This window comes from Petromyzon marinus, unplaced genomic scaffold (genome assembly GCF_048934315.1).
Source record: "Petromyzon marinus isolate PM22_M1 ecotype Great Lakes invasive population unplaced genomic scaffold, UKy_Petmar_22M1.pri1.0 PM_G_Scaffold_20, whole genome shotgun sequence".
Taxonomy (NCBI): domain Eukaryota; kingdom Metazoa; phylum Chordata; class Hyperoartia; order Petromyzontiformes; family Petromyzontidae; genus Petromyzon; species Petromyzon marinus.
The window spans coordinates 2,277,310-2,421,488 of record NW_027422762.1 but is presented as its reverse complement, the minus strand read 5'-3'; the positions used below and the strand labels follow the sequence as shown (position 1 = coordinate 2,421,488).

The 144,179-nt window shown below is 49.5% G+C and overlaps 5 protein-coding genes across 5 annotated transcripts; 3 read left to right on the top strand and 2 right to left on the bottom strand.

Annotated features, from left to right (window-relative positions):
- Positions 1-25,032: 25,032 nt before the first annotated feature.
- LOC142912441 (heterogeneous nuclear ribonucleoprotein L-like) lies at positions 25,033-45,007 on the bottom strand. Its single transcript, XM_076060640.1, has 14 exons — positions 44,936-45,007; positions 42,790-43,192; positions 40,834-40,952; positions 38,382-38,619; positions 37,915-38,000; positions 37,687-37,783; positions 36,183-36,252; positions 32,261-32,347; positions 31,517-31,773; positions 31,040-31,161; positions 30,161-30,362; positions 29,491-29,548; positions 28,547-28,642; positions 25,033-25,776 (listed from the first exon to the last, which is right to left on the bottom strand). Exons 2-14 carry the CDS (start codon positions 43,042-43,044, stop codon positions 25,721-25,723), a joined length of 1,743 nt encoding a protein of 580 aa, XP_075916755.1. The 5' UTR covers positions 43,045-43,192; positions 44,936-45,007; the 3' UTR covers positions 25,033-25,720.
- Positions 45,008-68,447: 23,440 nt separating this feature from the next.
- Positions 68,448-75,963, top strand: LOC142912415 (uncharacterized). Its single transcript, XM_076060609.1, has 4 exons — positions 68,448-68,645; positions 71,046-71,510; positions 72,437-72,641; positions 73,757-75,963. Exons 2-4 carry the CDS (start codon positions 71,069-71,071, stop codon positions 74,127-74,129), a joined length of 1,020 nt encoding a protein of 339 aa, XP_075916724.1. The 5' UTR covers positions 68,448-68,645; positions 71,046-71,068; the 3' UTR covers positions 74,130-75,963.
- A 3,608-nt stretch (positions 75,964-79,571) lies between these two features.
- Positions 79,572-93,781, bottom strand: LOC142912440 (uncharacterized). Its single transcript, XM_076060639.1, has 5 exons — positions 93,746-93,781; positions 86,504-86,671; positions 84,308-84,499; positions 80,872-81,750; positions 79,572-79,867 (listed from the first exon to the last, which is right to left on the bottom strand). Exons 1-5 carry the CDS (start codon positions 93,779-93,781, stop codon positions 79,697-79,699), a joined length of 1,446 nt encoding a protein of 481 aa, XP_075916754.1. The 3' UTR covers positions 79,572-79,696.
- Positions 93,782-98,325: 4,544 nt separating this feature from the next.
- On the top strand, positions 98,326-107,014 carry LOC142912414 (protein Wnt-5b-like). The gene is made up of 7 exons (XM_076060608.1): positions 98,326-98,462; positions 99,435-99,543; positions 100,995-101,233; positions 102,005-102,336; positions 103,308-103,424; positions 104,691-105,000; positions 106,382-107,014. The coding sequence occupies exons 2-7, from the start codon at positions 99,458-99,460 to the stop codon at positions 106,474-106,476; spliced, it is 1,179 nt and encodes a 392-aa protein (XP_075916723.1). The 5' UTR covers positions 98,326-98,462; positions 99,435-99,457; the 3' UTR covers positions 106,477-107,014.
- An 11,817-nt stretch (positions 107,015-118,831) lies between these two features.
- Positions 118,832-134,333, top strand: LOC142912413 (lysosomal thioesterase PPT2-like). The gene is made up of 8 exons (XM_076060607.1): positions 118,832-119,204; positions 120,708-120,855; positions 121,655-121,753; positions 127,595-127,699; positions 128,279-128,362; positions 128,843-128,927; positions 129,524-129,581; positions 133,278-134,333. The coding sequence occupies exons 1-8, from the start codon at positions 118,878-118,880 to the stop codon at positions 133,419-133,421; spliced, it is 1,050 nt and encodes a 349-aa protein (XP_075916722.1). The 5' UTR covers positions 118,832-118,877; the 3' UTR covers positions 133,422-134,333.
- Positions 134,334-144,179: the final 9,846 nt, after the last annotated feature.

The window sequence follows — 144,179 nt, the reverse complement described above, 5'->3', positions numbered from 1 at the left end:
CACTCACACTGACAACCTCACACTCACACACTGACAACCTCACACTCACACTCACACACTGACAACCTCACACTCACACACACTGTGACAACCTCACACTCACACTGACAACCTCACACTCACACACACACTGTGACAACCTCACACTCACACACACTGTGACAACCTCACACTCACACACACTGTGACAACCTCACACTCACACACTGACAACCTCACACTCACACACTGACAACCTCACACACACACTGACAACCTCACACTCACACACACTGTGACAACCTCACACTCACACACACACTGACAACCTCACACTCACACACACACTGACAACCTCACACATACTGACAACCTCACACTCACACACACACACTGACAACCTCACACACACTGACAATCTCACACTCACACACACACACTGACAACCTCACACTCACACACACACTGACAACCTCACACTCACATACTGACAACCTCACACTCACACACACTGTGACAACCTCACACTCACACACATTGTGACAACCTCACACTCACACACACACTGACAACCTCACACTCACACACACACTGACAACCTCACACTCACATACTGACAACCTCACACTCACACACACTGTGACAACCTCACACTCACACACACTGTGACAACCTCACACTCACACACACACACTGTGACAACCTCACACTCACACACACTGTGACAACCTCACACTCACACACACACACACTGACAACCTCACACTCACACTGTGACAACCTCACACTCACACACACACACTGACAACCTCACACTCACACACACTGACAACCTCACACTCACACACACTGTGACAACCTCACACTCACACTGACAACCTCACACTCACACACACACACTGACAACCTCACACTCACACACACTGTGACAACCTCACACTCACACTGACAACCTCACACTCACACACACACTGTGACAACCTCACACTCACACACACTGTGACAACCTCACACACACTGTGACAACCTCACACTCACACACTGACAACCTCACACTCACACACTGACAACCTCACACTCACACACATACTGACAACCTCACACTCACATACTGACAACCTCACACTCACACACACTGACAACCTCACACTCACACACTGACAACCTCACACACACACACTGACAACCTCACACTCACACACACTGACAACCTCACACTCACACACACTGACAATCTCACACTCACACACACACACTGACAACCTCACACTCACACACTGACAACCTCACACTCACACACTGACAACCTCACACTCACACACTGACAACCTCACACTCACACACTGACAACCTCACACTCACACACACTGTGACAACCTCACACTCACACTGACAACCTCACACTCACACACACACTGTGACAACCTCACACTCACACTGACAACCTCACACTCACACACACTGTGACAACCTCACACACACATTGTGACAACCTCACACTCACACACACACTGACAACCTCACACTCACACTCACACTGACAACCTCACACTCACACACACTGTGACAACCTCACACACACACTGTGACAACCTCACACTCACACACACACTGTGACAACCTCACACTCACACACTGACAACCTCACACACACACTGTGACAACCTCACACTCACACACACACTGTGACAACCTCACACTCACACACTGACAACCTCACACTCACACACTGACAACCTCACACTCACACACACAGTGACAACCTCTCACACACACTGACAACCTCACACTCACACACACACAGTGACAACCTCACACTCACACACTGACAATGTCACACTCACACACTGTGACAACCTCACACTCACACACACTCTGACAACCTCACACACACACACTGACAACCTCACACTCACACACACACAGTGACAACCTCACACTCACACACTGACAACCTCACACTCACACACTGACAACCTCACACTCACACACACACTGACAACCTCTCACACACACTGACAACCTCACACTCACACACACACAGTGACAACCTCACACTCACACACTGACAACCTCACACTCACACACTGACAATCTCACACTCACACACACACACACTGACAACATCACACACACACACACTGACAACCTCACACTCACACACTGACAATGTCACACTCACACACACTGTGACAACCTCACACTCACACACACTCTGACAACCTCACACACACACACTGACAACCTCACACTCACACACACTGTGACAACCTCACACTCACACACTGACAACCTCACACACACACTGTGACAACCTCACACTCACACACACACAGTGACAACCTCACACACACACACTGACAAGCTCACACACACTGACAACCTTACACTCACACACACACTGACAAGCTCACACACACTGACAACCTCACACACACACACTGACAACCTCACACTCACACACACACACTGACAACCTCACACTCACACACACTGTGACAACCTCACACTCACACACTGACAACCTCACACTCACACACTGACAACCTCACACTCACACACACACTGACAACCTCTCACACACACTGACAACCTCACACTCACACACACACAGTGACAACCTCACACTCACACACTGACAACCTCACACTCACACACTGACAATCTCACACTCACACACTGACAACATCACACACACACACACTGACAACCTCACACTCACACACTGACAATGTCACACTCACACACACTGTGACAACCTCACACTCACACACACTCTGACAACCTCACACACACACACTGACAACCTCACACTCACACACACACAGTGACAACCTCACACTCACACACTGACAACCTCACACTCACACACTGACAACCTCACACTCACACACACACTGACAACCTCTCACACACACTGACAACCTCACACTCACACACACACAGTGACAACCTCACACTCACACACTGACAACCTCACACTCACACACTGACAATCTCACACTCACACACACACACTGACAACATCACACACACACACTGACAACCTCACACTCACACACTGACAATGTCACACTCACACACACTGTGACAACCTCACACTCACACTGACAACCTCACACTCACACACACTGTGACAACCTCACACTCACATACTGACAACCTCACACACACACTGACAACCTCACACTCACACACACTGTGACAACCTCACACTCACACTGACAACCTCACACTCACACACACTGTGACAACCTCACACTCACACACACTGTGACAACCTCACACTCACACACTGACAACCTCACACTCGCACACTGACAACCTCACACACACACACACTGACAACCTCACACTCACACACACTGTGACAACCTCACACTCACACACATTGTGACAACCTCACACTCACACACACACTGACAACCTCACACTCACACACACACTGACAACCTCACACTCACATACTGACAACCTCACACTCACACACACTGTGACAACCTCACACTCACACACATTGTGACAACCTCACACTCACACACACACTGACAACCTCACACTCACACACACACTGACAACCTCACACTCACATACTGACAACCTTACACTCACACACTGACAACCTCACACACACACTGTGACAACCTCACACTCACACACACTGTGACAACCTCACACTCACACACACTCTGACAACCTCACACACACACACTGACAACCTCACACTCACATACTGACAACCTCACACTCACACCCACACTGACAACCTCACACTCACACACACTGTGACAACCTCACACTCACACTGACAACCTCACACTCACACACACACTGGGACAACCTCACACTCACACACTGACAACCTCACACTCACACACACTGTGACAACCTCACACTCACACTGACAACCTCACACTCACACACACTGTGACAACCTCACACTCACACACTGACAACCTCACACACACACTGTGACAACCTCACACTCACACACACACAGTGACAACCTCACACACACACACTGACAAGCTCACACACACTGACAACCTTACACTCACACACACACTGACAAGCTCACACACACTGACAACCTCACACACACACACTGACAACCTCACACTCACACACACACACTGACAACCTCACACTCACACACACTGTGACAACCTCACATTCACACACTGACAACCTCACACTCACACACTGACAACCTCACACTCACACACACACTGACAACCTCTCACACACACTGACAACCTCACACTCACACACACACAGTGACAACCTCACACTCACACACTGACAACCTCACACTCACACACTGACAATCTCACACTCACACACACACACTGACAACATCACACACACACTGACAACCTCACACTCACACACTGACAATGTCACACTCACACACACTGTGACAACCTCACACTCACACACACTCTGACAACCTCACACACACACACTGACAACCTCACACTCACACACACACAGTGACAACCTCACACTCACACACTGACAACCTCACACTCACACACTGACAACCTCACACTCACACACACACTGACAACCTCTCACACACACTGACAACCTCACACTCACACACACACAGTGACAACCTCACACTCACACACTGACAACCTCACACTCACACACTGACAATCTCACACTCACACACACACACTGACAACATCACACACACACACTGACAACCTCACACTCACACACTGACAATGTCACACTCACACACACTGTGACAACCTCACACTCACACTGACAACCTCACACTCACACACACACTGACAACCTCACTCACACACACTGACAACCTCACAACCACACACACTGACAACCTCACACACACACACTGACAACCTCACACTCACACACACAGTGACAACGTCACACTTACACACTGACAACCTCACACTCACACACTGACAACCTCACACTCACACACACTGTGACAACCTCACACACACACACTGACAACCTCACACACACACACACACTGACAACCTCACACACACACACTGACAACCTCACACTCACACACTGACAACCTCACACACACTGACAACCTCACACTCACACACTGTGACAACCTCACCCTCACACTCACACACACTGACAACCTCACACACACACACACACACTGACAACCTCACACTCACACACACACTGACAACCTCACACACACACACACACACTGACAACCTCACACACACTCACACACTGACAACCTCACACTCACACACTGACAACCTCACACTCACACACACTGACAACCTCACACTCACACACACTGACAATCTCACACTCACTGACAACCTCACACACACTGACAACCTCACACTCACACACTGACAACCTCACACTCACACACACTGACAATCTCACACTCACACTCACTGACAACCTCACACTCACACACACTGTGACAACCTCACACTCACTCACACTGACAACCTCACACACACACTGACAACCTCACACTCACACACACTGACAACCTCACACACACACTGACAACCTCACACTCACACACACTGTGAAAACCTCACACTCACACACACTGACAACCTCACACTCACACACACACTGTGACAACCTCACACTCACACACTGACAACCTCACACTCACACACACACACTGTGACAACCTCACACACACTGACAACCTCACACACACACTGACAACCTCACACTCACACACTAACAACCTCACACACACTGACAACCTCACACTCACACACTGACAACCTCACACACACACACACTGACAACCTCACACACACACACTGACAACCTCACACTCACACACACACACTGACAACCTCACACACACACTGACAACCTCACACACACACACTGACAACCTCACACACACACTGACAACCTCACACACACACACTGACAACCTCACACACACACACACACACTGACAACCTCACACACACACACACACTGACAACCTCACACACACACACTGACAACCTCACACTCACACACTGACAACCTCACACACACTGACAACCTCACACTCACACACTGTGACAACCTCACCCTCACACTCACACACACTGACAACCTCACACACACACACACACTGACAACCTCACACTCACACACACACTGACAACCTCACACACACACACACACACTGACAACCTCACACACACTCACACACTGACAACCTCACACTCACACACTGACAACCTCACACTCACACACACTGAAAACCTCACACTCACACACACTGACAATCTCACACTCACTGACAACCTCACACACACTGACAACCTCACACTCACACACTGACAACCTCACACTCACACACACTGACAATCTCACACTCACACTCACTGACAACCTCACACTCACACACACTGTGACAACCTCACACTCACTCACACTGACAACCTCACACACACACTGACAACCTCACACTCACACACACTGACAACCTCACACACACACTGACAACCTCACACTCACACACACTGTGAAAACCTCACACTCACACACACTCTGACAACCTCACACACACACACTGACAACCTCACACTCACACACACAGTGACAACCTCACACTCACACACTGACAACCTCACACTCACACACTGACAACCTCACACTCACACACACACTGACAACCTCTCACACACACTGACAACCTCACACTCACACACACACAGTGACAACCTCACACTCACACACTGACAACCTCACACTCACACACTGACAATCTCACACTCACACACACACACTGACAACATCACACACACACACTGACAACCTCACACTCACACACTGACAATGTCACACTCACACACACTGTGACAACCTCACACTCACACTGACAACCTCACACTCACACACACACTGACAACCTCACTCACACACACTGACAACCTCACAACCACACACACTGACAACCTCACACACACACACTGACAACCTCACACTCACACACACAGTGACAACGTCACACTTACACACTGACAACCTCACACTCACACACTGACAACCTCACACTCACACACACTGTGACAACCTCACACACACACACTGACAACCTCACACACACACACACACTGACAACCTCACACACACACACTGACAACCTCACACTCACACACTGACAACCTCACACACACTGACAACCTCACACTCACACACTGTGACAACCTCACCCTCACACTCACACACACTGACAACCTCACACACACACACACACACTGACAACCTCACACTCACACACACACTGACAACCTCACACACACACACACTGACAACCTCACACACACTCACACACTGACAACCTCACACTCACACACTGACAACCTCACACTCACACACACTGACAACCTCACACTCACACACACTGACAATCTCACACTCACTGACAACCTCACACACACTGACAACCTCACACTCACACACTGACAACCTCACACTCACACACACTGACAATCTCACACTCACACTCACTGACAACCTCACACTCACACACACTGTGACAACCTCACACTCACTCACACTGACAACCTCACACACACACTGACAACCTCACACTCACACACACTGACAACCTCACACACACACTGACAACCTCACACTCACACACACTGTGAAAACCTCACACTCACACACACTGACAACCTCACACTCACACACACACTGTGACAACCTCACACTCACACACTGACAACCTCACACTCACACACACACACTGTGACAACCTCACACACACTGACAACCTCACACACACACTGACAACCTCACACTCACACACTAACAACCTCACACACACTGACAACCTCACACTCACACACTGACAACCTCACACACACACACACTGACAACCTCACACACACACACTGACAACCTCACACTCACACACACACACTGACAACCTCACACACACACTGACAACCTCACACACACACACTGACAACCTCACACACACACTGACAACCTCACACACACACACTGACAACCTCACACACACACACACACACTGACAACCTCACACACACACACACACTGACAACCTCACACACACACACTGACAACCTCACACTCACACACTGACAACCTCACACACACTGACAACCTCACACTCACACACTGTGACAACCTCACCCTCACACTCACACACACTGACAACCTCACACACACACACACTGACAACCTCACACTCACACACACACTGACAACCTCACACACACACACACACACTGACAACCTCACACACACTCACACACTGACAACCTCACACTCACACACTGACAACCTCACACTCACACACACTGAAAACCTCACACTCACACACACTGACAATCTCACACTCACTGACAACCTCACACACACTGACAACCTCACACTCACACACTGACAACCTCACACTCACACACACTGACAATCTCACACTCACACTCACTGACAACCTCACACTCACACACACTGTGACAACCTCACACTCACTCACACTGACAACCTCACACACACACTGACAACCTCACACTCACACACACTGACAACCTCACACACACACTGACAACCTCACACTCACACACACTGTGAAAACCTCACACTCACACACACTGACAACCTCACACTCACACACACACTGTGACAACCTCACACTCACACACTGACAACCTCACACTCACACACACACACTGTGACAACCTCACACACACTGACAACCTCACACACACACTGACAACCTCACACTCACACACTAACAACCTCACACACACTGACAACCTCACACTCACACACTGACAACCTCACACACACACACACTGACAACCTCACACACACACACTGACAACCTCACACTCACACACACACACTGACAACCTCACACACACACTGACAACCTCACACACACACACTGACAACCTCACACACACACACACACACTGTGACAACCTCACACACACACACTGACAACCTCACACTCACGCACACACACTGTGACAACCTCACACACACACACTGACAACCTCACACTCACACACACTGACAACCTCACACTCACACACTGACAACCTCACACTCATACACACACTGACAACCTCACACTCATACACACACTGACAACCTCACACTCACACACACACACTGACAACCTCACACACACACACTGACAACCTCACACACACACACTGACAACCTCACACTCATACACACACTGTGACAACCTCACACTCACACACACACTGTGACAACCTCACACTCACACAGTGACATCCTCACACTCACACACACTGTGACAACCTCACACTCACACACACACTGACAACCTCACACTCACACACACTGACAACCTCACACACACTGACAACCTCACACTCACACACACTGACAACCTCACACTCACACACTGACAACCTCACACACACACACACTGACAACCTCACACACACTGACAACCTCACACTCACACACACACACTGACAACCTCACACACACACTGACAACCTCACACACACACACACAGTGACATCCTCACACTCACACACACTGTGACAACCTCACACTCACACACACACTGACAACCTCACACTCACACACACTGACAACCTCACACACACACACTGACAACCTCACACTCACACACACACACTGACAAACTCACACTCACACACACTGTGACAACCTCACACTCACACACTGACAACCTCACACTCACACACTGACAACCTCACACTCACACACTGACAATCTCACACTCACACACACACACTGACAACATCACACACACACACACTGACAACCTCACACTCACACACTGACAATGTCACACTCACACACACTGTGACAACCTCACACTCACACACACACTGACAACCTCACACTCACACACACTGACAACCTCACACTCACACACTCTGACAACCTCACACACACACACTGACAACCTCACACTCACATACTGACAACCTCACACTCACACACACACTGACAACCTCACATTCACACACACTATGACAACCTCACACTCACACACACACTGACAACCTCACACACACACACACACTGACAACCTCACACTCACACACACTGACAACCTCACACACACACACTGACAACCTCACACGCACACACACTGACAACCTCACACACACACACTGTGACAACCTGACACTCACACACACACTGACAACCTCACACTCACACACTGACAACCTCACACACACACTGTGACAACCTCACACTCACACACATACTGACAACCTCACACACACACACACTGACAACCTCACACTCACACACACTGACAACCTCACACACACACACACACTGACAACCTCACACACACACACTGACAACCTCACAACCACACACACTGACAACCTCACAACCACACACACTGACAACCTCACACTCACACACACAGTGACAACGTCACACTTACACACTGACAACCTCACAACCACACACACTGACAACCTCACACTCACACACACAGTGACAACGTCACACTTACACACTGACAACCTCACACTCACACACTGACAACCTCACTCACACACACTGTGACAACCTCACACACACACACTGACAACCTCACACACACACACACACTGACAACCTCACACTCACACACACTGACAACCTCACACTCACACACACTGACAATCTCACACTCACACACACGGACAATCTCACACACTCACACACACACACTGACAACCTCACACTCACACACTGACAACCTCACACTCACACACTGACAACCTCACACTCACACACTGACAACCTCACACTCACACACACACACTGACAACCTCACACTCACACACTGACAACCTCACACACACACTGTGACAACCTCACACTCACACACACACAGTGACAACCTCACACTCACACACACACACTGACAACCTCACACACACACACACTGACAAGCTCACACACACTGACAACCTCACACTCACACACACACTGACAAGCTCACACACACTGACAACCTCACACTCACACACACTGACAACCTCACACACATACACTGACAACCTCACACTCACACACACACTGACAACCTCACACTCACACACACAGTGACAACCTCACACTCACACACTGACAACCTCACACTCACACACTGACAACCTAACACTCACACACACACTGACAACCTCTCACACACACTGACAACCTCACACACACACACAGTGACAACCTCACACACATTGTGACAACCTCACACTCACTCACTGACAATCTCACACTCACACACTCTGACAACCTCACACACACACACTGACAACCTCACACACGCACACTGACAACCTCACACTCACACACACACACTGACAACATCACACACACACACACTGACAACCTCACACTCACACACTGACAATGTCACACTCACACACACTGTGACAACCTCACACTCACACACACACTGACAACCTCACACTCACACACACTGACAACCTCACACTCACACACTCTGACAACCTCACACACACACACTGACAACCTCACACTCACATACTGACAACCTCACACTCACACACACACTGACAACCTCACACTCACACACACTGACAACCTCACACTTACACACTGACAACCTCACACTCACACACACACTGACAACCTCACACTCACACACACACTGACAACCTCACACACACACACTGACAACCTCACACTCACACACACTGACCTCACACTCACACACACACACTGACAACCTCACACACACACACTGACAACCTCACACTCACACACACTGACAACCTCACACACACACACACTGTGACAACCTGACACTCACACACACACTGACAACCTCACTCACACACACTGACAACCTCACAACCACACACACTGACAACCTCACACACACACACTGACAACCTCACACTCACACACACAGTGACAACGTCACACTTACACACTGACAACCTCACACTCACACACTGACAACCTCACACTCACACACACTGTGACAACCTCACACACACACACTGACAACCTCACACACACACACACACTGACAACCTCACACACACACACTGACAACCTCACACTCACACACTGACAACCTCACACACACTGACAACCTCACACTCACACACTGTGACAACCTCACCCTCACACTCACACACACTGACAACCTCACACACACACACACACTGACAACCTCACACTCACACACACACTGACAACCTCACACACACACACACACACTGACAACCTCACACACACACTGACAACCTCACACTCACACACTGACAACCTCACACTCACACACACTGACAACCTCACACTCACACACACTGACAATCTCACACTCACTGACAACCTCACACACACTGACAACCTCACACTCACACACTGACAACCTCACACTCACACACACTGACAATCTCACACTCACACTCACTGACAACCTCACACTCACACACACTGTGACAACCTCACACTCACTCACACTGACAACCTCACACACACACTGACAACCTCACACTCACACACACTGACAACCTCACACACACACTGACAACCTCACACTCACACACACTGTGAAAACCTCACACTCACACACACTGACAACCTCACACTCACACACACACTGTGACAACCTCACACTCACACACTGACAACCTCACACTCACACACACACACTGTGACAACCTCACACACACTGACAACCTCACACACACACTGACAACCTCACACTCACACACTAACAACCTCACACACACTGACAACCTCACACTCACACACTGACAACCTCACACACACACACACTGACAACCTCACACACACACACTGACAACCTCACACTCACACACACACACTGACAACCTCACACACACACTGACAACCTCACACACACACACTGACAACCTCACACACACACACTGTGACAACCTCACACACACACACTGACAACCTCACACTCACGCACACACACTGTGACAACCTCACACACACACACTGACAACCTCACACTCACACACACTGACAACCTCACACTCACACACTGACAACCTCACACTCATACACACACTGACAACCTCACACTCATACACACACTGACAACCTCACACTCACACACACACACTGACAACCTCACACACACACACTGACAACCTCACACACACACACTGACAACCTCACACTCATACACACACTGTGACAACCTCACACTCACACACACACTGTGACAACCTCACACTCACACACACTGTGACAACCTCACACTCACACACTGACAACCTCACACTCACACACACACACTGTGACAACCTCACACACACTGACAACCTCACACACACACTGACAACCTCACACTCACACACTAACAACCTCACACACACTGACAACCTCACACTCACACACTGACAACCTCACACACACACACACTGACAACCTCACACACACACACTGACAACCTCACACTCACACACACACACTGACAACCTCACACACACACTGACAACCTCACACACACACACTGACAACCTCACACACACACACTGTGACAACCTCACACACACACACTGACAACCTCACACTCACGCACACACACTGTGACAACCTCACACACACACACTGACAACCTCACACTCACACACACTGACAACCTCACACTCACACACTGACAACCTCACACTCATACACACACTGACAACCTCACACTCATACACACACTGACAACCTCACACTCACACACACACACTGACAACCTCACACACACACACTGACAACCTCACACACACACACTGACAACCTCACACTCATACACACACTGTGACAACCTCACACTCACACACACACTGTGACAACCTCACACTCACACAGTGACATCCTCACACTCACACACACTGTGACAACCTCACACTCACACACACACTGACAACCTCACACTCACACACACTGACAACCTCACACACACTGACAACCTCACACTCACACACACTGACAACCTCACACTCACACACTGACAACCTCACACACACACACACTGACAACCTCACACACACTGACAACCTCACACTCACACACACACACTGACAACCTCACACACACACTGACAACCTCACACACACACACACAGTGACATCCTCACACTCACACACACTGTGACAACCTCACACTCACACACACACTGACAACCTCACACACACACACTGACAACCTCACACACACTGACAACCTCACACTCACACAGGCTGACAATCTCACACACACACTGACAATCTCACACACACACACTGACAATCTAACACACACACACACTGACAATCTAACACACACACACACTGACAATCTCACACTCACACACATCTCTCAGGGACATGATCTAACCCACGACCTCCTGAAGGCCACCGCGAGGTTGTTTTGTTAACAAAGTAAATAATCTCCTCATCGTGTACATGTACACACACGTGTGTGTAGAGAGAGAGTGAGAGTCACGAGTGATAGATAATTAATAATTAAGCTGAAGTTAGCCGTCCAAGTGGGAACGTGAAGAGTTTGCGGTGTTGGTTTTGGTGACGGTTTGTTTTTGGCGGGAAAAGTGGAAACGGCTGCGCTGGGGGCTCGCGTGAGGTAAACTTTTAATTAAACACAACTCTTAAATTACTCGCCTAATGTTTATTTTATCATCGTAATATACACGGCGTTTAATATTTGCGCAGGTTGAGCACGTTTTGGGCAAAGGGGGGAGCGGTGGCACAATGGTTAGCACGCATTGACCAGAGTGGTGAAGTATGGTCAGGTCACATTGACCAGCGTGGTGAAGTATGGTCAGGTCACATTGACCAGCGTGGTGAAGTATGGTCAGGTCGCATTGACCAGGGTGGTGAAGTATGGTCAGTACACATTGACCAGCGTGGTGAAGTATGGTCAGTACACATTGACCAGCGTGGTGAAGTATGGTCAGGTCACATTGACCAGCGTGGTGAAGTATGGTCAGGTCGCATTGACCAGAGTGGTGAAGTATGGTCAGGTCACATTGACCAGCGTGGTGAAGTATGGTCAGGTCGCATTGACCAGGGTGGTGAAGTATGGTCAGTACACATTGACCAGCGTGGTGAAGTATGGTCAGTACACATTGACCAGCGTGGTGAAGTATGGTCAGGTCACATTGACCAGCGTGGTGAAGTATGGTCAGGTCGCATTGACCAGAGTGGTGAAGTATGGTCAGGTCACATTGACCAGCGTGGTGAAGTATGGTCAGGTCGCATTGACCAGGGTGGTGAAGTATGATCAGTACACATTGACCAGGGTGGTGAAGTATGGTCAGTCCACATTGACCAGCGTGGTGAAGTATGGTCAGTTCACATTGACCAGCGTGGTGAAGTATGGTCAGTCCACATTGACCAGGGTGGTGAAGTATGGTCAGTAAACATTGACCAGCGTGGTGAAGTATGGTCAGTCCACATTGACCAGCGTGGTGAAGTATGGTCAGGTCGCATTGACCAGGGTGGTGAAGTATGGTCAGTACACATTGACCAGCGTGGTGAAGTATGGTCAGTACACATTGACCAGGGTGGTGAAGTATGGTCAGTACACATTGACCAGCGTGGTGAAGTATGGTCAGTACACATTGACCAGCGTGGTGAAGTATGGTCAGTTCCCATTGACCAGCGTGGTGAAGTATGGTCAGTTCACATTGACCAGCGTGGTGAAGTATAGTCAGTACACATTGACCAGCGTGGTGAAGTATGGTCAGTACACATTGACCAGAGTGGTGAAGTATGGTCAGTTCCCATTGACCAGCGTGGTGAAGTATGGTCAGTTCCCATTGACCAGCGTGGTGAAGTATGGTCAGTTCACATTGACCAGCGTGGTGAAGTATGGTCAGTACACATTGACCAGCGTGGTGAAGTATGGTCAGGTCACATTGACCAGCGTGGTGAAGTATGGTCAGGTCGCATTGACCAGCGTGGTGAAGTATGGTCAGTACACATTGACCAGGGTGGTGAAGTATGGTCAGTACACATTGACCAGGGTGGTGAAGTATGGTCAGTAAACATTGACCAGGGTGGTGAAGTATGGTCAGTACACATTGACCAGCGTGGTGAAGTATGGTCAGTACACATTGACCAGGGTGGTGAAGTATGGTCAGTACACATTGACCAGCGTGGTGAAGTATGGTCAGTACACATTGACCAGCGTGGTGAAGTGTGGTCAGTAAACATTGACCAGCGTGGTGAAGTATGGTCAGTCCACATTGACCAGCGTGGTGAAGTATGGTCAGGTCGCATTGACCAGCGTGGTGAAGTATGGTCAGTCCACATTGACCAGAGTGGTGAAGTATGGTCAGTACACATTGACCAGGGTGGTGAAGTATGGTCAGTCCACATTGACCAGCGTGGTGAAGTATGGTCAGTACACATTGACCAGGGTGGTGAAGTATGGTCAGTACACATTGACCAGCGTGGTGAAGTATGGTCAGTACACATTGACCAGCGTGGTGAAGTATGGTCAGTCCACATTGACCAGGGTGGTGAAGTATGGTCAGTCCACATTGACCAGCGTGGTGAAGTATGGTCAGTCCACATTGACCAGGGTGGTGAAGTATGGTCAGTACACATTGACCAGCGTGGTGAAGTATGGTCAGTACACATTGACCAACGTGGTGAAGTATGGTCAGGTTACATTGACCAGCGTGGTGAAGTATGGTCAGGTCACATTGACCAGGGTGGTGAAGTATGGTCAGTACACATTGACCAGGGTGGTGAAGTATGGTCAGTTCACATTGACCAGGGTGGTGAAGTATGGTCAGTCCACATTGACCAGCGTGGTGAAGTATGGTCAGTCCACATTGACCAGCGTGGTGAAGTATGGTCAGTACACATTGACCAGCGTGGTGAAGTGTGGTCAGTAAACATTGACCAGCGTGGTGAAGTGTGGTCAGTCCACATTGACCAGCGTGGTGAAGTATGGTCAGTCCACATTGACCAGGGTGGTGAAGTATGGTCAGTACACATTGACCAGGGTGGTGAAGTATGGTCAGTACACATTGACCAGCGTGGTGAAGTATGGTCAGGTCACATTGACCAGCGTGGTGAAGTATGGTCAGTCCACATTGACCAGGGTGGTGAAGTATGGTCAGTACACATTGACCAGGGTGGTGAAGTATGGTCAGTCCACATTGACCAGCGTGGTGAAGTATGGTCAGTACACATTGACCAGCGTGGTGAAGTATGGTCAGTACACATTGACCAGCGTGGTGAAGTATGGTCAGTCCACATTGACCAGCGTTGTGAAGTATGGTCAAGCAAATCGCTCCTCAACCTCTCACCGGGAGACTAGCATGATGTTTTGTGTTTCTCACTCATGATGGGACTTTGTAGTATGAACGTTGAGATGTATAAGGGGCACCGAGGGGTGATCAATAAGTTCTGAATTACTCATTGGTTTTGTCGGTAAAGTCACGTATGTAGAAATACAATAAAATTATATTAAAACAAAAAAAACACAATCACGACGTTTCGATCACAACGCAAGCGATCTTCATCAGGTGTCAAGAACAAATCGCGGAGGTAAATACAGCAAAAAGATGAGAGACGAGAATTCAACAAACCTGAAAAACCATTATGTGAAGCACATCCAGTCAGGCCAACGACACAGTTAGACACTTCCAGGCGGACCACGAATTTCAGAAGAGTTTTACATTTCGTGTTCAACCTTTGGATTGCACATACCACCTGATGAAGATCGCTTGCGTTGTGATCGAAACGTCGTGATTGTTTATTGTTTTAATATAATTTTATTGTATTTCTACATACGTGACTTTACCGAAGAAACCAATGAGTAATTTCATGCAGTCACGAAAGCTTTAATACTTTATTAAGTTCTGAATTGGCCCGTAGTAAGGTAGGGGCAACTGATGAGGGGTTGACAGCTGCGCCATCGAGAGGGAATCTTGATGGTTACGGTGTTTGTCTTTGTGGGTGAAGGACGCCAGTGGGAGAGCCTCGCCATGGACACGTCAGGTGACGAACTTGGCCGTGGTGGCAGCAGCAGCAAGGCCGCTTCTGACAGCCGGTGATGGCTCTGTGGTGATCGTGATGGGGTTGGTGGTGGTGATTGTGAGGGTGGTAGTGATGGGTGGTGATCGTAATGATTGTGGTAATGGTGGTGATCGTGAGGGTGGTTATCGTGATGGGGTTGGTGGTGATCATGATGATGGTAGTGATGGTTGGGGATCGTTATGGTGAATGTGAGGATGGTAGTAATGGTGGTGATCGTGAGGGTGGTTATTGTGAGGGTGGTTATCGTGATGGGGTTGGTGGTGATCATGATGATGGTAGTGATGGTTGGAGGTCTTTATGGTGATTGTGAGGGTGGTAGTGATGGTGGTGATCGTGAGGGTCGTGGTGATGGTGGTGATTGTGAGGGTGATGGTGGTGATCGTGATGATGGTGGTGATCGTGATGGCGATGATGTTCATGACGATGGTGCACGTGATGGGGATGGTTATGATGGCGATTGTGGTCATCAGGGCCATAGAAAGTCATAGACGACAGTTAGGCAATACAAAAAAAAGATGTGTTCCTGACCAGGGAGTATACATTTTGTGAAGTATAATTACCTTCTCAGGGAGTATAATTTCCAACAGTTTTGCACTATTGGACATTGTGCTCCCTAGTTGGATCGTATTCTCCCCATACAGAAATTCACGATCACATTGTGTCTCGTACATTTTCTCTCCCACCTGTCACAATCCCAACACCAGGTACGATTCCAACACCAACTATGACCCTTCCACCCAATTATCTCCAGCCGCCGAGGAAGCCTCGACCCTGCTCTCAACCCCCTTGGGCAGGCCCACCTCTGACGATCTGACAAACGAGCTGGAAGCACTGGTGCAGGAGATTAACGATAAACGCGCCAGGGACTTGGAGATGTTGAACGAGTTCCAGAATTCACTATTATTCGAGGTGAGAGGATGTTACTACGACCCAGGGTCGCCTTAATCTGGCTCTCTTGAGCCTCTGGGGCTTAACACCTGGGTCCTTAGGCACCCTCATTCTGGCTTTGAAACTGTGCGAAGGATTTATGAAACAAGCCTCAGAGTTGTAACACTGAACCTGACGGGGAGCCTTCAGACCAAATTGAACGAGGGCCATTTTCAGGAAACGGTTGGCAAAAATAATCAATGATGATTGCATGTGAAAGAAATGCTGTATCTTAAAAAAAAAACTGACTCAAATCTGATGACTTGATCTCCCTTTTGTACATTTGGGTAAGCAACTTCCGTTGAGATCTTAGAAGTCACCTTTCTTGAGGTGCGCTCTTCAGATACCCAGTGGTCGCCCATGTAACCCACGTAGCAACAAACTCGTTTTTTTACCAGCTAGACCAGGGGTGGGAAAATTTTTTGACTCGCCGGCCACAGTGGGTTCTAAAATTTGGCAGAGGGGCCGGGCCAGGAACAGATGGATGGAGTGTTTGTGTGAACTAAATATAAATGACGTGTTAAAAATAATTATGTGAAAGGATTTGGCCTTTAACAGGTAGCAAAGCATTTATTTGCAAGGCAATTTAACAAAGTGCACGAACATAAACAATACAAAAACATAAATTTTGATTTAAAGCTTTCGTGACTGCAGTAATTCATATTCTTAGCTCTTTTGGTAAAGTCACGTTGAAGGGAAACAATTAAATAATAAAATATATAAAACAATAAAAATTCTCACGACGTTTCGACCATAACACAAACGGTCGTCATCAGGTGTGTCGGTTTGCATTAATTTATTGTTTCATATATATTTTATTTTATTGTTTCCCTTCAACGTGACTTTACCGAAAGAGCTAAGAATATGAAATACAAAAACGTGTCGTAACTCGCGGTCAAAGTGCACCATCTAATGGGGAAACGGGGGCATTACAGGAGAAAGGGAAAATTCTATTTAATAATAATATTTGGACAAGTTCGGCGGGCCGAATTAAACGGCCCGGGGGCCGTACTTTGCCCACATCTGAGCTAGACACAACTCTTTCACCATACGGCAGGATTCCTCACGTTGGCTATTAGGCCACGTGACATCACGCACGTTATCTCTGTCTTGGGGGAGCTTGGCTGTCATCACGCTTTATCTCTTATCTCCAGCTATTTAACAACAAAAAAACACTCAGTGGGACACTCCAAGAGCATTTGACTTACAGAACCACCAGTTGCGCATTTACTTACCGTGACAATGTGTGTTTCCCTCAAGTTTAGTTCAAATAAATGTTTAACAAGGTGAGAACTCAAGGGACCAGGATAGTCTCATTGTTCAAAATCGATCCCCCGAGTCCAAGGTTGACAAAAGAGTAAGCAACAAAGAAAGTACAGAAATTATCACATAAAAAAATCTGAAGAAAAAAACAACTGCCGCCATTCACCGCTCCGCCACTAACTGGTGGTAATGTCACCAAATAGCTTGCGCCTTTGAATCCATGGTGCCCATTTCGAAGGCAAGAGGTCATTGGACAGGCCCAGATCATTGTGGGTTAACTGACCGAGGTAAATGGCAGATGCACGGCCTGTGAGCCCCAATGTGCCAACTTGTGTGTTTTAGCCGCCCACTGCTCCACTCTTTAGCGTCGCTCCTCCACCCTACATTGATGCTTGCAGAGCGACTGCCTCCAACTGCCCAGTAGCATCCTTCATGAGCCTCCTCCACAGAAGCCGATCTTGACAACGCTGGTACCAATCCTTGGCAAGTCCAATCAGCTTTATATTCTCCTGTACCACAGCAGCCCCTGTGTTTTGTAGCTTGTACCATGACCATTCAGTCCTTTCTATCTGGCTAGACAGAAACTGATTGGGCATGCGGTGGCTGGGCATGTGGGCTATGTGACCCAGCTAACACACAGTCTAGCCTCATTGAGGAAGTCACTGGTGTGACTTTGTCCAGATCTTTCAAGAACATGTGAGTTCCTCACAACACAGCCTGGTTAAACGCAGGGTGGATTGGAGGCAGGCCAGCCTGAATGTTTCAAACCGATGCAAAATGTTCCTTTAAATGTGTTCAGTTCCACGAAAACAAAACACGATCATATGAGGAATTGAAAACATTTCCCTCCATTATTGCTTGTAAAATTGCCCTTTCGCCCCCCCCCTCCCCCCACTGTAGGTGTCTCAGGTGTGCGATGCTATCCGCTCCTCCGTCATGTCACGTCACGAAGGCTACAATATCCGCTTGACCATGCAGTTTGGGGAAATGGCGACGGTGCTGCAACAAGCTCGACAACAAGAGGTAGCCCTCGCCACCTCGTGGCAAGCCCTGGACTCAATCATGCAGTTACAACAGAGTCCCTAGAGGGCGTCAGTAATGGTCGTGTCAGACATGAGCCCTGGGGTATTTATTTACAGAGAGAAAAAGCAATGTAGGAAGTTCACAACGCCCATGGTAGATTGACAACGGATTTGTTGGTAAAGTCACGTAAAATAGAAATAATAATAAAAGGAAATGAATAAAAATAAAACCTACGACGTTTCAATCGCAGCGCAAGCGGCGGTCGTCATCAGGGTTCATATTGGCCATGCCATGTTCTGACTGAGTTCGTACCGGATTGAGGCTTCACTTGAGCCTAACGAGGTGCAGAGTAATGGGAGAAAACTGGCAGAGGAAAAAAAACCCTATAGAGGAATCGAGCCGGAGGACTCCACCATTTGTGGAGGTGCAGATGTGCGTGTTTGGCAGGGGTCTTACACGAGACCAGCACTTAAAACATTCATATGCCAGGTTCCTAAACTTAAATACAAATTGTTGGCTAATCCTTCACTCACAACGCTCCTCCACACGTGGAATTATATCACATTTGTATAACATCTAAACATGATCCTGGCCCACTCAGTTTTTATAATTGTCAAGTCAAAGTTGATTTCCTGCTCAAATGTGCAATGGTGTTGTGTTTTTACGGCCCTTAACCAGTCTTATAAATGTCACATTTCAATGATGGGTGTGAGTCGACCCATAGGACAACCACTGTTTACTTCCCTACTTAGTGGTACTAATTGTATTGTCCCTGGAGGGCTCATAGGCTGAGTCAACCCCCAACCTTAGGATTTTATTGGTTTTTAATAAGCTATTAATTCCATAATTGGATGTTATAAATTTGAGCGCTTTTCAGTTTTGTTGCATAAATAGTATGAGTTTTCAGATTTTAGTTAGACCTTTTCGGCAATGTTAATTGTAAAATGTTGTGAAATGTATTCTAATATATTCTTAGCTGTTACTGCAACTGCTTTTAAAATTGCTTTGTACTTGCTGTGCTTTCGTGATGTTTCATGAGTGCTGACCCAGGGCTCACTGAAATAAAATACATCGAGACTCTGGGCTTACACTTGGTTATAAAGTTAATACTGGTAGGAACCTCCTGGTTATTACACCACCAGCCCACAGGGGATTATTGTTGGGTCCGTCCGTCGTGCATCCACAAATGGGAGGGGTGGGGCTGGGTGGAGAGGGGAGGGTGGGGAGGGGCTGGGTGGGGAGGGGAGGGTGGGGAGGGGAGGGTGGGGAGGGGAGGGTGGGGCTGGGTGGGGTGGGTGGTGGAGGGGCTGAGTGGGGTGGGTGTGGCGGGGTGGGGAGGGGAGGGAGGGGAGGGTGGGGCTGAGTGGGGATGGGTGGGGCTGGGTGGGGAGGGGCTGTCACCCCGTGGTGCCCTTATAAAACTCAACGTGTAACCTACTCACGCCGGCTCATGCCCGCCCTCACAGTCGAGCATATTTACGGAATACACCACGTGGTGGTGCCGCCGTTGACCCTGGCCATTGACCGAGCAGCCCAACGTTCCTACTACCAGCTCCCTCCGCAGGAGAATCTGTTATGTTATCTTATGGTTGTGCCTCTACGTGCCTTTGGCCTTGCTTTACATACCCTTTAACTCTCTAAACATTGGGCCTCACTCTTTGGTCCTTTAGGTAAAGTCACGTAGTAGGTATAAAATAAATTAAATCCGCGACATTTCGGGCGCAACACAAGCGTCCGCCGTGAGGTGGGACAACCACAGCAAGAAAACAATTGCTGAAGTGGGCAAAAGGGCTGCTGTGACAAGAGGCTATGTAGGTAAGAGAGGGGTTTAGGAGCCAGGGAGGAGAGAGTGGAGGGGGTGTGGAGTAGGGGCAGTGGAGTGCTGCAAGTGAGTCACATCTAGATTGGGTCTTGCGTTTCATTATCAAGTTACATTTTCCGAAAGCGCACCAACCTGCTCTCATCCGCTTATTTTGTAAGTTTGATCCCAGGCGGCCTTCAGTTTTATGCGTGCCTCTTATGGCAGCCAGGATGCGTTCTTGATAAACGGAACACTTCGTGAAACAGCGCTGTAGGAGGTCATCATAACATGCTTCCAATGGAGATGCATTACCGAATGAGCATTGGTTTTCCTCTGTCCAAATATGAGCACTTTATTGGGGTATCAGTACCCGCCTTAATTACGATACTGTACACATGATAAATGTTTAGAGTTTTTATATGTATTTAAAACAAGTTCAATGGTTACAGACGTAAGAGTTATGCCTGTACATGTGTAGTGGGTTCTTTAAGACAGCGTAGAGACGAATCGGTAGAGGCAATGCTTATTTATTACAAAGGTGCTTAACACAATACAATACAGCCTTCTACTTGAAGGGGTAACGGCCCCTTCACCCGCTGCTGAGGAGGTACGGCTTCGGTCTAACTCGCCCTATTCCTGGGCTAGGGTCTCGGGGTCCTCCGGCTAAGGGGGTCCTAGGGGAGGCTAGTCTGACCTGACCCAGCCAAGGTACAGGTCTCGACCACTGGCCACATGGGACCCATCCCTGATAAGCCACCCACACAGACACACACTCACCTAGCCACCCACACACTCAGTCACTCACTCACCTAGCCACCCACACAGTCACTCACCTAGCCACCCACACACTCAGTCATTCACTCACCTAGCCACCCACACAGTCACTCACCTAGCCACCCACACACTAAGTCATTCACTCACCTAGCCGCACACACACAGTCACTCATTCACGCACTCACCTAGCCACCCACACACTCACTCACCTAGCCACCCACACAGTCACTCACCTAGCCACCCACACACTCAGTCATTCACTCACCTAGCCACCCACACAGTCACTCACCTAGCCACCCACACACTAAGTCATTCACTCACCTAGCCGCACACACACAGTCACTCATTCACGCACTCACCTAGCCACCCACACACTCACTCACCTAGCCACCCACACAGACACACAGTCACTCACCTACCCACCCACACAGACACTGTCACTCATTCACTCACCTAGCCACCCACAGTCACTCACTCACCTAGCCACCCACACAGTCACTCATTCACTCACCTAGCCACCCACACACTCAGTCACTCACTCACCTAGCCACCCACACACTCAGTCACTCACTCACCTAGCCACCCACACACTCAGTCACTCATTCACTCACTCACCTAGCCACCCACACACACTCATTCACACACTCACCTAGCCACCCACACACTCAGTCACTCATTCACTCACTTAGCCACCCACACACTCATACACTCAGTCACTCACCTAGCCACCCACAGACACAGTCACTCATTCACTCAGTGACTCATCTAGCCACCCACACAGTCACTCACCTAGCCACCAACACTCAGTCACTCACCTAGCCACCCACACACTCACTCATTCACTCAGTCACTCACTTAGCCACCCACACAGACACTTAGTCACTCATTCAGTCACTCACCTAGCCACCCACAGTCACTCACCTAGCCACCCACACAGTCACTCATTCACGCAGTCACTCACCTAGCCACCCACAGTCACTCATTCACTCACTCACCTAGCCACCCACACACTCAGTCACTCACCTAGCCACCCACACACTCAGTCACTCATTCACTCAGTCACTCACCTAGCCACCCACACACTCATTCACTCAGTCACTCACCTAGCCACCCACACACTCAGTCACTCAGTCACTCACCTAGCCACCCACACACTCAGTCACTCACCTACCCTATGCCCAACTTCCTTCATGTCTCCACGCTCATGTTCAATCGATTCCAGTTCGATGTCAAACATGCATCTCTCCATACTTTTATTTTCAAACACTGTTCTATTTTCTCTTGGGGTTTATATTTGCAAGCGTATTAACCTGCTAAATACACGCACTGTACAGAATGCCAACCCATGTTTTTCAATGGGATTTTCAATGAGTCGGGGTATATTTTTACCAGCCCCCCCCAAAAGGGTCTCTTTGGCATTTATTTCAGAGCTCTCCGTTATGAAATTAAATGGGCAATATTAGTGCCATGGGCTACAGCAAGAAAGGAGCATCACTCGTGGTGGGAGCAAAAACTTTGGCTATGAGCAAGTTGAGAACCCCCCGAAATTGTAAATTAATTGGAGCCGCTAAAGTTACGGCACCCGAGGACTGCCAAGTGAAATCTGGTTTGGGGCTCATGGACAAAATAGCAATGCACACGGCAGACAAACTCGGCAGGTTAAGGAGACTAATCATAATTATTTTAATTTCAACATTCTTCATTTCCACTGCGACCTTTAAAATTTTTCGGTGCAGTCAATATAGAAATCTAAATTAATCCTCCAAAAAATGACAACTAAAATGTAAACGCGTCAATTGCACTTTCGACCTATACCCACGGTTAACTTTCAACAAGAGTGATGGGACATTCACAAATAGTACACAAAGTGACAATGATGTTGACACCGACGTTCAATACGGCATGAAACATGTTGAGTTGTCTTCTATGAAGGCTGGGCAGTAGAGAAGCACAGTTTGAGGGTGTAGAGGTATGGAACATCTGAGAAAATAAAAACAGGGGAGCCACATGACGTCTTCACTGGAGCACACAAAAACTTAAAACAATGAAGCGATTCTTAGGAGGGTCTTTGTCGATGTCAACAAACTCGTTCAGGGAGCTAAGATAACGTTGAGTTGTGATAAGTGAAAGTGCTTGGCTATGTCAACTTTCAATTCCATTCTGTACATGCAAACAACAACGAAATCCAAATCGCCAATAAATAACAACCTGTTAATATATAATACAACAAACTACAACTGCTTTCGCTTCCTGCAATTTCACCCAAGGCTGCTAGGCAGCCAGTGTACACAGATGGTGCTATGGCAGTGGTTCTTAACCTGGGTTCGATCGAACCCCAGGGGTTCGGTGAGTCGATCTCAGGGGTTCGGCAGAGCCCCCGCCACGGAGGTCCGGACACACTTGAATTATTGTGTAAATTTGTGATGACACACACGGCCCGCTTGGCCATCACTGGCTGCAGATAATCATGCTACACTGCTTGGCCAATCAGCGCTGCGGGGAATTTAGTGCGTACTCAGTAGTCAACGTGTGACTGTTGTTGTCGTACGTCGTGTGATTTCTTTAATATTTTATCCATACTAACTATGTCGGGCAAAAGAAGAAAGTGGTCGGACGAATATGTATAACATGGATTCTCATGTATCACGGAACGTGATGGGAGTGAGCGTCCTATCTGCATGATTTGCAACGCCAAGTTGAGCAACTCTAGTCTTGCACCGGCAAAACTAAAGGTACACTTCTTGCAGCTGCATGGAGACGGGGAATACAAGAACACAACACTTGCTGAATTCAGGGTGAAGAGAGCCAGATTCGATGAAAGGGCCACTCTGCCTGCTCTTGGATTTGTACCTGTTAACAAACCGATCCTGACAGCATCGTACGAAGTTGCTTACCTGATCGCAAAGCAGGGCAAGCCACACACCATTGGTGAAACACTTGTGAAACCAGCTGCATTAAAGATGGCGAATCTGATACTCGGAACAGCGGCCGAAGGTAAATTATCCCAAATTCCCCTTTCAAATGACACCGTCAGTGACAGAATAGAAGATATGAGTAAAGACATCTTGGCTCAAGTAGTCGCGGATCTGATTTCAAGCCCGGCAAAATTCAGCCTTCAACTCGACGAAACCACAGACGTTTCTGATCTAAGCCAGCTTGCTGTTTTTGTACGCTATGTGAAAGACGACATGATAAAAGAAGAGTTTTTATTTTGTAAGCCTCTTACAACAACAACGAAGGCAGCCGATGTGAAGAAGCTTGTGGATGACTTCTTCAGAGACAACAATCTTTCATGGGATATGGTTTCTGCAGTTTGTACGGACGGAGCTCCAGTCATGCTGGGAAGAAAGTCTGGTTTTGGTGCGCTAGTAAAGGCCGATGCACCACACATCATTGTGACGCATTGTATTCTGCACAGGCATGCGTTGGCAACAAAAACCTTACCTCCAAAAATGGCAGAAGTATTAAAAACTGTGGTGGAATGTGTGAACTATGTGCGAAAAAGTGCTCTGAGGCACCGCATCTTCAGTGAGCTGTGTAAAGAAATGGGCTCTGAATTTGAGGTACTTCTGCTCCATTCTAATATTCGGTGGTTATCCCGGGGACAGGTGCTGAATCGTGTTTTTGCCATGCGTGTGGAATTAGCCCTGTTTTTGCAAGAGCACCACCACTGCCATGCAGATTGCTTCAAAAATCCTGAGTTCATTCTCATTTTAGCGTACATGGCTGATATATTCGCAGCTCTCAATCATCTCAATCAGCAGATGCAGGGTGGTGGAGTCAATATCATGGAAGCGGAAGAACACCTGAAGGCTTTTCAAAAAAAGCTACCGTTATGGAAACGACGAACAGAGAACAATAACTTCGCAAACTTCCCGCTTCTGGACGACTGTGCAAGTAAGATCGAAGATGTGTCTGGAATCGGAGATATTTCTGTATCCACGGAACTGAAGCAAACAATTGCCACGCACTTAGATGAGCTTGCAAAGTCTCTCGACGGATATTTCCCTACAAGAGAGTCATATCCAGCATGGGTGAGACAGCCGTTCACGTTTGCTGTTGAAACAGCAGATGTCAATGATGAATTCCTCGACTAAATCATTGAAATTCAGCAGAGCCAGGTTCAACAGCAACTCTTCAGAACAACAACGCTCTCAACGTTTTGGGTGTCGACAAATGAAGTATCCAGTTATTGCTAAGAAAGCCCTGGATTTTTTTATACCATTTGTTACAACATATCTTTGTGAGCAATCCTTTTCGAGGATGCTGGACATAAAAACGAAGAAAAGGAACAGACTTTGCTGTGAAAATGACATGAGAGTGGCACTTGCCAAGGTGAAGCCACGCATATCTGAACTGATCTCTCAAAGGCAACAGCAGAAGTCACATTGATTTCCAGGTATGTAATTTGTTGTGAGTTTATGCATTGTGTTGGTTTTATTCTTTGAACAAGGTAATGTTCATGCACGGCTCATTTTGTGTACCAGTAAAAAACATATCTGTCTTGAATTTGAAAAAAATCACATTTTATTTTTCACTAAAGAGGGGTTCGGTGAATGCGCATATGAAACTGGTGGGGTTCGGTACCTCCAACAAGGTTAAGAACCACTGTGCTATGGTAATAACAAGCGCCCCCCCCAAATCTGAACATTAGGTGCTCAACAGAGCGTACGACCAAAGATTTGCCGATAATGCAGCACCGCTTCAATGTCATCGCACCAACACAAATGGCCAACACCCCACAACTTACTTGCGTTCTTCAGGGGGTGATGGTTAATGCACGCCAGAGCCTCCATGGCATCGTTCTTGGTCTCCCACTCCATCAGGCCGGACACGCTCCTATCGGCTGGACACGTGGACGGACCGTCGCTCATGGAGTCATTTGGGTCGTGTAAAACGCAACACCCTTCGCCATTTTGATTTAAAGCTTTCGTGACTGCAGGGATTCATATTCTTGGTTCTTTCGGTAAAGTCACCACCACGTAGAAGGGAAACAATAAAATAATAAAAATATAAAATAAAATTCTCACGACGTTTCGACTGCAACACAAGCAATCATCATCAGGTGTGAAAACCACAGCAAGAAAATTTTAAAAAAAGTGGCGGTTATTTTTAACGTTAGCACCACGGAGAGCGATTTGGCAGTTGTTCAGATGGACGAGTCCATCTATGTTCTGAAAAGAGTAGGGGGGAGACGAAAATAATGGATGCGGTCTGAAAGCCACCGTAAGCGTGAACGATCAATTAAGACCCGAAATGGTTTATCAAATCCTTCCAATGATTGCTAAGCCAGAATCAATCTTCTCGGTTGAAATTGTCTGTGTTTGTATATATTTATTATTTTGTTGTTTCCCTTCTACGTGACTTTACCTAAAGAACCAAGAATATGAAACCCTTTGCCGTGTTTAAAGGGTGGTGCCAGTCGTGGGTGAATTTCTGCAGCAGGAAGGCTTCAGTCCGATGCCTTGGCTACGCTAACACGGTCCAGTCAGCTTGGGCGCGAGTGAATAGCAAGGACTGCTCTCGGGAGAGAATTTCTCACAGGGTTTCTTTAGCATGGCCTCATAGCACACGTTGCAGATCATCTGGTGTCGTGCTGTAAATCAAGCGACGATTGCATGGAGAATACAGTACACGATTTATTCTGTGCCATGACACGTAAGATAAATAATAAACATACTTTGCGGGACTTACTTTTTCCAGAAAACACTTTGAAAGAACGGGGCCTCGCAATCGACATTTCGTCGCACAGCTGCGGGGACAGAACGGGCGGCGTTTACGTTAATAGTTGGTAACAGTTAACGTGCAACGGTAAAGCATTCAGGAGATGTCAGTTTAATTGCAGGCACAAATCCCGTTGTCCATTTTTAAGATTACATTCGCCAGCTTAGGAGCAGTCTTTCAAAGTGCTCAGATTATTGTGAACACCAAGCATAGACTCCGGGGGAATGCAACCATTTGCAGAAACAATGTCCAAAGACTGAAATGTAAACCTTTCGAATACAAATGAATATGAATCGTAATGTATTAAACAGGACAAATTAACGCGAGGTGTTGTCTAGTCTGTAACAAAAAAGTCCCTTTGGAACATCGACTGCATTATTTATACATCTTATGTTTTAACCGCTGAAAGGAAACTACATTACACCATTTTACATTTCTCCCGTCACAGGAAACGTGTCATGGGCCACCACAAACTCCACAACATCAATAGGCTCATCTTAAAAACCCACGATTGTTTAACGTGCAAACTTTGGACTTGAATATTTATAAAAGCTTCACCTGGGAAAACTTTTAAAGAAACCGAACGCGCTCCCCTTCTGCGCTGCTGGCAGCAGGCTGAAGGGGCGGCGGGGGCACGGACCTGCGCGAACATCTCGGCCGTGATGTCCGTGGGCGCGTTGAAGAAGTGCAGCACCGCGGTGGGACGCTGGTTGCGGTTCTTCGCCGCCTTCTCGCTGTCGGCGTAGCGGTGGTTGCGAGAACCTGCGTAGTCCCTGTAGCTGTCGGTGCCGTCCGGCAGCTCGAACGCCTGGCCCGGCACAATCGACCGCTGCCTCGATACGCTGCCGAGACGAGGGCGGAAGGGAGGGAATAGCGCGAAGAAACTGTTTTTAGGTTTTATTTTATCACGTTCCAAATTTCACGTGCTCTTTGGTTCGATTCGGTAAAGTCACGTGGGTAAAAAATAAAATAACAAAAAATCACGTTTTGGCCACAACACAAGTGGCCTTCATCAGGTGAAGGGACTGGACTGTCCAGAGGACAGCGTTGGAGTGAAGACAGCAAGCCCAGGTCGCGTCCTTTAAGCTTGTTGTCGCGGCATCTTTTGAGGAAGGTCAGCGTCTCGATGAACTTTGACTTCTTGTCCCGTTGTCTGTTGAAAGCTCTAACAGATAGGTGAAAGCCCTCCCCGTAGAGCTTCAAATCTAGAATTCAAATTTCACGTTCGCTATTTCAATAAAGGCCCTCCCCGTAAAGCTTCAAATCTAGAATCCAAATTTCATGTTCGCCACTTCAATAAAGGCTCTGGACAGCAAGTCATCGGGGTCCTCGTGAGCTGTGTGACAAGTGTTTCGTTCACGGTATTCATCAGCTCTCTTTTTCACCGTCCTAAAATTTCGTCACTTGCACTAAATATTTAGTAAAAGTGTCTTCCCTAAAGAGAAAGCAGTATCCAATTACATTAACAGGATATGACGAGTTACATTTACCAATTGAACACGGGAACAAAAAGGCTCACCAGAGGTTGATTTTATTTCCAAAGATCTGAGACATATTGAGGTGAAAAACCGCCCTGTGCACGGCGTACTGATCTCCCATCTCGACCATGGCGGCTCCCGGCTTGCTCTTCAGGAACTTAACCTACAAAAATAACAACCCGTAAGACGGTTCAGCATCGCGCAATCTTGCACGAAAATATCTACAAGTTTCGTTGTAACGCATTGTTGAAATGTGAAGTGTTGGCCGAGGGGCCATTAGAAAACATGCACAAAGAACACTTCGCATTGGGTACATTTTTGTAAAGAAAATGACCAAATGTGTATGTTGTCAATCGGTGAACAAATTTGGTCGTGTGAATCTCCCACTTTATATAACACGATCAGCGCACGACGTGCACCACACGCATGCGTACGCATTGCACCGCGGTTGAACCTTTGGAAGAAAAAAAACGGGGACTCATTTCAAAGCAGGTGCGCGCAACACCCAGCGAAGGCACCTTCTCCACGTCGCCGAAGAGGCAGAGGATGTTAAACACGCGGTCGCAGTTGAAGCGTTCGGCATCCAAGTCGTACACAATGAGGACCTTGTTGTCGGCCTGCTGGTTCATCATGGCCTGCACGTGCTGGCCCTGGGTACCACCCTGGGGCCCAACCTGGTTGCCCATGCCTACTCCCATGCCCATTCCTCCCCCACCGCCCATGCCGTCGCCGCCAGATCCGTAGTCGACGCCCGGTGGTGGTGGCTGCTGGTGGCCTGTGACGCAAACACACAAGAGGGGGAAACGCATCGTGAACTAGCTGAAACTCTCTAAACTTCTCTGAAAAACAGATTTATGACAACCATCATCTTACACACGTGTGCCCTTTCCTATAAGGTCAGGTAACCCAGGAATCACCACTCTACTCCTTGGAGACACTGGAAAACATTGGTCCAGAAGACTCAGTTGCCTAGGGAATAGACTAAACTAGTTTTTATTTTAGGTTGAGGGCCACCAAGCTAGAGCTCTTATTCAGCATAGCTTGTTTTAAATACCCAATACATCTGATAGCTATTGGAAATATCGTCTCTTAAAACACAAAGCAACTCATACGTTGCAATTGTTAATCGCAAAAAAAGGTTTTTAGGATGCACCTTAACACTAATTCCAAATAAGAAATGTTCTCAACAGGCAGCAGGTTCTTTCAATCTGACAGCAAGCTGAAGGAAACCGAAATTATAGCATTCGCAACAAGGGGATTACCTCCACAGTCGCCACCACCGCAAGCGTGTGCTTTGGGATGGTCGCCAAGGAGAGACGTTTGCTTCGCTGGCATCATTGCATTGTCCTCTGAAAACAACAAAAAAACGATCACCAAATTCACCCACGGGAAACATAAGCGCTCATTGCTGCACAAAATAAGGACAATCCAAAAAATGCATTCTGCACCCAGAACATTCACATGACCAACACATTAAGAAATTCCGGGCACACTCCACACGGGGGCGCGCTGCGTCTGTCGATAAAAACAATTGGCGGTATTTTTAAAATGCAGATTTCACACGGCGCAACATAAATAACGAGCACCATACAAAATACAGCGCGTAAAGAAACGCTCATCGCAAGAAGAAGAAAAAACAAAATTTATTGGAGGTGTACAGATGCACGCGACAAATTGTTCCGAGGTGCGGCGTCAGCGAGTGTCCGTGGTTGCCGCCTGCGATGCCCGCTCGTTTCTTACCCAGTCTACGCTTCGACGGGAACACAAAGTTGCCCAGAGTCGGGCGGCGGCTGACGACCCATCGCGAGGAGGATGCAACAGAAAGGCCGGCACCTTCTTTCCTGCGCCAACAGCAGTCACGCTTGGCACAAATGCACCCCCCCGCGTTGTCCGTGCCACCGCACCTCTCGCTCTCCGGCGACCCTTTTTGGTTTGGGGCTTAAAATTGGGACGCTTGAAGTGGGCGATGGGGCCTTACGAACCTTTAAAATGAAAAAGATCGCCGCTTATAAACCGATGCGAAATGCGTTGTGTCTGGCATCTGCAATGTCAAAAGCCTCGTTTGCAAACAAAACTTTAGCAAGGCAGTCTAAACGTACGAGCGTGGAGGTAAATTCTCACCAACGGAGCGATTTTAAGCCCCAAACGCATCGGCACGCGTTCCGTTCGGCTTATTTCCAAGTCCCGTTCGCGGTGAATGCGGGCTTTCGTCGCTCCCGGCTTCTTCGCGGCGGTTCCGGTGCTTTGCCGGTCTGTCAGCGCCGTGTCCCCCGGTGCCTGCGGCTGGACGCGGGTTATCCGATGGCCTCTGCCAAGCGGCACGTGGCGGTTGCGGTGCAGCGGATGCAGCGTGCTGCCCCGAGTGTTCCATGACGTGGCGCTGCAGGCGTGGGGTGCGCGGGTCGGCCGTGCGTGTCACAGCGGTGGCGGCGTGTTGGTTGCTTGGTCCCTGGTGCCTCCCAAGTGCCGACGAGGATGTCGCCAATGTCGCCGTTCGTGTCGTCGCCGTTCACGTCGGTGGCTGTTGGCTGCCGGGCGCTTGATTGCTCGTGTGTTGCTTGCAAATTGCCTCCGTGTGCTTCTGTGTGCGGCAATGCTCGCAGATGCTCCTTGTAGCGTTGATGTTGGGAGTGAGGAAAATACTCTTCGAAGCGTTTACGGAAATTTGGCGATTAAATCAAACCGAACCGTGTCCCTGAAGCTCCCTTGATAAAGTGGCGAGACTTACCTCTTCAGAAACTAATATCTGTGCGTACACACAATGTACTCGGGACAAAGATACCATTTTCCTGTTCAGGCTCAATCGTACCAAATTAAAAGGGTTACTTTATAATAAGTGATATTTTCAATCGTAAATATCGGCTTTTCTGACATCCTCTAAGCTTCTCCGCTTAGTATCCAGACACCACATAATGCAGTCAAGGTTTCTCAACCCTACAAAATATAAAAACGCAACGTGCAATGTCCACCTCAAATATGCCATTGAAAGTTGGCACCTACTTCTGATCCAACAGACACACACCCTGGTAAATCTAAATATAAAAGTAAAACCTTGGATTGCGAGTAACTTGGTCTGCAAGTGTTTTGCAAGACGAGCTAAAATTGTAAATAAATATTAACTTGATAAACGAGCGAGGTCTTGCAATACGAGCAGTGTACGTGTAGACACACTTTGTACTGCCGTGAGTCACGTGATCACACAACTGATAGACGAGTGCTTTGATGTACGAGCGCTTTGGATTACAAACACGTTCCTGGAACGAATTATGCTCGCAATGCAAGGTTTTCCACTGTAGTGTAAAAATGCCCAGCCTTGATACACCCCGAACAACCGAGTACCCGCCTATGGGCCACATGCACTTGACGTTGGGAAAATCTTCAAAGCTGATCAAAATCTAAAACGCCACCAACTTAATGGAAATGTCTATCGCATGTCCAGTACCAGGGCAACAGCTTTAATGGTAACAAAAAAATTAATCCAATGGATTATTGAACACTCCAGCAGCCACATACCTCCTTGTGAATCCTGTTCTTCACAACATTCACTTATACTGCCACATTGTTGTGAAGGGTAAACTAGAAAAACAAAGTACACGGGCAGGAGTTTAAAACCAATCTGCCCAGAGTAAACTACGCAAGCTTAGCATGGGCTAAAAAAACACAAAGATTATTTAGTTATATGTTGCGCTAGCTGTTACTACCCGGCTTCGCCCGGGACTTGGATCCACCACGCCCGGCCGCCTTTGTCTCCCCAGTGGCGATGTTCACACACCGCAGCAGTTAGTCGTTTGAGGCTGAGTCGACCTAGGGGAGGCCCAGGACCGGTTAAAATAATCGTCACCGGTGGTGGAGGTGAGCAGGAATCGAACTTGGGTCGCCGGGTTCGTAGCGCAGCGTAGCGCTAACCACTACACTACGGGTCACGTGACAGATTTGACTCTCACAGCTCACTTGCCGTGCAAAAATTAAATGCATTATTGAGCCCCCCCCAAAAAAGTGTATTTGTATAATGTTTGCACGGTGTACAGTCTGGAAAGTACCCACATGGCAAATTTCCAGTTTGTTGCATGTCAGGAAGTACGCTAAACATTTTGAACAGACCACATATTCACAACTTTGCCTTTTATGTGTAGTGTTGTAAGGACGAGCAGACTTCTTTAGGAGGCACACTCTGTTTATTGTATTATTTCCTTATACAACGCTTAACACACACAGAGGGATATTCGGTCCCCTCACCCGATACCCTAGGGAGGTACAGCCTCCGGACCTGGCGGGACTCACACGTCTACCGCTAACCTCCTTGATACCTAAGGAGGTACAACCTCCGGACTTGGCGGGACTCACACGTCTACCGCTATCCTAGTCCTCCGGCTAGGACCTAGGGGAGGCTATCTGACCCACCGCTGGCCCGGTGGGTCCTGACCACTGGGTATGCCGAGCCTTAGCCCTTAGAAGGGCTGAAAGGCTGGTCCAGGGTCCTAGCTAGGCTTCAGCCCAGTCTTCTATCTTCGTGCAGGGAGAGAACTCCCCAAGGTCCGTTGGGTCACCCGTCTTATACCCCTTCGTGGCCAGGCAGAACCAATCATACATTCCCACGTGGAACCGTCTGATTGGTTCGTACCAAACCCTGGCCACGATCCGTTTCACCTCGACTGACCCCAACCGTTGTACCCAGGGGTAATGCTGCACTGCCCTGGTGGCAATGCAGGTTACGCAACAGCGCGTAGTTAACACCTCTACATATGTATATGGAGAAGATAGGTATAAACAAAAATAACCTTGACCAGCTCTACACAATTGCAGTGATTGCATGTTTGATACAAAAGAGGGGAGTGGCGTTTCAAATAACTTCCTGTGACAACGACCAAGTTCTGTCGATTGTAAACAGTACACCAATGTGCTTCAAGACAACCAAGTGTGTCTGCAGGTGTGACATTTTTCTGCAACCAAAATCTCAAGTGCAGAAGCTGCATTATCCTCTTGAGAACGCTCCAAACTTCCCATTCTACTTGGCCACGGATCTTCAAGTATAACACGGCAAAGCCGATGCCTGTTTCATCACGCCGTGCACCACACCCCTCCCCCTTGCGTTAAAACGTCACCCCCCCCCCCCCACACACCGAGGGCTCACCACCACCAGCTGTCGAGAGAGCGCGGCTCTGATATGCTCGATATTGGTCTTACCTTGCTTGAGGCCAGGGTTGGTGAAGTCCCAGGTCTCAGAGTCATTTTTAAACACATTCAGACGCGTGGCCTGTAAAGAGGACACAGCAGGGGGAAAATATAAACATTATTCATGGCCAGCATATAGGGCATAGATGCTCGGAAAAAAATATATATTACTTTAGAACCTTCTTTGGTTCTTTCGGTAAAGTCATCACGTAGAATGATAATAAAATAATAAAATAAAACAATAAAATTCTCACGACGTTTCGGCCACAACACAAGTGGCCTTCTTCAGGTGAAAGGAACAAACCTGTCATCCCGACCTTGTGTTGTGGCCGAAACGTCGCGAGAATTTTATTGTTTTATTTTATTATTTTATTCTCATTCTACGTGGTGGTGACTTTACCTGAAAGAACCAAAGAAGATGAATCCTTGCAGTCACGAAAGCTTTAAATCAAAACTTTAGAACCATTTAAAATGTACAAGCATAATAATTATTAAGCGGTCATTACCCCCGAGACAATTACGGCATGCAACTTGCGGTGAAGCCGAGGTACTTAACGTAACCCTTAACCTCCTGGGAGATGAATAAGAGCTGCCACACGTAGGAAGTCAACGGTAAGCTAAACTTTCGTACCGTACGTAGCAAAAGCGTGCTTATCTGAGTTGTGGGAAAACAGTGGCCTTCTGCCACCAGTTTTTTTTAAGATCACGTGTTGATTATCCCCTTCGTTGGAACAAGCTCCCTTCGTGTTTGCAGATAAAAATCGCTATCCCTCGGTGACCTATTTAAATTCCAAACTTGTTTAATCGCACATAAGTTTGGCATGCTCTGCCTAACTCGGTATTATTTATTCGCGGTATTCCTCATGTACTGTAAAGCGTTAGCCTTGATCGTATACCTCAAAAATGTTGAAGTGCCATAACCCCGTTATGAAAATGATGCATTCGTTATCACTGTTCTGTAATTTTATTTCCTGCTAACAATGTAACATCTCCCCTCAGGTACTCTGCAGGTCTCGCAAAGCAGCCTATGGCTGAATGTTAATCACCCGTCACCAAATAAAATGGAATTAAAAACCAACTCTACCCTTCCCACTGGATGCGAATTTTCCATTAACTAGCTCAGGGCACTGGCTCAGATGAGAACCACCCTCACGGTAATATCAATTGGGAAAAGTTTGACTTTAGACAACGGCAAGGATGCCCGTCATGCACAATGGGTTGTTGTAGGTTGTGGGGCTGTGTGGTGGGCAACAGTAAAATCCATTGGGTGCATTGTATTTCTATGCTGCCACAATATATGCTACACTCCTTTACCACGCACACAAGTCAAATAACCCCACAACAGGCATCGAGTGCGGAAGCCCTCATCTGGCAATGAATTGCCGTGTGTATTCAGCATTATTTGCTCACCAAAGTGGTCAATTCAGAATATTAAATTAATCTTTGGTCTGCGGGTGACAAAACCCAGGTTGTAGTGCACACACTTGTGAATGTACAAAGTATCGGTTGTACTTGCCCTCGCATAGTCTACTATAAGAGTACAGCAGCCCGAATAGATGTCCGCTCCATTCAGAGATGAGTTCGCTCTCTCGGCGCTCTCAACCGAAACAAACGTGGCCAAAAATTAAGGAAAACACGACCATTTCATTTTAAAAACAATACATTTAGCATCTCCAAAATAACACGTAAAATTACGTGAATGGCGGACACATCGTTACGGTTATGCATCTCGTTGAAAGGATATTCCACAAAGGCCTGCAGGCCATTCTTCCTGAAGATCACAATGCGTTGCAGAGGCCCAAATGGTTTGCAAATGTTGTAAAGCACATCCTGCAGGACCACATGGAGCACACAAACGCAGCGAGGTGATTTTGCACGCATTACCAAGTAAATTTGAAAAGCTTTTTTTCCAGTGAATTTTTAAGATCGAGCCATACAGGACATCAACGCTTTCCAAAATCAACATTAGGTCTATATATTGTTTTTTATTCAATGCCATTGGTAGACTTCAAAGCACAAACAAAAAACACGACTTCAATTGCCTCAAATGAACCAAAGGATCAATGTAGTTTCCTTAGCAAAGCCATTCACTGTAATCCAAAACGGACATAATTTCACTCGTATAAATGAAACACGCGCGTGTGTGCATGGCACACCCGACAAACTATTCACACATTAATGTCCAGCTGCTGTAAGTGTAACAATGCCCACCGTGGTGATGGGGTAGATGGGGTTGAGAATGGTGAAGAGCAGGATGTGGTTGCTGTTGCCGTTGTCCCCCGGGACGCCAGGGCGCCAAAGCTTCTGGCTGGTAGAGAAGTTAAAGTAGGCCGGCTGCCCGCACACGTAGACGGAGCCCTTGGACGAGTAGTCGACGCAGCTGCGGGAGCTCTCCGGGTCTTCAAACTCCACCAGCGCCTGCCGCGTCTTGGGTATCATCACCACGTAGCTGCACGGAGGGAGCAATTCAAACGAGTGCCGTTATTCAAAGATGTGGCCGACTTTAAAACGCGTGCCTGTTGTTGTTAATTTTAATCATGAGGTTGGTCTGCTTCAAGTCACCTCATTTGATCTCAAGAAATGTTTCAATGCATGCAACGGAGTGGAGACTGGTTGGATGCAGGTTAGATGCCACGTCCCATTTCAGTTTGGCAGTGTAGTACGTTGGAATTGAATGTACTGTAAGAATATAATTATATTTAAAATACATCTTGAGGGTAATGTAGTCTTCTTCTGTCGATGTATCACCTGACAAACGAAGCCTCTTCAAACGTACATAAACAAGGTACGTGTGTGCACCATTTCAATACGAGATATAAATTTTTAACACGGTTACTAATCACAGTTGAACGTGTGCCGCTTTTGTCAGACGGCACAACAAAAGCAGCAGCGGCACTTTAATTCGGAGGGAATTCGTGACTTGGGGAAATTGAAGAACAAACGGTTTTTGTTTCCATTTAAAGCTTTCGTGACTGCAAGGATTCATCTTCTTTGGTTCTTTCGGTATAGTCGCGTAGAATGAGAATAAAATAATAAATTAATAAATAAAAAACACAATAAAATTCTCACGACGTTTCGGCCACAACACAAGTCGCCTTCATCAGGTGAAGGGACGAGACTGTCCCATTTCAGTTTGGCAGTCTCGTCCCTTCACCTGATGAAGGCCACTTGTGTTGTGGCCCGAAACGTCGTGAGAATTTGATCGTGTTATTTGAATTTTTATTAATTTATTATTTTATTCTCATTCTACGCGGTGGTGACTTTACCGAAAGAACCCCAAAGAAGATGAAGTGGTTTTTGGTTGGTCACTTCAGGCTGGCAAGGCCCCGAGTGAGCCACGCACGGCGTCGCCGATCACGCCGTGACGTGGGCAACGCCGCGCCCTCTCGTCCGCCGCATAATGCGGCCACGACTTTTTATTTACGGAAGTGGTTCTTGAGCTTTAACCTGCAGCCTTGCCACCCCCCCTTTGGTTCTCAATATTTTTTTTAAAACGTACAATGTTTATTAATTTAGAGGTTTGATGGAACAAAGTAGCGGTGCGTACGTGCCCGTGCTCAATGTGTTTCGATGGATTTACCTTGTTAAAAAATAATCTGGCACGTCTTGGACCCCCAGAAAGGGCATCTCCCACCCCGTGCTTAAGAACCATCGAGTATTTTCGTGTTATGCAATTTCTTGAGTTATTGAACCGAAAACCGGTAATACTCGAATTTCCAAGGTCTACGTTCACTCCACGTCCGCAAACACCACCACCACAACAATAATAACAATAATAATAACACCAATAACAATAACTATAATAACAACAATAATCTTTGTTTTTTTCGGTAAAGTCACGTATAAATAAGAAATAATAAAATTACATAATAGCGTACGACGTTTCGGTTGCAACACAAGCAGCCATCATCAGGTACAGAAGAGCTAAATTTAAGAGAGAGGGGAAACACATAACCCCAGATGTATATACAGACACCCAAGTAGGGGGGAACTAACACCGACACAATAGGGGACACAGAGAGAGAAGCATACCAAACAGACAAGAGTTTAGCAGAATTTGGAAACCAAATAAAGCAACACAGACGGTCGGTCAAAACACAATTAACGCAAAGCCTGGTTGATTACGTTATTTCAAAGATTGCTAAATTGCAAGTTAAGTATGAAATTTAAGATACAGACGGCACACACACACATAGACATTCAAGTAGAGCGGACCAGCACAGGTACAAGCACACAGTGAAGTCGCCTTAAATAGGCAGAGAAGGCAAGGCTGAGAGGCAATGGGACATATTAGCATGAGAAGGCAAGGCTGAGAGACAATGGGACATTTTAGCATGAGGTATGCATAGAGCAAAGTGGAGCACGGTAGCAAACATTCGGAAGCACCAAGACCGACACACAGGCAGAGACAGCACAGAGAAACAAATCCAAGCACAGACACAAAGGCAGATACACAAGCAGAGACAACACACAGACAACACAAGACAACACAAAGACAGACACAAAGATACAGACCTTATACCTCCCCGTAGAGGCGGTTTAAACTTGGTTCAAAGCTTTCGTGACTGCAGGAATTAATCTTTGGTGTTTTCGGTAAACAATAATAATAATAATAATACAGCTTCCTTCCCCATGCGGGCAACGGTCACCACCAACTGGTCACCTGACTAGGCCAAAGTACCGCACGGCCTCCACGAGGTCCGACTCGAGGGCTGTGTCCGAGAGTCCCCGCACGTGAACCACAGCCGACGGTGGGGGCTTGTGTGGGTCCTCAAACGTGTCCTGTGCACGTCGGCAAGGAAGCAAACTCAACACGACTATTGTGCAAAGCTGTTGTTTCCTCCTATACCGAGAAGACAGTTTTCAGTTTCATTTATTTGGTATAGCCCTGTGAGCCATTTGGCTCTTGAATCGGGTGCAACCGCAACAAACAAAAACATGAACAGGAAAAACATCTTAAAGTGACTTTGTGTGACTGTGCAAACAAAAAATCCAGGAAAAAACAGCAAAATAATCCTTGAAATAGCACCGTACACCAACGCTGTGTGGAAAAATCCCAGTGGGATGCAAGTCAAACAACAACAACAACCACAAGACAACTAAGATTAAAGCCATCAGTCTAACTCCGTACTACAACAAAACAATCATGGCCAAACCATAAAACTTTTTCAAAATCACCAAAATAAAGCCACGGCTAACATCGCCGGCAAGTGATATCGGAGCAGATGCAGACACTTGCATTAAAGGGCTTTTTAAATCTGCATCCGTTTGGCAAAAAAATGGCCATAGCTCAGTGCCATCATTTCAGTAATCGCTAAGAACGTTCGCGAGTTTAACTTTAAATCTAAACGGCCCTCGAGTTACAAACTCTGGAACTCGCATCCCCCACCGCCAGGTGCGCTTTTGTAGACGCTGTAAAGTTTTATTCCGCAAAGTTTTTAATCACATTGGGGAGGGTCGAAGAGCTACCCCACGACGCTATCGCGTGGGACATTTAACATATCGGTATTTTAACTTAATTAGTATTTTAACTTTTGATTTAAAGCTTTCGTGACTGCAGGGATTAATATTCTTGGTTCTTCCGGTAAAGTCACCACGTAGAAGGGAAACAATAAAATAATAAAAATATAAAACAATACAATTCTCACGACGTTTTGACTGCAACACAAGAAGCAATCATCATCAGGTGTGAAAACCACAGCAAGAAAATTTGAATAAAAGTGGCATTTTTTTTTAACGTCAGCACCACGGAGAGCGATTTGAGAGTTTGTTCAGATGGACGAGTCCATCTATGTTCTGAAAAGAGGAGGGGGGAGACGAAAATAATGGATGCGGTCTGAAAGCCACCGTAAGCGTGAACAATTAAGACCCGAAATGGTTTATCAAATCCTTCCAATGATTGTTAAGCCAGAATCCATCTTCTCGGTTGAAATTGTCTCTGTGCTTGTATATGTGGATAGCCTCATGAACGAATTTCTCCTGGTAGGCAATGTTTTTATTCGTGGTCCGCCAGGAAGTGTCTGTGTTGTTGGCCTGACTGGATGTGCTTCACATAATGTTGTTTCAGGTTTGTTGAATTCTCGTCTCTCATCTTTTGCTGTATTTACAGCAAAAGATGAAGATCGCTTGCGTTGTGATCGAAACGTCGTGATTGTTTTTTGTTTCAATATAATTTTATTGTATTTCTACATACGTGACTTTACCGAAAAAAACAATGAGTAATGTTTTTATTGTTTCATATTTTTTTATTATTTTAGTTCAGTGCAAAGAGAATACACACCCTTAGAAGAGAAAACGCCGTCTAAAAAAATTACACTGGAAATAGCCCAAAGTGTTAACGAACACGAAATCCACGTTTACCAAAACGCGTTTTACTGAACGTAAGCAGAGCCTAGCGATGCTGTGGTCCGCGTGGTCCATCCCCAACACCAACAACGAGAAGCTCTTCGCAACGGCACTGGAATCTGCGAGTTACAAAGCTAAACAATCACGTTAAATAATATAAACACGGCTGGTGGTGGTGGTGGCACGTCGCCTGAGTGAAGCCTCTGGCCCAGGCCTCACAACGAGGCTCTGGGCGAGGAGGAGTAAAAGAAACATCTTCTCGTTATAAAAACACCTCGTCAAGTCGCTCGTCACTGACGCTCACCATCGCGCCCGCCTGGACGCGGTCGTTGCCTTCGCCATTGACTCCCAGGCGCTTGGCCGCGTGCCGGGCGGCGGAGGCGGCGGTGGTCAACATCGTCGTGATGGCGTGGAGCGCCGGAGGGAATCGATTCGCGTTCCTGTCGCTAAAAATCGACGCCTGCGCGGATCGCCGAGCGTTAGCGGCAGCAGCGGGCGGCGGCGGCGGGGCGATTCCAACGCGTGACATCGATTCTCGGATCGATGTGTCCTCTGGCGATGTTCGCGCGGCTTGGTGTGACCCCACAGCCACTCGTCACGTGACGCCTCTCTCGGCCGACTGGGCCGGCGACGGAGATCTGAAGCAGTCGTGGGCCTCCCCCTAGGTCGGACTCGGACTACAATTAAATTTGATTATATTTTTATAATATTAAATAAATAATAATAAAAATGATAAATAAAAACTCAAATTTGATTTTTGTAAAATCATTATAAATAAAAATAAATTAAAAATAATCAAATTTGATTACTTTTAAATAAGAATAAATAAATAAAAACCAAATTAGATTATTTTTAAAATAAGCATAAATAAATAAAAATGTATAAACTAAAATAATGAAATGCAATTATTATTAAATAATAAATATACATTATATGTTAAAATAATCAAATTGGATTATTTTTAAATAATGAATGCAGAAATATTTAATTATTAATTTAGCCTTTCTTTATAACCAAATTTTAATATTTTAAAGTAATAATAAATAAAACTTACAAATAATCACATTTGATTATTTTAAATAATAAATAAATAACATTCCGTTTAAAATTTAACTAAGCAAATTTGATTATATTTAAATAAGAATAAATAAATAAAAATAATCAAATTTGATTATTATATGAATTAAAAAAGAGGGATGACATTGTCATCCTCTCAGCCGACAAGGTCAATGCCACTGTCATCATGGATAAAATAGAATATAACAACAAAATTAAAGAATTACTCAATGATGGTAGCTATACAAAAATAAAGAGATCCCACCAACAGCCTCGTCATACAAACCAAAATCATTTCTGATTCAACCACATTAATTGATCAAACCAAACAGTTATCTTTGAAACCTTCTGCTGCCAGGCCACCAAGATTATACGGCTTACCAAAAATACATGAAGTAGATACACCCCTTTGTCCCATCGTCTCTACTACAGTGAGGGAAAAAAGTATTTGATCCCCTGCTGATTTTGTACGTTTGCCCACTGACTCAACACCGCACCATAGACTCAACACTGCCCATAGACTCAACACTGCACCATAGACTCAACACTGCACCATAGACTCAACACTGCACCATAGACTCAACACTGCACCATAGACTAAACACTGCTACCCATAGACTCAACACTGCACCATAGACTCAACACTGCACCATAGACTCAACACTGTACCATAGACTCAGCACTGCACCATAGACTCAACACTGTACCATAGACTCAACACCGCACCATAGACTCAACACTGCCCACTGACTCAACACTGCACCATAGACTCAACACCGCACCATAGACTTAACACTGCCCACTGACTCAACACTGCACCATAGACTCAGCACTGCACCATAGACTCAGCACTGCACCATAGACTCAACACTGCACCATAGACTCAACACTGCCCATAGACTCAACACTGCCCATCGACTCAACACTGCACCATAGACTCAACACTGCACCATAGACTCAACACTGCACCATAGACTCAACACTGCACCATAGACTCAACACTGCACCATAGACTCAACACTGCACCATAGACTCAACACTGCACCATAGACTCAACACTGCACCATAGACTCAACACTGTACCATAGACTCAGCACTGCACCATAGACTCAACACTGCACCATAGACTCAGCACTGCACCATAGACTCAACACTGCACCATAGACTCAACACTGCACCATAGACTCAACACTGCACCATAGACTCAACACTGCACCATAGACTCAACACTGCACCATAGACTCAACACTGCACCATAGACTCAACACTGCACCATAGACTCAACACTGCCCATAGGGGGATCCCTGCCTAGGGGGTGTGAGGGGTCAAGGGGATCCCTGCCTAAGGGGTGTGAGGGGTTTTACCGGCACGAGGTTTTCGCCGAGGCTTCGCGGTCCGCCTCCCTGAGCCGCTGTAACTTTAGTGACACCACGTGGTGGCTGTAACTTTATTGACACCACACGGTTCCTGTAACTTTATTGACACCACGTGGTGGCTGTAACTTTGACACCACACGGTTTCCTGTAACTTTATTGACACCACGTGGTGGCTGTAACTTTATTGACACCACGTGTGTCACTGTGTGTATCGCTGTGTGTGTCACTGTGTCACTGTGTGTGTCGCTGTGTCACTGTGTGTGTACACTGTGTGTGTACACTGTGTGTGTGTACACTGTGTGTGTACATTGTGTGTGTACACTGTTTGTGTCTGCATTGAACCGAACCCCCGGCAAGGCCATCTACTTAATGACGAGAGAAAATTCACACGAAATGTCCTTTTCAATGAAGGCTTCCAGATGTAAATTGATACAAGCTTTTAATGAAGAAATAAAATCATCTAATTCAAAACACAACACAATTCAAAGATGCTTCATTTTAAAACTTCAAAACGGAGCATGGGGTACTTGCGTGAATGCGTCCTTCGTGTGCAAATGTTGTGACTTTCCTGGCCTGAAGGCCGTCAATGTGTTGGACCCTTATTGGTGCACAGCGTCTCAACAACAGCAGTGGGGTTTGCTTCAACCGATAGGTACGAACATCCAGACGTCAATCAGCAAGGAGCATTTATAGTCCTAGCTAGACAAAATCTACGTCAACACGTAAGACAAAACTACAATTCGTGTTGTAGAGAATGTACCTCCTCCTATACGTGTAACTTTTAAGTGGTATGCCTTGTAACTGATGAATGATCCGAGCGTGCTCCCTATTTCAAAGACAATGAGTTGCTCCAGAGGCAGACGCTTTGTGAAACACAAAAGTACCCTTTGACCTGTATCACAAGAACAATGAGTCTCACCTGAGTTCTCTGTACAGGTTACTTCCAAACACACACACACACACACTTTGTCCTAACATCACTTATTCAATGTTTGACCCTCAGACAAAATGTTACATGCACGCGCACAATCAGACAAGTATTCATTCTAAATCATTGACGGGCATATTAACAACATTGAATTACTGCAGCGAAATTGACTGCATCACGTTACATCGTATTAACAAGAAGTTATTTTACAAATACGCACCGTCTGCTTAACAGTGTATGTACAACAAACTATTGCTTTGTCATTCAAAACGAGTAGGCCGTTGCATGCTGGCGTCTGGGTCAAAATGTAGCAAATTCTAAACATTACGCTACAAATACTAGATGAGGGCGTTTCGATGGCAACACAAGCAATCGTCATCAGGTGGGACAAGCACAGCAGCAATAAGAACAAACTGCTGGAGTAGGCGCCTACTACTTCAGCAGTTTCTCTTGCTGTGGTTGTCCCACCTGAAGACGATTGCTTGTGTTGTGATCTAAACGCCGTGATCTGTTATGTTTCTACCCACGTGGTGACTTTACCAAAAGAACTCAAGAGTGTGGATTCCTGCAGTCACGAAAGCTTCGAATCAAGATTACCTACAAACTACACAACTGAGATGACGCATCAATCATCGCCCCCTACTGACAGGCTCTTGTCCACATGCAGGCTGGTGCAGGGCCACCACCTTGTGCCACACAGGGGCAGCTGCTACTTGGGGATGCTCTTCGAGTGTTTCAGACGAGGTACGACACAAATCTTCGTGTTGCTGAGGCGGTTAAGCAAGCACCATGTAAATACAAATATTATAACATAGTGAATGCTTGGGAGCTTATTGTCTCTCGCTCCTGGTTAAAGATCTACCCAACCCACAGGTCCACAAAGATTGGCCGCCCTTACTCTGCAGGTTGCACCTAGGAACTGAGTGTTCAACTTCACATTCTTGTCATTAAAGGCCTGTGACAAAGGTGCATCTATTGGAGCGACATCGTCTCTGGCTTACACATCTACCGGGTCTCCACTTGACTTTGGATTGTCTCGGAGGAAGTCCACCCACACCTCCACTTCCACAAACTGCTGGGAGTTGTCTCGCTCTGCCTCACAGTCAGAATTCTCCTCCTGCTTTACGTTGCCTCCATCGATGTGAAGGTCCCATTTTGGTGTTGAATCTTCATCTTCACATTTCACCTTCACTTCTTCACTCTTCACCATCACCTCTTCCCTCTTCACCATCACTTCTTCCCTCTTCACCTTCACTTCTTCCCTCTTCACCATCACCTCTTCATATTTCACCTCGATACCTTTAAAAGTGTCCAAGCTGGGATTTTCTTCCGGGTCTTGTTTCAAGAGGGATGGGCTTATTGTGGCACTTTGACTTTCACAAGCTTATTTCAGACTCCACTCCTTGTGGATCTTCTGATGCTTCTGTGTTTTCCGGTGTTCTATAAGATGTGGTTGCTGTGCAAACGCCTTCCCGCACGGAGTGCACCTGAAGGGTTTCTCTCCCGTGTGTGTTCTCTGGTGTATTACAAGAGTAGATGAAAGTGTAAACGCCTTCCCACACAGAGTACACTTGAAGGGTTTCTCTCCCGTGTGTGTTCTCTGATGTGTTACAAGATTACATGACTGTGTAAACGCCATCCTGCACATCGTGCACCTGAAGGGTTTCTCTCCCGTGTGTGTTCTCTGGTGTTTTACAAGATCAGAGGACTGTGCAAATGCCTTCACGCACAGACTGCACTTGAAGGGTTTCTCTCCCGTGTGTGTTCTCTGGTGTGTTTTAAGAACAAATGAACCTGAAAATGTCTTCCCACAAACACTGCACTTGAAGGGTTTCTCTCCCGTGTGTGTTCTCTGGTGTATTACAAGATTATATGACTGTGTAAACGCCACCCCGCACATCGTGCACCTGAAGGGTTTCTCTCCCGTGTGTGTTCTCTGGTGTTTTTTAAGAGTCAATGAATCTGAAAATGCCTTGTCACACACAGTGCACTTGAAGGGTTTCTCTCCTGTGCGAGTTCTCTGGTGCTGTGTCAAATTTCCAGTCCGATCCGTGCTGTATGCACGCTGGTCGCAATGTTGACTTGTCGTACCGAGCTGCTGTGCTGAGTGCATTTGCTCCATCAGACCAGCGTCAGCTGCAGACAGAAAATAAGAATATCCACACCATCTACACGTCAGTATCAAGCCATGGAGGAATTAATATATACAGTCACACGTGACTTAGACGTCTATATTCATTCATGTATTCATGACTAGCTGTACTGCCCGGCTTCGCCCGGGACTTTGATCCACCACGTCCGGCCGCCTTTGTCTCCCCAGTGGCGATGTTCACACCACAACAGCAGTTACTCGTTTTAGGCTGAGTCGAACTAGGGGAGGCCCAGAAGCGGTTTAAATAATCGTCGCCGGTGGTGGCCGTGAGCGGGAATCGAACTCGGGTCGCCGGGTTCGTAGCGTAGCGTAGCGCTAACCACTACACTACAATGTGTTACGCTTCCACATACACACAGACACAAAAACACACAGACACACACACAGACACACACACAGACACACACACACACAGACACAAAAACACAAACACACAGACACACACACAGACACACACACAGACACACACACAGACACAAACACACACACACAGACACACACACAGACACAAACACACAGACACACATAGACACACACACAGAGAACGCTAACCGCTACACTACAATGCGTTACACTTCCACACACACACAACGCTAACCGCTACACTACAATGTGTGACGCTTCCATATGCGAGGGTCACGTGACAGATTTAACGTCACAGCTCACTTGCCGTGCAAAAAATCTATACATTATTGAGCTCCCCCCCCCCCCAATAAAAACCAAAAGTGTATTTGTATAATGTTTGCACGGTGTATAGTCTGGAAAGTACCCACATGGCAAATTTCCAGTTTGTTGCATGTCGGGAAGTACACTAAACATTTTGAACAGACACACACAATCACAACTTTGCCTTTTATATATATTTGGAGATGCAGTGAAAAACTTTCCCAAAATTCATCACGCGGTTTCAGTTTTTTGATTTTCAGTTTGATTTATTTTGGTTATAGTCCCGTGAGCCATTCGGCTCTTGAATCGGGTGCAACCACAACAAGCAACAAAACAAAAACACGACCAAGAAAATCATCTTACAGTGACTTTGTGTGACTGTGCAAACAGCACTGTCATGGCACGCAATGAGAGGGCAAATGTCATAAATATTCCTGTAAGCCCTCGCATCTTCAACATTAATGTTGCCATAGAAACGTTGTGGGCTTTTTTGCTTCATTTAAAAAAATATAGTATCTGTTATTTTAATTGTATTTTCTATCTACGTGACTTTACCGAAAGAACCAAGAATATTAATTCCTACAGTCACCAAAGTTTTAAGTCAAAACATTCACACACGTTGACAAAGCCTCACCTTGTGTTGTTGTGGGCAGGTCGCTTCTGATAACAAGAGCGGTATAGCAGCTCAAGCGGGCTTGGCCTGCTAACAAAAGAAAATAAAAACTGCGTGAATATTTGCAATAAAACAAAGTTACAAAGTGGCGAGCCGGGTGAATTCAAATTAAACTTAAGCGAGATAATAAAAGTGAATGCAATCAGGCGAGGGCAGGAGGCCAGGCCCCGCGTTGTAAAGTTCCAACCTGGACATCGATTCCCATGCTCGCTGCTACTCAACTGACATCCCTACGAGAGAGAGCGAGGCTCTACCTTGGTAAACAACAACAACAACAACCACCACGACCACCACCACAACAACCACAACCGCAATGAGAATTTCTCACCTCGGATTTCAGTGCACGTCACGAGGTAACAGGAAGCGATAGCTTCGTGACGGCACGCGCAGCAGGTGACATGACGTCACTTCCGGGGAACTAGACATAGTTCATAGTTAGTTCATAGTTCATTTATTTGGTATAGCCCTGTGAGCCATTCGGCTCTTGAATCGGGTGCAACCGCAACAAACAAAAAACATGAACAAGAAAACATCTTAAAGTGACTTTGTGTGACTGTGCAAACAGAAAATACAGGAAAAAAATATCAAAATATTCCTGAAATAGCACCGAACACCAACACTGTGTGCAAAAATCCCAGTGGGATGCAAGTCAAATAACAACAACAACAACCACAAGACAACTAAGATTAAAGCCATCAGTCTAACTCCGTACTACAATAAACAAAAACATGGCCAAAACAAAAAAAACTTTTCGAAATCACCAAAATAAAAGCCATAAATCCAATGTAACAGTGATCATAGGGACTGTGATCGAATTTTTAACAATAAACTACATAAATAAATTATAGCACCAAAATCTAGAGCCATAATTTAGGCCACTGAATAGCAGTGGCAGCTAGAGTTGTACAACTCCTCTAGAGCAGTTTTGAGAGAAGATCTCATAGGTAGTGATTCAAGTTGCAGTTTATTGGCAATAGCATTCCAGACCCTGGGGGCATCAATAGCAAAGGCCCTTCCTCCAGTTTTTGTACGGCAATAGAGAATGTGAAGCTGGTAAATGAGCGAAGACCTGAGGTCAAATTTGTTATTTGAAACAGAGAGGAGATCCAGTAGGTAGTCTGCGGAATTTTTTGTAAGTACATCGTGAATAAATAAGATCTGGTGCACGAGCCGTCGAACATTAAGAGATGTTAAGTTTGACCCAATGTAGAGATCACAGTGGTGAGTCCTATATAGGTAGTTCAATGCAAATCTTAAGGCCGAGTGATAGATGGAATCAAGCTTCTTCAGTACAGTACTTGGGGCTGATTTATACACGATGTCACAGTAGTCAAGTAGAGGCAGTATGGTAGCTTTTATCATTTCCAAACGGAACATTGGGGGGAAGCAGTGCTTGTGTCGATACAGAAAACCAATTTTTATTTTTGTCTTTTTACCAATATAATCAATGTGATCTTCAAAACTAAGTTTTGAATCCAGGATGACCCCAAGATACTTATAGATCTTGACTTGCTCTATTTGATAATTATTCAAGGAATGTAATTGGGGAAAAATAACTTCCTGCTTTAGTCCCGGAGAGAAGCATAGCACCTTGGTTTTGGAGGTATTCAGGACTAGTTTAAGAGAAACTAGCTGATGTTGTAGTTTGTTGAAATCACCCTGGAGCTTAGCAATCACGTCATCCGGAGAGCGGCCAGCAGTAATCAGTATCGTGTCATCTGCAAAAAGATTTACCCTGGAATGATCCAGTTCAGTGCCCAAGTCATTGACATAAAGAGAGAACAAGAGGGGGCCGAGGATGGAACCCTGTGGAACCCCTTTTGTTATCTTAACACTGTTTAACCTCCAACCATCTGTGAATACAGTTTGGGTGCGAGAAAAGAGGTAATTTTTAACCATTGTACTGTGTTCTCGGAAAAACCGAGGCAACTTAGTTTACTAAGCAGGGTGTTGTGGTCAACTGTATTAAAAGCTTTGGACACGTCAAGAAAAAGACAGGCACAGTACTGCTTATTATCAAGGCTATTGTAAATTTGATTCAAAGAGCCTAATGCAGCAGATGTGGTGCTGTATTTTTTCCGGAACCCAGATTGTTTTAGATGTAGTAGATTGTTGGTGGACAGGAAACTGCTAATTTGGTAGTTCAATAATTTTTCAAAAATTTTCATCAATGGGGACAAAATTGAGATAGGTCGGTAGTTATTGGGATCATCTTTAGGGCCCACTTTGTGAAGTGGACGGACATAGGAATGTTTCCATTCTAGAGGAACTGATGCTTCTTTGATGGACAGGTTGAAAATATGGGCTATAGGTTTGTATATTAGGTGACCAACAGTTAGTAGAGCAAAGACGGGAAAACTATCTGCTCCGGTAGAGGAGGACCCTTTGAGGTAGGACAGTTGTTTCAGAACATTACTTTCGTGGATTGGTTGGAAACTAAATTCGTTTAATGTTTGGACAGGGATGTAGGAATTTGCAGGAGCAGGGGTGACTCCCAATACATTATCAAAAAGATTACCAGCTTCAGAAAAATGAAGGTTAAAATTGTCAACTATTTTTTTGGGATCTGAAAAATATTCCCCATTTCGGTGAAGCTCAACGGGCAGATTTTCTGTTTTGGATGCCTTTTCGACAGATTTGATTGTTTTCCAAAAAATCCTGGCATTTCCATGTGATTCCAGGAGAGTGGAGGAAAAATAGGCATTGTTTGCATACCGTATTTTTTGTTACGCATCTATTCCTTAAAACCCTGTATTCTAGCCAGTCATTTACCAAATTACTTTTCTGAGCACATGCCCAAGCCTTGTCGCTAGTTTTCATGAGCTTTGTAATCAAAAGATCATACCATGGTGGGCGGTTGCCTTTAGTTTTAAATCTAACCAACGGAGCATGTTTGTTAAGAATTTGGAGAAACGTGCACCTGAAAGTCTCCCAAGCCGTAGTCAGGTTGGGGATATCACAGACCTTATCAATATCCGAGTGAAGCACATCATTTGTAAATGCCTGAGTGCTGAAGTGCCTCAAAGAGTGCTTCTCAACAATTTTAGGGGGGGCTTTGGGTCTGGCTGATGATCTCACACCAAAAATGAAGAAGTGATCACTAAGGTTATTACCCAGAACACCAGTCAGTGCGAAATTGTGAGGGGCATTTGTCAATAGGACGTCAAGCAGAGTTGACTGTCCCGGATTTTTTAGGTTGGGTCTTGTGGGGACATTTATTAATTGAAACAAGTTAAATTCATCTGTAAAATTTGTGGCCACGGCCGGCGGGTTTAGCCAATTCCAATTTAGATCACCCACTAAAATTATTTCACCTTTAGGGAGACCCCCAAAAAGCTCTCTCAGTGCCGATGCAGCTTCAACATCCTTCCCACAAGGCGGTCTATAGCAGCACACTACCAATATCTGTTGATTATTTGGGAGAGTTATTCTGAGAGCCAGACCTTCAAAGCAACATTTTTTAAACAAGGAGTGAGCTGGTAAACATGCAATAGTGTTACGAACATAGATAGCAATTCCATCTCCTTTAGATCCTCGGTCAAGCCGAAAAAGGTTGTAGTTTTCAATCGTAATCTGCAAGTCATTGACGGCAGGGGTGAGAAATGTTTCTGTTAGGCAAAAAATGTCCGGATCAAGATTTGCCACTTCTAGTTTTAGTTGACTTAATTTAATCACAAGCCCTCTGATGTTGACATGTAGAACACCAACACCTTTCCTGCCAGAAAAATCTACAGAATTATACGAGCTCTTTTCATTTGGGCCAGGATGAAGCTCAATACCACCCAGGAATAAGAAAAGTAGAATTAACAGTTTGCATAAGTATTTTCTGTGAAAGGATGAAGAGCGGCGAACCTTGGACGAATAGCAGCAGCTCGCAGATGGTGTTATTTTTAAGAGCAGAATGAAGTTTGGAAGGAGTGCTTGTGAAGTAATGGGACATAGATAGGGTTTAAAAGGATACAATGATGGAGTGTAGAAGTGTCTATGAGCTGTTTCATTTGCAGGTGTAGTGGCAAATCGAGCAACAAGTATTGAAGCAAAATATCGAGGGTAACCGTTTGTAGAGTTGAGTGTGGCACTAGATATGGCCGGGATGGACTGCAGTAGGACACACAGCATGGGAATAGCCATCTCTAAAAAATCCGGGGTATACACAGATTTACACACAAGTGGAATAGAAAAATATATATACTTGTAGGCCGAGCGTGAGAAAAACGTCTTGCCGCACTCGTCACACATGCACGGCTTCTCGCCCATGTGCTAGGGTTTAACAGCGCCCACCCCCCTCTCCCAGACAGCAGATTCTTGGCTGTTGTGGGCTCGGCTGAACCGCTTGCACCGCCTCCTTTCCCCGCCACAGGATGGTACTCGAGCTAGCCCTTCTTGAGCTCAGCCCACGACTGGAATGTCGTTTCTTGGCCTGCTCCACGTGAATGAGTTAGCTGCGGGGTTTGCCATGGTGTGACACATCAGCTGAGCGTCAGCACGCTCCAGGTACCACTGTCTCAGCGGCAAGTGGGTAAGCCTCCCAGCAGGTGGGTAGACCTCCCAGCCGGTGGGTAGGCCTCTCCAGCGGCAGGTGGGTAGGCCTCCCAGCAGGTGGGTAGACCTCCCAGCAGGTGGGTAGGCCTCTCCAGCGGCAGGTGGGTAGGCCTCCCAGCAGGTGGGTAGGCCTCCCAGCAGGTGGGTAGGCCTCTCCAGCAGGTGGGTAGGCCTCTCCAGCGGCAGGTGGGTAGGCCTCCCAGCGGCAGGTGGGTAGGCCTCTCCAGCAGGTGGGTAGGCCTCCCAGCGGCAGGTGGATAGGCCTCTCCAGCAGGTGGGTAGGCCTCCCAGCAGGTGGGTAGGCCTCTCCAGCAGGTGGGTAGGCCTCCCAGCGGCAGGTGGGTAGGCCTCCCAGCGGCAGGTGGGTAGGCCTCCCAGCAGGTGGGTAGGCCTCTCCGGGGCACAGTGTGGTGAGCAGTGTGTGTGAACAGTGTGGTGAGCAGTGTGTGTGAACAGTGTGTGTGAACAGAGTGGTGAGCGTTTGTGGTGAGTGTGGTGAGTGTGTGGTGTGGTGAGTGTAGTGTGGTGTTTGTGAGTGTGGTGTGTGTGTGGTGAGTGTGTGGTGAGCGTTTGTGGTGAGTGTGTGGTGAGTGTGTGGGGTGTTTGTGGTGAGTGTGGTGTGTGTGTGGTGAGTGTGTGGTGAGTGTGTGGTGTGTGTGTGGTGTGTGTGGTGAGTGTGTGGTGAGCGTTTGTGATGAGCGTGGTGAGAGTGTGGTGTGTGTGGTGTGTGTTTGTGATGAATGTGGTGTGTGTGTGTGGTGAGTGTGGTGTGTGGTGTGTGTGTGGTGAGTGTGGTGTGTGTGGTGAGCGTGGTGAGCATGGTGAGTGTGGTGAGTGTGGTGAGCGTGTGTGTGGTGAGTGTGGTGAGTGTGGTGGTGTGGGGTGTGGTAGTGGTGGTGTGGGGTGTGGTGGTGGTGTGGGGTGTGGTAGTGGTGGTGTGGGGTGTGGTGGTTTGGGGTGTGGGGTGTAGGGGAGGTGGTGTGGTGGTGTGGGGTGTGGTGGTGTTGTGGTGGTGGTTTGGGGGAGGTGGTGTGGGGTGTAGGGGAGGTGGTGTGGTGTGCGGGAGGTGGTGTGGGGTGTAGGGGAGGTGGTGTGGTGGGGTGTGGTGGTGTGGTAGTGGTGGTGGTGTGGGATGTGGTGGTGTGGTGGTGGTGGTGTGGTGGTGGTGGTGTGGGGTGTGGTGGTGGTGGTGGTGTGGGGTGTGGTAGTGGTGGTGGTGGTGTGGTGGTGGTGGTGTGGGGTGTGGTGGTGGTGGTGTGGGGTGTGGTAGTGGTGGTGTGGTGGTGGTGGTGTGGGGTGTGGTGTGGGGTGTGGTGGTGGTGTGGGGTGTGGTGGTGGTGTGGGGTGTGGTGGTGGTGGTGTGGGGTGTGGTGGTGGTGTGGTGGTGGTGGTGTGCAGTGTATGGGTGGTGGTGTTCTTTGTGTTTGAGCGGGGAATGTTTTCTCGTGCCAGGACGTACTTCTGTGGACCGCCGTTCGCTTCGTTGGGATTTCGATTTGACGATTCTGGTGGTTTAGTTGTGGTGGTGGTGAGTTTGAATGGTTTTAAGATCGCTAACTTGGTTGAACACAGGCACATAGTGTAGAATTGTTGTTAGATTGTTGAATGTGTGTAAAGTGTGTTTTGGTGTTACCTCGGGATATTCATAATGAATGGTCATTCAGTCCATGCTTATTTAATCCATTTAGAATGCAGTTAGACTGCAATAGTTACGTTGCATCATGGATATGTTGGTTAATATCTGATGCGGAAAGTGACTGATGGATACAGCAGACTCGGCCAAATTTGTGGATTCACCGCGAATTCTCAGATTTTGACGTGAATTAACAACTCGTGGATTTTCGCCTCCTCGGCCAAAATGTGTAAATCTAACAACAGTGAAACCAACATTGGCGTTCTTGAAAATCCACGTGGCCGCCCCTACAGTGGAGCAATTGCATTTGTTTTACTGATTGTCCGTGTCGGGCGGTGGTGGTGGTGGTAGAGGGTTACGACACATTAACAATAACGCGAACTAACCCCCAAAAACATTCACGAATAATGCTGCTCGCGAAAAGCCTACGCGTTACACGAGTTGCATTTGTTTACAATGTGTGGGCAGAGTTTGATGCCGGTGGGGCGTGGCTCTGCTATCCACGTCGTGGGCCTGGTCTTCTGCGGCGTTCCGCAGGAATTGTCATCACCGATTTGGTCGTTTAGTGCTACACGTTTTAGTTTTTTCGTTTGCAAACTCGAGCGAACTCTGCAGAGACCCCGAGTTGGATTTCCTTGCTCATGGCCCAAAAACCGGTGTGACAATTATACTCTTTGGTTCTATTCGATAAAAGTCACGTAGGTAAAAAAATAAAAACAACAAAAAATCTAGAAGTATGACAATTATCTGAACCGGTCGTGGGCCTCCCCGAGATCGACTCCGCCTAAAAGTAGTACCTTGTGTGACCTGTAAAACATCACTGCTGGGGAGACAAAGGGGTGCCGGGCGTGGTTTCTGGCCACCCACCCCCCTCGTGTGCCACAGTGCCGGTAACCTTCGCAGGTGCTGCTGCTCGCCACTAACAGCGCTTGCCCCCGACAGCCTGTTCGAGGCTACACGGGGGATCTTTGTCTTTGGCGGCGACGGCGCAGGAGGTGCGCGCAGGAGGCCGAACGGCGTCCGGAGGAGCGAGGAGACGCGACCCGCGGAGAGCTTCCATGGAGAGAGGCGGGAGCGGGGCGAGAGAGAGAGGGGGCCAAGGAACGGGGCGAGGGAGGCCTGAGGGAGAGCATCGAAGGGGGGCGGACGAACGGCAGCGAGGGACCGGGGCTCGCTTCGAGGGGCACAGGAACTTGGCGGAACCGGGGAGCGGGAGGGGAAGAGGGGAGAGAGAGACGGGGCGGCAGGAGTCGAGGGGCGGAGACGTGGCGAGTGGGAGGCAGCGAGACCTGACGGCGTGGGGGACGCAGCGAGAGAGAGAGAGAGATCGCCATCAGAGGAATTTCATGCAACGATTTTTAAGGGAGAGGTTAGGGGCGCACAGTTCGGAAGGAGCGAGAGAGACGACGGGGCTGGAAGAGTCGAGGGGCAAAGACGTGGCGAGAGAGAGGCAAAGAGATGGGGAGGCGAGGGCACAGCAGGAAGTGAGAGAGAGACATCAGAGGGCGCCTCACCTTCAGCGACTTGTAAGCGAGAGGTTAGGGGGGTTCAGTTGGGAAGGAGGGAGAGAGACGGGGGGACAGGGAGGGAGAGAGACGGGGGGGGCAGGGAGGGAGAGAGATGAGGGGCAGGGAGGGAGAGAGATGGGGGGGCAGGGAGGGAGAGAGCGAGGTGTGGAGGGGGGCTTCGATCTACGACCCTTGAGGGAGAGTTTACCCCAAGTGGGTGAAGAGAGAGGGGGGAAGGGAGACAGTAAGTAGTGGGAGAGTAGCGTGGGGGCGTGGGGAGCAGGACGGAAGAGAAATGATTATCTGAACCTGTCCTGGGTCTCCCCTATGTCGATTCAGCCTCAAATGAGTACCTGGTGCAATGTTTAAACATCATCACTGGGGAGACAAAGGCAGACGGGCGTGGTGTTGGCCACCCACCCCCTCGTGTGCCACAGTGCCGGCCTTCATAGGTGCTCGCTGACAGCGCTTGCCCCGACAGTCTGTGTAGGTTCCGTGGTGGGGGGGGGGGTCTTTGTCTTTGTTACCGTATTATTAACATTTTCTGAAGTAAAGCTTTTGATCAGAAGCAACCTGGCCACAAATGACAGCTTAACGAAGTGACCCATCGTAACGTGAAACTTTATGGAAGCCAGATAGTCTGAAAGCGTGACGTTGATCTAGAATTCGGAGGGAGGAAAAACAGAGAACCCAGATAAAAATCCACGCAATGACGGGGAGAGAGACAGGCGAACTCCGAATGTGCAGCAGGCGTTTTGGAACAAACTCACGACCTCCTCTATAACCAGGTGAAGTAGTCCACGTCTTTTCAGACACCGTTGTGTCATTTACGTTTTTAATTTCTCAGCGTTTCTGTTCCTTCATTCTCGCGAGTCACGTACGGTTGCGTTGGAACGTTCGCCAGCTGTTGATTGCGCTACGTAACACAATCTTTTTTGTTTCCTGGATCGTCGGTGTTACTGCCTAATCGCTTATGCCTAAAAAGTTTACAAATATATACGAAGGTGACATCGTCACAGTGGAGACGCGCTTCGCCGCTCCTGACGCCGTTGTCCGACTTGACCACCCGAGTGTGACATTGTGGCCGTTGCCCTGCGTCTACATCAGCAGCCGTGCGGCAAGAACAAGCACGTGACACGTGGACACGCTGCACGATGGCCACTCCAGCAAGGTCTTTATCAGGGTAGATGTAATTTTTTTGTGGGTAAGCGACAAATCAACTGAAATTAAAATATATCAGTGGTCTGAAGATAGCGACAACAGCAATTGTAAATCCGCTGCCAGCAGCGGACATTGGAAGATTTGCGGATAATATGCCGACGTGAAAGAGGAGGCCTACAGGGCTTGAAAAACTGACTGCCCCCAAAAGTACAAATACCGTGGGATTTGGACCCGGGCTAGGATTATGGCTGTACTGTGAGTAGATTCGGTTTCTAGCTTACGCAGTGCTGTTGTTAGACAGCACAACTCGCATTTGGGTGGGTTAAAAGTTAAAATCCTTGGTCAGGAATGAAGTCAGCTCATGGTCTCTCTGGTGATTGATAACGCGTCACTTTCTTAGCCAGGTCACTCGCGGTTATGCTCCATATAATCCAATCCTGGCCATATGAATGTGGAATGTCCACCTGTAACTCAGATCCACCAACAAAGTTGAGCACCAACCCAATTTAGATTTAAAGCTTTCGTGACTGCAGTGATTCATATTCTTGGTTCTTTCGGTAAAGTCATGTTGAAGGGAAACAATAAAATAATAAAATATATATAAAACAATAAAATTATCATGACGTTTCGACTGTAACACAAACAGTCATCATCAGGTGTGAAAAAATCAACGGCAAGATGATGATTTACAAACACAGACACAATTTCAACCGAGAGGATGGTTTCAAATTAAGCAACCATTGGAAAGATGTTCCAAATCGAACTAAACATTAAACTAATTTCAATGGTACAGTATATTTTTCGAGTAGTGGTACCCCAAACTTTCGCAGCTCTTATAAATTCCCATTTTCACACCATCAATAGGTAAACTCCCCCACCCCCCTTTCCCCCCCCGCGCCAAACTGCAAGTCCACTGGCACGTACACCACCTCTTTCCTAAAATCAACCAATCAAATGCTAATTTTTATGCTAATTTCTTTGTCAGAACACCTTGCTTGCTCGCACACAGGTCCGATGTCTGAGCGTGGTTGTGTTTCGCTAAATTCTCCTGTTTGATGAGTACTAGGTGCCTCGGTGAATGTATATACTCTAACTTTAACATAGCTATTTCTGTGACCAGTTACTAGCTAATCACTCAGCTATTTCAATGCTAAATTCGATGCTAATTCCTTTGTCAAGGTGCTTGGTCTTCTTTATCTTCTCACACAGCTTAAAGGTCGTGATCTAAGCGTGGCTTCTTCCACTCCAGCGCTGTCCTCCAGACAGGCTCGTCCCTTCACCTGATGAAGGCCGCTTGTGTTGTGGCCGAAACGTCGTGATTTTTTGTTATTTTATTTTCACCTACGTGACTTTACCCAATAGAACCAAAGAGTATGGACTGTGTTACAGTTGAAACGTCGTGAGAATTGTTTTATATATTTTATTATTTTATTGTTTCCCTTCAATGTGGCTTTACCGAAAGAACCAAGAATATCAGCAACCCAATGTCAATGTCGAGCAGGGGGACACTATTGCTTACATTTCAGATGACTGAGTTTCACTCTGGTGTTACGTGTTTAGTGTCGGCCGTACGTTCATGCACAGGGTAATTGTGAAAACACATGGGGAAGTACTGTGCTCATTTTACATTAAAACACAACTGGAAACAGCAGATTAATGCTCACCTGGGACAGCTTTTTTAGATGGACCAGAATCAAAATATTTACGTAAAAAGGTAGATGTGAGCAAGTTGGAGTTTAGAACGCTGAACTTGAAAATTCAACACTTAGGCTTTCGTGACCAATATCCATAGGTTTTTTTATATATACGGAAACAGGAGGATTTCTCCATAGCTCTGGCTGCTGCTGCCTGATGAGGCTGGCTGTAATTACTGGCAAAACATCACAGTACTCGAATTGTAAATGTTGTGTGGGGGTTTATTATCCAACACACAACCAACCGGTGTGCTGAATTGGCATGAATTCTAGATTTGAAGCTTTCGTGACTGCAAGGATCCATACTCTTTGGTTCTATTCGGTAAAGTCACGTAGGTAAAAAAATAAAACGTCGTGATTTTTGTTTAATGTTTTACCTACGTGACTTTACCGAATAGAACCAAAGAGTATGAATTGGCATGCTTTGTTTACGTGACAAACCTTGCTGATTGGCTGTGTTGCGAGGTGGTGGTGGATGTAACGACACATTTACGTGAGCTAACCCAAAAAAAAAACCTCATGGCTGATAAATAAAGGTAACATAGCAACGTGGCCTGAAGACTAAAATGTTGAATTGGTGCGTACTGCCTGCTGTGATATACGGTTTAGAGACACAGCCATCAACCGACAATAAAACTGAACAAAAACTGGAAATAACGTAAATAGGCTTGTCGAGACACACATTTGGAAATTGCGCCGAGAGACAGGAAGAAGAACACGTGGATCAGAAAACAAGCAGGTTGATGAAAACATTCAAAAGTGAGCGGGCTTGGGCAGGACACATCACTGGAAGGGTTTCATGACCAACATTCAAGGACACTCGATGGAGTGGAAGCCAAGAAACGAGATGCCTCCGAGTGGAGCCGAAGTGATGAAATCATTCGTAATAAAGGTGATGAAATCACTTTAACATAGCTACTTCTGTGACCAGTCACAAGCTAATCCCTCAACTGTTTCAATGCTAAATTCTCCTGTTTGATAAGTAAACCCCTTTGTCAAGGTGCCTCACTTCTCTCAACCGGCTTCAAAGACGCTGCGAATCTCAGCAGTGTTCATTGTAGCTCTGTCGTCCAGACAGGTTTGTTCCTTTCACCTGAAGAAGGCCACTTGTGTTGTGGCCGAAACGTCGTGAGAATTTTATTATTTTATTCTCATTCTACGTGACTTTACCGAAAGAACCAAAGAAGGTGATGAAATCAGCTCACGTGCTGTGGGTTGATCGTTGCATCGGCACAATCGTGAGAAGTGGCGGCGGTGGCGGTGGCTCGAGGCCTTCATCCAGCAGTGAATTTGATCGTTGATTTATTTATGATGTTTAAATTTAATCGCAGGCCAATCTTACGCGTAACGGGGTCACCCCCGTTGTAGCCTTTCAGCTGTGGCCGGTGTAAGTCGTGAACTGCCTCCACCTTCGGCGAAGACCGCAGAGAATTTATCATGAAACTCTGGCATCACTCTGGGGAAGCTGCGTATACGCCGCTACGCTCAACTGATTATATTTTAAATCACTAAGCAACTGGAAAGTATGTCAATTGTACGTGTGGTATAAGCCGCGCTTTGCATATTCACAGTGTGGTGCCTGTAATTTATGGAAACATTTTCTGTTTGTAAAAAGGGCTTAAGGCCATCCTCTTAAAACGCCTAACTTGGCGATCTTGGTATTGTGGATATCGGGAGGTGATTCGCCCTGAACTGCCCGTTTTAAATAGCGTTGTGCTTGTGCCCGTATGTATGCCGGCCTAAAAAAAGAAAAAATTCACCTGACAGGTGTCCTGTTGAAGAATTTACCCGTCGTACAACAGCAGTATCCTGCCTTGCTAAATGCAGAAAATGTGTTACATAATAATAACAAGCCTTCGCCGTGCACATGGGCGGTTCAGGGCAACTCACCTCCAGATGTCCACAATACCACGATCGCCAAGCTAGGCGTTTTAAGAGGATGGCCTTAAGCTCTTTTTTTAATCCGAACCGGGACCTGGGGAATGCACAGGTTCCCGGTTCGGATAATAATAATGTTTTATTTTATGTTATTTTATTTTTTACCTACGTGACTTTACCGAATATAACCAAAGAGTATGGATCCTTGCAGTCACGAAAGCTTCAAATCTAGAATTAAAAAATAATAATATTCACTGGCATTGGCCGCGAGCGGGAATCGAACTCGGGTTGGCAGGTTCGTAGCGCAGCGCGCTGACGGCTACACCACCGCTCCCCTTCGCCAGGAGCACGGCGACGTCACTGCCCCCCCCAACCACAGCCGCACAATCAACAACAACCGCACAACAACAACCGCACAATCAACAACAACGCTCGTGAATGCCTCGGCGGGGCGCGTTGTGGCGGCGCCCTCTTTGCGAGGTTTTCTAAGATCGGTTTCACACGACGGCTGTCTCCCCACAAATAATCTGTCTCATCGTGCCGCAGGGCCCAGGTGCCGCTAGCGCGCGACGTTCACTGCGGCCGTTTGAATTTGGGTTCTCGTGCGTGCGATTGGATTCGGGTGAATTAATGTTCAACGCTTTGTTTTATATCTCTCTCTCTCATAATGTTGAGCGTAGGCGATCAAACCAGCCTGCAACCACAGCCACCTGGGGTGTGTTGTATATATAGGTGTTATGAAAATTGATGAAAATAATGAAAATTAAATGAAATTTGATATTTGCATAATTTATCCGAAATTATGTTAATCGGTGTAATTGTGCGCATAAATTATGCTGATTCGAGAGATAATCGTATTAATTTATGCGAGTGGGCGTGGTTATGATAATGCAAGTCGTTATGGATTATCAGGTCGAGCCTCGGTGACGAGGATTGTGTTATGAATTGGAATAACGCAATTAATCGTATGCAGTGACGCAGGCGTTGTGAACGTGAATGAGAGAGAGTCGATTCGACTCTGCTCTTTAATTCCGTATTATCGATAAGGATATGATTACTCTCGATTGAACATTATGAATTATGTGTGTTAGGGATTATGTGTGGTGATAGTGTGCTTATGATAGGTCCCCAGGATTCAGATCTCAAACGCAGAACAATATTATGCAGAATTTCAGGAAGAATCACACACAAACCTTCTGCTTTAATCAATTTTATTTCTAGCTAACTTTAATTTTTGGATAATATAAAAACTCAATCTCGGGATTTTGGAATTTCAACACAGCGTTAACATGATACCATCACGATTGCGTTGTTTCACCTCGATAGCGGCACCTGTGGTTAATTCCCGACGCGTAACGCAATCGATCGGTTGTTGAGAGAGAGATTAAAAACATGCGAACTATTCTATCAAACCTTAACTTTATAATATGCAAACTTGTATGCTTGAATTGTTACACAACACGGCACTTGGTCTTTGATTCGTATCCAATCCTTAATACATTCTGATATGCGAAGTTATTATGCTTGAAATCGTCAGCAAAGTACCACGTTGATGTTCGTTCATTGATTCATAACGATTATGAATTTAAAGCGTTCGACTGAAATACTTCTAATTGCCTTATCAACACCACTCGATGGCCGCAATGCTTCGTTACTTGAATTGTCACACAACACAGCATTCGGTCATTGATCATGCGCGGCCCTTAATGCAATTATTGTCAAGTTGTTAACAATAGGATGACTGATTATTATGCAACGCTACTCGTTGAAAGGGCACTCCAACCAGTATTATTCTTGGAGTTACAAATATGCATTTGAATTCGTTATTTCATTCGTGGATACCAGCAAGATTATGTAGAAAGAAAAATATTAACGAACGACTCAAGTATTTCTAATCGACTTCTCAACGCAACTCAATGGGTGGCGATGTTTCCTTTTGAGATCCTTATCTCGGGCAAATCTTTTAATTAATTGTGGCCAGACCCTTGACAGGGAACCGGTTGAACCCGCTCTTCACCCCCGCGAGCGGCGCTCCGTGGTGAGGTGCCAAGAATTAATCCTTGTTAATGGGTCAGTTGGTAATTTTTGCGGTTAGAAGTACAGCCCCAGCACAATATTACAGAGGAAAATTATGAACACTCTTAAAAACGATGGATTATTCACTCGGTCGTTGCGATGTTTCCACAATCACGGATAATTCAATGGCTTGAGGTTTTAGGCTTTGTTAATGACCCGTGTGTGTGTTGAATGGTATGAGTGGTGAAAGAGTAGACCAATGTTCGGAATCGATTCTTTGCGTCAAGCAGACGTCTGGTTTGTCGTGTAGTGGGGGGCAGTGTATCATACGTATCAGTTGATTCTTCTTTCAGTAGTTGGTTCGGACTCGACGGACGTTGGTGTACGAGTAGATACGTTGTTGTAGCTGAGATGACCGTCTGGTAGACGGCGTTAGAAGCACGCCCGCAGCGGCGCGGTTGTACGCGGACGGTAGGTAATGCGCGCAGTGCGTCTGCGAGCAGCAGGCACGCTGGTGCTCCGTCGTCGGCGGTTGTAGATTGCAGGCTCACGATTCGCTCGTGGTGGCGCTGGCCGCTAACAGCGGCAGCGGGTCGCCAATCGGCGACACTCGCCGATTCGGCGAGTTGTAGAGGCGTCTCCGGCGTCGGTGATGGCTGGTCTTCTGCTGAGATGAGTTGAGCGGGTCTTCTGCTGAGATGAGTAGAGATGAGTCTTCTTCTGTTGAGCTGAGTTGAGATGAGTCTTCTTCTGTTGAGCTGAGTTGAGATGAGTCTTCTTCTGTTGAGCTGCCCCCGAGGGCTGATGAGTTGATTTCAATGCTGAAACGGCTCCTTTTTATGCCAAAAATCTCTCTCCTTCTCGGCTCCCCCTCACGAGGCGGAGCTATCTTTGATCTGATCGTATGTCGGTGGGGGGGTTCGTGTGTCGGTGGTGGGGGGGGTTCGTGTGTCAGTGTGTATGTTTGTGTGTGTGTCATTTATGACACGGTTCTGTTCGGGTCTTTCCTCAAGCCATAAACATCAAGACAACAGACGCCTCGATTCATCTTGGTGGCGTCTGGTTGTCTACTCCATCCACCCAGAGAGAGGGGCGGGTTCCCCCCCCCCCCTTTTTCATACACGTTTTCGACGCACAAAGAAATGGTTAAGATTTTTTTTAAGTTTAACATTTCACATCACAGTTGATATCTTATCATACACAGTTATGATCCTGCTTGTGATTCATAGTATTTGATTTATTTTCAAGTGAAGATGCTCTTCCGAGCGTATGCATTTTATCACGTGCTGCAGGGAAAGACAAAGGTGGCCAGGATCTTCCCATCTCTCTATACTTTGCAAATATCATTTCGACTCCACATTCTACCAGCCTAATCCACCCCGTTACCTTGGCTCTTACTTAGCTTATTAATTTTCGTCACTTTGTGTGTTTATAAATGTGTGACAGTTTAACTTAAAGCTCGCTCGCTCTTTTGCTGCCCGTGTGCAGGGTGGGGTGGGGGCTACTACTAAGTTCCGTGTGTGGCAGATGGTCCCCGCGATAACGATCTGTTTGCCCTAGCGTGAAATTCCTCTCTCGCGCTCTTCGAGAGAGACAAAGGTGGTCGGGAGCACCTCTTTATACTTTCGACTTATATTTCTCAAATACCATTTGGTCCCATGTTTGCCAAGACTCGTGTTTGTAACTACGTCCTCCCGACACCTCTCGGTTTTACCGAGGTTCGAATTGTTATGATGGAATTATTAAAAAGAAAAATAATTATCATCCTAAGTTTAAGAGGTCCGTTTCTTGATTGTTGGAATCCATATCCCTTGGTTCTGTAAGGTTCTATAATGGAATGTCGTGTAAGGTTAACACGTTATTATTAATATTATATTGCAATTTTCTTTAAAACTTTCTTTGCCTGGTTGCCGTGTGTGGGGTGGGGTGTGTCTCCTCATCAAACCCGGCTGGCTTTTCCAGATGGCCCCTTGTGATAAGGTGTAATTCCTGCTTCTCCGCGCTGTGAGAGAGACAAAGGTGGTCGGGGTTGCTTGGGATATTGTTTAAACTCTTTCGCAAGTTTGCCCGTTGTCTCATTCCTTCTCGATAACCTTTGATGTGACTCGGTATTCCTGCTCCAAGCTTTCAGTAAAAGTATTAAAGGTGAAAATCATTTGATAGCGAATTAATCATTGGATAATAATTCACTGATGTGTCTGGTGGCCTGTTCTTAATTGGAGTGAGCGTTAGGATCGCTAATTTTATCTTATTCTTGTTGTTGCCTCTTAATTTTTTTGTTGTTTTACTGGCAAATAAGGAAAATAATATGTATACGATTTACCCTGTTGGCGTCTCCGTGTCTAGTCTCTTGGTGTTCTGACCTCGGAGGGACCTTTCCTAAGGGGCCCATCAAACTCTTGTTCATCTGGAGATTTTCGCCGATAGCTGTTACATCCTCGCCTTGAGAGTTTTATTATTTCTTTATATATATATATGGCCTGTTTATGACCGACATCTGGTTTTTCGTGTTTCTGGCTTACGGGTTTGATTCATTAAAAAATATATATATTGTTCGTCACGAAAGAAAGGAAAAAGAAATCTAGGTGTATGCATCCGTAAATATTCTTATGGATATTAATTGTGGAAAAAGGGCCGTATACAACAGGTGGTTTACTCTCCCCCCCCCCCCCCCCCCCCGGTTGTTGCAGCCTTTCCAGAATCCCTGCGTAAATTAAAACGTCGAGTTTAAATTTCGATTTAAAGCTTTCGTGACTGCAAGGATTCATCTTCTTTGGTTCTTTCGGTAAACTCACGTAGAATGAGAATAAAATAATAAAAGAACACAAAAAATTTCTCACGACGTTTCGGCCACAACGCAAGCGGCCGTCTTCAGGTGAAAGGTACAGACCTGTCGGGACAACAGAGCTTCAATGTCTGTCGTCCCGACAGTTCTGTACCTTTCACCTGAAGACGGCCGCTTGCGTTGTGGCCGAAACGTCGTGAGAATTTTATTGTGTTATTTTGTTGTCGAGTTTGCATGCTAAGATTGGTCCACACACCAAGTTCCTACAGGGACGTCTCTCTCTTTAATGTGGAACACCGGAATGGAGTGAAATCACAGCTGACGCATCTGAAGGCATTCCTGTATTCCCCCGGGGAACGTTTCACCCCACACGTACGTGTGTGTGTATACACGTCTCTTAATAAAATGAGTGCAAACCTGCAAGGGCGTATATTTATATAATTACGTGTAAGTTGAAATGGATTTTTGTTGTTGCCACGGACAATGTATGCCATTTGAGACTCTGATGCAGCCGGACGTCATCAGTAAATGTCAAAGCAGCCAGACGAACTTCCCTCAACACGAGCAGCAGAGGGATTGTCAACACCGCTGGCGTTTCCCTTCGTACCCCAACTCCCATCGCTCGCGTCTTTTATTTTTACGCACAATTAAAGAGTCATTGCCCGAAACGCCGCCGACTGCATACACGTTTAAACATTTTGATTTAAAGCTTTCGTGACTGCAGTGATTCATATTCTTAGCTCTTTCGGTAAAGTCACGTAGAAGGGAAACAATAAAATAATAAAATATATATAAAATAATATATCTTCTTTGGTTCTTTCGGTAAAGTCACGTAGTACGAGAATAAAATAATAAATTTATAAAATTTTATAATACAATAAAATTGCCATATATTTTATTATTTTGTTTCCCTTCAACGTGACTTTACCGAAAGAGCTAAGAATATAAACGTTTAAACATTCTTAAGGCCACGGTGTTGTTAAACGTTTTGCTGTTGTGGGTAATTATAACCGTCATCAGGTTGCGAGTTTGACATTTTAAATGTTTATTGCCGCATGAGCCGAGTGGAGCGGTGGCGCAGTGGTTAGCACACCGCCCGGGTTCGATTCCCCGCCCACGGCGGCGCGCATCAGTGGCAATATTCGAACCGGTCCTGGACCTGCCCACCCACCCCTCCCTCCCCACACTTCACCAGCCCCCACTGGCCAGAGTGGTCAAATATGGTGAATCACCCCCCCACCACCACCATCACCACCATCACGACCGACAACAACGGCGTGCGGAAGGGGTGAAGTGACCGTGACCATCATCCAGCAGTGGGTCAATCAAGGACTGACTTCAATCTTTATTTAAAGATTTCGTGACTGCAGGAATCCATATGTAGTAGGTAGAAAATAAAAAATATATATTTTATTTTATACCTACGTATAAAATAAAATGTTCATTCCGTAAAGTCACGTAGTAGGTATAAAATAAAAAATATATATTTTATTTGATACCTACGTATAAAATAAAATGTTCTTTCGGTAAAGTCACGTGGCTTTTCCGAAAGAACCAAAGCGTAAGGACTGACTTGGTCCTTACATTACGGAACACGTGACAAGCCACAGCAATGAGCATCACCCCCCCTGTCCCCCCCACCCCACACACTTCCGCTCATATACGTCCCTTCCGCCCACGCCCCTCACTTTCACTTCCTGCCCACGCCCGTCACTTTCTGCCCACGCCTCACTTCCGCCCATTTACGTCACTTCCGCCCACGCCCGTCACTTTCACTTCCTGCCCACACCTCACTTGCTGCCCACGCCTCACTTCCGCCCACACCTCACTTCCTGCCCACGCCTCACTTCCTGCCCACGCCTCACTTCCTGCCCACGCCCGTCACTTCCGCCCACGCCCCTTGGCTCTGCTGTTCGGTGGCTGAGCACGTGGGTGGGGTGCGGGTGGTGGTGGGGAGTTTCCCACAAGTCGACGAGAAGCGAGCGAGTGGCGAGCGGCACATCCGAAGGGCGACTCCACTCACAGTCGCCCGGGGCTCCGCACCGCCTCCACGCCCCCCGAGGTAAGAGACGGGACGCGGCGAGGATGGAGCGGTGGGGACGCCCGCGCCGTTCCTGGCCGTGCCCCCCGGTGGTCGACTCGGCCTCGAGTGAGCTCCTCGTCGGGTGCGGCCCTGGCGCTTGGTCCGCCCTCCCACCTCGTGCAACCTTTCCCCGGCCTTCGCGGCCCTGCTCGCCGGCAGCGCTTTGCCCCCGGCGGTCTTGCCGGAGGCTACCCGTGGGATCTTTGTCTTTGGGTACATCGAGCGTGACCTGAGACAGTGGGGGCCGAAGTTTGACTCCCTGCCGCGGTGAACGCGACGAGCGGAGAGAGCCTCGTGGCGTGTACACAAATCGATTAAAAAGCACCAGTCGGAATTTCGATTTAAAGCTTTCGTGACTGCAAGGATTCATCTTCTTTGGTTCTTTCGGTAAAGTCACCAACATGTAGAATGAGAATAAAAATAATAAATTGATTAAATAAAATAACACAATAAAATTCTCACGACGTTTCGGCCACAACACAAGCCGTTTCAATGCTAAATCCTATGCTAATTCCTTTGTCAAGGCGCTCTGTTTCTTCTCACACAGCTTAAAGGTCGCGGTCTGAGCTTGGCTTTGTTCGCTCCAGCGCTGTCCTCCAGACAGTCTCGTCCCTTCACCTGATGAAGGCCACTTGTGTTGTGGCCAAAACGTCGTGAGAATTTTATTGTGTTATTTTATTTTATCAATTTATTATTTTATTCTCATTCTACGTGGTGACTTTACACAATACCTCCAGTCAAAATGTAAACAAAAAACATACTATGATAATATATAATGCATTGACCTTGAAACTGGTTGGTCCACACCAAGGGATGGCTTTCTTTCTAAGGGACAATGCCACATATATTATCATAGTATGTTTTTGTTTGCATTTTGGCTGCAGGTATTGTGGTTAATGCAGTAGACATGATTCCTTGTTAAAAGGTTTCAGTTTTGTTGCCAGAAAAAAAGGGGAAAACCCTATTATTATTACAAATCGTGCGATTGATAAAGAGTTGGAGCCGTGATTGGAATACGTGATTGTAGCGTTTCGCCAAGGCGAAATGCCAAAGTCGCTCGCGACACTGCCCCAGGCTTGGGGCTTGAGTCCCCTGCTGATGTCTCTCTGTGCGGCAGGATGTGGCGATCCACTCGGCATACAACCTCGCACTCCCCACCAAACATTCCCCGTATCCCTCCCCCCACCTCGATGTCCCAAGATCCCCGTCCTCTCATCCACCCCCCCCACCACCACCACCACGATCCGATTGTGTCGAGAAGATTCCAGAAGAATGGATTATTTAATAAAGAATTAAAGCTTTCGTGACTGCATAAATTAGTTGCTGTTTTTTTCGGTAAAGTCACGTATGTAGGAATACCATAACGTTATATTAAAATAAATCAATCACGACGTAAAGGTAACTTCCCCGTAGAAGTGTGTTAATAAAGAATTAAAGCTTCTGTGACTGCATAAATTACTCATTGGTTTTTTCGGTAAAGTCACGTATGTAGGAATACCATAACATTATATTAAAACAAATAAATCACGACGTTTCCTCCTGCCCCGTCCTTTCTCTCTGGCCCCTCCCCCCACCTTCACTTCTTATTTAAGGCTTCCGTTTCATCCGACCTCACTTCTCTGTCCGTCCTTGCCTCTTGGTGTCTCTGTATTTCTGACTTGTACCTCGTATTTGTTCACTCTGTCTATGCTGGTATGTTCAATCCAGAGGTTGAACACGAAATTTAACACTCTTCTGAAATTCGTGGTCCGCCAGGTAAGTGTCTGTGTTGTTGACCTGACTGGTTGTGTATCACGTAATTTTCCTTAGGTTTGTTGAATTCTCGTCTCTCCTTGTTGTATTTGCCTCCGTGATTCGTTTCTTACGCCTGATGAGGATCGCTTGTGTTGCGGTCGAAACGTGATTGATTTGTTTTAATATAATGTTATGGTATTCCTACACACGTGACTTTACCGAAAAAACACAATGAGTAATGTATAATTTGTCTCATTGTTTTATCCCCGTTGTCTGTGAACTCGCGTTTGAACTCTGCGGTTTTCCCTTCGTCTCGTTGCGCCCCCGCGCGGTCCATCTCTTTGCCGAACAACAATTGTGGTGATCGCATCGGTGCCCATCGAATGGTCGGCGATGATACCGCCCCCCCCGCCTTGCTGATCTCGATGCGGCGGTCATCGTTGTCGTCAGCCACGCGGTCATCGTTGTCGTCAGCCACGCTCGATCCTTGGCGGAGATGAAGACCCTCCCGCCAACCCACGGCCGTCTCTCACCGGTCGCTGGTGACGACGCACCAGCGATGTAACGCGACGCACGACATCTCCCGCCCGCCTGTGCTTAAACACAAAACGTGCGCGCTCCTCCCGCACCCCCCCCCCCTCGCAGATCGCATCGGGGCTACGCTAGCGATGACAATGATGACGACGACGACGATGTTGCTGCTGCTGCTGGTGGTGATGACGGGGGCGGCGGCGTCGGCAGACGTCTCGCCGATGCCTTCACCTTCCCAGCCGCCGTGCGGGCTGTGTCCCCCGGGCCACCACGTCTCGCTGCCGTGTTCCACCAAGGCCAGCGAGCAGCAGCAGCAACAGCTCCTCCTGGAGGACGCGTCCGACGTGGAGGCGCGTTGCACGCCGTGCCCGCCGCGCCACTACACGCAGTTCTGGAACTCCCTGGACCGGTGTCTCTACTGCGGCCCGCCGTGCAAGGAGGGCCAGCGGCTCGCAAAGGAGTGCAGCCCCACGCACGACCGCGTGTGCGAGTGCGAGCCGGGCACCTTCCTGATGCTGCCGCAGGAGTTCTGCGAGCGGCACAGCGGCTGTGCCGCCGGGCACGGCGTCGTCACCAAAGGCACGCGCGGGGTGGGGGGCGGGGCGGGGTGGGCGGGGAGGGGCTGGGCTACACCACGTGTGTCGTTGCCATTCGTCCGGCGATCGATTCGCCCGTGACCAAAGACGCCGCTCAATCGTTGCGTCCGATTTAATTAGTTGAATCGATAAGGGTTCGTTCCGCGTGGCCTCCCCCGTCAACAGATCCCTGCGGCGAAAAACGCATGAACGCCCAAACTCCCCGTTCATGCATTCTTCATTCATTGGCTAGAGGTTAAATCGTTCGCGCATTATTCCTGTTGGGCGCTGGAGATTGTTTCAATCTCCAGCGCCCATCGGGACAGAGCTCCTTCGCGCGCAGCGCGAGATTTCTACCCCACTCAGAAATCAATTGGTTCCTACTTTCACTCCTTTGATGATCATTCATTTGTAAACGTATTTACTGTGCCCCGCCGGCCAGTGCTCGTCAAGTCGGGGGGAATCTTATCTCCACTCTCCTATCTCCCAGTTATCTCCCAGCGCCAATTTATGCCTATTCTTCTTCTTTCGTTCTTTCGGTAAAGTCACGTAGAAAGAGAATAAAATGATAAAATAACACAATAAAATTCTCACAACGTTTCGGCCACAACGCAAGTGGCCTTCAGGTGAAAGGAACAAACCTGTCGGGACGACAGAGCTACAATGAAGAAGGCCACTTGTGTTGTGGCCGAAGCGTCGTGAGAATTTTATTGTGTTATTTTATTATTTTATTCTCATTCTACGTGGTGACTTTACCGAAAGAAGCAAAGAAGATGAATCCTTGCAGTCACGAAAGCTTTAAATCGAAATCTATGCCTATTCTCTTCTCATCTTTCTCTCTCTCTCTACGCATCTCTACATTTTGTCCCGCGTCTCTGCCCGCCCGTGCGCCCCCCCCCCCCCCCGTCTCGCGTCTCCGTTGTTCCGCAGGATCCCCGCGCGAAGACACGCGCTGCGCCCCATGCCCTCGGGGATTCTTCTCCCCCGAGGCGTCGGTGGACGCCCCGTGCCGCCCACACACAAACTGCTCCGGCCCGGGCTCCATGGAGCTGCTGCCCGGGGCCTCCACGCACGACGCGCTCTGCTGGTCGGGCGCCCGCGTGGAGTCGCGAGCGTGGGGACGCGGGGCCGGCAGGTGACCGCTCTCTCGCTCGCTTTTTTTTCCATACGGACGCGTCGTTTTAGCGGCAACCGTAGATCGACGGCGTCAAATGTTGATTTAAAGCTTTCGTGACGGCAGTGGATTCATATTCTTGATTCTTTCGGTAAAGTCACCACGTAGAAGGGAAACAATAAAATAATAAAATATATATTAAACAATAAAATTCTCACGACGTTTCGACCGTAACGCAAGCGGTCATCATCAGGTGTGAAAAAACCAACGGTCGTGAGAATTGTATTGTTTTATATATATTTTATTACTTTATTGTTTCCCTTCAACGTGGTGACTTTACCGAAAGAACCAACAATATCAACGGCATCGTCGGAGGACCGCGCTACTGGCCTCGGAGGGCAGCCGGTGCGGATGCCGCACGTGCCCACTGGGGAGAGCGCTCCGGGCTGGACACGCGTTCGCAATCTGGTCCACGGTCACGTATTTATCCGTTTAAAAAGACTACTACAACCGCAGTACATTTTGGATGTGTGTGTGCGTGTACGTCTTTGAGAAATTGTAACGTAATCGTGAAGAGGTCGCCGGTGCATTCTCCACGTTGCAGGAATAGAAAACGATAGGAATGTTCGCCACTTGAACGAGACGCTAAATTCCACGCGATGGCGCGTGACCGACCGGTAGCACAGCGAGAGGTACGCTGACGCGGTCTCGCTGGCTACAGAAGCATTTTCTGAGTCCATACTCTTTGGTTCTATTCGGTAAAGTCACGTAGGTAAAAATAAAACAACAAAAATCACGACGTTTCGGCCACAACACAAGCGGCCTTCATCAGGTGAAGGGACCGGGCTGTCTCGAGGACAGCGCTGGAGTGAAACACAGCCACGCTCAGACCGCGGACCTTTAAGCTGAGTATGGATCCTTGCAGTCACGAAAGCTTTAAATCTAGAATGTTCTGAGTCGCCAACCCGGAACGGATCTCGGTTGCCTGACTGCAAGCTGGCACGACGCCCGCGCCTCCCAATTAGCGAACGAGCTGGCTACGTGCAGTGCGAAATAAGTACGGTGAAAAGTCCACCTTGCGAAAGGTGATCCCGGAACAACGCGCTTTACATCTCCTTCCCTTCCTTCCGCTGCAGAGCCTCCGTCGCCGCCGCCGCCTCGTCCGCCGCCCCGGCCAGAGGGCCCGTGCGACGCCGCGACCCTGCGGTTCGCGGGCGGCGTCCGCCGCCTGCCTCTGTCGTGCCTGGCCCACCGCGGCGCAGGGAAGGCCGCCCACGTCCGGGAGCTGCTGCTCGGCGCCATGGGCGACGCGGGGCGGCGGCGCGGGCGCGGGCGCGGGAAGCAGGGGGGGAGGAGGCTGGAGAAGCACGTGAAGCTGCTGCTGCTGCTCCGGGTTTGCGCGAGGAGACCGCCCCGCCGGGAGGAGGGTCGGTGAGGATGCACGGTTCGCCGTTGCGGAGAAAGACGTGGTCGAACAAGACGGGGGTGGGGGGGGGAAGGGCCTTTTAAATGGTCGTGTTGTAGTAGTCACGAACCGAGCGTGAGGGCTCAGAAACATTGATATAGCAACCATTTAAATCAATGTTTCAGCTGCCCAGCCGTGATTATATTGGGTTAAGTTCGGCGAGTTGACCGCGCAAAAATTGCCATCTTAAAAGGTGATTTGTTCGAATAATTCTGGGTTTCAGAATTTAAAATGTTGGTTTGATCGCCATGCGCGTAGGGAAGCCGTGGCTCCTGGTGGTAGTTCCGCGTGACATGCTGCTGTGGGCCGTTGGGCAAACTGCAGAAACATTTTTGGAAAAGAGATGACAGTTTTATATAAGCTGTAGCCGGAGTCTTTCAAGCCCGTCAATTGAAGCCCTCTAAATTATCCAATATAGAACACTCATCGCATTAATGAAATCGACTGTAGAGGGTTAAATAATTACACGATGAGTGGTGATGATGAGGTATGATTAATTAAATTACATTCCATAGCTTGTAACAGAGGACACACATTAAGGTTATCGCATGCCACAAACTGCTTTGGGGGCAACATAACAGTGACTAACTTTAATAAGCCCACATTATTAACAAACGCTTCCTCACGACTGAAACCTTTAATCGCTGTACATTTCAGACAATTTGCCCTGTTATAAGGTGCAGAAGAGTACGGCGTAGTTACGAACAGCGACCACCGTGACAGCTAAAATGTTACAAAAATCTCCGATTTGAAGAAGGTTCATCGATAAACACATTCTCCTGCGGAGGGAGCTGGTAGGAACGTTGGGTTGCTCGGTCAATGGCCAGGGTCAACGGCAGTGTGGTGTATTCCACAAATAGGTCCGACTGTGAGGGCGGGCACAAGCCGGCGTGAGTAGGTTAAACGTTGAGTTTTATAAGGGCACCACGGGGTGACCAGTCCCTCCCCACCCAGCCCCACCCCTCCCACCCCCCACCCAGCCCCTCCCCACCCTCCCCTCCTCACCCTCCCCACCCAGCCCCTCCCCTCCCATTTTTGGATGCACGACGGACGGACACAACAATAATCCCCTGTGGGCTGGTGGTGTAATAACCAGGAGGTTCCTGCCAGTACAAGCATGTGTTTTTCACGTGAAGAGAGAATGGAAATATATTTCAGCAGTATTCACAATCTCTCCTACAAGCAGGGCTCTCAACGTTTCCCTAGAATGCGTGCTGGCTTGGAGTTAGGAATTATTAGCAGAAGGCACTGCACCCAGAGAGTGTGAGATACACCCATCGTAAGAGTCCATGTTGTTGTGTAGGCCAATTAGTTTAAAGGGCAATGCATACATTACCGAAGGATATTTGTTTGAACAGTTTACCGCAAGTATGTGTGGTTAATGCAGACTGGATGCCTTGTAACAGGGGTCCGTTTCGTGTTTGAACATCTTAACACCTGCCGCCTTATTGCCAGTAAGGGTAAATCCTCCTTTTTGTATTATTCCATCGCTATGTTTATTGCTCCAAGTATCCTTACAATCAATCCAATGAGAGCTTTATACAAGAACAATAAGGATACACGAGGATATGGTTTGTCAAAGTTCCCAGAAGAGTGTTGATGTGAACAAAAATAACAAAAAAAGATTTCGTTGGTGAGATTTCTAGAGAAACATTTCTGGAGCAGAGCGTAATGTACCTCTAAGTACTGGGGGACTGGTTAACGCAGTTCCTCCACATGTTTGTTGACAGCACAGTATTTTTATAGTTGCGTGTGCACGCGCGTCACATGACGTGTGCACGCATTACTTTTTTGGAATGTTCAATGTGTTTTTGTAATTGTCACGGATGGTTACGTGTCGACTGTTGAAACCTATGAATAAAAGTTGCACGAAATGTCCGCGTGTTCAAAATTCCTCGCCAATTCGGAGCGAATCCGAAATCCGCAAATACGTCGTCAGCTACGATCTGTCGTTTGCCGGCTGAATGCCTCCCTTCAATCGTGGCTGCGGTGGCAAAAAAGCCACCGAGCTTTTTCTGCCCGTGAGCTGTGATCTTACCGCCCCGTCTGCGTTCATCGGTTATCGCCCCCTTATCGCCGTGCCGCCCTGAACAAACTCAACAGAAGGCCTCCACGGTAATATTATATTGTCCTGAGAGGAGTTACGGTCGTCCTGAAGCCAACTCTACCAGAGCGAGAGAGAGAGAGAGGAGGCAGTGTGCGTAGAGTTGTGGTGGGCCCCCGAAAGTTCACCGCGACAAGTCAGGGGCCCCGATGCTGATGGGAAGATCGCCAGTTGGGGTAGACACGTGGCTGCGCCTCACCACGTGACCTCTTGACCCACACGACTGAATCCGCATTCCTAAGGCTACGCGAGCACCCCGCACCCTTCCCGTGCGCTTACAAGAACAGAACCCACATCCCCCAGTAGCCCCCCCCCCCCCCAGCCTTAACAGCATGTTAGGGCAAATACTAATAGGAATCCACTGGAGACAGAGCCGGATTAAGATTGTGTAAGCCCCCTGGGCTACAGGTACCGTGAGGCCCCCCGGTAAAAACTGTTGAAAAGGAAAACAAAGTTAAAGAAAAATAAAATGTTTTTTTTTTACAAGGCTAACGAATAAAATTCGGCATGCGCAACTGAAATCACTTTTCACTTCGTCTCTGGAGGCGCTTCAGCTGGACGAGGCCCCTGGGCTGCAGCCCCTGAAGCCCCCCGCCCCCACGCCCGAATCTGGCCCCGATGTTGGTGGATGAGTGAGCGAGTGAGGACGAGTGAGTGAGAGAGAGAGAGAGGGGAGTGTGAGTGAGGACGAGTGAGTGATGTAAGCGCTATCGGTTCATCCGGCGGTTGTTTATTTTAGCGTTTCGGCGGCAAACGTGCGACCGGGGCGACAAGCTCGTACGCGCGGAACGTTGCAAATTACGCGGCTGTGGAAACTTTAGCTGACGTGGAAATAAGTCGATAATCATTAACATTATGAGACCTCCTTTGCCAAAAACAAGATATAGGAATAGGTTTTACCCTTTTAACTGGCACAAAAACTGACACCTTTATTCAAGGCATCATGTTTGCAATGACCACAACACAAGCAGTCAAAATGCAAACAAAAAAGACAACTCTGATAATAATATGCACTGTCCTTGAATTTGATTGGTCCACACCCGAGACAGCTTTTCTTAGAGCTTAGTCTCCATTGGTGTTGGACCAGAAGACGCCAAAAGGCGTACAACTCAAAAACAGCGCACTATCAGAGTATTGAGGGCTCGGGGTGAGCATTAACATTATGAGACCTCCTTTGCCAGAAACAAGATATAGGAATAGGTTTTACCCTTTTAACTGGCACAAAAACTGACACCTTTATTCAAGGCATCATCTTTGCAATGACCACAACACAAGCAGTCAAAATGCAAACAAAAAAGACAACTCTGATAATAATATGCACTGTCCTTGAATTTGATTGGTCCACACCCGAGACAGCTTTTCTTAGAGCCTAGTCTCCATTGGTGTTGGACCAGAAGACGCCAAAAGGCGTACAACTCAAAAACAGCGCACTATCAGAGTATTGAGGGCTCAGGGTGAGTATTAACATTATGAGGCCTCCTTTGCCAGAAACAAGATATAGGAATAGGTTTTACCCTTTTAACTGGCACAAAAACTGACACCTTTATCCAAGGCATCATGTTTGCAATGACCACAACACAAGCAGTCAAAATGCAAACAAAAAAGACAACTCTGATAATAATATGCACTGTCCTTGAATTTGATTGGTCCACACCCGAGACAGCTTTTCTTAGAGCCTAGTCTCCATTGGTGTTGGACCAGAAGACGCCAAAAGGCGTACAACTCAAAAACAGCGCATTTGACTGCTTGTGTTGTGGTCATTGCAAACATGATGCCTTGAATAAAGGTGTCAGTTTTTGTGCCAGTTAAAAGGGTAAAACCTATTCCTATATCTTGTTTCTGGCAAAGGAGGTCTCATAATGTTAATGCTCACCCCGAGCCCTCAATACTCTGATAGTGCGCTGTTTTTGAGTTGTACGCCTTTTGGCGTCTTCTGGTCCAACACCAATGGAGACTAGGCTCTAAGAAAAGCTGTCTCGGGTGTGGACCAATCAAATTCAAGGACAGTGCATATTATTATCAGAGTTGTCTTTTTTGTTTGCATTTTGACTGCTTGTGTTGTGGTCATTGCAAACATGATGCCTTGAATAACGGTGTCAGTTTTTGTGCCAGTTAAAAGGGTAAAACCTATTCCTATAAGTCGATAATCCTTCGACGCGCCCGCGCGCACAAAACCAGAGCGCCGCGCAAATTCGAGAATGGTGTTGAAGCCGCGTCAACGATTGGCGGAAAACAATAAATCTCGAGGCTCACTCAAACAACAAATATTAAGGAACGCGACCCTAAATAACAAACCGTGGGGCGGTGTGGCGCGCTCGCGAGTCCCAACGTACCGCGGCGACGGTGCCGAAGCAGACGAGCAAAAAAATTCTAGATTTGAAGATTTAGTGACCGCGAGGATCCACACACTCTTTGGTTCTATTCGGTAAAGTCACGCGGGTAAAAAAACAATAAAGAATCACGACGTTTCGGCCGCAACACAAGCGGCCTTCATCGGGTGACTTCTTGTCCCGTTGTCTGTTAAAAGCTCTAACAGATAGGTGAAAACCCTCCCCGTAGAGGCTATCAAGTCTAGATTTGAAGCTTTCGTGACTGCGAGGATCCACGCTCTTTGGTTCTATTCGGTAAAGTTACGCGGGTAAAAAAATAAAATTAAAAAAAATCACGACGTTTTGGCCGCAGCGCGAGCGGACGTCAAAGGTCTCGCCACGGAGCCCACACCACTGGGTGACGGGCTAAGGAGCTCGGGGAACGAGCGGCGAGGGTCGTCGAGCCTTCCGGCAAACTCGTAGCCACCTACCCGGCGGGTACGCGGGCGGTCCGTGTACACAACGCGCGCGCACGTGGCATCGTGACGTGTGCACGTGGCATCGTGACGCGTGCACGTGGCATCGTGACGTGTGCACGTGGCGTCGTGACGTGTACACAACGTGTGCACGTGGCATCGTGCCGTGTACACGTGGCATCGTGACGTGTGCACGTGGCATCGTGCCGTGTGCACGTGGCATCGTGACGCGTGCACGTGGCATCGTGACGTGTACACGTGGCATCGTGATGTGTGCACGTGGCATCGTGACGTGTACACAACGCTTACCACGGGAGCTGTGCACTTTGAAATGATCGTCTGATGATGAAAACTAATTCACTTACAACTGATTTAAAGCTTTCGTGACTGCAGTAATTCATATTCTTAGCTCTTTCGGTAAAGTCACGTTGAAAGGAAACAATAAAATAATAAATATATTATTGTAATATATTTTATTATTTTATTGTTTCCCTTCAACGTGACTTGACTGAAAGAGCTAAGAATATAATATTACTTAGAACTGTTTTTGTCCTTCCCCCCCCCCCCCGCTCCCGCATCTCCGACTAGCGCACGGTTGGCATCGTGCTCACGCGCACCTACGTGTACGCACCTGGCCGAGTCGGTGGGACACCCTTCACCAAACACACACTGCTGCATTCCGAGGTGGGTTGACCGCCGCTCCCCCCTCCCTCCCCGCGCTGTCACACGCCACGCGGGGAGGAGCCGCGTGCCGCGGCGGTCTCCGCCAGCACGGCCTGCAGCAGGCCGATGTAGCGAACCGTCGCGCGCAGTGTCGCCGCCCGCGACGGCCGGAGGCGGTCCGGCGGCAGCAGGCGATGCAGGAGCAGGAACGCGCGGTTCAGGTTTCGCACCTGAGGGCACGGACACGCAGACGGACGGACGCGCGCGGACACGCCGTCAGTGCCGGGGATGGACGCCGCTTGGCCTTTGAGCGGCGGCGCTCGAGGGCCAAGCGGCGTCGAATTTAACTCGCTCCGCCACCCGTGGGCGAGGACTCGGTTCGACCAGACTTCAACCGTCTCGCGTCACCCCGTGCCGCGTTCCAACAACCGCATGGCAGGCCACGATAACGCAAAGTCATAGTAATAGGTTTTACCCTTTTAACTGGCACAAAAACTGACACCTTTATTCAAGGCATCATGTTTGCAATAACCACAACACAAGCAGTCAAAATGCAAACAAAAGAGACAACTCTGATAATAATATTATGCACTGTCCTTGAATTTGATTGGTCCACACGCGAGACAGCTTTTCTTAGAGCCTAGTCTCCACTGGTGTTGGACCAGATGACGCCAAAAGGCGTACAAGGATAAAACCTATTACTATATCTTGTTACTGGCATAGGAGGTCTCATAATGTAAACGCGAAGTCACTCAAAAGCACGGGGAGAGAAACGGACGCATGGGAGGATGGGCACACGGACGGACGGATCCGAGTTTTAAGTTAAAAAATAATTTGTTTTACGCGGCGTCCTCGTCGCGGGCCATCTCTTCGCGCGACGATGAGCGACTTTACGTTTTACACCTCAGACGTTTGAAAGGGCACCCGCCAGCTCTCCCAGTGGCAGCTATCCTCGTGCTGCACCACGTGACGCCCGGCCTGCAAGTGGGGGCCAGTCGGGAGGAGACTGTCGCTGCTACGTGTGGTCCCAACTGATGTAGGTGCAGTGTCAATGTTTAAAACGTCACTCACATGGACCACGATGGGCTACTCTATTCACGTAATCGCTGGTGTGGCCTTCGAGATCCGAACTGAATCTGGAACGTGCCACCACTGGGCCATATCACCCCCCCTCCCCTCCCCCCCCAAGTTTTGTTTTAGTCTGAGTCAACCTAAGGGGATCGTGGCTTCTCACCCGGATCCTTTCGCGCACGTTCGCTTTGCTCTTCCGAGCTAACGCGGCAGCAGCCGCTGTCCTCGGGGAGGCGGAGGAGCTCCAGCGGGAGGAGCGCGAGGAGGTGGAGCAGACGGCGGTGGAGGAGGTGGAGCAGACGGCGGTGGAGGTGGTGGAGCAGACGGCGGTGGTGGAGCAGACGGCGGTGGAGGTGGTGGAGCAGACGACGGTGGAGGTGGTGGAGCAGACGGCGGTGGAGGTGGTGGAGCAGACGGCGGTGGAGGTGGTGGAGCAGACGGCGGTGGAGGTGGTGGAGGTGCTGGAGGTGCTGGAGGGACCCGTGAGAGTCCTGCAGAGCCCAGCTGGAATCTGAGACCCCTTGAGAACCACGCTGGACGACCCCCCTTGCAGCATCCGCTGCTGCTGTGGCTGCTGGTGGTGGTGGACCTGCTGCTGGTGGTGGACCTGCTGCTGCTGGTGGACCTGCTGCTGCTGGTGGTGGTGGACCTGCTGCTGGTGGTGGTGGTGGACCTGCTGCTGCTGGTGGTGGTGGACCTGCTGCTGCTGCTGCTGCTGGTGGTGGTGGACCTGCTGCTGCTGCTGTTGGGGGTAGTGGACCTGCTGCTGCTGGTGGTGGTGGTGGTGGACCTGCTGCTGCTGCTGGTGGTGGTAGTCGACCTGCTGCTGCTGCTGGTGGAGGAGGACCTGCTGCTGCTGGTGGTAGTGGACCTGCTGCTGCTGGTGGTAGTGGTGCTGCAGGAGGACGATATCGACGAGACTTGGCTGGGAGTTGTCTCGCAGCTCGCCGCGCTGCACGGCAGAGAAGAGCTCCGGTGCCGGGGTGCGGAACAACCGGGGTGGCGGCGCCGGGGTGCCCCCCCGGTGGCCCGGTGCTCGGCGCTGCGGAAGGAGAAGTGCAGGGCGAGAGCGAGCGACCCCCTCTCGATGGGGGGGGGGGGGGGGGGGGGTAAATTCGTTGGCCTGCTCTTCCACGCTGGCCAAGACGACTCGGGGAGAGGCGGCGGCCACCCCCACGCCTCGGCCCGCCGCACGCGACCTGCCCCGTTGGGCTTCGACTGCCGCACCACAGAGACCGCCACAGAGACCGCGAGTCATTGACACACCGCGGTCACCCTCGTGGCAAACAGCAAATACAACACAGCCAACACAATGAACACAGCACAGCGAACACAGCGAACACAACACAGCGAACACAGCCAACACAGTGAACACAGCACAGCGAACACAACACAGCCAACACAGCAAACACAGCGAACACAGTGAACACAACACAGCGAACACAGCACAGCCAACACAGCACAGCGAACACAGCACAGCCAACACAGCAAACACAGCGAACACAGCGAACACAACACAGCCAACACAGCACAACACAGCCAACACAGCGAACACAACACAGCCAACATAGCACAGCGAACACAGCGAACACAACACAGCCAAAACAGCACAACACAGCGAACACAGCCAACACAACACAGCGAACACAACACAGCGAACACAGCACAGCCAACACAACACAGCGAACACAGCACAGCCAACACAACACAGCCAACACAGCGAACACAGCACAGCGAACACAACACAGCGATCACAGCACAGCGAACACAGCACAGTGAACACAGCACAGCGAACACAGCACAGTGAACACAACACAGCGAACACAACACAGCCAACACAGCACAGCGAACACAACACAGCGAACACAGCACAGCGAACACAGCACAGTGAACACAACACAGCGAACACAACACAGCCAACACAGCACAGCGAACACAACACAGCCAACACAACACAGCGAACACAACACAGCGAACACAGCACAGCCAACACAGCGAACACAGCACAGCGAACACAGCACAGCCAACACAGCACAGCGAACACAACACAGCGAACACAACACAGCGAACACAACACAGCCAACACAGCACAGCGAACACAACACAGCCAACACAACACAGCGAACACAACACAGCCAACACAACACAGCGAACACAACACAGCCAATACAACACAGCGAACACAACACAGCCAACACAGCACAGCGAACACAGCACAGCGAACACAGCACAGTGAACACAACACAGCGAACACAACACAGCCAACACAGCACAGCGAACACAACACAGCCAACACAACACAGCGAACACAACACAGCGAACACAGCACAGCCAACACAACACAGCGAACACAGCACAGCGAACACAACACAGCCAACACAGCACAGCCAACACAGCACAGCGAACACAACACAGCCAACACAACACAGCGAACACAACACAGCCAACACAACACAGCGAACACAGCACAGCCAACACAACACAACACAGCGAACACAACACAGCCAACACAACACAGCGAACACAGCACAACCAACACAACACAGCGAACACAGCACAGCCAACACAACACAGCAAATACAACACAGCCCACACAACACAGCACAGCGAACACAACACAGCCAACACAACACAGTGAACACAACACAGCCAACACAACACAGCCAACACAACACAGCCAACACAGCACAGCGAACACAACACAGCCAACACAACACAGCGAACACAGCACAGCGAACACAACACAGCCAACACAACACAGCGAACACAGCACAGCGAACACAACACAGCCAACACAGCACAGCGAACACAACACAGCCAACACAACACAGCGAATACAACACAGCCAACACAACACAGCACAGCGAACACAACACAGCCAACACAACACAGCGAACACAACACAGCCAACACAGCACAGCGAACACAACACAGCCAACATAACACAGCGAACACAACACAGCCAACACAACACAGCACAGCGAACACAACACAGCCAACACAGCACAGCCAACACAACACAGCCAACACAACACAGCGAACACAGCACAGCCAACACAACACAGCGAACACAGCACAGCGAACACAACACAGTGAACACAACACAGCGAACACAACACAGCAAACACAGTGAACACAACACAGCCAACACAACACAGCGAACACAACACAGCGAACACAGCACAGCCAACACAACACAGCGAACACAACACAGCCAACACAACACAGCGAACACAGCACAGCGAACACAGCACAGCCAACACAACACAGCCAACACAACACAGCGAACACAGCGAACACAATACAGCCAACACAACACAGCCAACACAACACAGCGAACACAGCAAACACAACACAGCCAACACAACACAGCCAACACAACACAGCGAACACAACACAGCCAACACAACACAGCCAAAACAGCACAGCCAACACAACACAGCCAACACAACACAGCGAACACAACACAGCCAACACAACACAGCGAACACAACACAGCGAACACAACACAGCGAACACAGCACAGCCAACACAACACAGCGAACACAGCACAGCCAACACAACACAGCGAACACAGCACAGCCAACACCGCCCCTCACCGGCTGGCCAGGCCAGGGGTGCCCCGGGGGTCGACCTGGCTCCAAAGGCCCCGCGGGTCCCGGAGGCCACTGCCGGAGTCTCGCCGGGTCCGCGGAGGCCACGGGTCCGGGAGTGGTCACGGGGCCCCATGGGTCACGTGACCCCCGGGAGCCGGCGTGCAGCCGCTCCGTGGCGCAGGGGGCGACGGGGCTCTGTGGTGCATCAGAGACGTTCACAAGGCACTGTGGTGCATCAGAGGCGTTCACAAGGCACTGTGGTGCATCAGAGGCGTTCACAAGGCACTTTGGTGCATCAGAGGCGTTCACAAGGCACTGTAGTACATCAGAGGCGTTCACAAGGCACCGTGGCGCATCAGAGGCGTTCACAAGGCACGTCACGTGCATCAGAGGCGTTCACAAGGCACTGTGGTGCATCAGCACCGTGGTGCATCAGAGGCGTTCACAATGCACGTCACGTGCATCAGAGGCGTTCACAAGGCACCGTGGTGCATCAGAGACGTTCACAAGGCACGTCACGTGCATCAGACGCGTTCACAAGGCACAGTGGCGCATCAGAGGCGTTCACAAGGCACGTGGTGCATCAGAGGCGTTCACAAGGCACTGTGGTGCATCAGAGGCGTTCACAAGGCACCGTGGTGCATCAGAGGCGTTCACAAGGTACTGTGGTGCATCAGAGGCGTTCACAAGGCACTGTGGTGCATCAGAGGCGTTCACAGGGCACGTGGTGCATCAGAGGCGTTCACAAGGCTCTGTGGTGCATCAGAGGCGTTCACAAAGCACTGTGGTGCATCAGAGGCGTTCACAAGGCACTGTGGTGCATCAGAGGCGTTCACAAGGCACCGTGGTGCATCAGAGGCGTTCACAGGGCACGTCACGTGCATCAGAGGCGTTCACAAGGCACTGTGGTGCATCAGAGGCGTTCACAGGGCACGTGGCGCATCAGTGGCGTTCACAAGGCACTGTGGTGCATCAGAGACGTTCACAAGGCACTGTGGTGCATCAGAGGCGTTCACAAGGCACGTCACGTGATTTTGTTTCTGCTGAAGGTCAAGTCGAGGTCAAAGTGATTTGCCACTCAGGTGAGCGGCGGTGCTCATGTCCGGTTTCACAGCCCTGAGCCGATGGTGGAAATTCCATATTCCTCTGGCGGGGGCGATCCCTTTCAACTCCCCCCCCCCCTAACAAAGTGGTCGTTATTTTATCGACCCTGGCAGGACTGGAAAGGCGGCGGGAATTAATCTCCTGAAATGTCGGAGATAGGCGCACGCGAATGAAGATGCATACACACACACACGTGCATTCATTCGTTTGCACTACAGATCGGTGAAATAAATGTGCGGTCTTAATGAGGACCTACTGTGCAATGTGTGTTGACGTTTGCGACATCGCGGGGGGGGGGGAGGGAGGGGGGGTGGCGAGGGAGCTCCGTTACCTGTGAGCGTTGTGGGATGGCACGGCCGTGCGAGGCGTTGCGCGCCGCCACGCAGCAGATCACCCCGGCCGGGGGTGCCGGCGGGGCGCGCCTGGTGCCTGCCTGGCTCACAGCGGCAGCAGCAGCAGCGCCAAGGGCTTTCACGCCATGCCACAACACCCCACTGCTACCACCACCACCACCACCGTCACTACCGCTACTACCATCGCCACCATCGCCACCATCAATATTACAACCAGCACTATCACTACCAACACCACCGTCAATACCACTACTACCATCGTCACCATTGCCACCATCAATATTACAACCAGCACTACCACTACCAACACCACCGTCACTACCACTACTACCATCACCACCATCGCCACCGTTAATATTACAACCAGTACTACCACTACCAGCACCACCGTCACTACCACTACTACCATCACCACCATTGCCACCATCAATATTACAACCAGCACTACCACTACCAACAACACCGTCACTTCCACTACCATTGCCACCATCAATATTACAACCACCACTACCAACACCACCACCATCATCAATACCACTACTACCATCACCACCAATGTCATAACCACCACTGCCACCGTAATCAATACCACCACTGCCATCACCTCCGCCGGCACGTGGAATAAGCCGCCCTACCTGCGGCACACCTGCACAACTCGCAGCTCCTGGGTGGGGCTCACCGGACCGAGTCTCACCTGGAGGACTCGGGTCTACCCGCAGCGCACCCGTGCGGCGACTCGCACCTGGGCTGCCGACACTTGCGTGAGAGGCGCCCCGCGGATTGGCGTCCAACCAGGGCGCGCCAGACCGCGCCTCCGCGTCGCCTCCGCTCCTCGCGCCCGCACGAGTCCCGGCGGCGTCTTCGCCGTCGCCCGCACCGCGACCCGCGAGCTCGCCGCCCGCCCGCCCGGCTTGCCAACCGGGCGAACGCGACTCCGGCTTCGGGCGGGGCGCCCGCCGCTCGCCCGCCGCCCACGCCGGCGTCGACACCGGCCGCACGCCCGTCGTGAACCTCCAACGAGCGTGGCCCTTCTGAGAGCCTGGCTGGCACTCAGCCACGCCTGGCTGGCACTCAGACACACCTGGCTGGTATTCACCCACACCTGGCTGATACACAGCCACACCTGGCTGGTACTTATCTACACCTGGCCGATACACAGACACACCTGGCTGATACACAGACACACCTGGCTGATACACAGACACACCTGGCCAAGGCACACCTGGAGGTACGTGCAGGTAACCCTGCGATAGTGAGACTAGCCCGGTGCCGACACCATGTGACGCAGCGCCTGCGAGTGGCCACGTGGTGCTCGCGGCTGCGGCCTCTCCTCCTCCTCCTGCTAAGGAGTTGGGAAGAGTCTCGCTGGCAGCGCTGCACTGCATGGCGGTCGTGACGCTGCTGCTGCTGCCTCTGTTGCCGATGATGATGATGCTGTCAGATAGCGACAAGGGCAGTGATGATGATGATGTCAGATAGCGACAAGGGCAGTGATGATGATGCTGTCAGATAGCGACAAGGGCAGTGATGATGATGCTGTCAGATAGCGACAAGGGCAGTGATGATGATGATGATGTCAGATAGCGACAAGGGCAGTGATGATGCTGCTGTCAGATAGCGACAAGGGCAGTGATGATGATGCTGTCAGATAGCGACAAGGGCAGTGATGATGATGCTGTCAGATAGCGACAAGGGCAGTGATGATGATGCTGTCAGATAGCGACAAGGGCAGTGATGATGATGCTGTCAGATAGCGACAAGGGCTGTGATGATGCTGCTGCTGCTGCTGTCGAGGGCCGATGATGATGCTGCTGATGATGATTCAACTGATGATGCCACTTAATGCTATCACAGCTGGTGATGATGATGATTGACAAACATGATTATTATATTCTTTGGATCTTTCTGTAAAGCCACGTAGATAGAAAATAAATAAATAAAATAATAACAATATCATATAGCGGGCGAGCTGCTGAGGCAGGAAACATAAAAGTGATTCTTGCAGTCACGAAAGCTTTAAGTCATTAATATTATGGTCATCGCAAAACATCCTAACGGCTCGGCATTGTACGAAATGCATAACGTAACCCAAGAGCTACAGTATAATTACTACTACCACTACTGCTTAACGCGGTGTTTGTTGTTGTTGAAATTAAGAATGATCACATTCTCCAGAAAGTGCGTCTATGAATCTGGAGACTACGGTAGAGAACGCACAGAGTTGGGGGTCTGCCACGCGTCCACACCCCACCCCCCACTCGGCTATTTGTAGCTCGAATAACAAACGTCGTAAACTCGAGACAACAAACCGTGCTCCTGGCCAGGTGAAGCTTCACTTTGTGCCCCAACTCCTTACAACACCACCACCACCAATGTCGAGTCCAGTGAACGATCATTAACAAGCCCTCCACAGCGCCGGCGGTAGCCACCGCTCCACACACGCACCGAGTGAACAATTCACTATTCACTAGGCTCACTCCTCCTTCAGCCTGCCCGCCTTGATTCATCAATCAGTGGGATTGCGACACTAATTTGCATAATTGATTGGCCGATGCCTTGACGGCCACGTGACGCTGGGAAGCCACGCGCGTGGATGTCAATGATTGCCAATCGGGTTAATGAGTTAATTGCGAGAGCACGTGACGTGGACGCGTGTTTACAAGGCCATATTGGCACTTAACTATTATATTCATCACTTGCACGAGTGGGTGGAGGTTTATACATTGTGTCCGTGTGTGTGTGTCTGTGTGTGTGTCTGTGTGTGTGTCTGTGTGTGTGTCTGTGTGTGTTTGTGTGTGTGTCTGTGTGTGTGTGTCTGTGTCTGTGTGTGACTGTCTGTGTGTGTGTGTCTGTGTGTGTGTCTGTGTGTGTGACTGTGTGTGACTGTGTGTGTGTCTGTGTGTGTGTCTGTGTGTGACTGTCTGTGTGTGTATGTCTGTGTGTGTCTGTGTGTGTGTGTCTCTGTGTGTGTCTCTGTGTGTGTGTCTGTGTGTGTGTCTCTGTGTGTGTCTGTGTGTGTGTCCGTGTGTGTGTGTCTGTGTGTGTGTCTGTGTGTGTGTCTGTGTGTGTTTGTGTGTGTGTGTCTGTGTGTGTGTGTGTCTGTGTGTGTTTCTGTGTGTGACTGTCTGTGTGTGTGTGTCTGTGTGTGTGTCTGTGTGTGTCCGGCAAAACAACCCCCTACCTCCTCGCGGTGCCGGACGGGCAACTCTGTCGTGGACAGCGCTGTGGGGGGAGATCCAATTTTGATTGGCTCCTCCCCTCATGGCATATGTGTCCACCACAGGGGCTAAACGGGGGCTCTGGACGGGTGCGAGGGGCTGGTAACCCCTCCACCTTCAATTAATTACCACGAAACTACGAATTAAACTGAAATATATAACAACTAAGCTTGTGCCGGAGGCCCCGGGGGGCCAGGCGTCTATGACGTCTCCTGGCCAAACCCCAATTGGCGGAGCCAGGAGATTGAATACCTACCCTCGGGGCTACTCCAGAAACAACGAAAAGCCACTACGGTTGGCCACGTGGAATGTTCGAACGCTCACTGCAGAGGAGAGGCTGCCACTCCTCTGTCGGGAGCTGGACCGGTACCGCCTGGATCTATGCGGCATTCAGGAGGTCCGGTGGACCGGCTCTGGCTCCTGCCACCATGAGGGGTGGACAGTCCTCTACTCGGGGCAGCAGACTGCCAAACAACAGGGTGTGGGTCTTCTTTTGAACAAAAGAATGAAGGGGGCGTGGGAGCGTGGCGGTGAGGTGTGGGAAGCTGTAAGCCCCAGGCTACTTTGGGCTCGCCTTCCCATCAACCGGAGGCGAGGAATGGTGGTCGTGGTTACTTATGCCCCCACCGAAGATGAACATCCGTGGAGGGATGCAGGCAAAGCCGATGAGTCAGATGCCTTCTATGACCTCCTGTCACAGGTGCTGGCTAAAGTGGCCCCTCGGGATAGAGTCATCATGTTGGGTGACTTCAATGCCCGAGTTGGTCATGATACTGGCACCTGGTCTGGAGTGATTGGAGGGCATGGGCCAGATCAGCTCAATAACAACGGTAGGAGGCTGCTAGATTTTTGTGCAGCCCATGGGCTTGTAATTACCAACACGCTGTTCCGGCATCGGCGCATCCACACAACATCATGGATGCATGCCGGGTCCAAGCAAGAACATCTGCTGGACTACATAGTGACGGACCAGCGAATGCGAGCCCATGTCCTTGACACCAGGACCTACCGTGGAGCTGATCTGCCCTCTGACCATCGACTAGTCATTTGTAAGATGCGCCTGCCATTCTTCCACTCCGGTGGTGGGTGTACACCCAGGACTCCATTCCAACCTAAAGTGGCCTGGTCTCAGTTATCTGATGAAAGTTGCAAGCGAGAATTTCATCATCGCTTGCGGCTGGGATTGGCATCGTCCCCGACTCCTCCTGATGTCGAGGGTAAATGGGCGAGGTTTAGGACTGTGACTCATGCAGCTGCAATGGCTGCTTTGGGTACGCGGTCCAGACCTCCCCAGACACCCTGGATGACAGAGGAGTTGTTCACGATGGTTGAGAAAAAGCGACAGGCCCACTGTCATCGGCTACAGAATCCCACGTCAGAGAATGAGGAGGCTTACCGCAGCCTTCGCTCGGAGGTTCGGAGAGCCGTGAGGCGCTGCAAGGATGGGTGGTGGTCGCGGGTTGCTGAGGAGATGGAGTCTGCCTCAGTGGCCCGTGATCACAAATCTCTATTTAACTCCATCAAAAAAGTAACCTGCAGCGCCACACCTATTACCATCATTAGGGGAAAAAACGGTGATCCAATTTCCGACCCCCAGGAACAGGTTCGCAGATTTGCTGAGCATTTCTGTGAGGTCCTGGGGGAGGGAAAATCCCTCAGCCAGGAAAACATTGTGGCACAAAGTGAGGATGACCCTGCTGAGGCTGCGGTGCCTCAAATATTGGATGAAGTCACCCCCTGTGAGTGGCTGGCTGAGGTGCCATCTGCTGAGGAAGTATTGAAGGCGATCCTGAGTCTGAGACCAGGAAAGGCAGCGGGCAGAGATGATCTCCCAAGCGAAATGCTGAGGGAGGGTGGCGTTTGTGCACAGACTGCCCTATATGACATCATAACAACAGTCTGGACCACTGGACGGGTTCCGCAGGATTGGAAGGATGCCCTGGTGGTCCCCCTTTTTAAGAAGGGGGACCGCACAGACTGTAACGACTACAGGGGCATCTCACTCCTCAGTGTGCCGGGAAAGGTCCTGGCAAGGATTATTCAGCATCGCCTTGCCAGGCACGCTGAGGAGAGGCTTGCGGAGCCCCAATGCGGTTTCAGGAAAGGGCGGTCCTGCACAGATGCCATATTTTCTGTCCGTCTGCTACAGCAGAGGTGTAGGGAATTCCAACAAGACCTACATCTCTGCTTTATTGACCTGGTCAAGGCCTATGATACCATCAGTAGGCCTGGGCTCTGGGTCGTTCTTCGTGCTTTTGGAGTACCTGACCCTCTGCTCACGATCATTAAGGACCTTCATGATGGTGAGCGGGCCCGGGTAAAACTACGTGGCCGGGAGTCAGAGCCATTCCCTGTACACCTTGGGGTGCGACAGGGATGTCCTCTGGCTCCCACATTATTTAACATCTATTTTGACCACGTAGTTCGTGAAGCCTTCAATAGCTGTACCGGGGGAATCTCCATATGGTACAGATATAATGGGAGGCTAATCGATGCCCGGGTGCGGTCAAGGGATGGCTCTCTATTGCTCAACCACGTTATGTATGCTGATGACTTGGTAATAGCTGCTCAGTCAGAGGAGGAGTTGGAGACGCTGCTGCTGAGACTGGAGCGTGCCACTAAGAGGTGGGGCCTTACCATCAGCCCCACCAAAACTAAGCACCTGCCTGGGTATTTTGTACCATCGGACACTCCACCCCCACAACTCCCAATCGGTGATGGGGCAGTTGTGGAGAGAGTGGAGAGTTTCCCATACCTGGGCAGTGTGCTTATGACTGGCTCCAGTTTAACAGCAGAGGTCTCACTCCGAATCAGTCGAGCGGCAACATCTTTTCATCGGTTGCGTAACGCTGTGTGGAAGCTACCTGGTCTGTCGCTCCGCACTAAGCTTCAGGTCTTCTCGGCCACGGTCATTCCCTCCCTTCTCTACGCTTGCGAAACGTGGACCCCCCTAATGGAACATCTTCGCCGGTTAGAAACATTTAGGCTGGCCTGCCTACGATCCATCCTGGGTTTAACCAGACTGGATTGTGTGAGGAGCTCACAAATCCTTGAAAGATCTGGGCAGGGTCCCATCGGTGAGCTCCTCCGGCAGGCAAGGCTGCGATGGCTGGGTCATGTAGCCCGCATGCCCAGCCACCGCATGCCGAAACAGCTTTTGTTTGGCCGGATTGAGGGGGCTAAGCGGGCGCGGCACGGGCTAGAGAAGAGATGGAGTGATGTGGTACAGGAGGACGTGGAGCTGAGTGGACTTGCCGATGACTGGTACCAGCGGTGTCAAGATCGGCCTCTGTGGAGGAGGCTCGTGAAGGATGCTACTGGGCAGTTGGAGGCAGTCGCCCTCCAACAACAACGGAGGGCGGAGGAGCGACGCTCACAACAGCGAGCGGAGCGCCGGGTGGCTAAAGCACAGCAGGTTGGCACAGTAGGGGGCACAGGTGGTGCATCAGCCAGTCATCTCAGTCAGTCGACCCGTGGCACCTGGGTCTGCCCCGTGACCTCCTGCCAGCGGGCGTTCGACACTTCACGTGGCCTCAGGGTGCACATAGCCTGGCACAAGCGTCGTGGTGACGTCACCGCCACTTAGTGGCGAATGGCGGTTGTTGTTGTTGTTGTGTCTGTGTGTGTGACTGTGTGTGACTGTGTGTGTGTCTGTGTGTGTGTCTGTGTGTGACTGTCTGTGTGTGTATGTCTGTGTGTGTCTGTGTGTGTGTGTCTGTGTCTGTGTGTGTGTGTCTGTGTCTGTGTGTGTGTCTCTGTGTGTGTCTGTGTGTCCGTGTGTCCGTGTGTGTCTGTGTGTGTGTATCCGTGTGTGCGTGTCTGTGTGTGTGTGTCTGTGTGTGTGTCTGTATGTGTGTCTGTGTGTGACTGTGTGTGTGTCTATGTGTGCGTGTCTGTGTGTGTCTGTGTGTGTGTCTGTGTGTCTGTGTGTGTGTCCGTGTGTGTGTCTGTGTGTGTCCATGTGTGTGTGTCTGTGTGTGTGTCTGTGTCTGTGTGTGTGTCTGTGTGTGTGTGGAAGCGTAACACATTGTAGTGTAGTGGTTAGCGCTACGCTGCGCTACGAACCCGGCGACCCGAGTTCGATTTCCGCTCACGGCCACCACCGGTGACGATTATTTTAACCGGTCCTGGGCCTCCCCTAGGTCGTCTCAGCCTCAAACGAGTAACTGCTGTGGTGTGTGAACATCCCCACTGGGGAGACAAAGGCGGCCGGGCGTTGTGGATCCAAGTCCTGGGCGAAGCCGGGTAGTACAGCTAGTATTTTATAATCAAGGCCATCTGTCACACTTATAACGTACTCGGTACATGCTGTCAGCTCCACTGAAACAAATTACGTAATTATCTTCATTATGAAAATCATGCAGGTCAATCACCGTGGCGTCAATTATTTTGAAAAATATTGCAGAGCATTAATGTAATGGACGATGCCCATTTATTAACGACGTTAACGAACCTATTTGTTATTGATGTTTTAGTTTTTCCCGGTCAGGAAATAAAACAAATTTAAACCAGCTACAACAATCACGGGGATATGACGGTATCTAGCAGATGGATCGTACAATCATCACGGATCGTACGATTGTCGTTGATACGGCGTAGTATCACCACGTTGCGAGGACCCTGTGTAGCGTCGGACATACACAGCACGTGCTGCCCGGTGTCTACTTACCTGTGGTTGGGGGCACAGTCAAATTGGGGGTGCCACCCTGCGCTGGGGAGAGACAGGGAGCCGGGACGTTGAGGGGCCGGGTTCTCCCCCCACCGACCCCGGGTGAGGGGTTGGGGATTTCTTCCAGAGCCATGATGATAAACAAAGGCAGGCCAAGCCCACTTTACCACGCCATTTGCTTAATCGGGACAGTTGCACGCACGCCTCTTAACTATGCTCAGATATATTATTGGTTCTTTCGGTAAAGTCACGTTGAAGGGAAACAATAAAATAATAGAATATATATAAAACAATAAAATTCTCACGACGTTTCGACCGCAACACAAGCAATCATCATCAGGTGTGAAAACCTGATGATGACTGCTCGTGTTGCGGTCGAAACGTCGTGAGAATTTATTGTTTTATATATTTGATTATTTGATTGTTTCCCTTCTACGTGGTGACTTTACCGAAAGAACCAAGAATATGAATCACTGCAGTCACGAAAGCTTCAAATCAAAATTCATGCTCAGATGTGTTTTTGGCATCTTTTTTTCCCCCCAAACGTTATTCCAGAAACGTGCGTTCCGTATGACGTCACGTGACGAAGTGTCCGTCTGGAACTCTCGCGAAGCGGAGCGGCGGCCTCCACCACCCCTCCCCCCTCCCCCCGCTCGCGAGGCGGATTTCGCAAGCGTTTCTGAGATTCCCTTCAAATGACCTTCGATTGACACACACACCCACCAGGAGGAGGGGGCACAACACTTCACGTCGATGCCCTGCGACGAGGCGAGCAAACAGCATGTTGATTGGACGAGTCGAATTATGGTGAGAAAAAAAATATTTATTTGTGTAGAGCTGGAACTTGGCCCAAATTAAGTGAGAACTATTTTTAGCACGATGATTAGCGTAGTCGTTGGTGATTTGGCCGACATCAAATGTACACATTTAAGGGTACGGTTTAAACATTAGGCGGTTGTTGCTTGGATTCAAACCCAGGGTCTCGGCGATTCTGGCTCAATGCCCTCGCTGCAGATCCGTCCATCCGTCCGTCCCAACGACACTCAAGATAAACAACTGGAGCTGCTCAGAAATCCATCAGCAAAAAAAGGCATTTTGAGATGAAATTGGGTTTCAAATAGATTTCAGTGAGGAGCCTAAAGGATATCAGTCCATTGTACAACGTCAGTCTCTTAGAAACTCAACCGCATCGGCTTGAAAACAGTAATTGAGGTGCTGCTCAGTTAGTCCTGAAATTTGCGGATAAAATAAAAACCAAACAGACAAATACATGATCATAGGGGTTTTCCCCTTTTCTTCTGGCAACGAAACAGCGGCGTTAAGATGTTAAAACACCAAAACTGAAACCTTTTAACAAGGAATCACGTTGCTGCATTAACCACAATGCTTGTGGTCAGAATGCAAACAAAAACAACACACTCTGATAATATTTGATGATGCATTGTCTTTGAAAACTGATTGGCCCACACCAGAGACAGCTTTCTTAGGAGCCTCGTCTCAGACGGTGTTAGACCAGAGGACGCCAAAAGGCCAAAAATGCGTCTCTGGTGTAGACCCAAGCAGTTTCAAAGACAATGCATCATCATATATGATCAGAGTACGTTTTTTGTTTGCATTTTGACCACAAGCATTGTGGTGAATGCAGCAACGTGATTCCTTGTAAAAGGTTTCAGTTTGGCGTTTTAACATCTTGACGCCGCTGTTTCGTTGCCAGACAAAAAGGTGGACAAACCTACCATCACTTTTTGGCGCTGGCAAAAGGAGGTCCCAGGATGAAGACAAATGTTGTCTGACCATTGTCGCGCGTGGCAGGACTTGTAACACACAAACTACATTCCGCTGCAAATCATGAATTACCTCCGTGATAGAGGTGTTTTTTGTGTTAGATCGCGTAAATATATAAATGTGTCGTTAAACCCGCCACCACCCGACGCAGCCAGTTAGTTTGTCCCGTGAACAGAACGTGGCCCAATTCGTCACTAGCACGGCAACAGCGGTGCGCTGGAGAGCAAAGCCCAAACATGAACAACGTGAACACGACGTTTCGTCAGTAATCACAACAAGCAGCTTCACCGACGTTCGGTGCTTCTCGGCTATCGGCCGTCAGAGGGGCCTGGCCGGATTTCCCTTGCCGCCCCTCTGGGCATCACCGACCGAGACCCCCAGCCGACGTGACTCTTGCGTCACGTGCTGCGCCGCCCCCGGCCGTTCGTTCGTCCGGCCCGGGGAATGAATCTCGTCACTTGGGGACCGCGACAGTCACCAGGGGCCCTTCTTGATGACGGAGTGGCCTTGGCAAATCCCTCCAAGCCTCTACAATCAGCGGTGCAGATTTGTTGTGTGGTAACACCGCAGTGCAGCTGCAATGCCAGCGCTTTTAAAGCGTAGGCTGATCAATGATTTTACTTTCGTCGGAGGATGTCTCTGTTTAAGACAACATCATGGTTTATAATGGCTGCTGTGAATTATACGAAGCATTTCTGAACGGTTTAACACGTAGCAGGCTGTAACGAACATTATCATCCACGAGAGGTTTTTGTGGGGTCAGATCGCGTACAAATATAAATGTTGTGTCGTTAAAACCCGCCACCACCCGACACAGCCAACCAGTAAGGGTTGTCACATGAACAGAACGTGGCCGATTCGTCACTAGCACAGCACGAGTGTGTAGTGTAGTGTATAGTGTAGTGTATATTAGTGTATAGTATAGTGTATAGGGTAGTGTATATTAGTTTATAGTGTAGTGTATATTAGTGTATAGTGTAGTGTATAGTGTAGTGTATAGTAGTGTATAGTGTAGTGTATATTAGTGCATAGTGTAGTGTATAGTAGTGTATAGTGTAGTGTATATTAGTGTATAGTGTAGTGTATAGTAGTGTATAGTGTAGTGTGTACTAGTGTATAGTGCAGTGTATAGTGTAGTGTATAGTAGTGTATAGTGTAGTGTATAGTGTAGTGTATAGTGTAGTGTATAGTGTAGTGTATAGTGTAGTGTATAATAGTGCAGTGTATAGTGTAGTGTATAGTAGTGTATATTAGTGTATAGTGTAGTGTATATTAGTGTATAGTGTAGTGTATAGTGTAGTGTATAGTAGTGTATAGTGTAGTGTATTGTGTAGTGTATATTAGTGTATAGTGTCGTGTATGTCAGTGTATAATGCAGTGTATAGTGTAGTGTATAGTAGTGTATAATGTAGTGTATAGTGTAGTGTATATTAGTGCATAGTGTAGTGTATAGTGTAGTGTATAGTGTAGTGTATAGTGTAGTGTATATTGGTGTATAGTAGTGTATAGTAGTGTATAGTGTAGTGTATAGTGTAGTGTATATTAGTGTATAGTGTAGTGTATAGTGTAGTGTATAGTGTAGTGTATATTAGTGTTTAGTAGTGTAGTGTATAGTGTAGTGTATAGTGTAGTGTATAGTGTAGTGTATAGTGTAGTATACTAGTACAGAACACCGGTTGTGTGTTGGACAGCCAAGCCACGACATTAACAAACTGAGTACCATGACGTTTCGCCATTAATCACAACGAGCTTCAGGTGACAGCTAGCCAGCTCTCCAACACACAACCGGCGTGCTGTACCAGTGACGAATTGGCCACGTTCTGTTTACGTAACAACCCTCACTGGTTGGCTGGCTCGGGTGGCGGCGGGTTCAACAACACAACATTTACACATTTACGCGATCTGACCCCAAAAAACCTCCGTTATTGATGAATTTGTTAACACATTCGCGGGCTTCCGTTGACTTCTGTTCTTCACCGTATGGCTCTGCCTTGAATAACTCACCCACGAGCGAGGAGGGCCTTTGACAGACCGCGCGGTGTTGTACGGTAGAGCGTAGTGACCCGTGAGAGTGCAGCGATCACTCAACATAGACGTTGGACTTCTTTCGCGCCGTACGTGGCAATCCAAACAATTCCTTACATGGGAAAAAAAACCAATGAATAACGATTGAATGATTACCAATCTATTATATAATTACAATACCCGCTCCGCCTCAAATCACCGCACCAGACTGGGTTAAATGATGACGTCACCCTGCTGCTGCTCTATTTAAGACCGGGAGCAAGTGGAGAGGGCTTCACCATTCTGGCAAATCGCCCGTTGATGCTGAATGTAATTACCAGCGAAACGTCGTACTACTCAAAAAATGTAAATGATGTTTATTCACTCTTCAACACACCGATTGGCTAAAGCAGTGAACTATTTGTCTTTTTTAAACGTGACACTTTTTTTACTGTTTGGCCGTGTCGGGTGGTGGAGAGTTAAAACACATTAAATAACACGATCTAACCCAAAAACCTTGATTGTGAATAATATTGGTCGCGAAAGCCTACGTGTTAAACTCAACATAAATAATATGTCGAGAAAACCACGTTTACGCATCTGCGTGAACGTGGACACAACGTTGCGGACATAACCCACCCCCCAAGTCTATCACTGTGGCAGTCAGAGTGATGGCGTTGGGGGCAGGGTGTCTCTTGATTGATGAGGAGCGAGGGACGCACGTGGGGAGGGGGGCAGGGCTTTGTGGAAAGTGGCTGCAGGTGTGTGTGGGATGAGATCATCTCGGGAGCACGTGGACTCGTGATGAGCACGCCGTGATGACTAATTTGACAAACAACAAGATCTATAAAAGGGCCCTCCGCTGACACTGCGGGGGTGTGGATTCCACTGCCTGCCCGCCTACCTGCCCGCCTGCCTGCCTGCCTACCCGCCTGCCTGCCTGCCCCACCTGCCTGCCCTGCCTTCCTGCCTGCCAGCCTACCTACCTGCCTGCCAGGCTGTGTACCTGCCTGTGCACCTGCCAGGTGAGACTGCCGACGACGGGGAAACTCGTCCACGGCCCGTGGAGCACGTCCCGAAGTGTCGCACCATTTGCAATCGGAATGGCGCCACATTGCGGGCGAGTTTTTTTTCGTCTTCACGCGAAAGGATTTCGCTCCTTAGCCGCTTCGCCCCGAAGGGAGCGAGCGAGTGGTCAAACTTCCGGCCTTAAAAATATAAATCTGATGAACGTAGGTGGAGTCAATTCTTGACCCGATTTCAGTTCCCTCGCTCACGGCCAACGCCAGTGACGATTATCTGAACCGGTCCTGGGCCTCCCCTAAGTATACTCGGCCTCAAATGAGCACACCTGGTGCGATGGGTAGACCTCGCCACAGGGGAGACAAAGGCGGCCGAGCGTGGCGCCGCTACTCGCTAACGGTACTTGCCTCGACGGTCTAAGGCTTGCACGGGGGACCTTTGTCTTTGTGTGTGCGTGTGCAAGTGTTTCACGGTGGGGAGCATGAAACTCCCCGGGCCATCGCGCTCTTCAGACGATACCGGGGAGACTCATCATCCTCACATGCCCTCACCCCCCTCCACCAGCAGCCACGCTCCATTGAGACTACCGTAGTTTCAAGCATGTAACCCGCAGAAATTCAGATAGCCCGCACCTCCATATACCCCGCATGCATTCATAGATTTAACGTCGTTACCGCAGCTTAATTCCATCGTACCCACCAGAGTGACGGCAGTCGAGTTGGTCACGATCACTGTGGCTAGGAGATGTTAACTCCCTCGCCTGGTACGCAAGCGGTCGTGGGTTCGATCCCGCGTACCACGCGAGGTAATGAACATCTCCCAGCCACCGTGGTGGTGATGATGATGATGATGAGCGAGACGTGAAAACTCAAAACATACGGCAGCGGGCATCGTCAGGGTCGAACCCACGACCTCTTGTGTACCAGGCGAGGGAGTTAACATCGTCACCACCGGGCCGCTTCTCTTCTGCGCAGCGCCGCTGACCACGAGGATTTCGATGGATCCCCTGCGACATGTGGACTGGTTCCCGCTGGGGCTCTGCGCCTTGGCACAGCTGTGGGCAGTCGCCAGCGCCTCCTTGTGGTGACCGCAAGCCGCCGCCACTGCCGCTGTCTTCGTCCTCACTGCTGCGATGAGAGCTCACAAGTTTCGACGTCGATTTGAGCAACCTTCTTACCTTGCCTCTATTTTGCACACTCAATACGGTTGTTGTACGGGATTTTTTTTATCGTGTGCGTGTATATACATCACATATACAGTATCTAGCGCGGTATATTGGGGCACCATGGTGGCTAGGAGATGTTGACGACCTCGGCTGTTATGCAGGAGGTCGTGGGTTCAATCGCGACCTTGACACATGCCGTATATTTGGAGTTGCTATATTTTCCCCGTGGTCGTCTTAAGAATTTTTATTCCGGGGTCCTCCGATTATTCCCTCCACATTTAGAAGCACGCGTTGAGAGTGTTTGCCTACTGCTGTAAGTGTCAGCGTGATGATCGCCAGGTCGCCGCTGAGGAAAGAGTCACTTGGCTCGGCCGGGGTCTTGCGCGCTAAAAGACAATCGCTTGTTTCCCATCCTGCGCCCATGTAGCGTCCTCCTCCGGCGTGCGGCACGCACACGCACAGTCGGAGACGATGCAGTCGCAGGAGGCACCGTCTCTTATTTCCGTTACACCAACTCCGGCCTCTCTCGACCACGCTGCCGTACAGCCGCGGCCCAGACACGACCCTGAACCGCGTTGCGTCGACCGAGACGACCAACTGCTGTCCGGCCGCACAATTACCGGTGAAGGCGACAATGAGAAGAAGAGTCCATTCCCAGTACCGGCAGCCCGGAGCGCTCTCACCGCTGCTTTTATATTGCCCCTGGCCCCTGGCCTGGCCTGGCCCCGCCCCTGGCCCTGCCCTGGCCCCGCCCCTGGCCCCACCTCCCTTCTCAAACCAACCAGAGGGTTCCAGGGGCCTCCCTCCCTGTGAGGTCTTCCGTGACCCTTGCCCCGGTTCCTCCGCCCTGCCGGCACGCAGCGGCCGTGTGTAGACTCTCGACGGCGTGAGTGCACTCGCTGTCCACAGCAGTTGCCGCCGCTGGACAGCGGTCGGCGCTGTGTCACTACACAACTTCAGAGAAGAATAACTCGTGTGTGTGTGTGTGTACATCGTGTAGTATTCAAATTTACAAACCTGTAGAAATTCCACAGATATTTGCTCTATTTAACTTTTTATCATGTAGCACTTTTTCAGGAGAGGCCTGGCTATCGCACTTTATAGCTCAAGCAAGTGGCCGATATCATCATCACGTGGTGATTTATAGCAGCAGCCAAATCACTCCAAACGCGTAGAGACGTTGATTCTAAACCAGAGGGACCTGGAGATGAATCCACGCAACCACGGGGAGAGACATGCAAACTCAAAACGTACATGCAGCAGCAGGCATTTTTTAAGGGGTTGGGATCGAACCCACAACTGCCTGCGTACCAGGCGAGGTAGTCAACATCCCCCGGCCACCGTGACTTCCGCCCCCATCCCTCTGCAGGTCGCTCGCACTGTGGGCCCCCAACTTTGACCCCTCCGAGTATCGGCTGCTGTGCATTTGGGTGCCGGGGCTGTCTCCCGCACAGCGCAGAATATGCCTGCGGCACCGGGACCACGTGGCGCACGTGGCCGAGGGCGTCCACCTGGCGCTGTCCGAGTGCCGGCACCAGTTCCAGGGCAAACGGTGGAACTGCACCGTGCCTGGCGCGGAGGACGCACTGGACCTCGTGGCCGAGTCGGGTAAGGGGTCAGAGCGAGCCCGCCACATCCACTCGCACCTAAGGTGCCCGACCGCTTCCCCGAGACACGCACACAGAAGCTTTTTTTGGGGGGGAAAGGGGGGGGGGGTCGTCCGGTCGCCCACCTCCCACCCCTACGCGACTCTGCTTCGGAGTTCCCGTGTTCCTCCTCCAGGGGTTTCCCCCTCCCCTACGCGACTCTGCTTCGCAGAGTTCCCGTCCTCGGGCAGCGGGAGATGTCCGCGGGCGGCCCAAGCGGCCGCCCCGTTATCCCGATGGCAACCGCCTTCGCTCTGGGCCAGTGCCAGGCTGCGGCTCGCTCGCTTCACTGCTCCTGACGCTCCTGGCACGCCTCTTGGGGGTCCCGGACGTCCCACCGGCCCTAGTTCGCTCCCCAGGTCGGCCGCTGTAAAAGCAGCGATCGTAATACCCGTCACCTGATCGTTTCCCTGTCCCGAGATCTATTCCGCGGAGTTGGAGACGGCGCTCGGCTCCTACCCGCGGCAACGATCCCCCTGGTCCCCACTCGTGTCGGTCCTTGAGGGTGGGAGCTCTCCCCAGCCGCTCGTGCTGCTGCCGCTTCTGAGCTGCGCCCCCACGCCGCCGATTCGGGGGCTCTCCTTTCGCAGGGCCGCGGAGCCCATTGTTCGGTCCCCGGGCAAATCCCGTGAGAGGGGTCTGTCTCTAAATAGGCGACGTTTTCCCTACCACCTGCTTGGCGTGTTCTCCCCCAAAACCCCTTCCCACACCGGTCTGGCCACACCGTCTCCAGCTGACGGGGCGGGCTTCACGCACGACGCCCCCCTGGGAGTCTCCCCAGGCTCGCGCGAGGCCGCGTTCGTCTCCGCCGTCACCGCTGCCGGAGTGGCCCACGCGGTGGCGCGCGCCTGCCGCCAGGGGGCCCTGCAGGGTGCTTGCTCCTGGGTCGTTCCCCACGCCATGAAGCTACCGCCGGATGCTCGGCGGGGCGGCTCGGGAGACGACGTCGAATACGGATACCAATTCGCCAAGTGGTTCGTGGATGCGGGCGATCGCAATCGTGGCAGCGGGCAAGGAGGGGAGTCTTTGGCGATGAATTTGCACAACAACGAGGCCGGCCGGCTGGTGAGTGGGTGAACGGGTGGGTTGTGCATGTGTGTGTATTGTCATTAAAAAAACAAATGTAATGGAAAAAAGTTATTTTATGCGATCAATGCAAATTAGGTTCGGCTTTGTCGGCTCGGGTTGTATTACCAATCGTGATTGATGCAATGATTCTCGCTTTAACTTTCACCGGTTATATTCTTGGTTCTTTCGGTGAAGTCATGTAGAAGGGAAACAATAAAATAATAAAATAATAAAAATATGAACATTAAAATTCTCACGACGTTTCGACTGCAACATAAACAATCATCATCAAAATTTGAAGAAAAAAACACAACTTTTTTCAAATTTTCTTGCTGTGGTTTTCACACCTGATGATTGCTTGTGTTGCAGTCGAAACATCGTGAGAATTTAATTGGCTTATATATTTATTATTTCATTTTTCCCTTCTACGTGACTTTACCGAAAGAACCAAGAATATGAATCCCTGCAATCACGAAAGCTTTAAATCAAAATTTTACCGGTTTATGTTTCAAGTACAATAACGTCTGGTCGCAGGATACAGTTCTTACATTTAAGATTATTGTTATGCATGAATCTTGATTTGAAGCTTTCGCGACTGCAGGAATCCACACCCCTTTGGGTTCTTTCGGTAAAGTCATCACGGAGGTAGAAAAAATAAAACGTCCACGCTGTTTTGATCGCAACACCACAAAGTGGTCGTCTTTAGGGCGAAAAAGCATACCCCAGCAGTTGAACTGCTGGAGCAGCGAGAGAGCCGTTACACACAGCAAGAGGTGATGTTTGTGGCGAAGGGCACGCTGGGTCTGAGCTGGAAAGGAATTCCATCCCCGGACGCAGGCACAGGTGCCGTCGTGACGTCACCGCCACTTGTTAGCGAACGGCGGTTGGTAGTGGCGATTATGATGGTGGCGGTGAGTGTGGTGGTGGTGGTGACGATGATGACGGTGGTGGTGGTGGTGGTGCTGCAGGCGGTGTACAATCTGGCGTACATGGGTTGCAAGTGCCACGTGTTATTTGGCACCTGCATGCTGAAAATCTGCTGGCAGCAGCTCGCCGACTTTCGCAGCATTGGGAACTTTCTGAAGGTGAGCTCACGGCTGCAGGTGATGAGACTGCACCCAGAGGAGGTGAGTGTGGGGTGGGAGTGACGAGGATGAAGCCTTCTAGATTTGAAGTTTCATGACCGCAAGGATCTTTCGGTAAAGTCACGGAGGTAAAGAAAATAAAAAATAAAAATATTTTAAAAATCACGACGTTTCGATTGCAACACAAGCAATCGTCATCAGGTGTGACAACCACAGCAAGAAATGTTGCTGAAGTGGGAAAGAAGCCGGAGTCAAGGGGTTTATACTGGGCATGGTGGGGGTGGGGGAACCATCACGTCACCATACATAGCAGGCGTTACCAAAAAGATTTCCAAAATCTTAAAAACAAGCACAAGATCCAGGTCCGATTCAGTACAGTACACAATCCCTGATCTAATCCCATCTGTGAAGGATGTCATTCCTGACATGCAATACCCTGGAGTTTACAAACTGAGTTGCATTTGTTTCGATTGTTACATTGGGGAAACGAAATGTCATGTCTCAGACCGTATCCGCGAGATTTGAAATACGGCAGGACTAAATTTTCCGCCGTGGCTGATCACTGCTACAACGCCGTGGGCTCCCATGATATTGTTTTCTCCGAGACCAAAGTGCTCTGCAAGCCGTCTGGCTACCATCAAAGATTTGTTCATGAAGCCATCCAGATATACAAACACAGACATAACTTCAACCCAGAGGACAGATACAAACTGAGCAATCATTAAAATGTGTTATTAACCAAGTAAAATTGAACAGTTCATAGTTGTTCCCTCTTATTTACCGGATACTAGTTTATTTTACAGAGTTAATTACATCGTCAGCGCTTGGCAGTGCGGCTATTTTGTTGCGAGTGCCACCATCCGTGTTGGCGGCAATCGTTGTAGATGCGTGGCTCTCTCCCCACTGGCCCCTCTTCCCGCACCTACAGCCCCGCCCACTCCCCCCCCCCCCCCTACCATGGCCAGTATAAACCCCTTGACTCCGGTTTCTCTCCCACTTCAGTAAAATGTTCTTGCTGTGGTTGTCACACCTGATGATGATTGCTTGTGTTGCAATCGAAACGTCGTGATTACATTTTTTTTATCTTTTATTTTCTTTACCTACGTGACTTTACCGAAAGAACCAAGAGTGAGGATAAATCCATAGGAGGGTTACAGACGGGGGGGGGGGGGTTGGGGAGGGGGGGTCCCTCACAGCTAGGGTAGCTCCCCGCATTCACTCAACAACCACCACATCCCCTGATGACGACGATGATGGTTGCCGCAGGAAAAGTACGACAGAAGTTCCGCCGTGCAGCTGGTGAGCCACAACGGTGGGGGCGGTGCCGGAGGCGCCAACGGCGGCAGGGCCGGCGCCGCCCGCTGGCCCCGCCGGCGTCTGGAGGCGGTGAACGAGCGATTGACGGCGCCCACGGCGAGCGACCTGGTTCACGTGAACGCCAGCCCGGAGTATTGCGAGCGCGACGAGACTCACGGCGTCCCCGGCACGGTGGGGCCGCAGTGCAGCGTCACCTCGGAGGGGGCCACCGAGGGACGCTGTGTCACGTGCTGTGACAGAGGATACGACACCTCTCAAGGTGCGCACCTCACCCCACCCACCTCCCCCCTCCCCTCCCCGAAAATAAACTAAAACTATTCATTAATAAGCGGCAACTATTTCATATTACACAAAATCCGTGATCTAATCCCATCTGTGAAGGATGTCATTCCTGACCTGCAATACCCTGGAGTCTACAAACGAAGTTGCACATGTGGTGATTGTTACATTGGGTAAACGAAACGTCACGTCTCTGACCAGATCTGCGAGCACAAGGCCGATCTGAAACGCTCCAAACATACAGCAGCGGTCATTGTCAGAGTTGGGATTGAACCCACGACCCCTGCATATCAGGCGAGATAGTTAACATCTACTAGCCACCGTGATGATGATGAGACGCAGACTCCAAATATGCAGCAGCAGGGGCCGGCATCGAACCCACAACCTCTGCTGTCTCTCTCTCTACATGTGTGTCACATTTCAGTGAAAGGACATTTTCTGAATTTTTCTAATCTGGTATCGAGCAAAAATGTACAACTCAAACGTAGCAGCTTTATTGTTGAAATTACGGACGGCCAAAACACGGAATTGGGAGCCCGTGATCTGAAACGGAGTCAGCCATTTTGATTCCGCTCAGCCACTCGGCTTTCCACAAATAAACCACGATAAAAAAATGATCTCGTCCAGGAGCGTGAACCGTTGGAACAAACTCCGGTCATCTTGGTAGCAGCGGCTTTTTGGCTCGGCCATCGAACAAAGACGGTGGTCACCGCATCATTGCGCAGCGCTCTCGGATGTGCTTCTGCGGCCGTCTGGAATGCTCTTCCGATATTAGGAGGCGCTTAGATTTAAAGCTCTTCTTTAGAAGCACTTTTAGTGTTTGTCCTTCCCCCGCACCTCCTGAGCATGGTTAGCTATGTACCGTGTGAAGAAGTTCAGCACGCACACTATGCACTGCAATGCACGACTACACTATACATCACACACTATACACTATGCTGCATGCTACACTATACAACTATACACCACTCTACACTATTCTACACTACTGTAATGTCCCTCGGAAAACTTGCCTTCGTTCTTTTTTTATTAGGGCACATTGTGCAGATAACATACTTTCATATCCTACGGTACTTCGCTATGACCAGCATATACAGCGCTTGGGCTAGGATAGAAACAAAAACTTGGGCTAGGATAGAAACAAATACTTGGGCTAGGATAGAAACAAAAACTTGGGCTAGGACAGCCACCCAAGCAATGCCGGCACAGAGACGGCGGCGTCAACGGCGATCGCAAGATTGCGATGAAAAAAATCTCGCAGTCAAAACAAAAAAATCTCGAAGGTCAAAACGACGACGGTTCTCGCGTTCGTTTCGCACTCTCGCCCCGCGCTGTTCCCCCCCCCCCCCCCCCCCCCCCAGTCACGGTGGAGAAGCAATGCGGATGCAAGGAACAACTCCACTGGAACGTCGATTGCGAGCTGTGCCCATGGACCGATCAATTCTTATGCAAGTAGCCTTAAGCCGCAGCCCAGGGGTGGCCTCGGCTGAAATCGGACTCCATCTAGTTTCAGCCCCGGGTCCTGCGGGTGTTTGGTGACCCCCACGAAGTTTGTTTGGGGCACCACGGCATCCAGCATGCCCATCGCTACGAGCCGCGTTACACTATACGTTACACTACTACAAACGCTACACTTTGATACGCTACACTTCGCTGTCCTACTATACACTTGTCAACATCCGCACATGGTGAATTTCCACAATGCAGAAGCACCGTTGTTTTTGACCGTCACCACTTGAATGCGGTTAGTGACTAAGTGGCCTTGTTGTTCCTTTTAACTCCGTTCTTGTTAACGCCGCGTTTTGCCAAGTGTTAGAAACATTCACTCGGCACACTGAGGATTCACAGTGCGGTTCGGTGACCCCTACAAAGTTGTTTAGGGAGCCGCCCCTGCAGCATCCGTCATACCCTTCACTGAGCCGCGTTGCACTGTATACACTTCACGCTACACTTGTAGACAACCTTGCCTATAAAAGTAATTTTCTGTGTGTCTATCTGTGTGTGTGTGTGGACGTCAGGGATGCGTTCCTGAGTATCGAAACGGCGTTATACCGAAGCGATTGATAGTGTGGTGGTGGTAGTGGTAGTAGTAGGTGGTGATGGTGGTAGTGGTGGTAGTAGTAGGTGGTGGTGGTGGTAGTGGTGGTAGTAGTAAGTGGTGATGGTGGTAGTAGGTGGTGGTGGTGGAGGCGAAGGGGCTGAGAGGCGATGGATAATGAGAGAGGACGGACGGTGATGCTGTCAGCGACGTGAGTGTGGGGGTTGAGGCGACGCAAATCGGGTGGCGATGTTAATAAAGTGACCACCTAATTTGCGAAGCGACGTTAAATCAGAGTATCACTGTAATTTCTGTGCGTTTTGGGTCTCGATTAAGTCGGCTGTAGTGTTCATGATGGCGTATAGTGGTGCACTAGTTCTGCATCGATTGCAAATGATAACCAAGGGGGGGGAGGGAGTGGGCGTACTCATGGATCCCGTAACGCTCTCCAGCAACGCCTTATCCCACTGGAACAGTTTCATTATCGATAAACTAGAATCGCGCAACATTCGCGAGTTTCCCCTCCGTCTGTCCACACGCGCAGGGGCGGAGCCAGGATTTTGACTTTGGGGGGTTGCTGACTTCAACATTCTGCGATATCCAGTTTATGTTTTCCAATGGGCGCCACAAATGTATGAAACAAATTTTATTGGATTTGAACGCGGAGTTTATTAATAGGTTGGATCCGCTGACGTGGCCGATAAGTTCGAAAGGCTGCCGCTCAAGCAGCCTGCAGGGCAGCACACAAGGTGGCAGCACAAGGTGGCAGCCTGGAGGGCAGCACGAGGTGGCAGCCTGCAGGGCAGCACAAGGTGGCAGCCTGCAGGGCAGCACAAGATGGCAGCACAAGGTGGCAGCCTGCAGAATTTTGCAGCAGCCAGATATCGGGTTATCCCGATTACCGACTTTCCCAAAATGTCAGGGGGGCCAAGCCCCCCCCAGCCCCCCCCTGTGGCTCTGCCCCTGCACGCGCATGATGCCTCCCCAAATCGGTACGTCAGATGACAGCAAAAATAACAACTGGGTGCGGAGTGTAAATGATGATTATTTAATTATCCAGGAAGTTACACAGAATGAGCAATGCCTGAATCCTTACCCTTGGGGTTCCTCTAGAAATGGCAAAAAGCCACTGAGAGTGGCCACGTGGAGGAGAGGCTGCTACTCTGTACAGAGCTGGACCGTTACCGCCTGGATCTCTGTGGCATTCAGGAGATCCAGTGGGCTGGCTCTGACTCCAATCATCATGAGGGGTGCCGAGTCCTCCACTCGGGCAGGAGAATGCCAAACAACAAGGAGTGGCTCTTATTCTGAAAAAAAGAATGAAGGCGGCGTGGGAAAGTGGCGGTGAGGTGTGGGAAGCTGTAAGCCCCAGGCTACTTTGGGCTCACCTCGCCATCAACAGGAGGCAGAGAATGGTGGTGGTGGTGGTGGCTGCTGACGCCCCCACCGAAGACGAACATCAGTGGAGGGATGCAGGCAAGCCCGTGGATTCAGATTCCTTCTATGACCTCCTGTCACAGGTGTTAGCTAAAAGTGACCCCTCCTGATAGAGTCATCCTGTTGGGTGACTTCAATGCCCGAGTTGGTGATGATGCTGGCACCTGGTCTGGAGCGATTGGAAGGCATGGGCCAGATCAACTCAATAACAACGGTAGGAGGCTGTTAGACTTCTGTGCAGCCTTTGGGCTTGTCATTGCCAACACGCTGTTCTGGCATCTGTGCATCCAGACAACATCGTGGATTCACGCCGGGTCCAAGCAAGAACATCCGCTGGACTATATAGCAGTGGACCAGCTAATGCAGGCCCATGTCCTTGACACCAGAACCTACAGTGCTGCTGACCTCACTGACCATTAGCTTTTCATATGTAAGATCTGTGAGCTGGGTAAATCTGCGAGCAGGAGCGAGGTACAATTAAGCTCCCAAGCATTCACTACGTTATAAACAACATTTGCACTCATAAGTCGCTTGCCTAATTGCCTCAGCAACTCGGTGTTTCGTATCGAACCTCAAACAATCTAAGGGTGCCCCTAAGTGGCAGCTGCCCCTGTGTGGCACAAGGTGGCCCTCCACCGGCCTGCAAGAGGCATGAGTCTGTCGGTAGGGGGCGATCATTGACGCGTCATTTCCGTGGTAGAGTTTCCGGATGTTTTGGAATTAACCACAATTTTGACCGTGACACCAACATGCAATGACCTGTGCGTTGTAAGTGACACAATACTCTGTTTGACATCCGCCGTGAAGCAGAACAGCGCATATTGTGGTGAATGTTACTGGGGTAGCCAGGTGTGCCTGTCGGATTTGAACTTTGAACCTCTGCAACAAATAGTGAATGCGCTACCATATTCCTGGTTCTTTCGGTAAAGTCACGTAGATATAAAATAAAAAATAAACAAAATAAAATATTTTAAAAATAAAAAATGTAAAACAAATAAAAATAATACATTTTAAAAAATAAATTGATGAGAAGATGCCATGGGTCGACTGACTGAGATGACTGGCCAATACACCGCCTTTGCTCCCCACTACACGCACACACAGTGTGTACGTACACACACACACAGTGTGTGTGCGTGTAGTGGGGAGCAAAGGCGGTGTATGTGTGTACACACACAGTGTGTACACACATAAACAGTGTACACACACACTGTACACACAATAATGTCCACGTTGTTGTTGCTGAGTTCATGCACCCAAGGGAGCGGGCAATGGAAAATGAATCTAAATCAACTTAAACTCTATCCCCGCTCTGTGACGTCACCACTCAGCATGACCTCATCGGCATGAAGTGCCAGCGGGAGGTGTACCTCGCTAGTGACGTCATGTCACCAAGGAATTCACACTCCCCCCAACCCCGTCCACAGCGCTCGTGAGCGTGACGTCACCTCCACTTGGGTCACTGCCGATATCAATTCAGTGGCAATCCTTATTTGGGCAAAGCTACGCCCAGTGACTGCGGTTCATTAACATAATGTGTCCGTTGAAGCCGTCGGGTTCAGCAGCAACGCCCCATCCCTCGACATATGGCTAGTCACATTAACATAATTTATTCAGTTACAGAGCCGCTCATTATGGGAGGGGCGTGTCTCTTACCCTGGAAGTGACGTCATGTTACCTGCTTACCCGCGTGACGTCGCGAGGTAACAGGAGGCTGCCGATCCACGCTTGCACTGAAATCCGAGGTGAGAAATTCTCATGGTGGTGGTGGTTGTTGTTTACCAAGGTAGAGCCTCTCTCTCGTAGGGATGTCAGTTGAGTAGCAGCGAGCATGGGAATCGATGTCCAGGTTGGAACTTTACAACGCGGGCCTAGCCACGCGGGGCCTTGCGTCCTGCCCTCGCCTGATTGCATTCACTTTAATTATCTCGCTTAAGTTTAATTTGTCTTCACCCGCCTCGCCACTTTGTAACTTTGTTTTATTGTAAATATTCACGCAGTTTTTATTTTTTTCACCAGGCCAAGCCCGCTTGAGCTGCTATACCGCTCTTGTTATCAGAAGCGACCTGCCCACAACAACACAAGGTGAGGCTTTGTCAACGTGTGTGAATGTTTTGACTTAAAACTTTGGTGACTGCAGGAATTAATATTCTTGGTTCTTTCGGTAAAGTCACGTAGATAGAAAATAAAATAATAAAAATAAATTATTATTTTTAAAAAAATAAAGCAATAAACCCACGACGTTTCGATCGCAGCACAAGTGGTCTTTATCTTATTGAATTTAATCTGTTATTTTTATTTTCTATCTACGTGACTTTACTGAAAGAACCAACAATACGTGCGTCAATGTATCTATCGGTCAAAGACGCTAAGCGCATGCCGCTGTTGACTCTGAATGTGTGGAGGGGAACACCTTCACCACGGGGAGAGAGAGACAGAGACACGGATAGCCTCGGCTATGTTGATTGATCCTCGATTCATTACTTGGTGGAGTGAGGAAGAATTAATGCTGAGCAGATGAAGATGGCCAGGCATGGTTCTGGTCACACCGCCACCTGTTTACCCATGGCAGTGTGTGACAGTGTCAAGTTTGTGTTTGCAGTAAAGTCTATTAACTCTGTTGAACACGGAGGTTATATCAAAACAATAGTTTATTTTTGTTTTCCTCTGGAACGCTTTGTAAGAATGGAAACAGGAGGTGAACACAGCACACACATGCAGCTGAAGTCAGAACTGTTCATCCCAGCATTCAAGGACATCTGAGCCTGGATTCACACCTCTAAGTTGCGATTGAACATTAATTTCTGCATAACACAAATAGTATTGCTATGTCAGCTGAATTTAGCTCTCATAAATATTCCTTTTGTAGTCAGACAGCCGAAATTGTGTGCTTAGAGTTTTGGGTTAACATTCATCTTGAAGATATGAAGGCTTCCAGGCATATTAATGACATTTGCCCTCTCACTGTGTGCCATCACAGCCCGTGGAGAGAAACCCTTCAGGTGCACTCTGTGCGTGAAGGCATTTGCACGTTCATCAAATCTGATGAATTTGAGAAACTTTTTCACTACATCATGAATATATTAATAAGTATAGACGTGTAAGTCACGTGTGCATTCCTGTGTGCCTGACGTGTAGATGGTGTGGATATTCTTTTTTTCTGTCTGCAGCTGACGCTTCCTCTGCAGAATTGTTCTGATGGAGCAAAGGCAGTCAGCGCAGCTCGGTACGACAAGTCAACAATGCGACCATCGTGCATACAGCACGGACCGGACTGGAAATCTGACACGGCACCAGAGAAGTCACACAGGAGAGAAACCCTTCAAATGTACTGTGTGTGGGAAGGCATTTTCATGGTCATCTGCTCTTAAAAAACACCAGAGAACACACACAGGAGAGAAACCCTTCAAGTGTACTCTGTGCGGCAAGGCATTTTCAGATTCGTCTAATCTTAAAACACACCAGAGAACACACACGGGAGAGAAACCCTTCATGTGCAGTGTGTGTGGGAAGGCATTTTCAGATTCATCTGCTCTTATAAAACACCAGCGAACTCACACAGGAGAGAAACCCTTCAAATGTACTGTATGTAACAAGGCATTTGCATGGTCATCAGTTCTTCAGACCCACCAGAGAACACACACAGGAGAGAAACCCTTCAGGTGCAGTGTTTGTGGGAAGGCATTTTCCCGGTCATCTTCTCTTAAAAAACACCAGAGAACACACACGGGAGAGAAACCCTTCAAGTGCAGTGTGTGTGGGAAGACATTTTCAGATTCATATAATCTTGTAACACACGAGAGAACACACACGGGAGAGAAACCCTTCAAGTGCAGTGTGCGTGAAGGCGTTTGCACATTCATCTGCTCTTGTAATACACCAGAGAACACATACAGGAGAGAAACCCTTCAAGTGTACTCTGTGCGGGAAGCCATTTGCAGATTCATCAACTCTTCGAAGACACCAGAGAACACAAAAGCATCAGAAGATCCACAAGGAGCGGCGTCGGAGTCTGAAATCAGCTTGTGAAAGTCAAAGTGCCGCAATAATCCCATCCCTCATGAAACAAGAACCAGACGAAAATCTCAGCTTGGACACTTTTAAAGGTATAAAGGTGAAATATGAAGAGGTGATGGTGAAATGTGAAGAAGTGATGAGCGAAGAAGTGAAGGTAAAAAGTGAAGATGAAGATTCAACTCCAAAATGGGACCTTTACATCGTAAAGCAGGAGGAGAATTATGACTGTGAATCAGAGTGAGGCAACTCCCAGCAGTTTGTGGAAGTGGAGGTGTGGGTGGACTTGCTCCTAGACAATACAAAGTCAAGTGGAGACCCGGTAGATGTGTAAGCCAGAGACGATGTCGCTACAATAGGTGCACCTTTGTCACAGGCCTTTAATGACAAGAACGTGAAGTTGGACACTCAATTCCTAGGTTCAACCTGCAGAGTAAGAGCGGCCAGCCTTTGTGGGCCCGTGGGTTGGGTAGACCTCTAACCAGGAGCAAGAGCGAATAAGCTCCCAAACATTCACTATGTAATAATAATTGCTTTTACACGGTGCTTGCCGAATCGCCTCAGCAACTCGGAGTTTTGTATCTCATCTCAAACGCTCGAAGAGCATCCCCAAGTAGCAGCTGCCCCTGTGCGGTACAAGGTGGTGGCCCTGCACCGGCCTGCATGTGGACAAGAGCCTGTCATCTTCTTTGGTTCTTTCGGTAAAGTCACGTAGAATGATAATAAAGTAATAAAATAACACAAAAAATTCTCACGACGTTTCGGCCACAACACAAGTGGCCTTCTTCAGGTGAAAGGAACAAACCTGTCGGGACGACAGACCTACAATGAACGCTGCTAAGATTCTACGTGACTTTACCGAAAGAACCAAAGAAGATGAATCCTTGCAGTCACGAAAGCTTTAAATCGAAAAAAAAGAGCCTGTCAGTAGGGGGCGATGATTGATGTGTCATCTCAGTTGTGTAGTTTGTAGGTAATGTTTAGAATTTGCTACATTTTCATTCAGACGCCAGCATGCAATGGCCTACTCGTTTGAATGACACAATAGTATGTTTTACATACACTGTGAAGCAGACTGCAACTTTTTTTAAAAGCTTCTTGTTAATACGATGTAACGTGATGCAGTATATTTCACTGCAGTAATCGAATTTTGTTAATATGCCTGTCAAGAATTTAGAATGTATACTTGTCTGGTTTTGTGCATACTTGTAACATTTGATCTGTAAGGGTCAAACATTGAACAAGTGATGTTAGGACAAAGTGTGTGTGTGTGTTTGAAAGTAACCTGTACAGAGAACTCAGGTGAGACCCGTTGTTCTTGTGATACAGGTCAAACGGTGTTTTTGTGTTCCACGAAGCATCTGGAGCAACTCATTGTCTTTGAAATAGGTAGCATGCTCGGATCATTCATCAGTTACAAGGCATACCACTTGAAAGTTACACGTATAGGAGGAGGTACATTCTCTACAACACGAATTGTAGTTTTGTCTTACGTGTTGACGTAGATTTTGTCTAACTAGGACTAGAAATGCTCCTTGCTGATTCACGTCTGGATGTTCGTAACCATCGGTTGAAGCAAACCCCCTCTGCTGTTGTTGAGACGCTGTGCACCAATAATAGTCCATCACATTGACGGCCTTCAGGCCAGGGAAGTCACAACATTTGCACACGAAGGACGCATTCACGCAAGTACCCCATGCTCCTTTTGATTTAAAGCTTTCGTGACTGCAGTAATTCATATTCTTAGTTTTTTCGGTAAAGTCACGTTGAAGAGAAACAACAAAATAATAAAATATATATAAAACAATAAAAAATTCTCACGACATTTCGACCATAACTCAAACGGTCATCTTCAGGTGTGTTGGTTTGCATAAATTTATTTTTAAACGGCGCATTTATTTTTTTTATAAAAAACGTTAGCGTCACGCACAGCGATTTGGCAGTTTACCCAGGACTAGTCCATCTATATTTTGAAAAGAGGAGGGGGGAGACGATTTTTTTTATAATGTATGCTGTCTGAAAGCCACTATAAGCGTGAACAATCAATTAAGAACTGAAATGGTTTATCAAATCTTTCCAATGATTGCTAAGATAGAATCCATCTTCTCGGTTGAAATTGTCTCTGTGCTTGTATATGTGGATAGCCTCATGAACGAATCTCTCATGGAAGCCAGATGGCTTACAAAGAACCTCTGTCTTGGAAAAGTCAATGGCATGTGAGCCTACTGAATTAGAACAATGATCTGCTACGGCCGAGGTGTTGGTCCTACCGTGTTTAAGGTCTGCTTTGTGTTCACGAATGCGGTCCGAGACATGGCGTTTGGTTTCTCCAATGTAACTACTACCACAGAGGCAACTTAGTTTGTAGACCAATTCTTCGACCACATCAATTCCATACACCCAGCCATCAGATTTACCATGGAAGTCGAAATAGATGGCAAGATACCTTTTTTGGATGTCCTAATTAAAAAGAGACCTGATGGTCTCTTTGTTAACAACACGCTTGCGTAATGGATTAATATTCTGTTGGGGGTTTTTTTTGTCCTCCCTCCTTTACCAGCCCAGCCAACTCACTCTTTCTCTCTTCCCTTATGTGGCAACTTCTAATTTATACAATTATACTTCCAAATGTGCATATCTTGTCTCCCGCTTTTTTTTCATGTGTTCCAAATAAAGACCAATTACAGTTGGAAAAAAGGAGCGAATGAAGGAGGTGGTGAGGGAATGATGAGCAGAATGAAGAGTCTTGTGATGAGTAGTGGTGGTAGTGTGAGTAGTGGTGGTAGTGTGAGTAGTGGTGGTGGTAGTGTGAGTAGCAGTGGTAGTGTGAGTAGTAGTAGTGTGAGTAGTAGTATTAGTAGTGTGAGTAGTAGTAGTATTAGTAGTGTGAGTAGCAGTGGTAGTGTGAGTAGTAGTGGTGGTAGTGTGAGTAGTGGTGGTGGTAGTGTGATTAGTAGTGGTGGTGGTAGTGTGAGTAGTGGTGGTGGTAGTGTGACTAGTGGTAGTGTGAGTAGTAGTAGTGTGAGTAGTAGTATTAGTAGTGTGAGTAGTGGTAGTGTGATTAGTAGTGGTGGTGGTGGTAGTGTGAGTAGTTGTGGTAGTGTGAGTAGCAGTGGTGGTGGTAGTGTGAGTAGTGGTGGTGGTGTGAGTAGTGGTGGTGATAGTGTGATGAGTAGTAGTGGTGGTAGTGTGATTAGTGGTGGTGGTAGTGTGAGTAGCAGTGGTAGTGTGAGTAGTAGTAGTGTGAGTAGTAGTATTAGTAGTGTGAGTAGTAGTAGTATTAGTAGTGTGAGTAGCAGTGGTAGTGTGAGTAGTGGTGGTAGTGTGATTAGTAGTAGTGGTGGTTGTGTGAGTGGTGGTGGTAGTAGTGGTAGTACTAGTGGTAGTAGTAGTGGTAGTAGTAGTGGTATTAGTGGTGGTAGTCGTGGTGGTAGTAGTGGTGGTAGTAGTGTGAGTAGTGGTGTGAGGCGGCCTGTGGTGATAGTCCACGGACTGAGAGATGGACCTGGCAACTACCAGACCCTGGCACGGAGGGTGAGGGAGGTGAGTGGTGGTGGTGAGTGTGGCGAGTGTGGGGTGAGGGTGGTGAGTGTGTGGTCAGTGAGTGGTGTGTGTGCTGTGTGTGGTCTGTGTGGTGAGTGTGTGCTGGGTTTATGGATCTCTGTGTGATGAGTCTATGGGTCTCTGTGTGATGAGTCTGTGGGTCTCTGTGTGGTGAGTCTGTGGGTCTCTGTGTGATGAGTCTATGAGTCTCTGTGTGGTGAGTCTATGGGTCTCTGTGTGGTGAGTCTATGGGTCTCTGTGTGGTGAATCTATGAGTCTCTGTGTGGTGAGTCTATGGGTCTCTGTGATGAGTCTGTGGGTCTCTGTGATGAGTCTGTGGGTCTCTGTGATGAGTCTGTGGGTCTCTATGTGGTGAGTTTATGGGTCTCTGTGATGAGTCTATGTGTCTTCGTGTGACGATTCTATGGGTCTCTGTGTGATTATTCTATGGATCTTTGTGTGATGAATCTATGGCCACTCAAGCTAATTAACACTGGGACTCACCCCTTACCAAGATGGCCTCTACAAACTCATAGTTCATAGTTCATTTATTTGGTATAGCCCTGTGAGCCATTCGGCTCTTGAATCGGGTGCAACCGCAACAAACAAAAAACATGAACAAGAAAACATCTTAAAGTGATTTTGTGACTGTGCAAACAGAAAATACAGGAAAAAAAATCAAAATATTCCTGAAATAGCACCGTACACCAACGCTGTGTGCAAAAATCCCAGTGGGATGCAAGTCAAACAACAACAACCACAAGACAACTAAGATTAAGGCCATCAGTCTTACTCCGTACTACAATAAACAAAAACATGGCCAAAACAAAAACACTTTTCGAAATCACCAAAATAAAAGCCATAAATGCAATGTAACAGTGATCATAGGGACTGTGACCGAATTTTTAACAATAAACTACATAAATAAATTATAACACCAAAATCTAGGGCCATAATTTAGGCCACTGAATAGCAGTGGCAGCTAGGGTTGTACAACTCCTCTAGAGCAGTTTTGAGTGAAGATCTCATAGGTAGTGATTCAAGTTGCAGTTTATTGGCAATAGCATTCCAGACCCTGAGGGCATCAATAGCAAAAGCTCTTCCTCCAGTTTTTGTACGGCAATAGGGAATGTGAAGCTGGTAAATGAGCGAAGACCTGAGGTCAAATTTGTTCTTTGAAACAGAGAGGAGATCCAGTAGGTAGTCTGCGGAATTTTTTGTAAGTACATCGTGAATAAATAAGATCTGGTGCACAAGCCGTCGAACATTAAGAGATGTTAAGTTTGACCCAATGTAGAGATCACAGTGGTGAGTCCTATATGGGCAGTTCAATGCAAATCTTAAGGCCGAGTGATAGATGGAATCAAGCTTCTTCAGTACAGTACTTGGGGCTGATTTATACACGATGTCACAGTAGTCAAGTAGAGGCAGTATGGTAGCTTTTATCAATTCCAAACGGAACATTCGGGGGAAGCAGTGCTTGTGTCGATACAGAAAACCAATTTTTATTTTTGTCTTTTTACCAATATAGTGAATGTGATCTTCAAAACTAAGTTTTGAATCCAGGATGACCCCAAGATACTTATAGATCTTGACTTGCACATTAACATTGGGACTCACGCCTTACCAAGATGGCCTCTACAAGCTAATTAACATTGGGAATCACCCCTTACCAAGATGGCATCTACAAAGCTATTAACATTGGGACTCACCCCTTACTAAGATGGCCTCTCCAAGCTAATTAACATTGTGATTCACCAGGATGGCCTCTACAAGCTAATTAACATTGGGAATCACCCCTTACCAAGATTGCCTCTACAAACTCATTAACATTGGGACTCACCCCTTACTAAGATGGCCTCTCCAGGCTCATTAACATTGTGATTCACCAGGATGGCCTCTACAAGCTAATTAACATTGGGAATCACCCCTTACCAAGATGGCCTCTACAAACTAATTAACATTGGGACTCACCCCTTACCAAGATGGACTCTCCAAGCTAATTAACATTGTGATTCACCAGGATGGCCTCTGCAAGGTAATTAACATTGGGACGCACTCCTTACCAAGATGGCTTCGTGACGTTAAACAGCCAGCAGCGGCACCTCCCCTACTACCTAGAATGACGTCACGGCCGTCCACACATTGAGTCGGGATTAATGACGTCACGACTCTCCGAGCATTGACGCCTCCCCTACTAAACATGACGTCATGACCCCTATCAATAAACATTGAGACTCCCTCTACTAAAGATGACGTCATGACGCCCGTAAATAAACATTGACCCCAACCCTTCCGAGCGCGGATTAATGACGTCATACAATTACTATCGACAACCCCACCCTCCGGCTCGAGTGTTAATGACGTCATACAATGAACATCGACAGCCCTGCTCGAGTGTTAATGACGTTATACAATTCCTATCGTTACCCCCCTCCGGCTCGAGTGTTAATGACGTCATACAATGAACATCAACAGCCCTGCTCGAGTGTTAATGACGTCATACAATTACTATCGATACCCCCCTCCGGCTCGAGTGTTAATGACGTCATACAATGACCATCGACAGCCCCGCCCCACCTGGAGTCGACTTCCGCGGTTTGTTTTTTTGACAGCGGCCGCCTCGCTCCGCCTGGATAATTTATCTTTCATTCTTAGCGAGTCGACGGGGGAACGAAAGCAGGAGGGAAGGAGGGAGAGGGGAAGGAGGGAGGGAACGAAAGAAGGAGGAACGAGGGAAGGAGGGGGGACGAGGGAACGAAGGAGGGAGGGAGGGGGAAGGAGGGAGGGGGAAGGAAACAAGGAGGAACGAGGCAAGGAATGAAATGGAGAGAACGTCAGGGGCCAGAGTGGTGGTGGTGGCTGCGTTGTTGTTGTTGCTTCCGTTCGTTCCTTGGCTCGCAGCGGTGGCGAGGGAAGGAGGAGGAGCGAATGAAGGAGGTGGTGAGGGAATGATGAGTAGAATGAAGAGTCTTGTGATGAGTAGTGGTGGTAGTGGTGGTAGTAGTGGTGGTACTAGTGGTAGTAGTGGTGGTACTAGTAGTAGTGGTGGTAGTAGTGTGAGTAGTGGTGTGAGGCGGCCTGTGGTGATAGTCCACGGACTGAGAGATGGACCTGGCAACTACCAGACCCTGGCACGGAGGGTGAGGGAGGTGAGTGGTGGTGGTGAGTGTGGTGAGTGTGGGGTGAGGGTGGTGAGTGTGTGGTGAGTGGTGTGTGCTGTGTGTGGTGACTGTGGTGAGTGAGTGAGTGGTGTGTGTGTGCTGGGTTTATGGGTCTCTGTGATGAGTCTATGGGTCTCTGTGTGATGAGTCTATGGGTCTCTGTGATGAGTCAATGGGTCTCTTTGATGAGTCTGTGGGTCTCTGTGTGATGAGTCTATGGGTCTATGTGATGAGTCTATGGGTCTCTGTGTGGTGAGTCTATGGGTCTCTGTGTGATGAGTCTATGGGTCTCTTTGTGGTGAGTCTATGGGTCTCTGTGTGATGAGTCTATGGGTCTCTTTGTGGTGAGTCTATGGGTCTCTGTGTGGTGAGGCTATGGGTCTCTGTGTGGTGAGTCTATGGGTCTCTGTGTTGTGAGTCTATGGGTCTCTGTGTGATGAGTCAATGGGTCTCTGTGTGATGAGTCTATGGATCTCTTTGTGGTGAGTCTATGGGTCTCTGTGTGGTGAGTCTATGGGTCTCTGTGTGGTGAGTCTATGGGTCTCTGTGTGTGGTGAGTCTATGGGTCTCTGTGTGATGAGTCTGTGGGTCTCTGTGTGGTGAGTCTATGGGTCTCTGTGTGGTGAGTCTATGGGTCTCTGTGTGATGAGTCTATGGGTCTCTGTGTGGTGACTCTGTGGGTCTCTGTGTGATGAGTCTATGGGTCTCTGTGTGGTGAGTCTATGGGTCTCTGTGTGTGGTGAGTCTATGGGTCTCTGTGTGATGAGTCTGTGGATCTCTGTGTGATGAGTCTGTGGCTCTCTGTGTGATGAGTCTATGGGTCTCTGTGTGATGAGTCTATGGGTCTCTGTGTGGTGAGTCTATGGGTGTCTGTGTGGTGAGTCTATGGGTCTCTGTGTGACGAGTATGTGGGTCTCTGTGTGATGAGTCCATGGGTCTCTGTGTGGTGAGTCTGTGGGTCTCTGTGTGGTGAGTCTATGGGTGTCTGTGTGAGTGAGTCTGTGGGTGTCTGTGTGACGAGTCTGTGGGTCTCTGTGTGATGAGTCTATGGGTCTCTGTGTGATGAGTCTATGAGTCTCTGTGTGATGAGTCTATGGGTCTCTGTGTGATGAGTCTATGGGTCTCTGTGTGATGAGTCTATGGGTCTCTGTGTGTTGAGTCCATGGGTCTCTGTGTGGTGAGTCTGTGGGTCTCTGTGTGTTGAGTCCATGGGTCTTTGTGTGGTGAGTATGTGGGTCTCTGTGTGGTGAGTCTATGGGTCTGTATGTGATGAGTCTATGGGTCTCTATGGGTCTCATCATGATGATGATACTACTGATGATGATACTACTGATGATGATGATACTACTGATGATGATACTACTGATGATGATGCTACTACTACTGATGATACTGATGATACTACTGATAATGATGATGATACTTCTGATGATGATGATACTACTGATGATGATGCTACTGCTACTAATGCTGCTGCTGCTGCTAGTGCAGGCCCTGCCTGGGACCCCAGTCGTGGTGCTTGGCGCCTTCAGCGATGACGTCAGCATCATGGCTCTCTGGAGGCAGCTCAGGTCTTTCTGGAGGGAGATGGAGCGAGTCAACTCCAGCCACGGACTCACCATCATCTGTGTATCGCAAGGTGGTGGTGGTGATGGTGATGGCAGTGGTGGTGGTGGTGATGGTGGTGATGGCAGTGGTGGTGGTGGTGATGGTGGTGGTGGGGGTGGTGATGGTGGTGATGGTGGTGGTGGGGGTGGTGGTGGTGATGGTGGTGGTGGTGGGGGTGGTGATGGTGGTGATGGTGGTGATGGGGGTGGTGGTAGTGATGGTGGTGGGGGTGGTGGTGGGGGTGGTGATGGTGTTGGTGGTGATGGTGGTGTTGGTGGTGATGGTGGTGGTGGTGGTAGCAGTGGTGGTGGTGGTGATGGTGATGGTGATGTCGGTGGTGATGGTGATGGTAGTGGTGATGGCAGTGGTGGTGGTGGGGGTGATGGTGGTGATGATGGTGGTGGTGGTGATGGCAGTGGTGATGGTGGTGGGGGTGGTGGTGGTGATGGCAGTGGTGGTGGTGGTGATGGTGGTGGCAGGGGTGGTGTGGTGGTGATGGGGTGGTGGTGATGGTGGTGATGGTGGTGGTGATGGTGGTGATGATGTCGGTGGTGATGGTGGTGGGGGTGGCGGTGGTGGGGTGGTGGTGATGGTGGTGGTGGTGTCGGTGGTGATGTTGGTGATGGTGATGTCGGTGGTGATGGTGGTGGTGGTGATGGTGGTGTTGGTGGTGGTGGAGATGGTGGTGGTGTTGGGGGTGATGGGGGTGGTGTTGATGGTGGTGTTGGTAGTGGGGGTGGTGGTGATGGTGGTGGTGGGGTGGTGATGGTGGGGGGGTGATGGTGATGTTGATGGTGATGTTGACGGTGATGTTGATGGTGTTGATGTAGGGGCGATGGTGTGTCGAGCTATCCTCTCCATGGTTCACCATCACAGAGTTCACACCTTCATCTCCCTGGGAGGTCCACTGATGGGAGTCTATGGAGGAGGTGCGGACACACAGACACACACACACAGACACACACACATACAACAACAACAACAACCGCCATTCGCCACTAAGTGGCGGTGACGTCACCACGACGCTTGTGCCAGGCTATGTGCACCCTGAGGCCACGTGAAGTGTCGAACGCCCGCTGGCAGGAGGTCACGGGGCAGACCCAGGTGCCACGGGTCGACTGACTGAGATGACTGGCTGATGCACCACCTGTGCCCCCTACTGTGCCAACCTGCTGTGCTTTAGCCACCCGGCGCTCCGCTCGCTGTTGTGAGCGTCGCTCCTCCGCCCTCCGTTGTTGTTGGAGGGCGACTGCCTCCAACTGCCCAGTAGCATCCTTCACGAGCCTCCTCCACAGAGGCCGATCTTGACACCGCTGGTACCAGTCATCGGCAAGTCCACTCAGCTCCACGTCCTCCTGTACCACATCACTCCATCTCTTCTCTAGCCCGTGCCGCGCCCGCTTAGCCCCCTCAATCCGGCCAAACAAAAGCTGTTTCGGCATGCGGTGGCTGGGCATGCGGGCTACATGACCCAGCCATCGCAGCCTTGCCTGCCGGAGGAGCTCACCGATGGGACCCTGCCCAGATCTTTCAAGGATGTGTGAGCTCCTCACACAATCCAGTCTGGTTAAACCCAGGATGGATCGTAGGCAGGCCAGCCTAAATGTTTCCAACCGGCGAAGATGTTCCATTAGGGGGGTCCACGTTTCGCAAGCGTAGAGAAGGGAGGGAATGACCGTGGCCGAGAAGACCTGAAGCTTAGTGCGGAGCGACAGACCAGGTAGCTTCCACACAGCGTTACGCAACCTATGAAAAGATATTGCCGCTCAACTGATTCGGAGTGAGACCTCTGCTGTTAAACTGGAGCCAGTCATAAGCACACTGCCCAGGTATGGGAAACTCTCCACTCTCTCCACAACTGCCCCATCACCGATTGGGAGTTGTGGGGGTGGAGTGTCCGATGGTACAAAATACCCAGGCAGGTGCTTAGTTTTGGTGGGGCTGATGGTAAGGCCCCACCTCTTAGTGACACGCTCCAGTCTCAGCAGCAGCGTCTCCAACTCCTCCTCTGACTGAGCAGCTATTACCAAGTCATCAGCATACATAACGTGGTTGAGCAATAGGGAGCCATCCCTTGACCGCACCCGGACATCGATTAGCCTCCCATTATATCTGTACCATATGGAGATTCCCCCGGTACAGCTATTGAAGGCTTCACGAACCACGTGGTCAAAATAGATGTTAAATAATGTGGGAGCCAGAGGACATCCCTGTCGCACCCCAAGGTGTACAGGGAATGGCTCTGACTCCCGGCCACGTAGTTTTACCCGGGCCCGCTCACCATCATGAAGGTCCTTAATGATCGTGAGCAGAGGGTCAGGTACTCCAAAAGCACGAAGAACGACCCAGAGCCCAGGCCTACTGATGGTATCATAGGCCTTGACCAGGTCAATAAAGCAGAGATGTAGGTCTTGTTGGAATTCCCTACACCTCTGCTGTAGCAGGCGGACAGAAAATATGGCATCTGTGCAGGACCGCCCTTTCCTGAAACCGCATTGGGGCTCCGCAAGCCTCTCCTCAGCGTGCCTGGCAAGGCGATGCTGAATAATCCTTGCCAGGACCTTTCCCGGCACACTGAGGAGTGAGATGCCCCTGTAGTTGTTACAGTCTGTGCGGTCCCCCTTCTTAAAAAGGGGGACCACCAGGGCATCCTTCCAATCCTGCGGAACCCGTCCAGTGGTCCAGACTGTTGTTATGATGTCATATAGGGCAGTCTGTGCACAAACGCCACCCTCCCTCAGCATTTCGCTTGGGAGATCATCTCTGCCCGCTGCCTTTCCTGGTCTCAGACTCCGGATCGCCTTCAATACTTCCTCAGCAGATGGCACCTCAGCCAGCCACTCACAGGGGGTGACTTCATCCAATATTTGAGGCACCGCAGCCTCAGCAGGGTCATCCTCACTTTGTGCCACGATGTTTTCCTGGCTGAGGGATTTTCCCTCCCCCAGGACCTCACAGAAATGCTCAGCAAATCTGCGAACCTGTTCCTGGGGGTCGGAAATTGGATCACCGTTTTTTCCCCTAATGATGGTAATAGGTGTGGCGCTGCAGGTTACTTTTTTGATGGAGTTAAATAGAGATTTGTGATCACGGGCCACTGAGGCAGACTCCATCTCCTCAGCAACCCGCGACCACCACCCATCCTTGCAGCACCTCACAGCTCTCCGAACCTCCGAGCGAAGGCTGCGGTAAGCCTCCTCATTCTCTGACGTGGGATTCTGTAGCCGATGACAGTGGGCCTGTCGCTTTTTCTCAACCATCCTGAACAACTCCTCTGTCATCCAGGGTGTCTGGGGAGGTCTGGACCGCGTACCCAAAGCAGCCATTGCAGCTGCATGAGTCACAGTCCTAAACCTCGCCCATTTACCCTCGACATCAGGAGGAGTCGGGGACGATGCCAATCCCAGCCGCAAGCGATGATGAAATTCTCGCTTGCAACTTTCATCAGATAACTGAGACCAGGCCACTTTAGGTTGGAATGGGGTCCTGGGTGTACACCCACCACCGGAGTGGAAGAATGGCAGGCGCATCTTACAGATGACTAGTCGATGGTCAGAGGGCAGATCAGCTCCACGGTAGGTCCTGGTGTCAAGGACATGGGCTCGCATTCGCTGGTCCGTCACTATGTAGTCCAGCAGATGTTCTTGCTTGGACCCGGCATGCATCCATGATGTTGTGTGGATGCGCCGATGCCGGAACAGCGTGTTGGTAATTACAAGCCCATGGGCTGCACAAAAATCTAGCAGCCTCCTACCGTTGTTATTGAGCTGATCTGGCCCATGCCCTCCAATCACTCCAGACCAGGTGCCAGTATCATGACCAACTCGGGCATTGAAGTCACCCAACATGATGACTCTATCCCGAGGGGCCACTTTAGCCAGCACCTGTGACAGGAGGTCATAGAAGGCATCTGACTCATCGGCTTTGCCTGCATCCCTCCACGGATGTTCATCTTCGGTGGGGGCATAAGTAACCACGACCACCATTCCTCGCCTCCGGTTGATGGGAAGGCGAGCCCAAAGTAGCCTGGGGCTTACAGCTTCCCACACCTCACCGCCACGCTCCCACGCCCCCTTCATTCTTTTGTTCAAAAGAAGACCCACACCCTGTTGTTTGGCAGTCTGCTGCCCCGAGTAGAGGACTGTCCACCCCTCATAGTGGCAGGAGCCAGAGCCGGTCCACCGGACCTCCTGAATGCCGCATAGATCCAGGCGGTACCGGTCCAGCTCCCGACAGAGGAGTGGCAGCCTCTCCTCTGCAGTGAGCGTTCGAACATTCCACGTGGCCACCCGTAGTGGCTTTTCGTTGTTTCTGGAGTAGCCCCGAGGGTAGGTATTCAATCTCCTGGCTCCGCCAATTGGGGTTTGGCCAGGAGACGTCATAGACGCCTGGCCCCCCGGGGCCTCCGGCACAAGCTTAGTTGTTACATATTTCAGTTTAATTCGTGGTTTTGTGGTAATTAATTGAAGGTGGAGGGGTTACCAGCCCCTCGCACCCGTCCAGAGCCCCCGTTTAGCCCCTGTGGTGGACACATATGCCATGAGGGGAGGAGCCAATCAAAATTGGAACTCCCCCCACAGCGCTGTCCACGACAGAGTTGCCCGTCCGGCACCGCGAGGAGGTAGGGGGTTGTTTTGCCGGACACACATACAGACACACACACACAGACACACACACAGACACACACACACACACATACAGACACACACATACATATACATACAGACACACACATATACAGACATACACACACACACAGACACACACACATACAGACACAAACACATACATACATACAGACACTCACAGACACACACAAAGACACACACACAGACACACACACAGACACACACACACAGACACACACAAAGACACACACACAGAGACACAGACACACACATAGAAACACAGACACTCACATAGAGACACAGACACATAGCCACACACAGAGACACTCGCACATAGATACACAGACACACACACAGATAAACAGACAGACACACATACACTCGCACAGACACTCACACACACACAGATACAGACAAACACAGACACACAGACTCAGAGACACAGATTCACACACAGATACAGACAAACATACACAGCACTCACACATACACAGAGACACAGACAGACAGATTCACACACAGATACCCCGAGATATACTCATACAGAGAATTTGTGTCTCACCGTGTATCTGTGTCTCCCCGTGTCTCACCGTGTCTCCCTATGTCTTCCCGTGTCTCAACGTGTCTCCCCCTATCTCCGTGTGTCTCCCCGTGTCTCCACGCCTCTCCCCGTGTCTCCCTGAGTCTCACCGTGTCTCCCCGCGTTTTTCCATGTCTCCCCATGTCTCCCTGTGTCTCCGTGTGTGTCTCACCCTTTCTCCCCGTGTCTCCCTGTCTCCCTGTGTCTCCCTGTGTCTCCGTGTGTGTCTCACCCTGTCTCCCCGTGTCTCCCCGTGTCTCCGTGTATGTCTCACCCTGTCTCCCCGTGTCTCCCCGTGTGTCTCCGTGTGTGTCTCACCCTGTCTCCCCGTGTCTCCCTGTGTCTCCGTGTGTGTCTCACCCCGTCTCCCCATGTCTCCCTGTGTCTCCGTGTGTGTCTCACCCTGTCTCCCCGTGTCTCCCTGTGTCTCCGTGTGTGTCTCACCCTGTCTCCCCGTGTCTCCCCGTGTGTCTCCGTGTGTGTCTCACCCCATCTCCCCGTGTCTCCCCGTGTGTCTCCGTGTGTGTCTCACACCGTCTCCCCGTGTCTCCCTGTGTCTCCGTGTGTCTCACCCCGTCTCCCCGTGTCTCCCTGTGTCTCCGTGTGTGTCTCACCCTGTCTCCCCGTGTCTCCCTGTCTCCGTGTGTGTCTCACCCTGTTTGCCCGTGTCTCCCTGTGTCTCCGTGTGTGTCTCACCCTGTCTCCCCGTGTCTCCCTGTGTCTCCGTGTGTGTCTCACCCTGTCTCCCCGTGTCTCCCTGTGTCTCCGTGTGTGTCTCACCCCGTCTCCCCGTGTCTCCCTGTGTCTCCGTGTGTGTCTCACCCTGTCTCCCCGTGTCTCCCTGTGTCTCCGTGTGTGTCTCACCCTGTCTCCCCGTGTCTCCCTGTGTCTCCGTGTGTGTCTCACCCTGTCTCCCCGTGTGTCTCCGTGTGTGTCTCACCCTGTCTCCCCGTGTCTCCCCGTGTCTCACCCTGTCTCCCCGTGTCTCCCCGTGTCTCCGTGTGTGTCTCACCCCGTCTCCCCGTGTCTCCCTGTGTCTCCGTGTGTGTCTCACCCTGTCTCCCTGTGTTTCCGTGTGTCTCACCCTGTCTCACCCTGTCTCCCTGTGTCTCCGTGTGTGTCTCACCCCGTCTCCCCGTGTCTCCCTGTCTCCGTGTATGTCTCCCTGTGTCTCCCCGTGTCTCCCTGTGTGTCTCCGTGTGTGTCTCACCCTGTCTTCCCGTGTCTCCGTGTGTCTCCGTGTGTGTCTCACCCTGTCTCCCCCTGTCTCCCCGTGTGTCTCCGTGTGTGTCTCACCCTGTCTCCCCGTGTCTCCCTGTGTCTCCGTGTGTGTCTCACCCTGTCTCCCCGTGTCTCCCCGTGTGTCTCACCGTGTGTTTCTCACCCTGTCTCCCTGTGTCTCCGTGTGTGTCTCACCCCGTCTCCCCGTGTCTCCCTGTCTCTGTGTGTGTCTCACCCTGTCTCCCCGTGTCTCCGTGTGTGTCTCACCCTGTCTCCCCGTGTCTCCCTGTGTCTCCGTGTGTGTCTCACCCTGTCTCCCCGTGTCTCCCCGTGTGTCTCAGAGCCTCTGTGGGTTCAGAGCGCCTTCCCCTGGTTGCTGTCCGTGATCTCCGCCCTCTGCTACTGGCGTCTGGGACAGGAGGTGTCCGTTTGTAACTACTGGCACGGTACGCGTGGGGGGAGACTTGTGGGGGGGAGACTCGTGGGGGGGAGACGCGTGGGGGGAGACACCGGGGAGAGATGGGGAGACATGGGGAGACGCGTGGGGGGAGACACGGAGATACGGGGGAGACATGGGGAGACGCGTGGGGGGAGACACGGGGGAGAGATGGGGAGACATGGGGAGATGCGTGGGGGGAGACATGGGGGAGACGCTTGCAGACGCATTGGGGGAGACGCGTGGGGGGGAGATGCATGGGGGGAGACACCGTGAGGTGAGGGGGGAAGAGACACGGGGGAGATTCTGGGAGATGCGAGGAGACACGGGGGAGACACGGGGGAGACACGGGGGAGATGCTGGCAGATGCGTGGCGGGAGACGCGTTGGGGGGAGACGCAGGGGAGACGCGGGGAGATATGGGGAGACATGGGGGAGAAACGGGGGAGACGCAGGGGAGACACGAGGGAGACACGGGGGAGACACAGGGGAGACGCGGGGAGATATGAGGAGACACGGGGAGACACGGGGAGATGTGGGGACACAGACCCAGTGATCCATGCTCATGTCTCTCTCCTCTCCCACCCCAGACCCAACCCAGCAGCAGCGTTACCTGCAGAAGAACCTGTTCCTGCCCATCATCAATAACGAGACGCCTCACCGCATGGCTCACGGTGATGGGCACACACACAGACGCCATCTTGCTTAGGGGACGGGCTGCCATCTTGGTCAGGGGATGGGCTGCCATCTTGCTCAGGGGACGGGCTGCCATCTTGCTCAGGGGATGGGCTGCCATTTTGCTCAGGGGACAGGCGGCCATTTTGCTCAGGGGACACGCGGCCATCTTGCATCGTGCTCAGGGGACGGGCTGCCATCTTTGTAAGGGGCGGGTTGCCATCGTACTCGTCAGGATCGGGAGATCGAACCCACGACCTCTCGTGTACCAGGTGATGTAGTCAACATCTCCTAGCCACTGTGATGATGATGAGACAGAGATGCAGACTTGGTCTTGGATCGAACTCACATACCAGGCGAGGTAGTCAACATTTCACCACAAAGAGAGCGAGAGACGCAGACTCGGGGTCCGAGATCGAACCCACGAACCTCCCGCGTACCAGGCGAGGCAGTCAACATCCTCCCTCCTCCCTCTGCAGTGTTCAAGAGAAACTTTGTGCAGCTGAGGCGTCTCGTGCTGGTAGGAGGCTCGGGGGACGGGGAGCTGAGACCGTGGCAGACGAGGTGAGGTCCCTCTATGGGCTTTATCCGCTGCTGGATTGAAGGCGCACCCGGTGCGGTGCCGGTACGGTGCCGGTGCGGTGCTGGTGCGGTGCCGGTGACAGTGCGGTGACAGTGCGGTTCGGTTGCTGATGTGGTAGTGGCGGTGGTGGTGGGTTCATTGTTAAAACGGTATGAATAGGCTGAAGATGATGGTTATGATGACGGTGGTGCTGATGATTCTGATGACGGTGGTGCTGATGATATTGATGATGATGTTGATGGTGGTGCTGATGATGATGGTGGTGGTGCTGATGATGCTGGTGGTGGTGCTGATGATGGTGGTGGTGCTGATGATGATGGTGGTGCTGATGATGGTGGTGCTGATGATGATGTTGATTATGATGATGTTGCTGCTGATGATTCTGATGACGGTGGTGCTGATGATATTGATGATGATGTTGATGGTGGTGCTGATGGTGGTGGTACTGATGATGATGGAGGTGCTGATGATGATGTTGATTATGATGATGTTGCTGCTGATGTAGATGATGATGTTGATGATGCTGGTGATGGTCCTGATTATGTTGATTATGATGTTGGTGATGTTGCTGTTGCAGTTTATTTGGATTCTTTGACAGCAACGCTTCTACAGTTATCGACATGGTCAATCAGCCTGTAAGAGACTCACACACACACTTACATACACAACAACAACCGCCATTCGCCATTACATACACACACACTCATACACTCATACACACACACTTACACAACAACAACAACCGCCATTTGCCACTAAGTGGCAGTGACGTCTCCACGACACTTATGCCAGGCTATGTGCACCTTGAGGCCACGTGAAGTGTCGAACGCCTGCTGGCAGGAGGTCACGGGGCAGACCCAGTTGCCACGGGTCGACTGACTGAGATGACTGGCTGATGCACCACCTGTGCCCCCTACTGTGCCAACTTGCTGTGCTTTTGCCACCCGGCGCTCCGCTCGTTGTTGTGAGCGTCGCTCCTCTCCCCTACGTTGTTGTTGGAGGGCGACTGCCTCCAACTGCCCAGTAGCGTCCTTCACGAGCCTCCTCCACAGAGGCCGATCTTGACACCGCTGGTACCAGTCATTGGCAAGTCCACTCAGCTCCACGTCCTCATGGACCACATCACTCCATCTCCTCTCTAGTCCGTCCCGCGCCCGTTTAGCCCCCTTTATCCGGCCGAACAAAAGCTGTTTCGGCATGCGGTGGCTGGGCATGCGGGCTACATGACCCAACCAACGCAGCCTTGCCTGCCAGAGGAGCTCACCGATGGGACCTTGCCCAGCTCTTTCAAGGATTTGTGAGCTCCTCACACAATCCAGCCTGGTTAAACCCAGGATGGATCGTAGGCAGGCCAGCTTAAATGTTTCTAACCGGTGAAGATGTTCCATTAGGGGGTTCCACGTTTCGCAAGCGTAGAGAAGGGAGGGAATGACTCTGGCCGAGAAGACCTGAAGCTTCGTGCGGAGCGACAGACCAAGTAGCTTCTACACAGCGTTACGCAACCGATGAAAAGATAATGCCGCTCGACTGATTCGGAGTGAGACCTCTGCTGTTAAACCTTAAAGAGGGGGACCACCAGGGCATCCTTCCAGTCCTGCGGAACCCGTCCAGTGGTCCAGACTGTTGTTATGATGTCATGTAGGGCAGTCTTTGCACAAACGCCACCCTCCCTCAGCATTTCGCTTGGGAGATCATCTCTGCCCAGTGCCTTTCCTGGTCTTAGACTCTGGATCGCCTTCAGTACTTCCTGAACAGATGGCACCTCAGACAGCCACTCACAGGGGGTGACTTCTTCCGATATTTGAGGCACCGCAGCCTTGGCTGGGTCATGCCCACTTTGTCCCATGGTATTATCCTGGCTGAGAGATGTCCCCTCCCCTAGGACCTCACAGCAATGCTCATGAAATCTGCAAACCTATTCCTGGGGGTCGGAGATTGGATCACTGTTCTTTCCTCTGATGGTAATAGGTGTGGCTCTGCAGGTTACTTTTTGATGGAATTAAAGAGCGATTTGTGATCGCGGGCCACTGAGGCAGACTCATCTCCTCAGCAACCCGCGACCACCACCCGTCCTTGCAGCGCCTCATGGCTCTCCGAACCTCTGAGCAAAGGCTGCGGTAAGCCTCCTCATTCTCCCGACGTGGGATGCTGTAGCCGATGAGAGTGGGCCTGTCGCTTTTTCTCAGCCAGCTTGAACACCTCCTCTGTCAGCCAGGGTCTCTGGGGAGGTCTGGACCGTGTACCCAAAGCAGCCATTGTAGCCTCATGAGTCACAGTTCTAAACCTCGCCCATTTACCCTCGACATCAGGAGGAGTGGGGAACGATGCCAACCCCAGCCTCAAGCGATGATGAAATTCTTGCTTGCAACTTTCAACAACTAGCTGAGACCATGCCACTAAGGGTTTGAATGGGGTCCTGGGTGAACCCCCACCACTAGAGTGGAAGAATGGCAGGCACATCTTACAGATGACAAGTCGATGGTCAGTGGGCAGATCAGCTCCACGGTAGGTCCTGGTGTAAAGGACATGGGCCCGCATCTGCTGTTCCGTCACGATGTAGTCCAGCAGATGTTCTTGCTTGGACCCAGCATGCATCCATGATGTTGTGTGAATGCGCCGATGCCGGAACAGCGTGTTGGTAATTACAAGACCATGGGCTGCACCAAAAAACTAGCAGCCTCCTGCCGTTATTGAGCTGATCTGGCCCATGCCTTCCAATCACTCCAGACCAGGTGCCAGCATCATGACCAACTCGGTCATTTAAGTTTCCCAACAAGATGACTCTATCCCGAGGGGCCACTTTAGCTAGCACCTGTGACAGGAGGTCATAGAAGGCATCTGACTCATCGGCCTTGCCTGCATCCCTTCACGGATGTTCGTCTTCAGTGGGGGCATAAGTAACCACAACCAACTCTGGTTGATGGGAAGGCGAGCCCAAAGTAGCCTGGGGCTTACAGGTTCCCACACCTCACCGCCACGCTCCCACGCCCCCTTCATTCTTTTATTCAGAAGAAGAGCCACAACCTGTTGTTTGGCAGTCTCCTGCCCCGAGTAGAGGACTGTCCACCCTTCATGGTGGCATGAGCCAGAGCTGGTCCACCGGACCTCCTGAATACCACAGAGATCCAGACGGTACCGGTCCAGCTCCCAACAGAGGAGTGGCAGCCTCTCATCTGCAGTGAGCGTTCGAACATTCCATGTGGCCACACGTAGTGGCTTTTTGTTGTTTCTAGAGGAGCCCTGAGGGTAAATATTCAATCTCCTGGCTCCGCCAAATGGGGTTTGGCCAGGAGATGTCATAGACGCTTGTCCACCCGGGGCCTCCGGCACAAGCTTATTAATAAATAAATAAACACATAAATAAATCCCCCGTGGTTTAACGGTAATTAATTGAAGGTGGAGGGGTTACCAGCCCCTCGCACCCGTCCAGAGCCCCCATTTGGCCGCTGTGGTGGTCACAAATGCCATGAGGGGAGGAGCCAATCGGAATTGGCAGCGTTGCCCGTCCGGCACCACGAGGAGGTAAGGGGTTGATTTGCCAGACATACACACACACTTACACACTCATACACTCACTCACACACTCGCAGACCCACTCACACACTCACTAACTCTGTATCTTTGTGTATCTTTATCTGTGTGTATGTGTCTGTATATATAATATATCTGTGTGTCGCTGTATATGTGTGTCTGTGTGTGTATGTGTGTACCTGTGTGGGGAGCGATAGTGTAGCGGTTAGCGCTACGCTGCGCTATGAACCTGGCGACCCGGGTTCGATTCTCGCTCACAACCAACACCAGTGTCGATTATCTGAACCGGTCCTGGGCTTCCCCTAGATCGACTCAGCCTGAAATGAGTACCTGGTGCGGTGTGTAAACATTGCCACTAGGGAGACAAAGGCGGTCGGGCGTGGTGCTGGCCACCCACCCCGTGTACCATTTCGGCCTTCATAGGTGCTCGCTAACAGCACTTGCCCCTACAGTCTGTTAAGGCTATATGGGGGATCTTTGTCTTTTATCTTTGTGTGTACGTGTGTGTATGTATGTGTGTATGTATCTGTATTTATAATATATCTGTTTGTATCTGTGTGTCTGTATGTGTCTTTGTATCTGTGTGTCCGTGTCTACGCATCTGCATATAATGTATCTTGCGTGTATGTGTGTATCTGTATATAATGTGTGTATCTGTGTGTGTCTCCATGTGTTGTGTGTGTCCGTGTGTACGCATCTGCGTATAATGTATCTTGTGTGCATATCTCCCAAGCGCCACTTGCTGCTGGTGGCCTGCTTACACTACCTGGGGTACCTTTACCTGTGCCCCCCTCTTCCAGGTCTACGTCCAGGATCTGTTTGGCCTGCGGACGCTGGACAGGAGGGGAGGTCTGGTCACCTGCTCCGTGCCAGGGGTGGTGCACAAGGCGTGGGTCCATAGCGAAACGGCCTTCGTGCGATGTATACAGCCTCACCTCACGTAGACAGAGACCCGGGGAGAGAGACACGGGCAAGCAGACGCGGGGAGAGGTAGACACGGGGAGAGGGAGACACGGGGAGAGAGAGAGACACGAGGAGAGAGAGACAAGGAGATATGGGGAGACACGGGGAGAGAGACACGGGGACAGAGACACAGAGACATGGGGAGAGAGACACGGGGAGACACAGCGAGAGAGAGACACAGAGAGAGAGAGAGACACGGGGAGGAAGACAGGGGTAGTATGTGTCTGTGTGTCTGTCTGCATGCCTGTCTGTGTGTGTCTGTGTGTCTGTCTGTGTGTCTGAGTGTCTGTGTGTGTCTGTGTGTCTGTCTCTGTGTGTGTCTGTGTGTATGTGTGTGTAGAGATAGGGGTAGGAGTAGAGCGTTCATTTTGCTTCAGATGTCTCAATGGGGTTTAAATTCCCCCCCTGGGTAGAATCCACGTCAGTTACTGTCACGTCACGGCCATTTTCATAACGTTACAGGAACGCACGCACACACATACACACCCACACACACGCACCACGCACACACACACGCACCACACACACACCACACACCCACACCCCTCACACACCCACACACACGCACCACACACCACACACACGCACCACACACACACCACACACACGCACCACACACACACCCACACACACGCACCACACACCCACACACACACGCACCACACACACACACACGCACCACACACACGCACACACATACACACCCGCACACCCCACACACACGCACCACACATACACACCCACACCCCTCACACACCCACACACACGCACCACACACACCCACACACACGCACCACACATACACACGCACCACACACACACACCACACATACCTAACCAGTCCGTGTGGCCGCGTGTAAGAGCCTGTCCTGCAATAAAGTTAACTATAAATACTTGCCGGTCCGTTTCATTTTTATCTAAAACGCTGCCCAGGTCACCAACGACTGCACAAAAACAAAACATTTGGGTCCACGTTAAGAATGACCTGCGTCACCGTCATGTAATCAATATTACTGGCCGCAGAGCGGGGGCTGAACAGTGCTGCCCTTGCCTCTTTGGACCAGAGGTCACTGCAAGGGATGTGTCAGAAGTAGCTCTGTGGTATCCAATTCCGTGGGCCAGCCAACGTGAAAACGAAAGGTTGCACTGCTTTGCGAGAGATTGGAATACTTAAAGTCTCAAGATACCGATCGAGATAAAATGACATTTCATCTAAAGCTGTGCTAGTTTTGAAAAAAAGAAAAAGATTTGCCAAACACAAATGAGGGACTCCTGAATTAGCTTCTTGTCATCCAACTGCCGTCTGTACCCTGTCTTTTGGAAGACCAGCAGGCACTTGCTGTTGCCTGGCAATTCCACCAGAATAGAACGGGGGTAAGAAAAAGTTAAAGTACATTTTTAAAGATGGACCTCGTTCATACTGGTCAGTGCACACACCACACCTGATGTATATAACCTATATTCGCATTCTAATGTTACATTTCAGATAAACGGAGCAAAGAAACGAACACCTACAATACAAAGGTTTAAAAAGATAGTATGCTTTTGAAATTGAAACGGCGCCACGAATTGCAGCAACTGATCAAACTGCCCAAGGTGCAAGGGGTGGGTGAGTAGCTGAACTCGGACTCGCCATCCTCTGGAGACGCAAGCCATTGGCGAGCGCCAGCTGCTGGAGCATGCTGACATCCTGCAGTCCCCACTCCGGGTTCCTGGCACGACAACCACAGGGGCTAGCAATCCTCACCTGCCATCAACGCCCATCCACCCACCCCGCCAGCGATGTGGCCCGCGTGGAGCTAGCTCTGAACACAAGCGCCATGACCAGCTAGAAGGACCCCATGGGGCAACCACCAAGCACATCGCTACCGCCTCCAAACACATCACTCGCATGGATCGGTTAACTGTGGGAAACGCCTATAGACTTCAGCAAACGAGGCTGCTAATCACGATGCGGTGGAACGTTTGACATTCATATATTTTATTCAATAACTATAGTAATTTAAAGCCACTGCTAGACGAAGCCATTGCCACAGTATGTGTATTATGGTTGTTTGCCCATCTTCACCACACTACTGGCCAGTGCGGGATTGACGGAGTGAGGCCCAGGACCGGTTCTGATATCACTTGCCACCGATGTTAGCCATGGCCTGGAATGGAACTCGGGTTGACGGTTCTAAACCGCAGTACGTCGACCGCCGTGCCATCAGTCCACCCGCCAATCGTGGAGTACAATTTTAACCCCGTTATTTCAACAAGGTCCATTCTGCATGCATACATTAAAATATTTAATAAAATATTCAATGGAGTACAGCCTAGGCGTGGCCAAGAGCCTTGGAAGACCACAGACGGTAGACAGTGGATATCAGCACCCATACCGGTCGCGTACTTGGCCAGAGGCGAGACAATGTGCTCCCTTATCAATCACCCACCAGCATGGTGAGGTATGGTCAAACAACAACAACAACAACCACCGTGTGACACTCCTCAACTACAACCCCCGGTACCCAGAAGCTCTGAACCCACCAGCCGTGGCGTTGGTCACGATGTTGATGGCTCTGCTGGATGAACGAAAGCTTTGCCGAACCGCGAGCAGAATCGGCGAGGGAATGCTGAGCTCACCTCTCGCGCAAGACGGCGTCAAGATCCGCGTTGCTCTGCGTGAGGAGGAGTTCAAACAGCCGTGAGCGCCTCTGCTCTTGTTTAACCCGGTGAGAACTAAGGCTGCTGCGTGAGGAGTGAAAACCGCTGTTGGCAAGCGTCATTTTTATGAACCTGCTGAGAACACCAAGCGATCAGGATGAGTCTCGTCTGCACGGGTGACCTGCGGCAGAAGTCTGCCAGTGGACCAGTGCCCGCCACGCGTCATCCCGATTTGAGCAATTTGCCGGCGATTCTCTGATTTGCAGCGTGCGGCGAGCACGCGGCCCTACTCTTGTTTAGAACAACGTCACGGGATCTTTGCCTTCCACTGTGAAGCAGGCGGTGCACATCTATGGTCTATACACCCGCAGTATTAACCAGGGTGGCTGCGTGTAGGAGGGGAGGGGGAGGGAGTGGTTTAAACGATGGACCTCTGCAACAAAAACAGCAAATCCGTTAGCGCTCGGTCACGCTCGGTAGCGGACGTACCCCTTGCAGAGCCAGGAGGCCGCTGGGCTTGAGCAGAACACCAGCATTGCTGAACAGACCCTGGAGGAGCACGCAAAGACGAATATTCCCCATGTATGCTACACGGAGTGTTAAGGCAAGCGCTTGCTGGAAAACGGCAATGAAGGTGGGCACGGCGCACGGGGGTGGTGTTGTGGCCAGCGCCGCACGCACGTGTGCACACGTGTGCGTGTGCACACGCACGCACGCACACATGCATGGCACGCGCAGTGCGCACATACACACGCTTGTGCGTGCGTGCATGCGCACGTACATGCATGGCACGCGCAGTGCGCACATACACACGCTTGTGCGTACATGCACACACACGCACAAGCATTTAACCAAATGAGAAATCACGAGACCAGGACACAGTCTGCGTCACGAAAATAAACAAAAGCTAAAATAAAAAAAATAAACTACAGCTTGGAAAGAAATTTTTAAAAATCGGAGAGAAATTTACTTCCACATGAGAAATGGAACAAAAATTACATGCACATAAATATATAAGTAAAGTAATAAGTTGCAACATCAGTTGACTCGGGCAGATTAGACTTATAATTGTAGAATGACGCACAAAGACCCCCCCCCCCCCCTTATAAGGTCTTTAGCAGCCTGTCGGGGCCAAGTGCTGTGAGCCAGCACCTACAGAGGCCAGCACTGCGCATGAGGGAGGAGTGGAACCAAGACCACGGCCGCCTTTGTCTTCCCAGTGCCGATGCCGACACAAAGGACGGCCAAGGCACCGCGCTCAAGGCCGAGTAGACCCCAGGGGAGGCCTAGGACCACTTCAGGCGTTCCTCACCGATGTTGGCCATAAGCCACAGCCGTGTGTACGTAGGCACGGACACATTCTCCAATAGACACGCAATCAGAGCAGTGAGCAGGGTGGCCATTGCCAAACTAAACACTGGAGCTCCGGGCCACAGGGCAATTAACGTGAAAGGCACGCAAGTGACGAGCTGCTCATTTGGTCAAACCTAGAGTCGCCGTGACCTGGCGATGCTGCGATGTATCGCGACAATATAAGTTCCGTTTTCATGACGGTAGTCATTCGGTGATTATCTTTGCGCGTATATTTTGTTCTAAAACATCGCATTTCCTGACGAAACGTTTATGAAATAACAAACCCAATGGTTAATGAAGCAAGCAAACATTCTATTATCCGTGAAATTAATGCTGTGTAACACGTTTTCATGGGTATATGACGTGGCGATTCTATTATGTAATCAACTTCCGTAGTTAATTTGCCCCTTCTGTTACTTTCCGTGTAACTGTCAGCACGTGTTTGCAGCATTACGGCGGGCACAGGCTGAGCGAACTGTGGTTGAATAACTATTGCGCAATCTCTATTCGCACCGAGACCGAAACAAGTTTTAAAAAGGCGCAAGATAAAAGCGAATCAACGAGTAAAAGTGACTTTGCGAAAAAACCGTCATCGCAAAACGTGTCACGTGGCACTGCCATCTGTCCGCCACATTGAATCCGCAGCTGAATGAAGGCTTCCCTGCGATGTGTCTGCTGCACTCGTCGTGACAAAGAGCACACAGCGCATTGTGGGGCGCAAGGCAGCTTGAGTGTCTTACGGATCTCAATACCTACGTAGTTACTTTAACTTGACGCTTGTTTACCCAGGAGCGTGTAACTTGGGCGCGAATACTTTTTCAGGAAAGCCCTGCCAAACTCTTTGGTTCTATTCGGTAAAGTCACGTAGGTAAAAAAATAAAACAACAACAAAAAATCACGACGTTTCGGCCACAACACAAGTGGCCTTCATCAGGTGAAGGGACCGTGCTGTCATGAGGAGAGCGTTGTCCTCGTGACAGGACAGGGCTGTCCTCGTGACTTTACCGAAAGAACCAAGAATATAATTACGTGTTGTTAAAGGCACTGCTCTGCGTGCGGGAGGGAGACGGAGTAACCCAGAGAAAAAAAAACTCGAGCGGATGATGGGATTTCACTCTTAAGTGGCACGCAGATCGATTCAAGAAGCCAATTTGCTGCACAGCTTTCTTTTGGCCACCTTGCAGTCAGGCAGATTTGGGCATTTAACAAATCTGCGATCCACCAACCGTGCTTCAAAACCACAGGGATGCGCCACAATGCCCGGTTGCTTAACGTGGCCTTAAAGTGCACGTAGCTTGGCACAAGCGTCGTGGTGACATCACCGCTGCGCAGTGGCGAATGGCAGGCGTAGTTGTTGGCAGCTTAATGCCTCAGCACGATTTCAGTTTTTCTTTCCTAACAAACTGTAACAGTGGAATAGGACTGTGGATGTCATTATTGTTTTGAATTCTGCACGTAAGAAGCAATTGCTTTTTCACTCATACATACGCCGTGGTGGAGCGGTGGGGCACTGGTTGACGTACTGAATTTTTTACCCGGTGACCAGACTCGGATTCGCTGCCACGGCTAACTGGTCCTCTGCCTTTACCAGCCCTTACTGACCATTGTGGTGAAGTATGGTCAAACACACCCCCAGAACTGTACGTACGTGTGATGAACTTCTATTCGCACCGTACGTAGCCAACCGCGCTAATCGAACACGCCATGGGGAGGCTTTCATCCATCAGGGAATTTACAAACGGCTGAAAATTATTATCATGGTTACATACTGCATGTTATTAGTTCTTGTAAATTATGCAGCCACTGTAAACTCCACATACACCACTGGCGCCAACTGAGACTTCAAGGATTACTTCTCATGCGAATTGCTGAACGTGTGAATGGCATCACATCCCAATGCACGGCCTGGCTCTTGAACATATTCTTGAGACTCAAGGAGGTTTTCCTGAATGCATCAACATATTACTGGGGGTGTAAACGATTCATCCATTAACGTGTGTGTGTGAAAATCGATTTTTTCTATAAATCACATTCGTTGTATGTCAGTTGGTCACGTGACCCCTGCTGCCACTAGAGGCGCGACATTCAGAGGCTTAAAAAAAATGTGTTGAGTGCAATCGCAACCTCGAATCGCAAACAGGGCGAATGTTCATGTTCAAGGTGAATGCCCTGATGATGGCACGATTGTGGTGAGTAAAATCTTCCCCGATCTAAATACGTGCTTCCGATCGAGTAGCAGGAGACCTCGTTGACAAAAAAAAAAACCACGCAGTTTATTTCGGTTTTGCACTCGATTTATCAAGATTGCAGCTCTTACGAATGTAAATCTTCGGTTTGACTGCCATGCAACAATCCCATTGCAATGCATAGAAAGTGCGCCCCCTACTGTGTAAAGGTAAAAAGGGCACACGAAGGTTTCTTTGGTAAAAGTCCTGTAAAAATATAAATTCTGCAACTATTCCATGACACATGGGGTGCACTGCTCTAACATCCTGTGTCTCAAGGCATTGCTGCCAATAGCACACGGGAAGAACGCTAAACTAAACTATTGTTTATTTTACCGGGTGAGTCCCACTGAGCTACGTAGCTCTTTTACTGAAGCAACCTGGCCACACATACAGCTCGACAAAGTGGCTTCTAAGGTGGGAGTTTATCGCAGCCAAATACTCTAAACGCGTGTTTCCAAATGCGGAGGGGAAAACCGGAGGTCCTGGTGAGAATTTCACGCGACCACGGGGAAAACATGGAAATTCCAATTATGTGTAGTGCATCAGGATTGGGATCGAACCCACGACCTTTGACATACCAGGCGAGGGGGTTAACATCTCTCCACCGTGGCAATACTGAGGGAGCAAGACCCAAACTGTGAACAAATAGAAACGTTCTTTGGTTCCATTCGGTAAAGTCACGTAGGTAAAAAAATAAAACAATAAAAAAATCACGACGTTTCGGCCAAAACACAAGCGGCCTTCATCAGGTCCTCTGGACAGTCCGGTCCCTTCACCTGATGAAGGCCACTTGTGTTGTGGCCGAAACGTCGTGATTTTTATTGCTTTATTTTTTTACCCACGTAACTTTACCGAATAGAACCAAAGAGTATGGATCCCTGCAGTCACGAACGCTTCAAATCTCTTTAAAGAAACGTTGCTTGATTCCATGAGGCTGAACTCACGTGTGCATTTGGATGCCTTCTCTCAGCGAGTCAGGCAAACACATGTGTGCAATGGTGCAGGTGCAGGGGGTGAGGCTCGAGCAAGGAGGAGGTGGGGAGGAGGACCGTGGGGAGACCCTCGCATCCATCTCAGCTGACGGTCGTGTCACCCGCTAGGCCGTCCGCAGAGGCCTTGACTGCCAGGGTGAGACGCGGACACACACACACACGGCGGTATCGTGCGGCGTGTGCGCGTGTGGAATTATCGCCGTCAGTTGAGCAACGGTCTTTTCAGTTGTGTTGTAACGCGCAGTAAAACCTAATGTCTAACACGCACACACACACGCGCGTCAGATCTGACGAGGCTGAAGCAGGGAACGTAAGGATGAGGATGAGGCGCTCATTTGGAGGCTGGCTCGTGGAACCTGCGTCGACTTCCATCCTCAGAGTACGCATGCCTAATTGAATCCAGTTCAATAACTAAACTATTAAACTACTATTTAAATTTGTTTTTTGTTTACCACGTAAGGCCCACTGAGTGTGGAAATTTATAGCAGCCAAATACTCTTAAACGCGCGGTGACGTTGATCCTAAATACGGAGGGAAAAACCAGAGGACCCGGAGAAAAATCCACGCGACCACAGGGAGAGAGAGAGAGACACCGCAAACTCCAAGCATACAGCAGCAGCAGCAGGCGTCGTCAGGGTTGGGGTCCAACCCGCGACCGCTTGTGTACGAGGCGAGGCAGTTAACATCCAGTGGTCATCATCACCACTGAGGCCACCGCGCCTCACCATCACTCTCCTCCTCATGCCGGTTATGCGACCGGACATTTCGTTGACGAGCCCTACCGTCGACGAATCCAAGCGAGGCAAGCGAGCGGCCCGCACATTGAAGCGTCTGCGTGTACGCGTGTACACGCTCACCTGCGCGTCTGTGTGTACGCACGGACGCGCTCACCTGCGCGCGTTCATCTCTGCGTGCGCTCGCACTCATGAGCGCACGTGCAAGGACGGCGACGTGCACCTGGCCCGGGCACGGAGGAGGGCTCCGTCCACAGGTGCACGTGCTCTTGCAGCGAGCAGCACCTGCGCAGCGGCCCCGCTCACCAGGTGAGGCGTACGCCCCCACAACGCCACGCGCCAGGCTGCGCACGGCCACCATTTGCTGCGTCTGCTGCCATCTCTCACGTTCCAACGCTCTTTCCCCCGTTGCGCATTTCAACTTTTTTTTTGTTATCCGAAATATCCATTGGCTCACGATGTAAGTCACCTACGTGACTTTACCGAATAGAACCAAAGAGTGTGGATCCTTGCGGTCACGAAAGCTTCAAATCTAGAAGAGATGTAAAGCGCTTCAAGATATTTGATCTATTTATCCATTAATTTTAGTTTCGCGGAAAAGTAATCGTCAGTGACATCACGGTGCGCATTTTTTTGCTATCCGACATCGTATTTTATGGTGCGACGTCACAATGGTCATCGTCCTCCGTGCTCATCGTGTGCTATTCTCTACGCCGCGACTGCGCCCTTTGCCACCACATCAGAAACAGTCGAGGCAGAGGGTGAGCGTCACGACTGCTGTGTGTCACATTGCAAGCGAAACACCGATGTCGTTCTGGGTGGTGCCATGGCCCAGCGGTAACACGCTCGCCGCTCGGTGCAGAGGTTCGCGGTTCAAATCCAGCGGGGGCCACCCTGGTTATATTACTGTGGACGTATTATTACTACGCGCCATCGGCTACACCATGTCACGGTCAAATCCCGCGACATCATTCGCAAGAGGAGGCCATTGTGTTCCATTGGCGTCATGGCCCCGCAAATCACTCTGTCGGAATAGACGCAGCGATCATCGCCCCCTACGGCAAGAACTTGGCAAAGGAGGTCTAATGATGTAGATGCTCACCCCGAGCCCTCATTACTTTGATAGCGGCATTGTCTTTGAGCTGTGTGACGTCTTCTGGCGTCATCTGGTCGAGCACCAATTGGGTCGAGGCTCAAAAAGAAAGCCGTCACTTGGTGTGGACCAATCAGTTTCAAGGACAATGCATCATATATTATCATAGTGTGTTTTTTGTTTGCATTTTGACTGCAGGTATTGTGGTTAATGCAGTGACATGAATCCTTGTAAAAAGGTTTCAATTTTGTTGCCAGAAAAAAGGGGAAAAACCCTCTTATTATTACAACTTGGCAGGATCTTCCTATGCAAGTCACACGGCACTCGGTGAACACAAGTGCAGCAGTAGTAGTAACAATAAAATGACGAGCTGAATTTCTACCGGGCCTGAAGCAATCAGACCCACGCCGTGCAGATCCGTTCCTGAGAAGGCCAAGCCCAGCTCAGGTTTCTCCCCCGGGCCACTGGCTCGACCCCTACCTTCCGCCCCCCTCCTCGCCATCACGGCGGAGAAGTGATCAGAATTGAAGGTTCAATGCATGTTTGGGGTTAGCCGGTGTTACCCCCGCCCCCCCCCCCCCAAAGCTTTCGTTTTTTTAGCTCTTTCGGTAAAGTCACGTTGAAGGGAAACAATAAAATATATAATATATATAAAACAATAAAAAATTCTCACGATGTTTCGACCATAACACAAACGGTCGTCATCACGTGTGTCGTTTGTGTTATGGTCGAAACGTCGTGAGAATTTTTATTGTTTTATGTATATTTTATTATTTTATTGTTTCCCTTCAACGTGACTTTACCGAAAGAGCTAAGAATATGAATTACTGCAGTACGAAAGCTTTAAATCAAAATTTCGTTTTTTTACGTCGCTTTCGAGATTTTTCCGCATTCACTTTTTTGAACGTTGAAAAACGCGGATCCGTGAGTCGACATAACCGACAGACGCCGTTAGCAAACGCGCATCTTTGCCGTGAAGCCACGAGGCTTTCCGAGGGTCGGGCCCCGCTCAGAGTGGCTGGAGCCCCCCGCCGTTGGCGAAGTGGGCCATGCGGCCCATGTGAAATGATGACGCCGAAAATTACTCGGGCAGAGCTCGTGGATTTTCGTGGGAATTTATGATTTGCGACTGTGCGTTCGTGTCTGAACTTGCCTGCATTATCACCAGCTGTGGTCTCAACAGGGGTTTCCCCCCGGGTGTGTAATAAAGTAAACCTGTCAACCTAAAATAACCATTTGTCACGTTAGACGTGGCTTAAAAACGTGCGTTGACGGAGACAAACTTGTACGCACGCACGTTGAACTTCTTTAGCACCGTACGTAGCCAACCGCGCTAACCGGAGGCGTGGTCGGCTAAATCGCCACCCGACGTCCGTGCGGCACAGGGCCCAGTCTACCGCGTGCCGCGGCCTCCCTTCGAGCCGGGAATCTTCCCGAGCGGCTCCTCCGACGGGAGCGTGCGGCTGTGGGAGGGTGGACCACGACGTCCCCCCGTGCCCACCCTGCGGTGCGGCGGTCAGGCTGCGCTGGACGCCGCCTGGTCCCCCCACAGCTCCGCGCTCGCTCGTGGCCGCGCTCGCCGCGGAGGCTTCGCGCGCGCGGGAACTGTCCAGCGGCACGTGCGTCAGGCCGCGTGCACGCCGCAGTGGCCGGGGTGTTAACCACACCTCGCCCGTTATGCAGCTCGCGGTGCGAT

Excerpts from the sequence above, each read along its gene's own strand:
- LOC142912441 (XM_076060640.1), bottom strand. The coding sequence starts at position 43,044 with ATGTCACGCGTTGGAATCGCCCCGCCGCCGCCGCCCGCTGCTGCCGCT. Across the intron at positions 40,953-42,789 it reads GTGACGAGCGACTTGACGAG|GACACGTTTGAGGACCCACA; the intron begins GTGTTTTTATAA and ends CGACGTGCACAG. Across the intron at positions 31,162-31,516 it reads TCTTCGGCGACGTGGAGAAG|GTTAAGTTCCTGAAGAGCAA; the intron begins GTGCCTTCGCTG and ends TTATTTTTGTAG.
- LOC142912415 (XM_076060609.1), top strand. The coding sequence starts at position 71,069 with ATGACAATGATGACGACGACGACGATGTTGCTGCTGCTGCTGGTGGTG. Across the intron at positions 71,511-72,436 it reads GCACGGCGTCGTCACCAAAG|GATCCCCGCGCGAAGACACG; the intron begins GCACGCGCGGGG and ends GTTGTTCCGCAG. Across the intron at positions 72,642-73,756 it reads TGGGGACGCGGGGCCGGCAG|AGCCTCCGTCGCCGCCGCCG; the intron begins GTGACCGCTCTC and ends CTTCCGCTGCAG.
- LOC142912440 (XM_076060639.1), bottom strand. The coding sequence starts at position 93,781 with ATGGCTCTGGAAGAAATCCCCAACCCCTCACCCGGG. Across the intron at positions 86,672-93,745 it reads TCCCCAACCCCTCACCCGGG|CCGGGCGGGCGGGCGGCGAG; the intron begins GTCGGTGGGGGG and ends CCGGTTGGCAAG. Across the intron at positions 79,868-80,871 it reads ACGTGCGCGAAAGGATCCGG|GTGCGAAACCTGAACCGCGC; the intron begins GTGAGAAGCCAC and ends CCGTGCCCTCAG.
- LOC142912414 (XM_076060608.1), top strand. The coding sequence starts at position 99,458 with ATGGATCCCCTGCGACATGTGGACTGGTTCCCGCTGGGGCTCTGCGCC. Across the intron at positions 101,234-102,004 it reads GGACCTCGTGGCCGAGTCGG|CTGACGGGGCGGGCTTCACG; the intron begins GTAAGGGGTCAG and ends CACCGTCTCCAG. Across the intron at positions 105,001-106,381 it reads AGGATACGACACCTCTCAAG|TCACGGTGGAGAAGCAATGC; the intron begins GTGCGCACCTCA and ends CCCCCCCCCCAG.
- LOC142912413 (XM_076060607.1), top strand. The coding sequence starts at position 118,878 with ATGGAGAGAACGTCAGGGGCCAGAGTGGTGGTGGTGGCTGCGTTGTTG. Across the intron at positions 120,856-121,654 it reads CATCATCTGTGTATCGCAAG|GGGCGATGGTGTGTCGAGCT; the intron begins GTGGTGGTGGTG and ends GTGTTGATGTAG. Across the intron at positions 128,363-128,842 it reads GCCTCACCGCATGGCTCACG|TGTTCAAGAGAAACTTTGTG; the intron begins GTGATGGGCACA and ends CTCCCTCTGCAG.